We start from the raw sequence: 144,179 nt of genomic DNA, 5'->3' as shown, positions 1-144,179 counted from the left end.
CTGGCCACTCTTGGCCTGAGAACTCTTGAAAACCAGGGCGTGTCTCTATCCGACCCACAATTGCCAGCTCCTGCTGTACAAATTGAGCAGCACCCCGTGCCAGTACCTGCTGCTGCAAGGCCTGTTCCCAAGCCAAGGACGGTGGCTGTGGATCAAATCTCTACGTCCGCTAAACCCCAGGCTTCCCAGCCGCAGGCTCCCGCACGGATTTCAAAGCCACAAAATACAACTTCAAATCTGGCCCCACCTACTAGACTTCATCTTATTGAAACCCAGGGCCCCCGTCCAAAAGATAATTTTAGAGGTGGCTATATAGATCTCCCTCCTGAGGCCAATGAGTATGTAGTTGTGTTGACAGGCGTCCCTGTCCTTGGCACTGATCAACACGAAAACCATTGGTCTTTGAAAAATAAAACAATGCACTGGCTCAACGTCCATAGACCGGCTTCTAATGGGAGGAGAAGCCGGGTAACGATGGTCCGCAGAATACCTTGGGTGGGACCAACTAAGAAATCCAAACAAGGGGACTGTGTAGTTGTAACTTTTGACGACCCACATACGGCACGCCATATCTGATCTTGGCCAACCAGCGAAGAATCACTTGTTATCCCGAGGCCGCTATCTTATTTTTACCCCCCACGCCAAGCATACACCCAAGCGGTCAATTGGTCCTTGGTGCAGCACCCTTCACGGAACATCCACCCTACGAGGCCAACGGACACCCTTTTACATTGGAATGGCCTCTCAACCTATAACAGTTTTGGAGGCCTGGAGGAGGTCGATTGACTTTTTGTGCCCACTATCATTCCACAAGTAGGAAAAGCTTTGTCTTTCACGGTTCCGGAATTATCTGGAAATCAAACTTACAGCCCTCAAAATAATGTTGGCGCACTTTTGCCTCAATCGCCACGTGTCCTGGATCTGCCCAAAACGGCTACTTCAGACTGCACAGGGATGGAACTACGGCCAGATACCCACTCCCTAACCCTATCTCCTCCTGTCCATCTCAATCAACTGGAGATCGAGCAGCCTGGTAGTGCTGGCCCCATTGAATTATATCGGTCTAAAATCCCCCCAATACCAACCATCCGGGATGAAGAAAAATCTCTTTTATCTTTGCACGTTCCTAAAATCCTTCCACCTGGCGATTCCTCATTGAAGATCTTAAACTGGAATGTGGCTGGCCTTGAACGTAACCTTGATAACCCAGAATGGAACACCTTCCTGGCACCCTATGACATCTGTTTGCTTCAGGAAACATGGTGCCAGGAACCTAGACACAGAGTGGGTTTCTCGACCTTTTATGTCCCGGCTGTACACCAACAAGGTTCCAAAGGACGCCCGTCAGGTGGTCTTTTTATCTGGATTAATATAGCTCTTGACCTCAGCGTTCTCCAAAGAACTACTGAATCTCCCGACCTCCAATGGCTAACACTCCAACATAAAGGGGGACGGAAGCTAGAACTGTTTAACATCTATCTAAGGGACAGCAGGAACGGAGGATCTTCAACCTTATTAGGCCTAAACAACATCCTGGCTGCCTGCAACGCTGACTCTCTCGTCCTGCTGGCAGGCGATTTTAACTGCTGTTTTGAGCCTCTAGCTGTAGAAGATATTCTGGACACCATTGAGGAAGACAACAGGAGGGGAATCCCCATCTTGAATCTCGACCCGATCCCAAAATGGTCACAACGGGCGATCGATATAAACGCTCTCTGTATGGAGCATAACCTGAGAGCAACGAATGGACGTTCCAGGTCAGATTCCAAGGGTGCCCATACATATAACAGGACGGGTCACTCTTCCAGAATCGATTTTGTTATGCTCAACTATACCCTCTGGTCATACCACCAAGACATGGAGGTTATAGAATCCTGTGATAGTGACCACAACCCTCTTGCGGTAACCATTTCTGATCCTTGGCACCAGGTCTCTCAAGAAAGCACGAACCAGATATGGAAATCGTCACGTGAGATCCTTCCCTCGAATTGTGGGAGACGTCTCAAATGGGCAAGAATCGCATCAGATGAGGCACGGATGACGCAAGCTAAAACCATCCTACTCCAGGCTGAATCTAAGTTTAGTTCCACAAATGGTGATACTAAGAAGTTTTTAACACTATTCTTAGAGACAATAACAGCGCTAAGTGGGCTATTTACCATTTTTAAACCCAGCGCCAGAAGCGCTGCAAAACGTGTCCCAAGACCAAATGGAAAGTGGTTTACAGCGAGTTGCCGTAATGCTAAAAGTAATCTCGTGGCTGCAGTCAAAGGGAAAGACCAAACTGCTATCAGGTCTGCAAGGAATCTCTGCAGGAAATCTGTGTCCGAGGCCAAGCGGTCATATGATTTCAATTTCTGGTGTGACCTAACGGAGGCAAGCATAAAGAAAGATGCCAAGGGGTTTTGGGACTTGCTAAGGTCAAGAGAAAAGCCCGTAGATCACCAATTGACCTGTAACATTCCTGGCGCTGTTTGGTTTGCCCATTTCTCGAATTTGTACACAGCTCAAACAGGGCCCATCCAACTAGACCCGCCGCTAGGGTCCAGTTCCACAGCTCTCCCACCAAATGATGATGTATTTACTACCGTAGAAGTGGAGAAGGCAATTAGCTGTATTGTTCCCAACAAAGCGGCAGGCCCGGATGGGATTCCGGGCGATCTGATAAAAATTAATCCCACATTTTGGAGCAGACTTATTGCAGACCTACTCAACGAGGCTACAATGGGGGGATCCTTACCTGACTCCTGGAGGGGCGCTGAAGTCGTCCCTATTTTCAAGAAGGGTAACAGGGAGGACCCAGCAAACTACCGCCCCATTAGTTTGTTGGACTCAACGCAAAAGGTGCACACAATCAAAGTCCAAAGGAAGTATAGTGTATTTAGTATCTTCTTCTTTTATTTAACAGTTTTCAAAAACAGGCACAGCCAACGCGTTTCGTTCCATTAGCCTTGTGGAACTTCGTCAGGGCTGTAAAAAGCGACAGACATACATATACATAAATATACATTAAAATCTTATACATACAAATTGATCACAGTAGATGACAGAAAAAACATCATGACCCAGGACACACACATTTACAATATTTATATCAAGACAAAAGGACAAACTAAAGACAATCTATATATGTACATACATATAATTTAAAAGACTACCCTTTTCTATCTATGTGTCATTTATATGTAACCAAAAATTGGCTGCATCAAATTTAAGATTGAATATTAAAAAAGAGAATTTTATATATATAAACACCTGTGTGATGAAAAAACACCTCTATCACAAATTATATTTACAATGTCATCATACAAGGAGGGCTGGAATAATTAATCACAACTAAGCATCATCACTATTGGTAAAAGGGGAGGATCTCAAGAGGGGAGAGCCACATTGCCAAGTTTACTTATATGAATTACACTATGAAGGAGTCCGCTGTGTGTCAGCACCGTAGCTACCAGTACCGAGGGCGACAATACTTGTAAGCAACTTACCGAAATAATTTAATTTTAGAGTTTTTTGTCAATCTGTTTGAACAACCACTGTGGATAAGGCAACAACTAGCACTGGGATTTCAAGGCATGTAACCTAAGAAAAAGATAAAAGAGGTTTCACCATCTAACGGAGTTGAAAAAAAGGCCCAAGCAAAGAAAGCTATACCAAGTGTGTTCAAGAGAAGTGTGAGATGGTCACTGAACTCCCATGCGCCACAATTTCAGCCACAGCATTTCTAACGTGGATGGTACCCCCAAGTGCAAATATTTGTTTGAAGCATAAAACAGGGCTTAAACTGTTAGAAGTAGTGGCAGGAACACTAAGGTATAAGTAATACATCGCGTCTCTGAAAAAAACATTGACGTGTCCATGGTACTTTAAACAGAAAAATAGGCAGTATGCTCTGGTTCCTAAAGGCCTTAATGTGGCGTTGCTAAAAATGCTAGAGCTACAGTCATGGAAAAAAGCCAGAATATTTAAAGTAAAAAAGGGGGGGATTCATATGTGATTACACTCCACGAGTCCCTTAATAACTGCCTGCATGGCGTCTGACCACAACATACACCCAGTAAAAGGGCTAACTCGATTTCCAGGATAAGACTTGTTTGTAAAATTTACCTTCTTATATGCAGCGGTGTTATTTGAACTGGAAACGAGTGGGAAGGCCCAGTGGGTTTTCAAAATGTTGAATCAAGCGGAGTTCAGAAATTTGGAAGCTCAAGTGTGGCGATGGTTCAAGGTGGTGTGGGCGTCTGTCAGGGAGTCTGTTGTAAAAACAATAATAGGCCAAGACAAGAAGGCCAGATCTAATTAAACCCAAATAATAAACCAGGTGCATTACATGCCTTCCAGTTAATGGTTACCCTTTCGCGGCCAGAGTTAATGTTTTTAAAAAAGGGATTACAGCTGCATAAGTAAACATGTAAAGTACATCGGGCCAAATTTACCTAATTTTCGAAAGGAAAGTTCCTTTATTCTATCTCTCAATGTCCAACTCCGGTACGAGCGTAAATAGTAGCCGTGGAGGTCCGTTGAACGTGGTGGTCGTAGTAATGGCCACCGAGCACCTATAGTCAAAGGAGGCAGGCATGAAACTACAATCAGTGCACCACAAGTATTATTCTCCACGTTTATTCCAAAAGGGCGGAAGATACCTCTTAGTAGCGGCAGACAAAATCAATTTGGTAAGTCAAGAAACAGACCCCGCATTGGACGATACCCTCCCGGGGTCTGTATGTTCAAACCCTACAAAATCTCAAATCGCCTCATACATGCGTGAAGGCGCAGCGGCAAGAATCATAAGTTGTGGAAAAATAAATTGCGGGGCAGACGAGCATCCCCACTCTACTGTCCATTGAACAATAGTCTAGCTGCGAGAAAAACAGACCTCAAGTTCGCTTGCAAAGCATAGCTAGGGTCCCAGTGGACCGCCGGCAAATCCTCGACCCCCCTACACGCGCACCATGCAGGGAAGTATATGCGTATCATAACGAGCATTCACCAACACCAGTCGCGCCCAAACGGGCAAGTAGACCGCTGACACCACACCAGACCCCCCGGCTCTCACCTGTGGTCGGGCGCTTGGAAACAGTGTGAAGTCTCGTGGCGGCGTCCCGGGTTGTAAGCCGGATCGCCATTTTGCTAAATATACGGAAGTGAATGGAACGAATTCCTCCCACTCCCGAGTCGGACCCGCCCCCTGCTGCAGATCACGTGGCGGAGCCCATATCGGCTTCAAAACAGAGGCGCCCATAGTATAGCCGTGTATTCTATCTTAATGCCTGCTCGCGCGAAAAAATCAAAAAGATTGGAAATAGTGCAGATTAATGTATTAAGACCCATGGCGGCATTATAGTGGTGAGGAAACACAAATGCTGTAACCGCTGCCTTTCTTAGTCCAGTTGTATATGGTATTAGCGGTAGGGGAAAACTCGATTAAATAAATTATAAATAATTTGCGAATGGGCCTCCGCAGAATTACATAAGAAATTAAGGAAAAAAAATTAAAATAAATTAGAAGAATTAAGTAAGATTGGCAATGTGCAGTAAAAGACAAATCTGAGAAGTTAGTGGGGGGATGTATGATGTCCACCTGTGCATGTACCAACGCTGTTAGTAAATACATTGCTCCCAGGATTTGCCTATTACAAACACACTTGTAGTTTCATCATACCTAGAGGTTACATTTGATTAAGGAAATAATGTAATTCCCTATCGGTGTTGTGTCCCATCTCAACCGCCCTTAAGCGACAAATCCATTTCGCTTCCCTTTGTCGGAGTATCAACTCCCGGTCACCACCACGGCTATCTTGTGGTATGTGATCAATTCCATGAAACCAAAAGGTAAGATCTTCTGGGTGTTTCTCATGATAATGTGTACTGACAGGGTAGCGGTCGTCCTTACTGGCAATAGCCCTGCGGTGTTCTTGAATCCTGACTTTAAGGGGACGCACCGTGCTTCCAACATATATGTTTCCACAACTGCAACCCAGCACATATACCACGTACGGTGTGTTGCAGTTGATGAATTCTGTGATTTTATATGTTTTGGATGTGTTGAAGGTGAATTCAACAGTTTTATTTCGGCCAAAGGGACATACATTGCATGAGCCACAGTTAAAAAAACCGGTGGGTTTTGGTGGAAACCAAGTGGGCCTGGTGCTTGTCACATAGCTCCTGCACAGAGTATCTCGTAACGATCTCCCTTTACGATAGGTCACTTGAGGATTATCACTGATAATGTCTGAGAGACTGGGGATGCCTTTGAGGATTGACCAGTTTTTCTTGAGGATTTTGTAAACACTGTTGCTGTTATTATTGTACTGGGTAACAAATCTCAATGGACGTTTTGATTCAGAAATAGATTGTGATTCGTTCCGTTTGGGACAGAGTGTGTCTTCCCGATTCAGGTTTGTAGCTCTTAGTGCCGCTTTGTGTACAACATTACTGTTGTAACCCCTCTTCAAGAATCTTTTACTGGTTTCCTGTATATTGTTAACAAAGGTGTCATCCTGGCTGCAGTTTCTGCGAATTCTTACCATTTCCCCATATGGGATATTTTTGATTACTGATTGCGGGTGCGAGCTGTCAGCCCTCAACACCGCATTGCATGCTGTTTCTTTCCTGAAGAGAGTACTTTGGACAATATTGTCCTTAATGTAAAAATGTATATCCAGGAAATCGATGTCCGTCTTGCCCTGTTTCATCGTTAACTTGATATTGCAGTTATAATTGTTCAGATAGGAGTGGTATCCTGCGAGTTGTTCACTCGTTCCAGACCAAAGGACAATGATGTCGTCTATGTACCTCCCCCAGAACACAATGTGTTCGGTCCAAGGGGAGGCACATCTGCCCCATGCGTGTTCTCGTTCGTACCATCCCATAAACAGACATGCGTACGACGGTGCAAATTTTGAACCCATGGCGGTCCCACAGGTCTGATGATACCAGGCGCCGTCGTGCAAAAAGTAGTTGTTGTTAAGAATGATCTGAATCATGTCCAGTAGCATCTCATTATAATCATGTAGCTCAGCTCTCTCTTTGTCAAGGAAGGATCGTATGGCAGTTATGCCCAAATGATGCAGAATACATGTGTATAGGCTCTGCACATCAAAGGTTACAAAGGAAAGTTCATCTGACCATTGTAAGCCCTCGAACTTAGTTAAAATGTCCTTACTATCCCTGATGTAGGAAGGGAGATTGTTGACGTATTTTTGTAAGTTGAGATCAACAAATTCAGACAGCTTTTCAGTTATTGAACCATTCCCCGAAATAATCGGGCGTCCTGGTGGAAAAGTGCCCCCCTTGTGTATCTTAGGTAAAATATATATACAGGGATATCTAGGTTTGTCAACTTTTAGATATCTGAATTCATCTTCATTTATCAAACCAGTTTCACGCCATTCAGTGAGTTTGGAAGTAATCATACTGCCAATTCGACTTATAGGGTTACTGGAAATGTGTTGGTAGCAGTTGGTGTCATCCAACTGTCTCTGAATTTCGGACATGTAATCTCGATGGTTCATCACTACTACGTTTCCACCTTTATCGGCCTCTTTAATCACAATTGTATTGTCCGTGCTCAATTTTTTTAAAGCAAGTCTTTCTCTAGCCGTGATGTTATGGTTTGAGGAGGGATAACGTTTCTCATTTATTTCCAATTTGTATAAGTCATTCATGACCTGTTCCTGAAAGGAATCAATATTGGGATGGTAGTTATAGGAAGGGACAAACTTAGATCTAGGTTTGAGTTTGCTATCAGTATCAAGATCCTGCTGAATACCCAATTCCTCCATTATGGATGTCATATCATGTACCTCCTCATCATCCAAATTGAGTAAGAGCTGTATGTTTCTAATATCTGCAACTGTGTGGGAACCTGCCTCTTTATTCTCCATATTATCATTTGTCCTAGGAATCTGGCGAGAAAAGAAGTCTCTAAGTTTCAGTATTCTCGTGAACTTATACAGATCCACATGCACATCAGTCAGATCCCCACTTTGAGAAGGACAAAAATTAAGACCCTTACTAAGAACAGAGATATCATCAGCATCAAGTATTTTATTAGAAAGATTGATAACCTTCAAGTCCAAGTCGTCATTAACAACATTATCAGAAACATCAGTACAGGTGGCATTTATTGTTTCGGTCGGGCTCCAGTATTGGGTCTGGTTGTGCTGTTGTTTACCTGGTTCTTTCCTGTACCTGCCCTTGCCCCTCCGACCGCCCCTCCTGGTTTTGCCTGTTCTTTTTGTGGGTTTGCCATGTCTCTTTTCTGTTGAAGCCTGTTGCTGATGCGTAGGTTGGCCAACTCCTTCTGAAAAGAAGTGGCTCCCTCGCCTAAAGGGATATCTCGTGGGGTAGTGGATGCTACGCTACAGGAAGATGCGGACGTTATACTGCTTCCTGACCTCGCATCCTCATTGTCATCCCTTTCCTCACGTTGCCTCTTCCTATCCTCATTGCCTTGTAGGCTATCAAATTTCTTGGCGAATGTGTATATTCGCCCATCTTGGTAGTCCTTATCATCTCTGCGTATCTTTCTTAATTTTTTCTCCTTAAGGTAAACCTGATGTTCACTAATGACCTTTTTTAGGATATCAAAGTTTTTTTCAATCAGATCTTTCTGTTCCATTCCATTAATTTCCGACATTAAGGCTTCAATTTCCTCTCTTAATTTATCCCCTTTTTCCCGTGCATGTTTTATTAGTATCTGCATCATGATTTTAGATGCATATTCCAGATTTCCCTCCCATTCTGAAAGTAATGTGTCACTCAAATCTTCAAAAGTGGGGAAAATCAAAATTCTCAATCCCCTAGGTACCTTCTTGTTATTTAAGTACTGTTCTAAAGTGACCCCATCCCACCATCGGGACAACTCTAGTTTCTTCAGTCGTTCTAATTTCAGGAACAGGGCTTTCAAACTTGGTTTTTCAGGATTCCCCTGTGGGACTGTATCTCTGGGTCCATTAGTACCAAATAAGTTGAGGGCCAATTCTTCCCTCCCATCATCAAACCTTGCCATATTATTTTACTGTTATGTAAAGACAAATAAAAGAGAGAACCGGTGCAAGACAGTCACATCCAAACAGTAGAATTGCAAAAGGGTCACGGCAGCGGACCTAGGTCAAGCACTACTGGTTCTATGTTTCTAAATTTGGGGTGGTGCAAACTTCTTCCTACACCTGCTGCCAATAGGTGTTCAGGTCAAGGAAACGAAAGCATAAAATGGAAGGTGCACACAATCAAAGTCCAAAGGAAGTATAGTGTATTTAGTATCTTCTTCTTTTATTTAACAGTTTTCAAAAACAGGCACAGCCAACGCGTTTCGTTCCATTAGCCTTGTGGAACTTCGTCAGGGCTGTAAAAAGCGACAGACATACATATACATAAATATACATTAAAATCTTATACATACAAATTGATCACAGTAGATGACAGAAAAAACATCATGACCCAGGACACACACATTTACAATATTTATATCAAGACAAAAGGACAAACTAAAGACAATCTATATATGTACATACATATAATTTAAAAGACTACCCTTTTCTATCTATGTTTTTTTCAACTCCGTTAGATGGTGAAACCTCTTTTATCTTTTTCTTAGGTTACATGCCTTGAAATCCCAGTGCTAGTTGTTGCCTTATCCACAGTGGTTGTTCAAACAGATTGACAAAAAACTCTAAAATTAAATTATTTCGGTAAGTTGCTTACAAGTATTGTCGCCCTCGGTACTGGTAGCTACGGTGCTGACACACAGCGGACTCCTTCATAGTGTAATTCATATAAGTAAACTTGGCAATGTGGCTCTCCCCTCTTGAGATCCTCCCCTTTTACCAATAGTGATGATGCTTAGTTGTGATTAATTATTCCAGCCCTCCTTGTATGATGACATTGTAAATATAATTTGTGATAGAGGTGTTTTTTCATCACACAGGTGTTTATATATATAAAATTCTCTTTTTTAATATTCAATCTTAAATTTGATGCAGCCAATTTTTGGTTACATATAAATGACACATAGATAGAAAAGGGTAGTCTTTTAAATTATATGTATGTACATATATAGATTGTCTTTAGTTTGTCCTTTTGTCTTGATATAAATATTGTAAATGTGTGTGTCCTGGGTCATGATGTTTTTTCTGTCATCTACTGTGATCAATTTGTATGTATAAGATTTTAATGTATATTTATGTATATGTATGTCTGTCGCTTTTTACAGCCCTGACGAAGTTCCACAAGGCTAATGGAACGAAACGCGTTGGCTGTGCCTGTTTTTGAAAACTGTTAAATAAAAGAAGAAGATACTAAATACACTATACTTCCTTTGGACTTTGATTGTGTGCACCTTCCATTTTATGCTTTCGTTTCCTTGACCTGAACACCTATTGGCAGCAGGTGTAGGAAGAAGTTTGCACCACCCCAAATTTAGAAACATAGAACCAGTAGTGCTTGACCTAGGTCCGCTGCCGTGACCCTTTTGCAATTCAACGCAAAAGGTGGCCGGGAAAGTAGTATTGGGCAGGATCCTGGAGTGGGTGGACGACAACCAGATACTATCCGATTTCCAAGCGGGGTTCAGAGCAGGGACAGGTACCGTCGAGCAGACTTTCCGCCTTCTAATGCTCTACTGGAAGGTAGTGGTGCTAGGAGGAGGCAGTTTATATCTAGTCTTCATAGATTTGAAAACGGCCTTCGACCTAGTCCCACGAGCACTACTGTGGAAGGTCCTTGACGGTTTAGGTCTACCTCCCTACCTTTTGGCCCTATTGGTAAAATTTCATGCAAATAACTTTGCTCAAATCAGATGGGGTGCTCAGGGAGAAAAAACACCGCGTATCCCAGTAGACAGGGGTGTCCGCCAGGGATGTGTGCTTGCCCCCACTCTGTTTTCGTTATACGTGAACGGAGTGGTGGAGCATCTTTCACAACATCCTGCTGATGCACCATCCCTGGCTGGAAGGAAAATCCCGACACTCCTGTTTGCTGATGACACCCTCCTGATTTCGAAGACACCCACAGGTATACAGGCGCTACTTACCAGCTTTAAGGCCTTCTGTGATACCAAGGGCCTAGCAATAAATTTTGGTAAGACCAAATTCCTTGTTCTGAATCCCCCGAAGAAATCTGTAAAACCCCCCACTCTAGACTCCGTTCCACTAGAGCGGGTCAAAGAATTTGACTATCTGGGCATTCGCCTTTGTGACAGTATGAATTGGAAGGCCCATCACCAGAAAGTGTTTCTAACCCACAAGAGGGTTGTCGGCGCTCTCCTCAAAGAACAACGTGCCTCTTCTACAAAACCGATCGGGGCACTGCTTGACATCTATAGGGCTAGGGTCGTGAGTGCAGCGTTGTATGGAGCAGAACTTTGGGGAACCCAGAGAGTGGACACCTTGGCCCACCTAGAAAATAAATTTCATAAAGACTTGATGAGGCTACCCCAAAGCACTCCCACAATCCCACTCTTGCTTGACGCTGGAACTCGCCCTATCTGTGATCAAGCCAAACTACGTCCCTTATTGCTGTGGTCTAGAATTTGGAATGTTCCTGAACTCCATAGCTACGCGGACGCCCTAAAAGATGTCTTGTCCCTCCCTGGCTGGCAGAAGATCGCCTGGCTTAGAGAGGTGAAGAAGGCGCTTACCTTGCTTGGTTTGGGTTCTGCGTGGGAAAACAAAACTGCACCTTCCAAACAGGAGCTGAAGAAGACATACTGGACCTGGGTCGACAGCGAGAGACTGGGTAAACTAAACCATCCAAAAACTGTTGCCAACTTCCTGATGGTTAAATGTAACCCCTCCAGAGAAGCTTACTTGGACTTGATACACAGCTCCCATGATAGGGCTTTATATATTAAATTCAGGGTTGGGGTTTTACCCTTGTGCCAGTTCACTTCTACTTGGAAACCACCCTTGCAAACTGTTCCCGACTGTCCATTCTGTGAGCTGAAAACAGAATCCGTTGCACATTTCCTATTTGAGTGCCGAGCCTATTTAGCTCCCAGACGGAGGTGGTTGAAGCCTCTTTTCAGGAGCCTAGGAACTCGTTCACACCTGGAAGCCTTGAGAATACTGCTCTCAGACACAAGACCCTTCTTCTCAATCTGTTTGGCAAAGTTCCTAGGATGGGCCTGGCGTATAAGAACCGCTAAAAAACTGACGATCCAATAATGTTTCCCCTCCTTTTTTAACATATTTTTAGTCCAATGGACAGATCTCTTTTATTGCATAATGAATTGTAAGTTGTTCTTCGAATATTGTTATATTGTGATGTTTTGCTTTTATGATATGTTTTTATATATCGAAATAAAGCTTACTTACTATTAGAAACAAGAAGAAAGAAGACCTGCAGTGCAGCTGCTAACAAGAGGACGACACCAACTGACTTGGCCCCAGCCCTACAAGCCGTTGATCTTGAACCTGCTCCTGCTAAACCCCGGAGTCTCCAGCTGTCAGCAACCTTGAAAACCCCAGAGGACCTGACTGCCTTGTTCATCTAAAGACTGGGTCTCCCATGAACAGTGGTTCTGCTCAAACAGCAACAACCCCTGGTGCCAGCCAGGAACCACAAATCCAGCACACTATGCACCCCCGAGCCCGGCCTTGCCTGAGTGAACAAAGACCACGAGGACGTCCACCCGGTGATTGTGACCACAAATCCAGTGCCCAAGGACCCTCCTCGACGATCCTGACGACGCCTGCAGCCTCACAACAAGGGACCCCTCTAACCGCGACCAGCTGAGGGTAAGATTTCCCAACACCCAAAGACACCCCTGCACCCGGCTCCCCACCGTGCCCAACTCCTGGGTGGCTACCTAACCTACAGCTTCCCAACTTACCTCTCAAAGTGGTGGTCAAACCTGAAGAATTTCCGTCCTCGAGTCTGCAGCCTTTGTTCAACATCCAGCTTTCCCATTGAAATACATTGGGCGCACGATGGCCCAAAAGCACCCTGCACCCAGCTGCCCGAGTGCCACTGGGAGTGCAGCATCTATCCTATCTTACTTCCCCACTTGCCCTGAGTAAGTGACCAGGAGCTCAGCTCCTACAGCAGCGTGGCCTGCCTGCTAGCAGCCACCAACCAAAGGCCCCTTATCCTCCATAGGATAACTTTGGGCCTACTCACTCTGCACCCGGCTGTCCCTGTGCCACTGAGGGTGTAACAACTGTACCTACCTGACTCTGGAAGATCCCGGAGTCTACCCCCAGAACCTTAACTCTGCCAGCTCAGTACTTACCCAAAAACCGATAACTTGATTTTCTTCATAGGGTAACATTGGCTGGGTTTCACTCTGAATTTCTTCTAAGTATTGAGTTTTGCAACTTTAAAATATTCACAAAAAATCAGCAGATCAACGAAAACGAAATCACTCACTTGCTATCAGGAGAGATCCCAGTGTTGTATCTTTGAGCCCAGCACTGAACCTGAAAAGTAATTATAACCTTGATTTACTGTTAACGCAATTTTCATTCATAGGAATACATTGCCTGTGTAACAAAAACAATTTAACAAACAAAGACCTAGGCACACATAAATAGTAGGTTTACACAGTATGCAAAAATATACAAGCACTACAGTACAATAAACATCAAATGGAAGGAAATATCTTCGGAGATACTGCAAAATGTTCCGTCTTTTAATTTCTCTTAAAATTCAATGATCAGTGGAAAAACCAACACAAAAGAAAGGGAGTTAGAGGAACAATAGCTAGGCTCGCCCTCCATAAACTATAGTTAAACAAATGGTCTCTGTTACCAGATTCCTAAGAGCCTTGCTAGTTTTCATAAATCACAGCCAACACACAATGGGGTCGATTGTGGAAACATGATATTGTGTACAAAAAAGGAGAAATTGCTCCTTTTTTAGGTGTCCCCTCACTCACCAGGGTTGCCCCACGGTGACATGCTTCATCATTGGGGCCATCCCAGTCCTCTACGGGCTGGGGCGTGCTACGACTTGCGACAGTTACGTAGGAGCACTTTTTTAGACTATGTGTGGTGCATGTGTATTTGAGGAGTGGACTATGTGATGTGTGTTAAAAATACCTGCCCAGTAGGTTTACAATAAACTTTATTCTTGCCTCTAGGTGGTAAAATCAAAAACGGGGTGGATAGATAGGGCGCCCTAAACGTAATGTGTCAAGGTGTACCTATCAACTCCTATCGTCGACATGTTTCGTGCATACCCCAAGCACTTCTTCGGGACTTTTAATTTTACCACCTAGAGGCAAGAATAAAGTTTAAACACATAGTCTAAAAAAGTGCTCCTACGTAACTGTCGCAAGTCGTAGCACGCCCCAGCCCGTAGAGGACTGGGATGGCCCCAATGATGAAGCATGTCACCGTGAGGCAACCCTGGTGAGTGAGGGGACACCTAAAAAAGGAGCAATTTCTCCTTTTTTGTACACAATATCATGTTTCCACAATCGACCCCATTGTGTGTTGGCTGTGATTTATGAAAACTAGCAAGGCTCTTAGGAATCTGGTAACAGAGACCATTTGTTTAACAGTGGAAAAACCAGCCATTCAATGATCAGTGGAAAAACCAGCCAACACGTGTTTTGTCGCATGTGGAAAATAGTTCTGCGACTTCCTCAGGGCTGTATATAGACCCCGGCTGGGCTTGGACCAATCAGGGTAACTCGGGTTGTTCTACCGTATCGAGCGTGCGGTGAAAAAGAGCATCCGTACGTGTTGAAACAGTTCTTGATCCGTTGACTAAAAGATTCGATCACGTCATAAACGGTCAATGTGGACCAACGAAGAAATTGAAGTCAGTATAGCGGGGCACCGTGAGGGGGTTTGAAAGTTGGAACAGATAATTCCAGCGATGCGGTTGATCTTGAGGCGAGTATGCCTAGGAACCCTCACGACAGATCACTGTGTTCCGGGTTGTGGACAAAACGATTTCTTTCAACTGTTTACGGGAAATGCACCAGGGCTGAATCCAGGATACAGCCCCGAGGAAGAAAATCATTCGGTAATTGATTTTATTGCATTTACTTAAAACCTCCCATTGAGCTCAATGTTATATTGTGTTTAAACTTGTGATGCATATTGCAACAACTGTATCTATTGCATCTAAAAGTCTATTGCTATTTGAAAGTATTCAATTGAAACATCTCATTCTGAGAAAGTGTTTATGATACCTACGTGTGGTCCTAAAATAAACAACTATATATTTTTATATACAAAACAATTGGCCTAGATTTCAGTTCTTGAGTGTGTGAGACCATTTGCTGACTGAGTGTGTACAACAAATGCTTTACACTGTCCTCTGATAATGCCTTACTGCTCAACCAAGCTACCACTTTAGAGAGTAAGGTTATATCTAACTTTAGCCTCTGCCATACCACTGGGGACTGTGGACTCTGTGCACACTGTACCTTACTTTGGTCTAGTATATACAGAGCCACTTTCTTACATTGGTGGATCAGCGGTGGGATACAAAATTGCATTTGTGGACTACTTGGTTACCATCTGATCACACAACAGAACTCTTAAATTGCCTTTAGAATTCTGATTTTCCTAAATTGGTTTTTCTAAAATACTAAAAGTCTTGTTAGGGCCTTGCTTAAGTCCCAATAGAATTTTAAAGAAATAAAAGTCACTGTAGTCAGGGTAGAGAGTTAGAACTTTCTGGTTAGAATGTCTCAACAGAACCCACCTACTAGTGAAGGTAACAACATGCAGGACCTGGTGGAGGAGCTCCACCTCACACCTTACTTACAGTGGTCTTTCAAGGAATTGAGGTCCTTATGGAAAGTAAAAAAAATATCCAAATGGGTCTGCATCCAGCCAAACAAGGGCTCCAGGTGAGTATGCTCAAGGCCACTCCTCTGAGAATGATGATGACCAGTCAGATGGGGAAAGAGAGGAGGATGTGGGGCATAATGGCCCCCCTCCCATCTCTAGGGAGGTAAGGGCTCCCATACCCTTAACTCCAAGAATCAATCTCTGGGAACCTAGAGACCACACAGGTGGACCAGGTCCCAGTGAAAACATTGGGAATAGCCCCAATGAAGAGGACAGCTTTTTAGCTAAGCTGGCCAAGAGATTAGACCTAGAGTCCAGACTCCTGGCTCTAGAGAAAGAAAGGAAAGAGATGGGTTTAGCAACCATCAATGGTGGCAGCAATACTAATAATAAGGATAAAGAGCAGTCTTATGATCCTAAACTCCCCAAAGGAATTGTCCCTAAATTTGAGGAAGGTGATGACATCACCAAGTGGTTCACAGCCTTTGAGAGGGTTTGTGACATGAGAAAAATAAAGAAACCTCGCTGGGGGCACACCTGTAGGAACTGTTCTCTGGTAACTGCAGAGACGGGCTTCTGACCCTCTCTGAGCCAGATGCAGGGTCCTATGACCTCATGAAGAAGACTCTGATTGAGGGATTTGGGCTCACTACTGAGGAGTATAGAATTAGGTTCAGGGGGGCTCACAAAACCCAGACCCAGTCGTGGATTGATTTTGTAGACTACTCAGTAAAGACACTGGATGGTTGGTTAACTGGACACAATGTGCATGATTTCTCTTGACTTTACAATTTGTTTATGAAGGAACATATACTAAGTAATTGCACAAATGAAAAGTTACATCAGCATTTGGTAGACCTAGGTCTAATTTCTCCCCAAGAATTGGGAAAGAAGGCAGACCATTGGGCCAAGACTAAGGTGACAAGGACAGCCACTGGGAGTGACCAGAAGAAGGTGGTTACAAAACCTCCCCAGGGGAAAGGTGGTGAGAATGCCCAAGATAAAAAGTCAGTCTTCTAAAGTGCCCCAAAAGCCTGTACAGGTGGGTGGGTTCCAAACTACTCCCTATGTGCCTCAGCCCTATGGGGGGGGGGGAAGAACGTTGATCCTTTAAAGGCCTGGTGTAACAACTGTAAGAAGTTGGGACACTTAACTGTAGATAAATCTTTCCCCCACAACAAAGCCCCTAAGGCACCCAGTACAGCTATACCTGGGGTAGCAAGTCTACAGATGAGACCAACAGTGTGCCCAGAGCAAATCAGGATGCACACTGAAGCAGCTCTAGTTTCAGAAGGGGAAGTTGAGTTTGCCACTTTAGCCGTGTGGCCATCCAACTTAAAGAAGTATTTGCAATACCCCTGAGTTAATGGAACTAGGATAGAAGCTCTGAGTGATACAGGTGCCAGTGTCACTATGGTGAGAAACACACTGGTTTCCCCTGAGCAATACTTGATTGGGAAAACTTACCCAGTAACCATTGCTGACAGTGTTATCAGTAATCATCCAATGGCTATGGTGACATTAGGCTGGGGGGGGGGGGGTTACTGGCCTGATCAGGTAGTGGTCTCTCAAAAGTTACCAGCTGAATGTCTGCTTGGCAATGACCTGGAAACCTCAGCCTTGGCTGAATGTTGAATTGAACACCCATGCAGCCATGCTGGGTATCCCTGAATTGGCATGTGTGCAAATTAGAGCACAGAGCAGGAGGAGGGGTGAACATGTAGGATTGGAGCCTGAAAGAATGGACCAACCCACCAAGAGAAAAGGTAAGAAGATCTTGATGATATTGCTGTCTTTAGCTCCACCTGGCAGGATCACCTGATCCACCTTGGGATCAGGTGATCCCAAGGTGGATCAGGTGCAAGGTGCAATCTGCAGGCCTAACTATCAAGGCATCCAAATGCCAGTTAGGGCAGGGGATTGTGGTGTACTTGGACCACCTTGTTGGTGGAGGTCAGGTACAGCCCTTACTGCCCAAGATCCAGGCCATCCTGGACTAGGAAGCTCCAGCCATCCAGATCCAAGGCAGGGTATTCCTTGGCATTCCTTGGCTTGACTGGGTATTACAGGAGGTTTGTGAAGGGATATGGGTCCATTGTGACTCCCCTCACAGAACTCACCTCCAAAAAGATGCCCAAGAAAATCAACTGGACTGTTAGTTGCCAAAAGGCTTTAGACACCCTGAAAGAAACAATGTGCCCAGCACCAATTCTAAAAGCACCAGATTATGCCAAGCAGTTCATAGTGTAGACTGATGCCTCTGAGCTAGGGATAGGAGCGGTCCTATCCCAAACCAATGATGAAGGCCAAGACCAACCTGTTGCTTTTAAAAGCAGGCAGATTCTCCCCAGAGAGCAGCGTTGGAGTGCCAATGAGAGGGAGGCCTTTGATGTGGTTTGGTCCCTGAAGAAGGTGAGACTCTTCTTGTTTGGAACTCACTTCCTGGTTCAAACTGACCACAGACCTCTCATATGGCTAATGCAAATGAAAGGGGAAAATCGGAAACTACTAAGATGGTCCATCTCCCAACACGGAATGGATTTTGAAGTGGAATACAGACCTGGGACTTCCCATGCCAATGCAGATGGACTTTCCAGGTTCTTCCACTTACACAATGAAGACTCCCTAAAGCAAGGTTAGTCTCATCACCTTTCGTTGGTGGGGGGGGGGGGGGGGGGGAGTTGTGTTGGAAAGTGCCATCTTTCTTGCATGGTATACCCCTACTTTTTGCTGAATTACTGATGTACTTTGACTGAGTGTGCCCTGGGCTCCTGCCAATCAGGTACCCTGGGCCTGTGTTCCTTCCCTAAAAACTGCATTGAAGCCTAAACCCAATTGGCATCTCAGGCCACAGGTCAGCCCCTGGAAATGGTACCCAGGGTACTGTGTACATAGAAGGCCCCTAAGGGCTGCAGCACTTCTTGAGCCACCCTTACCCTGGGTACCCAGGGTACTGTGACCAGAGAAGGGCCCTAAGGGCTGCAGCTCTTCTTGTGCCACCCTTAGAGGCCCTGTACCCAGACACACACACACACTGCCTTTGCAGGATGAGTGTCTTGGTGCAGAACTAAACCGTGAGTTGACATGGCACAAAGAACCCACTGCCAAGGCATACCTCAGTCACCCCTCTTGCTTGGTGCACTATGCCAGTGGTGTGGGCACAGGTGCATGAGCCCTGTGCCCCTACAGTACCCAGGGCCATTCCTGGGCACTGTAAGTGCAGTGATGCCATTAAGAGTATATGGTGTTGGGAGGTTGTCATTATGAACTCCACAGCACCATGATGGCTACACTGAAGACTGAGAAGTTTGGTATCAAACTTCTCAGCGCATTAAACCCACACTAATGTCAGTGTGGGATTCAATGTAAAATGCACTACAGAGGGCATCTTAGAGATGCCCCCTGAAACCTAACCAACTCCCAGTGTCCTGACTGCATGACTACCGAGGCTGCCACCACCAGACATGTGTCTGGACCCTTGGGTCGAGAGCTTGCCGCTCTCGGGGGCCTGAAACAATGCACATCCTGGGACAAGGTGCCAAGCCTCCTCCCCCAGGATGGGCAGGGGAAGCTTCAAAGGCATGCCGCCTTTGTGAGCTTCTCCAGGCCACTTGCTGAACTCAGCAACTGGCCCCCACCGGTTCTGACCCCCACTCTGGTGGGAAGACAGACGGGAAACCCTAAGTGAGAAAAGAGGGTGTGCCCGCCTTTGCCAACCCTACCCCTCAGGTGAAGCACAACTCCGGGCTCCCGCCATCTTGAGGATTGGGAGCCCTACCCAATCAGAGCTAGGCTCCTTCCCCCCTCCCACTAGAAAGTGGCAAGATAGGGGGTGTACTCACCCAGGACAGGGACCCATTGGTCCCTGCCCTTGCCCTACCTGTAACGCCCCTAAATTTGGGATTTAGGGGGGCCCTGAACCTTGCTTCCTCAGATCCCGATTTTGAAACAAGAAGAACAAGAAGAAAGAAGACCTGCTGTGCAGCTGCTAACAAGAGGACAACAACAACTGACTTGGCCCCAGCCCTACAGGCCTGTTAATCCTTGAACCTGCTCCTGCTAAACCCCGGCGTCTCCAGCGGTCATCAACCTCGAAAGCTCTGGAGGATCTGGCTGCCTGGTTCATCTAAAGACTAGAATTCCCATGAGCAGTAGTTCTGCTCAAACATCAACAACCCCTGGTGCTAGCCAGGAACCACGAATCCAGCACACTCTGCACCCGCCGGGCCCGGCTTGTGCCTGAGTGAACAAAGACCATGAGGACGTCCACCCAGCGATTGTGACCACGAATCCAGTGCCCAAGGACCCTCCTCGATGCTCCTGACAACGCCTGCAGCCTTACAACAAGGGACCCCTCCACCCGCGACCAGCTGAGGGTAAGATTTCCCGACACCCAAAGACACCCCTGCACCCAGCGCCCCACGGCCCCCTGTGCCAAACTCCTGGGTGGCTACCTAACCTACAGCTTCCCAACTTACCTCTCATACTGGTGGTCGCACCTGAAGAATCTCCGTCCCCGAGGCTGCAGCCTTTGTTCAACATCCAGCTTTGCCATTGAAATAACACTATTAGCAAAAAAGTCGAATGTTGAGTTATTATCTTTTACGGCTGATACCAATGGGAGGTGGGTCACGACTAAGCTGCTCAAAGATAACACAGAGTTTTATGTCACGAATGTCTATGCCCCTAATACGAGCGACTTGACTTTCTGGTCCGATCTCACCAAACAGATTGATACTATCCCTGACTCGGCTGTACATATTCTGGCAGGTGATTTTAATCTACCCCTTGATCCAATACTCGATAGGGACTCCAGGTGCACTTTCTGTGGTAGTAGAGCTCACAAAGCCTTTACTAACCTTTGCGTTCGCTTCAATCTAATAGACTTGTGAAGGTTGCAAAATCCCACAGGGAGAGAATACACATTCTACTCACCTCCTCATGACTAGTATACCCGCATTGACTATCTCCTCATCACAAAGAATGGTATCCCGAGAATAGAAGAAACAGCGATAGAACCCGGGGTTTTATCTGACCACTCATGTATCTCCTTGTCCCTCTCTAATGTGAAACCATCTACCCGTCAGTCTGTTTGGCGTCTAAATGAGGAAGTACTATAGAAGGAGCAACATTGGTCGGCCATAGAGTCTGCCATTAAAATATACCTGGACCACAATAAAAAGGGAGACACGTCCGATCTAACTCTTTGGGAAGCTCTGAAAAGCACAATCAGGGGTGTTATTATCAAAATTAGATCCGCCTTAAATAAGGAGTACAATAAGGCCTTAGAAGATTTAGAAAAATAAATTTCAGAACTGGAAAATAAACACCTATTGGATCGGAACGCTTCTACACTAAATAAGTTAGCCAATAGGAAATATGAATACAACAAGATAGTAAGCAAAAGGGCAGGGGTCTGGTTAAATAGGCGAAAAAGGTTCAAACTTTGCTAATCAAATAAGGTTGGCAAGAGCCTGGCCGCATACTTGAAATTCAAAGTCCAGAAGACCACGATTAACAGTATTAAAGACCAAGCAGGAGTGATCCACTCTGATCCTGATAAAATTGCTGATATATTTAAGGACATTAACCCCTTCCACGCTGATGACGAGCTGGGCTCGTCATGGCGTAGCCTCCTCGCACACTGATGACGAGCCCAGCTCGTCACGTAACATGCGTTTTAAAAAATCTCAGCGCAGGAGCAGAATTCCGCTAGCGCGCATGAGGTTAATGAAAACCTTTATGCCAAAGATAAAGAAGTAGACAACACCAAAATCCAAGACTATCTAGAAGAGTGCGACCTGCCTTTCCTCACCCCTGAGGAACAGCTGGACCTTAACAGTCCGATCTCCGGTTTTGAGTTGGAGAAAGCCATCAAATCATTAAAATGTGGGAAGGCCCCAGGCCCAGATGGGTTCAGTGCTAGGTTTTATAAATGTTTCCCTTCTCTCTTGTTGCAGCCTCTCTTACATCTGTTTCAGGAACTTAAGGACACCGGTGAGCTAAAGGGCACATTGTCTGAAGCTGTCATCGCCGTTTTACCTATGGAAGAGAAAGACCCAACACTTCCTAAAAACTATAGGCCTATTTCCCTCATCAACCTAGCTTGTAAGCGCTTTGCCATGATCCTGGCCAATCGTCTCCAGAAAATTCTACCCAAACTTATTCACTCCTCTCAAGCAGGCTTTTTAAAAAACAGACTGTCTAGTGACAATACCAGAATACTAGCACATGTATTAGAGAAGGCGAAACTTATCAATACCACCACAGTAGCGATAACATTAGATGCCGAAAAGGCCTTCAATAAGGTAGACTGGACATACTTGGAGGCAGTGCTAAGTACATTTAATTGAGGAAAGACCTTCACTAAAATAGTGATGTCTCTCTATTTCTGTCCTTCTGCCAGAGTTAGGGCCGGGGGTGCGTTTTCCTCCTCCTTCCGTCTTTAACAGGGTACCAGGCAAGGGTGTCCCCTCTTGCCCTCATTATTTTTACTAGCAATTGAACCTTTCTTTCACCACATAAGATGTAATGATGGCATTGCTGGAATCCCTTTTAAAGATTGCACGATAAAACTAACCGCGCACGCGGATGACGTCCTGATAGTTTCCGAGAAGGCCGAGGAGGCCATATATGCACTCATGTCCACCATTGATAATTTCTCGCATGTGTCTGGGTGTAAATTAAATAAAAATAAAACTGAGGTCAAACTACTGAACAATCTGGGCGATAAAGGGGTACTGGTTGGATCGGGACTAACTTGGCAGCCGAACTGTTTCAAGTATCTTGGATTAGATTTTGACAAAGATTTGATTTCCACATTTCATATCAATGACAATCTGATACTCAAAAAGATCTCTACGCTGCTCGATGGGTGGTCACCTAAATACCTCTCATCGTGGGGCAGAGCCAAAACCCCGAAAATTATGGTGATTCCGCTGGTGAACTATCTGGCCAGTATTCTGCTGATTACTTTTTCGGAAGAATTTTTAAGCAAGGTTGACAAGCTATTTGGTACCTTCCTTTGGCAGGTGAAGAAGCTCAGGATATCAATGAAGAAGCTACAGCTCTCTAAACAAACAGGCAGCCTGGGTCTCCCTAACTTCAGAAATTACCAGACGGCTTTTCTCTGTAAACAAGGCGCGCACTGGCTGGCCGCGAGCTCGCCTTACTCCCCACTATGGCTAGGCATTAATAATGCACCCGCTCTACTTACTATGGATCTTTCCCACCTGCCACACTCCACGTACATCCTGCTTAATACGAGGCGAGCCCTTTTAAGGTTGGAACAGTCTAACAAATCTAACCTAAAAATCAAAAGGCCTACCATGGTATCCCTATGGTGGAATCCCTCCCTTAAACTTGAAGGAAAGCCTCTTCACTGGGACTCCTGGGCTGAGAAAGGCATTATTCTAGTGAGTGACCTATATGACGGGACACTTCCTATACCGTTCTCATCGTTGCAGTGTTTACACAACCTGACAGCGGTGGATTTTTATGATTTTCTAAAACTGAAAGTCCTGATATCTACGTGCTCCTTCAAGACGTATACCCCTTGGCTTCTAAGTCAAATTCCCCGCCTCCTGGAAGCTGGTCATTTGGTCTCTAAGACGTATAGTCTCCTCCTTCCTTTACCTAAGAAGTTGCAAAAACTAAATGAACTTAAATGGGAAGCGGAGCCCAACTCTACAGGTCTGACATTTGATTGGGACAGGATTCCCCGCGCGGCCTTCTCAAAAAAAATCTCCCCATCCTATCCCAGACCAAGTATATGCTACTAAACAGAGTATACTGGACACCGGGCAAGCTCTACAAACTCCACCTGAGAGACAGCCCTAATTGCTGGAACTGTGACTCAGCTGTTGGGGATCTGGCTCATATGCTTTTTAATTGTCCCTTTCTGACGCTGTATTGGGGGAAAAACTTTGATTGCATAGAACACATTTTTATTATCAAGCCTGCAAGGGAATTTATATACGTCCTTTTGGGTGTCCTGGACCCAAACCTAGTTAAAGACTATGATCGCTACCTGCTTGACCTATTACTCACCCTAGATTGTAAAGTTGTCTTATGTAAATGGAAGAACGCCTCGGAAGTGTCCTTTAAGATCTGGCAGGAGTAGTTATCCTTTTTACGAGGTGCTGAAAACCCGGCACTACATTCTTCCCCCTGACGTATTTCCCACAAGAAACTTCGGAAATCCCTAGATGCATCATCATTTTCATTTGACCCCCCGTGAGGTGCGGTATGTGCTTGTGGTGAGAATCTGTATGTACACTATTTCATGATGGGATGGAATACTATGTACCATGTACGGTTTGTAGGATGGGGTATTACTGATCCTTATGCACTGCTACCATTGCATTGTGTCACTTGATGCCAGCTCTATTTGACATTCCAGAGACCTGAATGTAGACATTTTGTATGTAAGATGCATTCATTCCATATGTAACAGCTGATTGACCGGTCTTTGTGGAATCAGACTTATTTGTTTACTTTACAGGACATCATGTATTCATTTGCTCATACTTTGAACTTTGTATCATCCTGCCATATTTACTTTTTGTTTAAGACAGCAGATGTGAGCTTATGTCATGTATGTACTGCTTTTTTATTGTCTATTCCTTTGTGTATGTTCCCCTTTTTTCAATAAAAATTATTTGAACTAAAAAAAGAAATACATTGGGCGCCTGATGGCCCAAAAGCACCTGCACCCAGCCGCCCGAGTGCCACTGGGAGTGCAGCATCTATCCTATCCTACTTCCCCATTTGCCCTGGGTAAGTGACCAGGAGCTCAGCTCCCACAGCCGCGTGGCCTGCCTGCTAGCAGCCACCAACCAAAGGCCCCCTATCCTCCATAGGATAACATTGGGCCTACTCACTCTGCATCCGGCTGCCCCTGTGCCGCTGAGGGTGTAACGACTGTACCTACCTGACCCTGAGAGACCCCTGAGTCTACCCCAGAACCTTAACTCTGCCAGCCGGGTACTTACCCAAAGACCGATAACTTGATTTTTTCCATAGAGTAACATTGGCTGGGTTTCACTGAGAATTTCTTCAAAGTGTCGAGATTTGCAAACTTTAAAATATTCACTAAAAATCAGCCAATCAACGAAAACGAAATTACTCACCTGCTATCGGGAGAGATCCCAGTGTTGTATCTTTGAGCAAAGCACTGAACCTGAAAAGTCATTATAACCGTGATATACTGTTAACCCAATTTTCCTCCATAGGAATACATTGCCTGGTTTTTGCTAGAATTTCTTGTGTCGATTTTTAAAACTTACAAATATTCCTTAAAAATTGCCTGTGTAACAAAAACGATTTTTAAAAACTGTTTACAGGAAATGCACCAGGGCTGAATCCAGGATCCAGCCCTGAGTAAGAAAAACATTTGTAAAGTGATTTTATTGCATTTACTTAAAACTTCCCATTGAGCTCAATGTTATATTGTGTTTAAACTTGTGTTGCATATTGCAACAACTGTATCTATTGCATCTAAAAGTCTATTGCTATTTGAAAGTATTCAATTGCAACATCTCATTCTGAGAAAGTATTTATGATACCTACTTGTGGTTCTAAAATACATGACTATATATTTTTATATACAAAACAATTGGCCTAGAGTTTATTTCTTGAGTGTGTTAGACCATTTGCTGACTGAGTGTGTACAACAAATGCTTTACACTGTCATCTGATACTGCCTTACTGCTCGACCAAGCTACCACTTTAGAGAGTAAGGTTATATCTAACTTTAACTTCTGCCATACCTCTGGGGACTGTGGACTCTGTGCACACTGTACCTTACTTTGGTCCAGTATATACAGAGCCACTTTCTTACAAAATCTCATAACAACTGGAGTTTTAAACAAAAACGGTTGATCCGGCAAACAAAGAAATGCCAACAAATATCCTTTAACTGTAGCCACAGCACAACCCTGATGAGCCAAAGAAAGAGAAAAACTTAGCTTATCAAACTAAAGGGCCTTCAAAGGATCAATGGACCTCTCTCCACATCATTTCACAAATTTGGACCACCTGGAGGAATAAATAGATGTGGTGGAGTGTCTCCTGGATGATAAAATAACATCCACCACATCCGGTGGGAGAGAGAAGGAACTCAGGTTGTCCCGTTCAATCTCCAGGCATGAAGCTGCAGGCTCTGGAGGTGGGAGTGTAGAATCTGCCCTGAGAGGGAGATGGAGCAGAAGGTGCGATGAGAGGTGAAGTAGGTCTGTGAACCACGCCCTTTTTGGCCAATCGGTGGTGATCAATATGACGTGGGTCCGGTCTTGGCGAATCTTCCTCAGAACTCGAGGAATCAAGGGTCTGGGAGAAATGCTTAAAGGAGTTGTGAACTCTATTCCAACTGAAACGCGTCCCCCAATGCTCCCTGCATCGGAAACCGGAGACTGCAGAACGACGGGCAGTGCGTGTTCTCTTGAGTGGCAAAGAGGTCCAACCTAGGAAATTCCCACATCTTGAAGATGAGATGGACCACCTCCGGATGAAGCCACCACTCATGATGGGCTGAGTAATGCCGACTGAGACTGTCCGCACGCACATTTAGCACACTGGCCAGGTAATTTGCCACCACACAAATCCAAAAGGTTGATGTGAAGCAACCTTTCCTCTGGAGACCAAAGACCTTTGATCTCCAGATCCCCCAGATGTGTGCCCTACCCCAGAGTGGAGGCATCCATGATCACTGTGGGCCCCAGGTGAAGGAGGCTCAAAGGGCTTTCCTTGAGACAGGCTGCCCTGCACACTCCACCAAGACAGCTCCCACTGCACTGTCTCTGGAGATTCTGATCTTCTCCCTGAGAATGATCCCCATTGTGCTGATTGGTATCAGCACAATGGAGATCTCAGGGAGAAGATCAGAATCTCCTGTGGAGATTCCACTGGACTGGCCTCATGTGACAGTATGCAGGAAGCGAACAGACCGAGCAAGCGTAGCACCTTCAGGACTGGTACAACCGCTCCATCGTGAAACAAAGGAATCATCTCCTGACTATCGCGAATCCTCTGCGGAGGAGGGAAAGCTCAACACACAGTAGTGCCAATGCTGCCCCTATAAACAGGCTGCACTGAGAAGGCACCAGGTGAGATATGGGTACATTTATTCAGAAACCCAAGTTGAACAACAATTGCGTTGTTGCATGCAGGTGCCGCAACACCGTCTCTGGAGACTTGGCTTTTAGCAGCCAGTCGTCCAAATAAAGGAAAACAGAAACCCCTGTCCTTCTGAAATGTGCTGCCACCACCGCCATCACCTTCGTGAAGACCCGTGGTGCGGAAGTGAGACCAAATGGAAGGACCGCAAACCGGTAGTGTTGCGACCTTACCATAAACCGGAGACACTTCTGATGCGACTTCAGGATGGGAAGATGAAAATACACATCCTGCAAATTGATCGACACCATCCAGTCTTCCTGTTGCAGCGCTTGAAGAATCTGAGCCAGGGTCAACATTTTTAACTCTTCCTGCCGGAGGTAAAAATTCAAAATCCTGAGGTCCAAGATCAGCCTCAATCTGCTGTCCTTCTTGGGGATCAGGAAATAACGGGAGTAACATCCCAGACCCCTTTCCAGCTCTGGAACCACCTCTATTGCCCCTTTCTGCAACAAGACAAGAACTTCCTGTTGTAAGAGAAGTAAATGGTCCTCTGAACACCAATCCTGGCAAGGAGGGTAAGGAGGTGGAAACTCCAGAAAAGGGAGGGCGTACCCATTTTCCACAAGATTCAAAACCCAACAGTCTGAAGTAATCGATTTACAATCTGGTAGAAAATGGGACACCCGACCCTCTACAGGACCAACATGTGGGATCTAGAGCTGCTTTTCCGTGGTACCAGTGGGGGGACAGGAGAAAAGGAGGATGAGGACTGTTGATGAGAGGCTCCTCGAAGACGGCCTCTACTTTTTCCCCTGCACAATCTGTATAGAGGATTTTGCTGCTGTTGTTGCTGAGGCTGCTGACTACCTCGAAAGGCAGTCGCCTTCCCAAAGCCTCGATACTTCTTGTAGCCATACTCCCTAGGCTGAGACTGCAGACCCAAAGACCTTGCATTAGCCCTACTGTCTTTAAAACACTGCAAAGCAGAGTCCGCTTTGGTACCAAACAATCTAGATCCATCGAAAGGTAGATCCAGTAGAGTAGCCTGAACGTCTGGCGAAAAACCTGAAGATCTGAGTCAGCCATGTCTTCTCATAGCAACAGAAGTGCCCATTACCCGGGCAACCGAGTCTGCAGTGTCCAGACCAGACTAAATAACCTGTCGGGCAGCAACTTGAGAATCTGAAAGAGCTCAAGAAAATTACCTCTATCTTCCTCAGGAAGTTTAGGGGCCAACTGCTTAACAGAGTACATAAGAGCATGAATGTACCTCCCAAGTAAGCAAGTTGCGCTTGTAGACTTCAGCACCATACTTGCTTAGGAAAACACCTTCTTGGCCGACTGTTCTAGCTTTTTTGAATCTCTATCCCCTGGGGTAGTAGGAAAGGACTCAGATGACTGCTTGGAGCAAAAAGACTGAACTATCAATATCAAGCTTTCTGGAGATGGGTGGGCAGAAAGAAAAGCTGGATCACCAGGAGCCGGTCTATATCTTCTTGCCACTGATCTGGAAACTGCAGGAGCAGACAAGGGCTTCTGCCACTCCTCCATAATTGGCTCCGACAACGCCTCATTGAAAGATAGTAAAGGCTCACTAGAAGAAGAAGCAGTATTAAGCACTTCAGTCAGAATGTTTAACTTTACTTCAGCTGAAGGCAACTGAAGATCCAACAACTCAGCAGCTTTCCTAATCACCACATGATATGGGGCGACATCCTCAGAGGAAATAGCCTTTGGTGAAGAGAGCTGCCACTCTGGGGAGTGTCTAAACCACTCCCCTCAGATAGACCTTCGAATTAGTCTACGGAGTCGAGAATCTCTCCTTCCTCTTGCTCTTGCCGATACTCATCTTCCTCTAGCAGCCTATGTGCCTTCCTCCTGGATCGCTGCTTCGGGATCGGCATCGGTGGCGCTGGTGACAACAGTGACGGCATGGAAGGAGGACCTTCTAAAACAGGGGTCGGCGCCGATCAAATCAGAGACGGTGCTGATTCGACACCAGACAGTGTTTGATGCTTCGAAGTCGAAAACCTCGGCATCGAAAACTGCCAAGATGGAGTCGCCGGCATAAAAGGCACGAAGGGTGCCTGGGCATACTGCTGGGGGATGCCCAAGTTATAGGCAAACGGACCCACAGGGACAGAAGGTGCACCGGAAGGGTAGGATGCCCTGGCAAACATGCCAAACATAGCATTTAGGAAATGCGAGGTATCCGCTTCTGGTCCTGGGAAAGGAGGGTAAGGATCCGAATCTCCTTGGTCCGGATCCATCCGAGGCCGAGCTGGAGGTTGAGCTTGCAGAGTCAGAAAGATCGGCTTCCGCGCACGCAAAGCTGAAGGAGAAGGCTCCCTGGGAGCCGAAAAAGCCCTGGACGCCGGAGAACCTCTGGGCGTCGAAGAGTCTCTGGAAGCCCGCGAACCCCTCGGAGTCGGTGAGTGTTCCGGAGTCACCTGTGGAGAAGGAGAAGGTGACAGAGAAACAAAGTCCTTTTCTCTGCACCACTGAACAAGTGAGATTGACCTCCAAGCTTTACCCTTCGACGAATGACATTGAGAACGGTGCCTCTTCTTCTAATTCTTATGCTTCTTAGACTTAGAAGCATGCGAGGTCGACGACTTAGAGCACTTACGACTCCTCTTTCTTCGCCTTTGCCATGAAGAGTTTTGCTTCACACTCCTTCAGCGCCTTTGGCTTCATCTTTCGACAGCACGAACACCCTTCGACGTCGTGGTCTGAAGATAGATAACAAAGGCAGTTGTCATGAGGGTCAGTAATAGACATATGACCCCCACACTCCCTGCAGGGCATGAAACCCGACTTGTTCAAAATAGCCATTCCTACATAATCACGAAGAAGAAGGAAGAAACAAAGTATTCTCAGAGAAATGGAGAGTCCCAGAAAAAAACATTACGCGTCGACGGCGCAGAAAAAAGGGAACAGACGTCAACACGCCGACAAGGTCTGCTTATGGCTAACGTGACGTCATACAGAGTCGCAAGCAGAGCCGTGCTATTATGACGTCATAGTCGATGTGGGAAAGCTAAGAAAATAATTTCTGTGGAATACTGGCACAGTGGTCATTCAAAATGTGAGGAATCTACAGGCAGATGTATCAATCAGAATTCTGCCTGTAAGCCACAGCAGTCGTTATTGTTCAAAATAAGATAACTGCCGTTAGAAAAGCAATGTGAGAGCGGGAATTATTGCTGGGACATGCATTCCTTTAAAAAAACAAGCCAGATTAGGTGCGGACACATTACAAGAGCTGTGACCTGACCTGACTCTGGTCGGTGATGGTCGCTCCAGCCGCTGCGCGCATCCCCGTGAGTGTGCCCGGTCTCCCTACCAGCCTGTCCCTGCTCGCTTCCAGTGCTTGTTTCTTTCCCTGTGCTAATTTCGCTTCTCGACGTTTTCTCGCCCTCCCCGCTACCTGGCGCCGCTCCCCTGCGGCCTGCCCCCCCTTTTGCCTGTGTACCCGATCCCCTCCCTGCGCCACCCCGCTCCCGCCTCCCAGCTGCTCCTCCCTCCCTCCGGATACTTAAGTGGTTGTAGCGCGACGGGGAGCTGTGACCAGACCTGACTCTGGTCGGTGACGGTCGCTCCACCCGCCGCGCGCCTCCCCGTGAGTGTTCCCGGTCTCCCTACCTGCCTTTCCCTGCTCGCTTTCAGTGCTTGTTTCTTTCCCTGTGCTAGTTTCACTTCTCGCCGTCTTCTCGCCATCCCTGCTCCCTGCCGCTGCTCCCCTGTGGCCCCCGCCCCCCCTTTTGCCTGTGTACCCGATCCCCTCCCTGCGCCACCTCGCTCCCGCCTCCCAGCTGCTCCTCCCTCCCACTTCACCCCTCCCACTACGCCATTTATGGCGGAGTCCGCATTAACGCGCAGCGTTCACGCGCAGATGGGCGCGCCCTTTGCACGCCGAAGGCGCCCCAAAGGCAAGCCCGTCAGCGCCCGTCCGCACCTGGACCGCGCCCAGCGCTAGAACCCCTGGCCCCCGCAGATGCCAGCCCACCCGCCGCACCTACGACGCCGCCACACTCAAAGCTCTCAACACCGGCCCGATCCCCGGCTGCTACCGATCCACCCCTAGACGCACCCATGGACCCTTCGCCTGCCAATCCTGCAAATTCTCCTGCATCCGTGGAACTCTGGAACCTGCTCGACACCACATCTCCAGACGTCGCCTTCCTCAGGGAAACATGGTTAAGCGCTTCCTCAGCGCCCGACATCGCCATCGCCATCCCGGACGGATACAAGATCACCCGGAAGGACCGCGTCAACCAGACAGGAGGGGGAATCGCCATCATCCACAAGAACACCTGCATCACGACCAACTTCGACGACACCTTATCAGCCGCCGAACATCTTCACTTCCAGATACACACCGGCCCCAAGACCACACTCAGAGGCACCCTCATCTACAGACCCCAGGACCTCACGCACAATTCAGCGAAGACATTGCAGACTTCATCAGCCTGCACGCCCTCGCCTCTCCCGACTACATCCTCCTAGGGGACCTCAACTTCCACCTGGAGAACAACAATGACAACAACACCACCACCCTGCTGGACAACCTCGCCAACCTCAGACTCAAGCAACTGGTGAACACCCCCACCCACTACGCCGGACACATGCTGGACCCTATCTTCTCCTCCAGCAAGTACATCTCCTTCAGCCACTCCACCGGACTCCACTGGACAGACCACAGCTGCGTCCATTTCAGCTTCAGAAGAACCACGACTCACCACCACCCGCAACAGGTTCCCCGCAGGAACTTGAACAAGATCACCACCGACCAGTTCACCACATCTCTGAACCAGAACCCTCCCGCCAGCTCAACGGACCCCAATGAAGCAGCGAACAACGTCGCACAGTGGATCACCAACTGCGCTGACGACCTGGCACCCCTGAAAAACAATCCCAGCCGGCCCGGCAGCAAGAAAGCCTCCTGGTTCAACGACGACCTCAAGAAATCCAAGAAGAACTGCCGTACCCTCGAGAAAGCCTGGCGCAAAGACCCGACTTCAGACAACATGACCGCCCTCAAGCACGCCTCCCGCAAACACCACCAGCTGATCCACACCACCAAGAAAACAGCATTCAAGGAACGAATAGACCACAACACACACAACAGCAAGGAACTCTTCAGCATCGTCTCCAACCCCAGCGCAGAAAACAAGGACATCACTCCCTCACAAGACCTCTGCGACTCTCTCGCCTCGTTCTTCCACAGCAAGATCGCCGACATACAGAATAGCTTCGGACCACAAACCACGCACCCAACCACCGAGCCAACGCCCCCCACCAGTACCCTCCGCGCCTGGACCCCGGTCAGCACCGAAAACACCATCCACACGATGAACACAATTCACTCCCGATCAGCAACCGACCCATGCCCCCACCACATCTTCAACAGGGCCGACTCCGTCATCGCACCCCAACTCCGGGATATCATCAACTGCTCCTTCAACACCGCCACCTTCCCGGAGAGCTGGAAGCATGCCGAACTCAGCGCCCTCCTGAAGAAACCATCAGCAGACCCCACCGACCTCAAGAACTACCGCTCCATCTCGCTCCTCCCTTTTCCTGCCAAGGTCATCGAGAAGACCGTCAACAGTCAGCTTGCCGGCTTCCTCTAGACAAACGGATCCCTCGACCACTCGCAGTCCGGCTTCCGAGCCAACCACAGCACCAATACCGCCTCATCGCAGCCACTGACGACATCCGAGCCCTACTCGAAAACGGGGAAACAGCGGCCCTCATCCTCCTGGACCTCTCCGCAGCATTCGATACCGTCTGCCACCGCACCCTAGTACAGCGCCTCAGCAACATCGGAATCCACGAGAAGGCACTGGAGTGGATCATCTCGTTCCTCGCTTAAAGAACCCAGAGTCCGCCTCCCCCCATTCAGATTAGAGGCCACCGAAGTCATCTGCGGCGTACCACAAGGATCATCACTCAGCCCCACCCTCTTCAACGTCTACATGAGCCCCCTCGCAGCCATCGCACGCCAACACAACCTCAACATCATCTCCTATGCCGACACCCAACTGATCCTCTCCCTCACCAATGACCCAGCCACCGCCAGAACCAACCTACACGAAGTGATGAAAGACGTAGCCGAGTGGATGATGAACAGCCGCCTGAAATTGAACTCAGACAAGACGGAAGTCCTCATCCTCGGATCATCACCCTCTGCCTGGGACAACTCCTTGTGGCCCCCTGCCCTGGGCAGCGCACCCAAACCAACGGACCACGCATGCAACCTGGGTTTCATCCTGGACTCCTCCCTCTCGATGACCATACAAGTCAACACCGTCTCATCTTCATGTTTCAACATCCTACGCATGCTCCGAAAGATTTTCCGATGGATCCCCACCGAAACCAGGGAGACGGTGACCCAGGCACTCGTCACCAGCCGACTGGACTACGGAAACACCCTCTACACCGGAACCACAGCTAAACTACAGAAAAGACTCCATTGCATACAGAACGCCTCCGCACGTCTCATCCTGGACATCCCCCGACACAGCCACATCTCTAGACATCTGAGAGACCTGCACTGGCTCCCCGTCAGCAAGAGAATCACGTTCCGACTCCTCACCCACGCACACAAGGCCCTCCACGACCTGGGCCCCAGGTACCTCAATACCGCCTGACCTTCTACACTCCCACCCGTCAGCCACGATCAACCAGCCACGCCCTCGCCGCCGTCCTACGCATCCGAAGAGCCACCATGGGAGGAAGATCCTTCTCCTACCTGGCAGCCAAGACTTGGAACTCCCTCCCCATCCACCTCCGCCTGACCCAAGATCACCTCTCCTTCAGGAAGCAACTCAAGACCTGGCTGTTCGAGCAGTAGCAGACCCCCCTCCCCCAAGCGCCTTGAGACCCTCCGGGTGAGTAGCGCGCTATATAAATGCCTTTATTGATTGATTGATTGAGTGCAACTTAACTTGTTTGAAAACTAGGGAATGTCCTACTGTGGAATCACAGTCCTCCCTTGTTAGGAAAACTTCTGTAACCTCCCGTTGACATCTGTAGGTGAACGGTAGAGATCATAATTCATGGAGAAAGGCACTACCCAAGGGTTCAAAGCAGCCAATTGGGAAATGTTTCAAGCAAGATTTAAATTGAAACAGCGAAAATGGCAGAGAGATAACGCCTTGAATTAACCATACAGCCAAATTGGTCTCCGCTACAGAAAATGGCAAGTGTTCTAAATGGTCAATGTTTAACAGCGTGTATGTAGCATCTTTCATGGACATAAATCTCGGTTTATCTGTTAGATTAAGTGGTAAAAATAAAGCAGAAGCGTTCAAATAATTCCATGGTACTTTCCCCATTTTGAAAGTCTAACTGATTTTGACCATGATATAAAATAGATACATAATTTTGAACAATATCTATAACAGACAAAACATAATTATCTAAAGTATAAATGCGAGAAGACAGTGTATTGGTACTATTGTCGACTACTGCAAGAACCTTCTGTAAATTTGCTTTGTCAATTTGGCGCAGACGGAATGCTACCTCCATCTGAGAAAATTTCTATATTTAATTATAAGCAGCATAGATTAATATTTTCGATTTGGGAGCGTTAGGACCCAAGAGAAAGTCTGCCAAATTGATGCCGCTTAACAATAGTGACAAGTGTTGTTTCACCGACGACAGAGTGGAGTGTTCCAACAATTGTTGACACAAATTTTTTACTTAATATGTGGTAGCTGAGTGTGAACGTGGGTATCGGGGATCAGGTCTAGTCTGTGTGAAAGCAGTTGTTGATTTATAAAAACGCTGTTGACAAGCTTAAGAATTGGGTTGCCACAACAACCATCCTGAAGGGTCAACATCAGAGATATTGAAACTTTCATTTTGAAACAGAGCTTGTAGGACATCGATTGTATAATTGGAGTGTTTACGCCAATTATCATACTCAGTCAATGAGGGAATGGATGGAATGTTAACATTTTTGGCAGCAGCCAGGCCAAAACAAGTAGTTTGGCGCACTGTGTCATTTAAAAATAACAATTGATTTAGAATTAGACAAGCCCGATGGAAAGGTTCGGTTCCCTGGACCTGCCAAATCTTAGTGCCGAAAAATCCATTTAAAATCAATAGTATATTTCCAGTGATCATAACCCTGTAAGGAAGATTCAGTCCTAAAAGTAAATTAACTTAATGTGTGTCAAAATAAATTTAGATTGAGAGGGAAATTTAAATTTAAAGAAATAGGAGTCTGGATTTGACGTGTTGTAATCAGTGAAATAGGTGAACTTATTTCTAAGTGTTTTTGAACTTCCCTGTAAGGGAGTTGGGCAATGTTCCCACTGTGTGTAATTAAAAGTAGGTCTTAAGGTATTTGTTTTGTGCAATACATGGTGGTCATAATGTTGATAACAAAATACATCAGCATAATTGGCAGTATATAAATACAAATCTCCAGCATCAAAAGCAGCATAATATTTCAAATCAGAAAACAATTAATGTACTGCTTGTACATCCCAACCATCAGAATGTATGTCCTGTGTTACCACATCTCCTAGGGAAACGCGAAACACGTGTGGTATCTTGAGGACCTCTGTCGGACCATGGATTTCGAATGCCACTTTATCCCAAACGATGCCATCTGCAACCGGGAAAGCCGAAAAGTTCACGAGGGCTTGATCACGTTTCATGATATGTGACGATGTATGGGGAGCCAGAATACCATTGACCAACTTTACAGCAGAGCGTTCTGGTAAATAATGACTACTGATGAGCAAGAAGAATACTGTCACAAATCCAATCGACATGAAGAGGAAAATCAGGATAAGCACCAACCAGATGTAGGTCCAGGGTGGGATCAGGTAAGTCTTTTTGAACCAAGAGATGAAAATGCTCGTCTTTGTCGGTGGAGGTGCCATAGAGGAGGACAAGGAGGAGTCATAAGAGAAGCTAGTACAGTCCTCAAAATAACCGCTTGCACCCACGATCATTAACGGAGGCATCGCAGCATCCACATCATGATGCAAAGGACTGTCCGGTACTTCAATATGGAACTCATCAGCAGGATAAATATACTCAACGTCCACGTTGGAAGGCAGAGTGGATGAAGGCACAGCTGATAAAAGGTTAGCCGCAGTCTCCATTGCACCCTAAATGACACGGGTATTATTTGAAGATGCAGGCATCACAGCGACCAGGCAAAGGTGGTAGTATCACTCTACGAGTACCCTTCAATCCAAAAACTGGGACTGGTGCATTATGAGAGGAACCAAATTATTTTTGTTCTCCAGCTTTTCTCGAACCAGATCTCCAATCTTAGGAAGTCAGCCGGCGACAAGAAGCAGCATTGCTGTGTCATTGGAAGAGGGTAAATGTTCAGTTGCGTAGCTGTCACAGGTCTGTTGTAGGTCCTGTAATGTAGTAGAATGGTTATCTACGTCAGACGTTGCAGCCGCCGCCACGTCTAAACCATCAAGGTCAGGCACAAACATTTTAATGCCAAAGAGCATTTCGTATGGTGTCCGCCCACCAAGAGATCTTCTTGTGAGAATATTAAGTGCATGTTGAACCCCATAGAAATGGGCCAGCCAGTTCCTGCCAGTACCGAAGCCTCTAGCTGTCAAAGATTGCTTTAAGTCACGGTTCATCCGCTCCACTACAGAATTGCCTTCAGGTCTGTATGGAGACGAAAAGAGCACCAGCACCCCCAAAGACTTCATCACGTTCTTGAACGCCTTAGAGGCGAATGCTGGACTTTGGTCCAAATGGAAGGTGCCACAGGCAAAAGTTCCAACAAAGACACGCAAATCTCTAATGACATTTCAAGGTTCAGCACTGCGTTGTGGCCAAACCCATAGGAACCTAGTGCACGAATCAACTGCAACACAAATATATTTATATGCAGTATCAGAAGTCAATGGACATCAGTGATCAAGATATATGCAGCTGAACGGCTGATTTGATATACACAGCTGTGTTGATGGTGGACGCGAAATGACTTGGGCCCGGTCGCGCTTGATCTTCTTCAGCACTCTGGGCAGAAGTGGTATAGGCGGAAAGGAGTATAGAAGACCACAACTCCAGTCGTGATGAAAAGCGTCGCCTAGCGAGTGCTGCCTTGGAAATTCTAATTTGCAGAATTGCTGACATTGCGCATTTTCTTCGGTGGCGAATAGATCTAACCAAGGCTCTTCCCACTGTTAAAAAAGACCTTGCACCACCTCCGAGTGAAGGCGCCATTCATGATCCATCATGCACCTGCGGCTGAGTTCGTCCATCCTGGCGTTCAGGGAACCTGCCATGTGTTGAACTACCAGGGATATGCCCTGATGTTCCAGCCATGTCCAGAGGCGGAGGGCCTCTTGATATAGGGTCCACAGCCCCACCGACCTTGTTTGCTGCAGAATCACATGGCGGTGGTGTTGTCCGTGAACACCTGCACTACTCTTCCCAGGACAGAGGGAAAGGATGCTTTGAGTGCAAGACGAATCACCCGAAGCTCCAGAAGGGTGATGTGGAGCCAGGACTCTGCCACAGACCAGAGGCCTCTGATCTCTGCCTCCCCCATGTGGCCGCCCCATCCCAGAAGTGATGCATCGGTCACCACTGTTAACTCTGGTTGGGGAAGGGAGAGGGATCTGCCGGCGACCCAATCCTGGTTCCTTAGCTACCACTGCAATTGGAGTGCAGTGCCTTCCTAGATCTGGACGCAATCAGACAGGTTTTCCTGATGTTGTGCGCACAAATCCCTAAGCATCGCAACAGGTTTGAAAGCAGAGGCTATCCCACGGAAGTGCTTGACCACACAATTGAAAGACTATCAACTGTAGACAGACAAATATTACTTAATCCCCCACCTAAAGTAGAGAAGTCAGGAATTACATTTGTGTCGAAATTTTCCACCGTGTCTAATAAAATTAAGAGAATTATCCTTAACAGATGGGAACTGCTACAAAACGAAAGTGACTTCAGGAACATTTTTGCTGATAAACCTATTTTTGCTTACACTCGAGGCAGGAATTTAATGGATAAGTTGAGAACTTGCAACACCAAAGTAACTACACAACCCCACACAGGCACGAAGCGCTGTCAAAATTGTGTACATTGCAATAATATCATTACAGGTAACAGCATGACACACCCTACTACAGGCAAAAAGATTGAGTTACGTCACTCTGGGGACTGTAATACCATGAACATCGTTTACTGCCTAAAATGCCCATGCGGCAAATTATATATAGGCAAAACTGCACGTAAATTCAAGACAAGGCTCACTGAGCACAAGAGCAATTTCAGATGTAAAAACAGAACTACTTCAGTAGCAACCCATTGGATAGAGTTCCAACATAATATTGCTCAACTGAGAGCACAAATCATTGAAGTTGTACCTACACTTGAAGGCCAAGACAATAACGCCAAACTATTGCAGAGGGAGGTGTATTGGATTGAATATCTTACCACCTTGATACCCACAGGTCTCAATGATAGGGTTGATTACAGTTGTTTCCTATAAGTCTTATTATCCGTTTAGCATTTCAATTATTTGTTGCAGACTCTATGTCACATTATATCCCCTCATTCATCTTACAGTTATGCTCACTCATATTTCGTATTGTTTTCATTTCTGTTGGATGATATTCTTATCATTTGCTGAGATATTTATGTGCATTCACCCATGTGTTTTGGAATTTCGATATGGCGATGTAACCACTTTATTATGCATTCACTATGGTATCTCGTGCAGTATTGATTTGTGCATGCAGCTCCAAATTGTTAGAAACCAGAATGTAACTACGTATGTAGAGGGACATCCCACAGCACTGTAGGCAGTACATAACACCCCGGTACTTCGAGACTGTGGTTTTCTTTTTTTGTAAATGCTTGTTTATTTGTTATTGAGCTTAGGTCATTACTTATTTTGTATAACATGTGTTTAGTTTTGACAACCGACATTGCATGTATGTTGATCTCATTGTGCTTGAAAGTTTTAATGTATGTCAATATAAGAGGGTCTATTTATTTTTAGTTTTACTCCTGTGCATTAGCTACTGTCATTTGAGCCCTTCCTCGATACAACGTTAGTGTTAGCACTTCATTTCCCAGTATCCCCGTTAGACCCATACACGTGCTCCACCTTGGAACTACTTTAGAACCTGTATGGTATACCTCCGCCATTTACCGATTCAGGATTCCATCGTCGCGTGTGCCGTCGGGCTCTCCAGCTCACCGGTAAGACGCAATGCAGCGCTTGTAACCTTAATTCACCCCTTAACGGGCTGGCGTTCTTCTAAGCATTGTTCCGTCATGTATTCCCTTTCCTAGGAGTCTACCATTTAATACACGAAGATATTTCTGAGTTCATTTCAGAACCGGTAAGACGTCTTATAGCGCTCTGGTCTTCTAAGGCTTAGTGCACTAGGTATAGCCTCTGAGCACTGTTTTATATTTTTCCGTAGATTTCTCCATTATTATTGTGAAGAGCAATCCCAGAACGGTCCTGTTTTAAACATAATTAACTGGATCTGCTTATAGTCTCCCCAGACTCCAGGTATTTTTTCTTTTCTTTTTTATCTTATTTTCTTCTTGGGACATTGGCAGTGTTTTTATTAATTGTACCTTAGGGGACGTGTACGCTCAGTGACCAATACGACTTTTTCGATAGCCTGGTTTGTACATTTTTAATGCTTCACTATCCGCACGTTTTTTGGCTCATGCTGGCTAGCACTAAGCATCTTCCATCTATCAGTTCATATAGTCTTTTTAGCAACCCAGTCGTATGTGGCAACGTAAGCTCACTTTGTATCCATCTTCATCATTTCTTCACAGTGTTTTTACGTGATATATACCAGTGAAGACATTAAGATCGTATTATTCACCACCTTCCATCTGGTAGGTTTATAATTTTTCCCTCACACCCAATCTTACTACAGCTACCATAAATGCACTAATGATCATTTATTCTCTGTGACCTTTGCTGTAGGTTATTCAACAGACTGACCCCACTTATATGTCGTTTGCTCGGTTTTATGTTCATTCACAGACCAATTGCATATACTTAGATGTTTCTATGTATTACTGTTCTAGAATAACGATCGGTTTGTGGCTTAAGTGTATTTACGTTGACTGACTATCAGTCTGTCCCTCCATTAGATAGGCAGCACAACAACATAGGATGAGTGTCTTTTTGATCCTCACTAGGGGATATGTACAATGATTTTCTCGCATAACACAGTTGGAATGCTATAACGACTGAATGTTCTTTTAATGATAAATTTTGAAAGCTAAAGCTGCTTTTTTCCTCCCTGTGTATATTATTTATCTTTATTTCAATGTTCATGATACATACATTTCTCTGTATTATATTTGCTTTAGGTATTCGCCCCTGAAGAAGGGAACAGGGCTTCCCGAAATGCATCGGGCGACAACAAGAAACTACATTTAATGTTATTTCTTCGAATGGATTATCTTGAAGCATAGTGGCGCATTAAGTCACTCATATATTTGTATTTGGCTCGTGTTATGAACCACATAGATTCATGTAAAGATTTCACTGTATGATCAGCAAGATCAGTTGAAAAGACACTATTATCACTGAATAATCACTATGAAAAATAAAATTTATGTTGACAATATCTAGGTAGAGAGCTTTTGATTTATTAGTATTTTATCATATGTTTACTTTGTGAGAATAAATTTCTCTTAGGAACAGTGCATCCTGCGTGTAGGCTCCGCTTGCATTTCCATTCAGTGCGCACTAGAACTTCAGGTCCCACTGCAGAGCCCATATATACCATCTGGCATGGTCCACCAGCAGGATGCAGGAGGCCATCAAGCCCAGTAGCCGGAGGGTCATCCTGACCGAAACCCGGGATAGAGGCTGAAAGATTGGAATCATAGTTCGAAATCCCATACACGATGTTCGGGAGGATAGACCCGAAACTGCATCGTGTCCAGAACAACTCCGATGAAGAGGAGCTTCTAAGAGGGAGTCAGGTGTGACTTCGGCACGTTGATGGAGAACCCCAGCGAATGCAGGAGGTCGGCCGTAGTCTGGAGGTGGGAGATGAAAACATGGGGGAGCCCGCCTTCAACAGCCAGTCGTTGAGATAGGGGAAGTCTGGAACCCCTGATCTGCGCAGATGAGCTGCGACCACCGCCATCACTTTCGTGAACACCCGAGGGACGCTGGGAAGGCCAAAGGGGAGCATGGTAAACTGAAAATGCTTGTGGCCTACCGTGAACCTCAGGAAATGCCGGTAGGCCGGCAGGAAGGGGATGTGAAAAAAAGCATCCTGCAAGTCCAACTCCAACATTCAGGGTCGAGTGCTGACAGGACCTGAGCGAGCGTCAACATCTTGAACTTCTCCTTCGGGAGGAAGCAGTTGACGTTCCTGAGATCCAAGATAGGACCGAGGCCTTTGTCCTTCTTGGGCACCAGAAAGTAGTTGGAATAGCAACCACGACCTACTTCTGGGACAGCAAAGCACTCAATGGCTCCCTTGGCCAGGAGTGCTGAAACTTCCTGTTGGAGAGGGGCCAGATGATCCTTCGACATGCAATGGTACTGAGGTGGCATGGATGGAGGGGTAGTCTCGAAGGGGAGGGAGTAGCCCCTTCGGACTACCTGTAAAACCCACCTGTCCGACGTGATAGTGCACCAGTGGGGGAGGTGATGGCAAATCCTTCCGCTCACTGGTGTTTGGTGGCCCTGAAAGGTCGGACTAGGAGGGTTTGGAGGCTGCTGCAGAGAGAGCTGTGGTGGGCGGCCCCCAGAACCACAGCAGTGGTTTCCACGTCCCAGGCTGCACAGGTGCTGAACAGCTTGCTCTGGCCTGTGGCTCTGGGCGGGACGCGGTAGGGCACCCCTTCCGTAGCCACGAAAAGGGCGAAAGTCAGACTGCACAGGGAGGGTGGTGGAAAGGCCCAAGGACCTGGCCGTAGCCAGAGAGTCCTTAAAGCTCTCCAGCACGTTGTCTGCCTTGTCACCAAATAGGCGACAGCCATTAAAGGGCATGTCCATAAGGGTGGATTGGAGATCCCCTGAAAATCCAGTCAACCTCAACCAGGCGTAGCGTCGAAGGGTTACCGATGTGGAAATCGTCCTGCCTAGTGAGTCGGCGGTATCCAGCCCATAGCGGATGGTAAACTTTGCTGCGTCTCTCCCTTCGGCAGCTGCACGAGAGAGTACAGCCCAGGCCTCCTCCGGGCACTGAGGCAGCACTTGCGCAACCATATCCCACGCGGACTGGGTGTAACGGCCCAACAGACATGCAGTGTTTACCGACTGCATTCCCAAGCTGGAGGAAGAAAACATCTTCTTCCCAAGATGATCCAGCTTTTTGGATTCCCTATCAGGTGGAGCGTTAGGGACTGTGCCCTTGGAGGTGGAGGCTTGGACCACCAAGCTCTCAGGGGTGGGGTGTTGGGAGAGGAAAGATGGGTCACCCGGAGCCAGGCGGTGGTGTCAGGCAATCATCCTATCCACAGGAGGACCCATGTTGAGCCTGGACCAGGTGCCCAAAAGGATGTCAGTGAGGGCTTCAATAAACTTAAGCAGGGGCTCCGAAGATATCGCTGTCGGTTGAAGCACCTCTGTCAGGAGGTTAGTCCTGACTGCCACCATAGGTAGTTCGAGGTGAAGAGCCTCAGCCGCCCTACCCAACACCACGGCGTAAGACGCTCCCTTCTCCGTAGCCACGGTAGGAGGAGACAACATTCCAAGGTCTGGCGAGGTATCCTAACCGTTGGCTTCCCCAAGTTTCTCTTGCTAGTCCGGTTCATAGCCTAACTGGTCTGTTGAAGGGTCTTCGAACACCTCCCAGTCTTCCTCACCCACTTCTGGCTGCCAGGGTAGAACAAGGGCACAAAAGTACCCGTTGACGCTCGTCTTGCATTGTCTTTCCCCTATTGGAAAATGTAAAAAAGTTATTTCTTCTCCTAACAACATGAAGAGTTTTCCTCTATTTTTGAATATAATACTTGATTTTTTCATGACTTTGTTGTGTTCCTTGATTTCTTTTTCATTAACTGTGAATGAGACAAAATGTTTGCATAAACCATATATAGGTTTGTACTAAATAAATAAGAAAGCAATTTGATTCCCAACAGAACCACTTTACTTCTAAAACTATTAGAAGAAGCACAAGAAAAGGTCATGACAATTGGTAGACAGACACTTTTACAACAACAAAAAAAGGAGGAATAAAAAAGACACGTGTTTGTATCTAAATATTCGATACAATCATGGAATATAAAAAGAATCATTAACCAGAAATGGGAACTAATACAAAATTAACCAGATTTCAATGGTGTATTTGCTGAAAAACTTTTATTTGCATATACCAGATCTAAAAATATTAAAGAAAGATTGAAACCACCACAAGTAAAATTTCAAAAACCAACTCGACTGGTACGAGTCGTTGTCACAATTGCATACTTTGCAATAATGTTATCGTTGGGGACAAAATTTCACATCCCAGATCCGAAGAAATCATAAAATGATGTCATTCAACTACCTGTGAGACACAAAATGTAATATACAGCATCAAATGCCCTTGAGGGTTACTATACATAGGTAAAACAGAGTGCAAGGTGAAAATTTGATTCACAGAACACGAGAGCACGATTCGAAATCAGAGCAAAAATTCAAATCTATCTGTTCACTGGATAGAATCTCAACATTTGATTTCTCAGTTCAGGTTTCAAATTGTAGAAAAGGTAGAAACAAGTCCAGGTTATAACAATGCTCAAGTCGTTTCACAACGTACGAGTTACTTACAATCGGTAACAATGTATTTGGTAGAGACGTTGTCTAGCCGCAGATGCCTTAACTTAGAATATCCCCAGGCGTGAGCCTGGATCCGGAATTGTTTTGCAGCAGCGCCTCTGTGTGGCGGGGGTTGGCGCCACACGACCCCCCCTGACGTCGTAAACGTACGTGAAGTCAGCGAGGTCATATAAGTCCCTCTCGGCGCACTGACATCCGTTTTCTTCAGAGAAACTTTTCCGCGGCACAACGCGGAGCCACCAATAAAAAACTGTGTAAGTATGAGAACAGTGTGCGAGGGATGAAAATCTATGAATAAAGACGGAGGATGGTGGAAGACACCAACGTAAAAGACAGAATTAGACACTGCCTACACATAAGTGGAAGTTGTGAGAAAGAGCCCTGCAAGCTAAGCGAAGACCCTTCCCCTAGCGCAACAGGGAAGAATATCTCAACAGACAGAAAGACTGATAGTGCCTTGAATAACTGTGCCGTTAAGTAAGAACGGACACAGAAAGAACTACTGTACACTGTAAGAAAGTATGAAAAGACTATCCTTTTCCCTCTAACAACGGAGGTTAGAAACAGAGCCCAATCTACCCTCAAAGAGGATAACCCAGAGGAGACCAGGACTCCGAGTCAGTAGAGAAGACGTAGGGAAGGTAAGGTAACTGAATCGGAAAACAAATCTCCTTGTGAAACAAAAGGCACCATATCACAGGAAAGAAGCCCCCTCAGCAGAAGTTAACTGTATATGGAAACACTCAGGGAAGTGCAACAATCTGAACCCCGTTGAGAGCTAACCCAATGGCAACTGAAGAGGCCAGTGGAGAACACCACTAGACAAGGTCCTCGCAGAACGGGGAGGCTGGGTGAGCGTTAAAGAATCTGTGGCTAGACAACGTCTCTACCAGATACATCGTTCCCGAAGGTAAGTAACTCGTACATCTGATAGAGACATCTAGCAGCAGATTCCTTAACTTAGAATAGATACCACAGTCATAACCCAAAAGGGAAGTGGGTCTGCAACAGAACAACAGAAAAGTGACAAGCCTCTGATCCAGCAACCGAGTGACGGATAAAGGGGGGAAAACTGTGGCGGAACAGCCAGACACCAACCCAAGCAGCTCAAAGAGCAGAAATAACAGGATAGAAGATATCCCAAAAATGCCAGAATCGAGATACACCATACCTGTGTAAAAAATGACAGGTAGAATGGCATGAGCCCTATACCAGAGCAAAGAAAGAGAGAGGAAGAATGACCACTCTCCGCTAAATGGCGCACGATTAGTACACTAACCCAAGCTCAAAATGAACTTGAAGAGATGCAACCAGAGCCTAACAGACTAGCCTATAGAAGAAAGCTGAAGGAGCTGGTGTCAAGTGCCCAAAGGCAAGAGCTAGAACCTGAGCAATTCGTTGGCATTAGCCGGCGGGACAAGAAACATGCGAAGTGCACTCCCAATCCTAAAAAGGGTAAGCAAGGGCAATTAGTATCAATTCCAACCCGCTGAAGCAGGTAGAAATATGCAACAGACAAATGACCATAGAGACCTTAAAGTGGCTCACACAAGAAGCATAAGAGTGCCCGACCAGGCAGTATGAAGCCAAAGTGAGAAATAACCCACAATATAGACTTGCAGGCAGTAGTCACGGACCAATGCCATCAGACGAGCTGTCCAGCTGGCGTAGCTTTAACAATAATAGGTGATAACACCAAGTTAACGAATGGTGGGAAGAGTCTCAGAATCCGAGACCAACACTCCAGAAAAGACACGTATAACGTCGAACACAACAAAGGCAGCATATGTAAAATTGGGAACTCACGCCAGTAAGGGGAAGCAAGGAGGAATCCATGGCAACTTGCAACAACTCAGAAAAGCTCCCCTGCATATTGAGATATTGGTCCAGACCTCACAGCCTCGAAAGAGGTGGTGACAAAGGAAGAGGAATACCAGGGCAACCGGCATGTATACAGAAATAATGAACTAATTCCCTTGAGAAGAATACAGAAAAAGCTAAAACATAGCCTCAAGGTAAACTATAGAGTCAGAACTAGTGCAATCACAAAAGTAAAATACAGCAAAATGTATTGAAGAATTAAAGAATAAAAACAATTCATATTATACCTATACATAACGTGGTTATCTAGACAAAATAGTTAAAAACTAGAACATACAATTAATAACACAATCTATTGTGGCCTGCACAATGAAAAAGACAGACAGAAAGGTGTAAAACATAAAATTTGTTAAATACAATTAGTACATTCAAAGCTGTCTTATAGTCATTCCAGCAATTTACGGACTCCCCAAAATTCACAAGAATTTAGAAAATCCACCGATGAGACCAATTATCAGCGGAATCAGTTCCCTCCTAGAGACCCTGAGCCGCTATGTGGAGATCTTACTTAAAAGATACCACGCATGCAATCACAACATTTGAAGGTAGAGGGTTCAATAAGGCAACCCAATTTTTGGTCGCCTTAGACATAGAAGCCCTCTACACGAACATACCTCAAAATGATACCATAGAAGTAATAGCCTCCATCTTGGAGAGGGAAGATTTGAAAGGAGGCAATGACCATTTCATTATGTCTTGCATCTATTTAATCTTGAAGAAGAATTTCTTCCTCTTTAAAAACGATCTTTATCTCCAAGTGAAGGGGACTAGCATGGGGGCCACATGTGCCCCCAGCCTGGCATGTTTGTACGTCAGTAACTTCGAGGATAGGCATATCTACAATGAGGTTGCCCCATACTTTGAGAACATCTCTTGCTGGCACCGCAACATAGATGATATTATCTTCATCTGGAGCGGTGCCAGTGAGAACCTCATTAGTTTCCTAGAATGGCTTAAACTGGGTGATCCCAATCTTAAATTTACAGGACACCACAGTAACCAGCAAGTCGAATTCCTCGATATTATTATCAAGGAAGAGGAGGGGGCCCTCAAAGTGGAACTTTTCACCAAGCCCACTGACAAGAATACCCTCCTTCTATATTCTAGCAACCACCCCAAAGCTCAAATAGATAATGTACCGTTTGGGGAGTTCTTGAGACTTCACAGGAACTGTACGAACCTGGACGACTTTTATAAACATGCGGAAAACACCAAGATTAAATTGGAAAATAGAGGCTATCCCAAAAAACTGATCAAAAATGCACTCAAACGTGCACGATTTTACGACAGGGACAGCCTGTTAGACCCTCAAAGAAAGACTAATAATAAGAATTTACCCCTAGATAGGATAGTATTCGTCACACAATACTCCCATGTGAGCAACCAAATTAAAAACATTGTTATTTGAAAATCTTGAACCACAATAGTGAAACCCAGCTCAACAAACCATTGTTTTCATTCCGCAGGAATAAAACAATAAGGAATAGCTTAGTACACACCTATCCTATTCCCAGAGAGAACCAACGGACCCTGTCTGGCAACATGGCCTCAGGAAACCACAAATGTGGAACCTGCTCAATTTGCCCTCAATGTATTATGGGCAACACCGTGGAATATAACGGCAAAAAACTTAAATCCACCACGTTCAACAACTGGCGCAGCCAAAATGTGGTATACCTATTGTTGTGTCCATGCAACTTTGGTTACGTTGGTGAAACTAGCAGAGAATTACGAACCAGAGTCCTGGAACATAAATCTGCGATACGCACACTCAAAATCAATGCGCCCCTTACTTATCACTTTAAAACCATGAACCATTCATGTGAAGATATCACGTGGTTCATATTAGAGAAGATCAGAATTAACAGAAGAGGTGGAGACATAGAGAGAATAAGAAAAGTTAGGGAACAATGGTATTTCTGTTACCTCAATACCATAGTCAAAGGCCTGAACACCCGTGAAGATTGGGCTAAGTGCCTATAGATGTTGCTATACTGTTTGTATAATTAAGTCTACACAACAGAGACATTCTGATCTTCACTCCCACCACTCATCGAGTAGAGCTGCATTTCCTTTCACTCCCATTCTTTGAAATATAGGGGAAGGGGATTTTGTTACCATTCCATACTTGGTGGGAATCCTTACCCATAATTACCAGCTATCATCATAAACATCCATCCTCGGAACTTCCCTCTGTAAACAACATATTAGATGCTTTTTAGATAACTGCTTTTCTGGCCAATCCACTCATTTCCGAATAACAACATCCGATTTGGAGCAGCCTTTCGATTACGTGTTGCAGTTAATAACTCTTATATTTTTGTCTTTTGATCAAACCCGCATTTCAGCATACCACCATATAAGCAGTAACATGGTCTGATTACGATTCGAACGAAACGATTCGAACACAACCATTTTACGGGATCGTAAACCTTTTGCCAAACAGAGTAGAAGAATTTACATTTAATTTGGCTGTCCCCTTTAACTAGCACACGTTATATTAAGGACTCGAGGTTTAGATGCCTTCGGACCAGCGTAGGACCCGAACGGCAACCACATAGTTATTTAGAGGCGGGATATACACCTATATTTAACAAGGTAGGAGAGTTAAGGGATTATATCCACTGCTGTGGATGGAAGGGTACTCCCAGTCCCCTAGGTAAGTAGCTATACAACAATATGAAGGAGTACCACCAAATTTAAGGCTGAAACAGCCAGTATTGGTGGGATGAGACGCTAGTGTAAAAGAAGAAGTCCTCCTTTGTTTTTAAGGAACCCCTCACTCACCGACCTGGTCGGTGACATGCTTCATCATCGGGGCCACCTCGACAGCCGAGTGCCGCCAAGGTGTGCTACAACACCTGAATACAGTGGAGCGGGTATGTGGGTGATGAATGTAAAAAATTGTCAGTGAGTTAAAAATTGTCCTGGTATAACTTTTAAAATATATTTTATTCTGAAGCTACTGGACAATATTAAAAACAGTGATGATACAATAAAGGCTTAAATTAGACCTAGTGTATCATTGGTATGTGCTGGGTCTACATGTTTCAAACCATGTGGGATTACCGGTTTTTCATCAGGACCAAAAATGTAAAGGAATTGGGTGGTCAGGGTACACTAACACCCTGCCATACCTGCAACCCTTTCAAACCCAAAAGTAGCGATTTGCTAAGTGGGTAAAAAATAGTAACCCAGTAGTGGTTACACAAAAAGGGGCAAACCTGTAAAAGAAAAAACATTATTACTTATAAAGGTTAATTACGTGCCTGTAACGTAGTGGAGTGACGTAGTCCGTTCTGTCTGTGACTCATTCCACATTCAGTGATGCGAATAAACCTTGGTGCAGTGCATCAGCATATTTTTCTATATTTTTAGCCAAGTTTTACTTGGCAGGACACACCTATCAATAAGGGTGTAAGTGAGCACGCATGCGTAGTTATATTTTAAACCACTTCTGTCACAATATTGATAGTGCGTGCCTCAGTCATAATTCTATCATTTTGTGTCAAGAATTACCGACGTGAAATAATGCCAACTTGATCCAAAAACCACGAATAACACATAACAAAACACCACAATACACACATATTTTTTGAAAAGAAAAACACTTACTCCTCAATGGAGGAAGGTTTGCCTCACGGGGATATGAGGGGAAGTTTACAGGGTTCAAAACGTATTCTGCATAAGAAAGATAAAGGGACATGAGTAGTGATTCAAAAGGGGTCTCCAGTATCATTATGCCACCTCCTCGTTAGTGAGAAAGGAAGGGGTTTGGAATCCGAGGTATTCCTGTCTAGGTGGATTCTACTTACAGTTTCTCTGTTCCGAAATGGGCCGATAACCTACTTCTCTCCCTCCGTGTACCCGCACTGGAGGAAGAATCGGCGTTCCTAGTTAAAGGGAGCCGCCATTGTGGGCGGGGAGGGCGTGGCCGGTGCGATCGCGCGCGATGACGTCACGTGCGTGCGTGATCGTCATACGCGCGTCTCATTACTATGGCAACCGGGATCGGAGACAAAGGGCGCCTCTGTACTCGGGCAGCGTAATGCTTGAAATTCATGCCGGTGGAGAAAAGGGAGAAGCACAGTTTAAACATCTTCGAGTGCTGCGCAATTCACTAGTACTCTGTACTCGGGGACAGTCTTTTGGCTGCGTAATGCTTGAAATTCATGCCGGGGAGAAACAAAAGGAAAAGCACAGTTTAAACATCTTCGAGTGCTGAGCAATTCACTAGGTGGGGTATTAATCTTGCGCAGACTATTAATCTGGCCAAAAAACATTATTTGAAAAAGGCAGCCAAACGGGATAATGGACATGACGCGCTGTCTAATGAAGTGTGGAAAAGAACTCTACATGGGAGTTCAATAGCCCAGGTATACAGTTTATATTTACAGCTCTATGTTTGGAGTCTGAATATACCCTTGCTCATGATTAAAAGAGAGGGGGGTCACAGGGTTTCAGTTTTTGCGGATAGCACAGGATTACAGCAAAGTGGGATATAAGAGGTCAGGTGTCTATGAGAGGACAGAGGCCCAGGGGATATTATCATTAAGGCCATTTTTGTTTGTAGATAGCCTGTAAACCCATCTTTGTTCTTTCTCGTACAAACGTTTTTGTACGTTTGGTCCTGGGGATATCTGCTCGATGACGGTCCAGAACATGTCATTAGTAGTATGACCTTTCTCAAGAAAATGGTCCGTCAATCGAGTCGCATTTTTCTTGCAGCGTATGGTGCTGCGGTGTTCGCAGATTCTCTGCTTTACCTTCCGGGTTGTCATTCCAATGTATCTTTTTTTGCAAATGCACTCAATAAGATAAACTACATTTTCACTGTTGCAGTTGGTATGTGCAACTTGCCTCCAGACTTTTCCAACCTCTAGGTCAAGGGATTTTGTATTCTTGGTTAAGTGGCATACGCTGCAATCTCCGCAGCGATAGTGTCCAGTCACATCCGGAAGGCCCCATGCTCTTGTGATTGAGGGGGTATTCTGAGCCAATTTTGCTTTGGGTCTGGTGTTGACAAGGGAGTCTTTCAGGCTCATAGACTTTTTGAAGGAAAAAAGGGGTTTTTCCCAATGTAGATTGCCAGTGTTTATAATGTTCCAATGTTTTTTTATGCTTTTGGTTACTTGATTGGATACCGAGTTAAATGTTGTCACACATGTCAGAGGTATTTCTGTGTCAACTCTTGTCTTTTCTTCAAGGAGTACTTCCCTGGGCTGGTTCCTGGCCCTCTTCTGGCACTTGTTTATTATTTTCTTAGGATACCCCCGGTTATCCAGTTTTTCAGAAAGATCACTCGCTTGTTTTTTGTAGTCAGATAGTTGACTGCAGTTCCTGCGGAGTCTTAAAAATTGTCCGTAGGGTAGGTTTTCCCTGAGTGGTCGAGGGTGGAAACTCTCGAACCTCAAAAGATTGTTTTTCGCCGTTGGCTTGTAATGGGTCTTAGTTTCCAGGTGATTGCCTACCTTGTTGATTACTACATCAAGGAAAATAATTTCTGTTTTGTCATAGTTACTCGTGAATTTAAGATTCCTGTCGCAGGTGTTGATCCAAGCGATGAACTGTTCCAAGAGTACAATTGGTCCTTGCCAAATAGCAAGGACGTCATCAATGTACCGCCTCCAGAAGGTCAGATGTTCGCGGTATGGGTTCACAGCGTTCAGAATAAACTTGCTCTCGAAATCATATACATACATACCAGCTATGCTGGGAGCAAAAACACTGCCCATTGAGGTCCCCCCGGTTTGTAAGAAAAGGGTTCCTTCAAACTCGAAGTAGTTGCGTTTGAGGGCAAGCGTTGCACATTCCAAAATGAAGGCCTTGGGAGTACGAAATGGCCAGTCTGCATTATCCAAGGTAACCCCCAGTACGTGAATAGTATCGTCTTGGGGTATGCTTGTGTATAAGCTTTCGATGTCAAAGCTCAATAACACAGTGTTCTCATCAACTTCCAAGTTACTTAGTAGGTTCAGTAGACTTTTCGTGTCCTGGAGATAGGTAGTAGACTTCTGTACAATTGTTTTAAGAAAAAAATCACAGAATCTAGAGAGAGGCTCTAGTCTTCCGAAGATGGAAACAACTACCCATTTTCAGAACCTCAGCAACGCAGAAAGAGTGGCACTAAAGGAACTACGTGCCTGTGAAACTATAATCATAAAACCTGCCGACAAAGGCGGTGGGCTAGTAATCATGGACACTACCACCTATCGTGAAGAATGTGTCCGACTTCTGAGTGATAGAAACCACTATCAAGTTCTGAGCACTGATCCATCAAGCGATCTGAAAGCTGAAATTTGCCAACTGATTGAGATAGCTGAATCTAATGGCGCAATATCCAAACAGGAAGCAGACTACCTGTGTACCACCGAAGGGAAGACTCCCTATTTCTACATCTTACCAAAGATGCATAAGGGCAGACTCCCCCCGCCAGGACGCCCAATAGTCTCCGGCATTGGCTCCTTACTAGAGCCTCTCTCTAGATTCTGTGATTTTTTTCTTAAAACAATTGTACAGAAGTCTACTACCTATCTCCAGGACACGAAAAGTCTACTGAACCTACTAAGTAACTTGGAAGTTGATGAGAACACTGTGTTATTGAGCTTTGACATCGAAAGCTTATACACAAGCATACCCCAAGACGATACTATTCACGTACTGGGGGTTACCTTGGATAATGCAGACTGGCCATTTCGTACTCCCAAGGCCTTCATTTTGGAATGTGCAACGCTTGCCCTCAAACGCAACTACTTCGAGTTTGAAGGAACCCTTTTCTTACAAACCGGGGGGACCTCAATGGGCAGTGTTTTTGCTCCCAGCATAGCTGGTATGTATGTATATGATTTCGAGAGCAAGTTTATTCTGAACGCTGTGAACCCATACCGCGAACATCTGACCTTCTGGAGGCGGTACATTGATGACGTCCTTGCTATTTGGCAAGGACCAATTGTACTCTTGGAACAGTTCATCGCTTGGATCAACACCTGCGACAGGAATCTTAAATTCACGAGTAACTATGACAAAACAGAAATTATTTTCCTTGATGTAGTAATCAACAAGGTAGGCAATCACCTGGAAACTAAGACCCATTACAAGCCAACGGCGAAAAACAATCTTTTGAGGTTCGAGAGTTTCCACCCTCGACCACTCAGGGAAAACCTACCCTACGGACAATTTTTAAGACTCCGCAGGAACTGCAGTCAACTATCTGACTACAAAAAACAAGCGAGTGATCTTTCTGAAAAACTGGATAACCGGGGGTATCCTAAGAAAATAATAAACAAGTGCCAGAAGAGGGCCAGGAACCAGCCCAGGGAAGTACTCCTTGAAGAAAAGACAAGAGTTGACACAGAAATACCTCTGACATGTGTGACAACATTTAACTCGGTATCCAATCAAGTAACCAAAAGCATAAAAAAACATTGGAACATTATAAACACTGGCAATCTACATTGGGAAAAACCCCTTTTTTCCTTCAAAAAGTCTATGAGCCTGAAAGACTCCCTTGTCAACACCAGACCCAAAGCAAAATTGGCTCAGAATACCCCCTCAATCACAAGAGCATGGGGCCTTCCGGATGTGACTGGACACTATCGCTGCGGAGATTGCAGCGTATGCCACTTAACCAAGAATACAAAATCCCTTGACCTAGAGGTTGGAAAAGTCTGGAGGCAAGTTGCACATACCAACTGCAACAGTGAAAATGTAGTTTATCTTATTGAGTGCATTTGCAAAAAAAGATACATTGGAATGACAACCCGGAAGGTAAAGCAGAGAATCTGCGAACACCGCAGCACCATACGCTGCAAGAAAAATGCGACTCGATTGACGGACCATTTTCTTGAGAAAGGTCATACTACTAATGACATGTTCTGGACCGTCATCGAGCAGATATCCCCAGGACCAAACGTACAAAAACGTTTGTACGAGAAAGAACAAAGATGGGTTTACAGGCTATCTACAAACAAAAATGGCCTTAATGATAATATCCCCTGGGCCTCTGTCCTCTCATAGACACCTGACCTCTTATATCCCACTTTGCTGTAATCCTGTGCTATCCGCAAAAACTGAAACCCTGTGACCCCCCTCTCTTTTAATCATGAGCAAGGGTATATTCAGACTCCAAACATAGAGCTGTAAATATAAACTGTATACCTGGGCTATTGAACTCCCATGTAGAGTTCTTTTCCACACTTCATTAGACAGCGCGTCATGTCCATTATCCCGTTTGGCTGCCTTTTTCAAATAATGTTTTTTGGCCAGATTAATAGTCTGCGCAAGATTAATACCCCACCTAGTGAATTGCTCAGCACTCGAAGATGTTTAAACTGTGCTTTTCCTTTTGTTTCTCCCCGGCATGAATTTCAAGCATTACGCAGCCAAAAGACTGTCCCCGAGTACAGAGTACTAGTGAATTGCGCAGCACTCGAAGATGTTTAAACTGTGCTTCTCCCTTTTCTCCACCGGCATGAATTTCAAGCATTACGCTGCCCGAGTACAGAGGCGCCCTTTGTCTCCGATCCCGGTTGCCATAGTAATGAGACGCGCGTATGACGATCACGCACGCACGTGACGTCATCGCGCGCGATCGCACCGGCCACGCCCTCCCCGCCCACAATGGCGGCTCCCTTTAACTAGGAACGCCGATTCTTCCTCCAGTGCGGGTACACGGAGGGAGAGAAGTAGGTTATCGGCCCATTTCGGAACAGAGAAACTGTAAGTAGAATCCACCTAGACAGGAATACCTCGGATTCCAAACCCCTTCCTTTCTCACTAACGAGGAGGTGGCATAATGATACTGGAGACCCCTTTTGAATCACTACTCATGTCCCTTTATCTTTCTTATGCAGAATACGTTTTGAACCCTGTAAACTTCCCCTCATATCCCCGTGAGGCAAACCTTCCTCCATTGAGGAGTAAGTGTTTTTCTTTTCAAAAAATATGTGTGTATTGTGGTGTTTTGTTATGTGTTATTCGTGGTTTTTGGATCAAGTTGGCATTATTTCACGTCGGTAATTCTTGACACAAAATGATAGAATTATGACTGAGGCACGCACTATCAATATTGTGACAGAAGTGGTTTAAAATATAACTACGCATGCGTGCTCACTTACACCCTTATTGATAGGTGTGTCCTGCCAAGTAAAACTTGGCTAAAAATATAGAAAAATATGCTGATGCACTGCACCAAGGTTTATTCGCATCACTGAATGTGGAATGAGTCACAGACAGAACGGACTACGTCACTCCACTACGTTACAGGCACGTAATTAACCTTTATAAGTAATAATGTTTTTTCTTTTACAGGTTTGCCCCTTTTTGTGTAACCACTACTGGGTTACTATTTTTTACCCACTTAGCAAATCGCTACTTTTGGGTTTGAAAGGGTTGCAGGTATGGCAGGGTGTTAGTGTACCCTGACCACCCAATTCCTTTACATTTTTGGTCCTGATGAAAAACCGGTAATCCCACATGGTTTGAAACATGTAGACCCAGCACATACCAATGATACACTAGGTCTAATTTAAGCCTTTATTGTATCATCACTGTTTTTAATATTGTCCAGTAGCTTCAGAATAAAATATATTTTAAAAGTTATACCAGGACAATTTTTAACTCACTGACAATTTTTTACATTCATCACCCACATACCCGCTCCACTGTATTCAGGTGTTGTAGCACACCTTGGCGGCACTCGGCTGTCGAGGTGGCCCCGATGATGAAGCATGTCACCGACCAGGTCGGTGAGTGAGGGGTTCCTTAAAAACAAAGGAGGACTTCTTCTTTTACACTAGCGTCTCATCCCACCAATACTGGCTGTTTCAGCCTTAAATTTGGTGGTACTCCTTCATATTGTTGTAGGGATATACACCTAGTCAGTACTGCCAATTAGAACGCACCGTCAGAAGGCGCTGTATGCAAATCCCTCAGCTTTGAACACGGAGTAGAGGATTGGCCCACTAACAATGTAGTTTGGACCAATCACTACGCAGCCCCTCACACTTAAGCACGGGCGGGAACCGGGACATTTAGCATTCATCTCAGAACCCCCAGAAGCAGCGGGAGTGATTCATACGAGGAGGTAAGATTCTACCAGCACACATATACCCCGGGGAGAAGAGAAATTACGGACTTTTCTCCTCTCACCATAAATTAGGTTCTCCAATACAATTTACCCCTATCTTCCCTTTCACCAGGCTTTCGTTCCCTTTTTATTGTGGCGGCCGAATTCACTAAAACATTAGTGCTTTGCTAGAGGGTACCACGGAACCCTGCATTCACAGGTACCCAAACCCGTCACCTTTTCTTATTTAATCATCATGGCAGGCAAGTTTAAATATATCGCTCATGAGTGGTCTGACTTTTTCATTTAGGTTCCACCAGCCCCTACAGCCCCCTGGTTTTATATAAGGAAAACCCGCTTGCAAGTTTCTCTCTACCCACATTCGGTGAGAGCGAGCTCCTGCCACAGAAGGTAGGTTCTTATAGGTTTAGTATAAACACGCGGCCATATTAGATAGATATGCTTTCTGACAATGTTATGGCTCCTCTTTTCATCTAGATTCAACAAGACTTGTACGCACAAGTACCAATAGGACATCGCCCTTGCCACCAATATCCACCAGTGTGACATTCAACATATTCTTTGCATAGCAGGTATGTCTACAGATACTCTCTGTGAGCAGGCTCTTAGACATGCTATATGTAATTTTAACCCCGACCTCCAAAAAACCTTTTTTATAGTAAACCATATAAACAATCATTGTAGAGAACGCCAATTCGAGTGAGATATTCCTATTTCCCTTAGTAGGGACAGAGCCAATATGAGTATAGGCATCCACAGTCTTCCTTTTTTAAAACTGGTATAATATAACCCGATAGAATGCAAATCTTAAAGATTTCCTTGTTTCCACAGACTCATTGAATAATATCTTTAAAAAAACGGCATATCGTCAGTACAACATTTTAAGTGCCACTACTGATGCGGCTGAGATCTTTTTACTTCGCGTATCAATTATCTCCCATGAACAACCGGCATAGGTAAGATCATGCACCACTAATCCACATCACTAGCAGGTAGAACCCAGGTCAATTGAACGGCCCCGCAATTCGTCGAGTCCCTGTTTGAGACTTATCCTTCAACAACAAGGTCACAAATCTATGTAGAGTTGTTTTTCATTAACCTAGAAGATCTCTAACTTGTAGATAACTGCCACACAGGCTAAAAGGTATCCCATTTACCCGTATAGCGAATAGAGTAGTAATAGGATCCCATGGGTTACCGAGAATAGAAGAGGGCCCTTAGCCAATCATGTTTTTACAACCAAGGCAATATTGTCCCTAACAATTGGATATAGCAACAGCCATATAGTGTACATGTAGACGCATTACTCCACACTAAGCAACATCTTTGAAATAAGGAAGTGTAAGGGAGAATGTAGAGATCTAGATATTCCTTGATAGACCCCACTAGAGTAAGCATCATGGAATTATCTTGTTATGACTCTATTGAAGTTATGCATTACTAGATTGAATAGATGATAATAGTAATATTGTAAAGCTTATACCATGAATGTGTGTATAATTGTATGCATATTTATTGTAGGGTATCTGTAAAGACCCTAAGCACGACAGACAACCAACATAAGTCTTGACAAAGGTGGACTCCATTTTCGTCTAGAACCACCGAAACGCGTCAACGCCAATCTTCTGTACAATTCAAGCCTCCCCCTCCCATGTTTACATAGAAATTGTTTGTGATGACACATGGGAGTGACTATAAGACAGCTTTGAATATACTAATTGTATTTAACAAATGTTATGTTTTACACCTTTCTGTCTGTCTTTTTCATTGTGCAGGCCACAATAGATTGTGTTATTAATTGTATGTTCTAGTTTTTAACTATTTTGTCTAGATAACCACGTTATGTATAGGTATAACATGAATTGTTTTTATTCTTTAATTCTTCAATAAATTTTGCTGTATTTTACTTTTGTGATTGCACTAGTTCTGACTCTATAGTTTACCTTGAGGCTATGTTTTAGCTTTTTCTGTATTATTCTCAAGGGAATTAGTTCATTATTGGGTTGAAAACCCCATTTCCCTTGACTGTACGAAGGGGTGCCTCTCTCTTTTTTTAAACATTATGTATACAGAAATGTCTAAGCATATAATTATGTAGAGACAGAACTAGCCAGAAGCATGAACATGTCCATCCGGATCAACCTAGCACAGTAAGGGCAGGAAGGAACCGTTTGCGAAGAGGAGACCATGAAACCTCCCACGGAGGCAGGTGACCATGGCGTAAGCAGAAGGCACCAGGGAAAAACAAATAACACTGTAAAACGGACCACCAAGCGACGCATGGAGTCCACAGGGTCTCCAGACCCAGGTAAGATAAGCAAAGCTATATGATAGCATACAAGTACCCCACATGGAGTATGCATACCGCAAACAATGGAGGACACCTCTTAGGGCAACAAGCCAAGCCAAAAGAGTGCAGTATCGAACTGAACCCGTGAACATGAGTTCGGAGCTGTATGACATTACCGAGCTGAGCCACCGGCTCAATACCACAGTCAGAGGACCAGACACAGCAACCTGTGGAACACGACCACAGCAGGCCAACAGGCAGCTGAAAGCAAAACGCATCCAAGGGATGCCAATAACAGGGTAATCACCCCTGACCACACAAAAAAGAAGACGTAAGGCTCACCGCCCATGTTAAACACCGAGCGCATCTAAGGATGCGAAATGTAAAAGTACCACCACGAAGATAGTCTAAGAAGACCTAAGGGGGAGGTCGAAAGCCTGCAAGGAGCCAGTGAACCGCCGACTCGGCCTGAGCATCAAACAGCAAAACCCTATCAAAGGGCAAGTCAACCAGTCGCTCCCGGATATTTTCAGGGAAGATGCTGTCTCGCAACCAAGCGTGACGCCTCAAGGCAACAGAGCCAGCCATAGCTCGGCCCAAAAATCCGCAGTATCTAAGGCGGAGCGGATTGTGAACTCGGCAAGGTCACGGCCGTTCCTAAATAGGTGATGAAGGTCGGCACAAGCGCCTTGCGAGGTAGCGGAAAGCAAGGACTCTGCGAAGTCCCACATGGCAGAGGTAGCCCAACCCAAAACACACACTGTATTTAAGGATTGTAAGGCTGCACTAGTGGACGCAAAGATGTTCCTACCCCACGACTCCAGCCATCGGGACTCCAGAGAGGGAGGAAGTGTTAGCGGGGGCAGAGAAGGAAAGGCAGTCTGCAACACAAACCCCTGCGCATCAGGGTGCCCAAAAAGACAAACAGGATCATGTGGAGGTGGAGGTGCAAAACTGAACGAGCCACCGGGTCACCTGAAGCAGGCTGGACCCAGGTACCCAAAAGGGCATCATAAAGTGAAGCCTCATAGGGCAGAAGCGGCTCCAAATTTCCGGACCCACGGGGAAGAACTTCAAGCAAGGGATCAATAGGTAAAGGAGCAGAAGGGGGTTGCATGTTTAAAATGTGTGACGCCAATGAGACAACTTGCAAAAAAGCAGCACCAGTCTCGGTAGCCCTCGGCGGAGGGGACAACAGCTCATCAGTGGGGAAGGGTTGCAAGCTGACCCTCCCAAGACACTGAGGGTGCGACCAAAGCCCCACGTAAGGGAGCCCCATAGATAGAATGAGGATCCTGATGGGGCTACTGGGGTGGTGAAGAGCTGGCTGGATCAGGGAGCTCCTGAGGAGGCTCCACAAATTCCAAGGGGGGTACTGGAAACAATATGTCTGGTGACGCTGGGCGAGAGGGTGGCGCAGAACTCTCTCCAGAGGCCTCTAGAGAAGAGTCCAGAACTCTGCGTCGACACAGCGCCAAAACGACGCATGTCGGCGCCGATCGCGCCTCGTCAGGCGCCGACTCCCATGCATCCGGCGTCGAACTAGAGCCGAAACTATGACAAGCTCCCCTTCCATAGAAGGAGAAGGCGCCAGAGCCAGCGAGGCAAGCTTTCGGCGCCGCCCTGCGCCGACTTAGCCTCCTCCAAGACATGCTCCGGGTCCGGGGAAAGAAGCGAAGGCGGAGCCGAGGAGGCGAGCCTCCGGCACCGACCCCGGCTCCAGACAGGCGGCCCCTTGCCCAGAAGCTCAGGCATGCTCAAGGCACGGCTATGAGCACTGGCAACCACCTGCGGTGCCACAGGGAGTCCAGCGGGGCTATGCGGTGCGGCAGAGGCACCATGAGTTGTAGAGGGGGATCCGGGTGGGCTGCGCCCTATCGACTCCCTGGAGCCCGTAGAGGGGGACCAAGCCGGGCCGTGCCCTGACACCACATCTCCGACGTCCCTGGGGGGCAAAGGCTCAGTTGTCACCGGGTACGACCCCACCGGCGAGTCCATCTGGGACTCCACAAGAAGCGGAGGCCCCGAGGACACCCCAGGAATGGGAGAGGACCCAAGGGAGGCATGAAGAGCCATGGCATATGCCTCCATCTGGGCCCGAGTCGTCCCCACACCCGGAAAGGGCAAATAGAGGGGGGGGGGGCAACTGTCGGGAGCGCACTTCCTGAATATTCCAGGAACCAGCGCCCCTAACAACAGAAGGAGAGGCCGAAGACCTCGGCGACAAGCGCCTCAACTTACCAAGAGGCGAACGACAGCCTCGGACCCCAGAGGGCGATCGACGGCGGAACCGGACAGTAGAGGGACCTGCCGTTGATGAAGAGGCCGGCGGGCGAGACAACTTTGACCGGGACAGCCATGCCGATAGAAGCTTCATTCGGTGCTCCTGACGAGATTCTGGTTTCAGGTGTTGGCAAGCGTCGCAATCCGTGGAGTCATGGTGCTCGCCCAGACACCACATACAAATAAGATGCGGGTCGGTCAGGGACATCTGCCGCAAACCAGAATTAAAAGTTTTTAAAGCCCGAATGCATCGCACACTGTTCCTGACACGAAGCGTCAAAAAGGAAGCCTGTAAACAGGCCAGAGGAACCGCTCACTCCGGATCCGCGTCGCACGTGGAAAAGAAGGAAACTGACGTCAGCACGCCGAGAGTGACTTATATGACCTCGCTGACGTCACATACGTGGATGACGTTAGGGCGGGGTCGTGTGGCGCCAACCCCCAGCACGCAGAGGTGCTGCAAAAAAAATTCCAGATCCAGTCTCACGCCTGGGGATATTCTAAGTTAAGGAATCTGCGGCTACATGTCTCTATCAGATGTGAAATTTACTCGATTAAACAATTAGATACCCTGACACCAAGGGGTTTGAATGATCAAGTCATGATTTTTGTAATTATATCGTCCAATTGTGGGTCAATGAACATTGTTTAAAACATTCGTTCAGTATAGAACAGCAAGACATATACAAGTACATCATGGATAAACATCTTTTTTCTCGATCTAGTCAAAAGGTGCATTCTGAGTAAGACACATAAGCATGTCAGCACATTACACTTTGAGCCAATCACTATTTATTTTTTATTTAATTTTTTGATATTTGTACCTTTCAAGAGACTTGGCTCCTTGTACCGTAATTTTGTGCAGATTATTTAAATTTTAATGTTCCCGCTATCAAAGGTGGCAAAGGTCGCCCAGCAGGTGGCCTTACTATATGGGTTCGTCAAGCACTGGCCCTGAGCATTAAAGAATTGCCATCAAAAAGTAGTGATATTCAGGTGCTAAGGCTGGACCTGGGCCCTCTAGGACTCTTGGACATCTGTAATGTCTATGTGAGGGGAGTCCGGGGGGAAAAGTCCCAAGTTCTAGCGGCTTTGGACAGCCTCTTCGAGCTCTACTCAATGGACAATAGTGTGATTGTCACGGGTGACCTAAATTCTACCTTTGAACCACTTTCTACTCCCGAATGGCACCTTACTGATGATGAGGATGCTCAATGGGGAGTGCCAAAATTGGAACTCGATCCCATAAAAAAATGAACAGAAGTTGTCATTCAGATTAACACCATCTGTTATGAAAGGGGACTTAAGGCCCTCAATGGAAGGACACCGCAGGATAGGTCTGGGGCCAATAAGTTTAACAATGGATACAGTAAAAGTAGGATTGATTACATTCTCTGTGGTATGAAAATCTGGCACACAATTAATGATATGGTGGGTAAGGATCGCCTGGAAAGCGACCATAACCCCTTGTTTGTCACTCATGATTGGTGGATAACAGAGCAAACACATGTAGGGGAGGTTGAATTTCGGGCCCCGGATGCTGTCCCTACTAACGAAATGAATCAGCTTAATTGGTCACATGTAATCAAAAACCCAGAGGTTCTGGCAAATATCATCGATGACGTGGACAGCACTGTGTTAGAGATTGAGCAAATCCTGGTTTCTGGAGGGGACTTGGGGCATGTAACACAGATACACAATAGTATTTTTATGCGCACAAGAACCTATTTTATTAAGCCCATTAGTATCAAGAAACTAGCTGACTGTAAACCCTTACGATGGTATAATAAAAAATGTAGGCGAGCTAGAACTGCCCTTGGTAATGCCATCAGGGGTGGGGAATTGGACACTGTCCGTTCAGCCAGATAAGAATACAAAAAAGCTATCCATAAAACCAAGCACCTATGGGATTAGCTCAGATGGCAGGATTGCAAAGAAGCCAGCTCGCAGAACAACATTAAATTGTTCTGGAGTATTATAAAATGGGGCAGAGGGGGCCAACCAGATCAGCCCCAAAATCATGTTTCGCAAGAAGAATGGGTTAATTATTTCAGACCCCAATATGCGTGTAGCCCTTTAGAGAATCGAATGGAAGATCTTAGTTATGTTTTTTACTTAGATGAGGCTTTTAATAACAATTATGTTTTATTAGCTCTTAGTGCAGTGGCTGGAGGTAGAGCGCTGGGACCAGATGGTGTCCCAGCGGATGTGTTCCTTTACGATAAAGCAAGATAGGGTAGATACATCTTGCTGATGGCAAATGCAACGGCCCAGGGTGCCCCAGTACCAGATTCCTGGAAAGGGGCGAAATTAATCCAGTATACAAAAAAGGAGACAAAACAAGGCCAGGGACCTACAGCCCTATCAGCTTGATAGACACGATACAAAAGGTGGGGATGATCCTGAACAAAATCTTAGATTGGATTGAGGAGAGCAGTATACTGTCCTCCTTTCAAGCAGGTTTCCGTAAATATACTAGTACCATTGATCAAGTCTTCCATTTTAATATTTTATACTGGAGAACAGTGAGCCTGGGTGAAGGTAGCCTCTATGTCGCTTGTGTTGACCTACGAGCAGCATTTGACCTTGTCCCCCGTTCCTGTTTATGAGTGAAGTTGAGTGAACTAGGTCTTTCTGATGAGATTTTAACTCTGATAATGAGGTTGCATGAGGTAATCTATGCTAGAATTCGATGGGGGGGGGGGGGGGGGGGCAGGGTAGGGTCACCACACAGTTTCCGGTTGAACGAGGGGTGCGGCAAGGTTGTGCCATGGCACCAACGTTATTTTCTTTGTATATTAATGGAATAGTGGACCATCTGTTGCCAGTGAACACAGATGCCCCTCCCTTAGCACGTGTAAAAATCCTGATTTTAATGTTTGCTGATGTCACATTAATTATCTCTAAGACTCTAGTGGCCTTCAGCGAGCTTTAGTAATTTTGGAAGATTTTTTGTGTTGCTCGAGGCCTGGAAGTTAATGTGGCAAAAACGTAATTTATGGCCTCCAATCCACACCGAAATTTGAAAGGAAAAATGTTAATGAATAACCAACCACTCAAACAGGTCAGGGCTTTCACTTATTTGGGTATCCACCTGGAAAAGGACCTAAAGTGGGATTGCCATATTGATAGCTGCTCTAAAACATCGACCACTCACAGGAGCCTTAAGTATAGAGCATTAAAGGTAATTAACAAAACCGATTAGACCAGTGTTCCAAGTTTATGAATCAAAAGCTGTCACCTCCGCTCTTTATGCTGCTGAACTCTGGTGGGTTTGAGAAAGCAGCTTGCCTAAATGTTTCCGAAAATAAGTTCCTCTCCAGTATTACTAATCTCCCGCAAAACACTCCCTTAAAGCCGCTAAGGTATGATCTGGGTAGAAATGCCATTACAGATGTTGCCAAACTGCGCCCTACTTTATACTGGCACATGTTGTGGACAGCACCTGAACTCTCATCATACGGCGCAGGTTTTCTCAATGTAATAAAATCCGATAGCTTTAACAAAATTGGCTGGTTAAGGGGTGTTAGAAATAGCCTAGTAGGCTTGGATATGAAAATGTTATGGGAGAATCCAACAGAAGCCTCTTTCCCCTCTAAAAAGATCTTAAAAGAGAAGTACTGGGAATGGGTTACCCATAATGTTTGGAGTAATACTGATTCATCTTCAATGGCGGGAATTTTCTTAGAAACAAAATTCATCTCCAGACTTGAATCTTACTGGGATACCATCACTAAACCAAGAGATAGGAAACTATATTACTAACTTAGGGCAGGTTCATTACCCCTAAGATCTCTTACCTCCAGGTGGACCCCTTTAAGTGATAACATCTGCCCGGCCTGTGGGAGTTACAAAGAAACAGTCGCTCAAATGTGCTTTGCCTGCTCTGCCTATGCCACCCCTAGGAGAGTTTGGCTGAACCCTATGTGCAAACTACTTGGCACAAATAGGAGTGCTGAAGCTGAAAGGCTTATATGCACCGATACTTTGCCATTCATTACAATAGCGGTAGCTAAATACTTTGGGTGGGTGTGGGTAATGATAATAATAAGGCTGAACTTAACATCTGGGTAATTCTATGTCGCGCAATATCTTTAGTTTACCTAGTTTGAACATAAAATGTGATTGATTCAATATTAAATTGCTTTTATTCTTAGTCATAATGAATTTTTTTATTGTGAGGAAACTGGTAATATGAAATTTGTACTTCTTCCATTTGTTCAGATCCTAGAATTTTAAACTAAGTCTTTTAATCATTTGGACTATGTATAATCCAGCCAAGAAATGTTTAAGTGTGTATAATTGAATGTTGTTTGTTTTGTGCTTTTATGATAATATCTCGAATAAAGCTATTTTGGATTGGATGGATTCTCATTTTCACCTACATATTTTCACCATAAGCAGCCTGTATGAGCAGGTAGTCGGAGCTGTATAGATCAACAGAAGGGAGTGGATAGTTTTAATAAGCGGAAGTAACAGTTCACATTAGCGTTATTAGCCTTGTATTTAAGCTACAGCATTCGTTGAGCGCAGAGGCTTCATTGTCGACATCCAGTAAACTTCAGTAGAGATGAATTTAGTGTAGGAACTTTTCTTTTTCAACATATCTCAATAGGAGAATAGTTCACGGGCCTCCTTTAAGATGGCAACCAAGGAACCATAATATACACGCTATGTACGAACATGGGAGGTTTAGTCCTATATTGATGACGGGCAGTCTTACCTAGTAATGTAATGTAATGTATGTGTCTTGTAAAGCGCACTGCTGCCCTGAGGCGTCGTGGCGCTGTAGACCGCTGGGGAACCCGTCCTGGCTATCCCTGTGAGATGGTCCCTACTGGGTATCTCCAAGGTGAAACCAGGCATCCCCGGCGAATGTGGGTGGCCGTTGAAGAGATGAGGCAAGCTAATACCCATAGTTGCCGAGTGTGATCCCTGATTAGAGTGGCACCGAGGCGAGAATTATCGAGTCCGCTGACCCTGGTCCACGACACTGCCGCGTCGGGAATTGAACCCTGGTCCCGGGCCGCTCTCCGCTTCCGGGTCTTCCGCCTCTAACCAGTGAGCCACACCACTCCACTAGTTACAGAACACGAGATGTGCTAAACTACAGAATAGGCAATGAACCAAGAAGATGAGTTTTGAATATTTTACTAAGCCTGTTAAACTAGGATTTTCAACATTTAATGACTGAACCAGTGTATGTGCACATTCCCCAGAGATCATTCACACATCTAAACGGAGATTTGCTCTGTGTGTCTAAAGGCACCATCGGCCATTCAAAGTGCCATCACTTCATCGTGAATCGGTACGTTTAAAATAGGTATATATTTAACTAATTCACACATCTGGAAGTTTTTCAGATTTTAACCAGGACTCCGCATATTTCACTTCGGCAGACACTCGATTAGGTGACCATTCAGGAGGAGCTAGTACGTGTCTAATCACCAGACCACAGTTATAGTAACCAAAATAGGCACTTACGTCAGGATAGAATGCACATGTTTTTGGAGCACAAATATATGATGACTTGGTTTTCCTTTTCTCTATTTTTCAGTTATTTTGAGTTTCACTTAGATTGTGGAATAATTTTGTTTCATATAATCAAGTTAGGTGAGCATAGTCACACTTTGGTGAGTTCTCGTTTGTTTCATCAGTTCTCGGAACATACATACTTCTTTGACTTTTAATTAATTCTACATTTTTTGTTATCAACACTATTGTACAACAGAATGATTTAATGTGCAATGTTTTATGAAAATGTATATACATGTGGCATTTTGTCAGATGGTATTTAAGTGGAGATGTATGTATTAGGGCATCATAGAATAGCATGATGTTTTTGAGAAATACATATGACATAATATGGTAACAATTTTTTGGGGTCATTATTTTATGAGAAGAGTTTGATATTGAGTGATGAAATCATTCAGCTGTGCTTGCGGGGTCCAAAGAAAATATTCTTTGGCTTTATTGCTAATGTTGAGACCCCACCATAAAACGGAGATACTTCCCATGCAACTTCAGGATGGGAATGTGAAATTAAGCATCCTGTAAATCGATCAACACCATCCAGTCTTTCTACTCCAGACCAAGAAGCACCTGAGCCAGGGTCAACATTTTGAACATCTCCTGTTTGAGGTACAAATTCGAAACCCTGAGCTTGAGATTTGGCCACAAGCGACCATATTTTCTGGGAATCAGGTAGTACTGGGAATAGCACTCCTGAACCCTTTTCTGCTCTGGAACTAACTCAATCACGCCCTTTTGTAGGTGTAGATTGAAAGGCCCCTGCCAGCAGTTTTGAAGAGTACGAAGCCTGGACCACCAAGCTCTCGGGTGCACGGATGGGTTGTCAAACGCTGGATCACTAGGAGCCACCTTGTTTCTCCTAGCCACCGTCCTGCAAACCGCAGGAGTGGACCTTGATTTCTGCTAGACTACTAAAATGGGCTCAGTTAATGCCTCATTAAAGGGCAGCAAAGGTTCTGACGCAGAGGTCGATGAATGAAGAACCTCCGTTAGATTGTTGGACTTCAACTCGGCTGTGGGAAGAGGTAGCTTCAAAAGGTCGGCCGGCTTTCGAATTACTGCGTGGTATGTGGTCACCTCAGAAGGCGGCAGGCCCTTCGGCGATGTCAACTCCCATGCAGGAGAGGTGTCCAGGCCACTTGTCTCTTGCAAATCCTCAAAATCAGGGTCAGGATCCACTATCTCGCCTTCTTCGGTCCCTCCAGGCTCATCCAGGTATTCTTCTTCAAACAGCCTTTGAGCTACTCCCCGAGATTTCATCCTCGGAACTGGCATCTGCGGCTCTAGTGACTTCGGAACCGGCGTTGAAGGAGGGTCCAAAGAAACAAGGGGTCATGGTCGGCAGAGGTCGAACCGGCGCCGTTTCAGATCCAGACCGCGCCTGAGAAGAACCATCCTACGGAACTCGACCCTCTAAAGACTGCAACAGTGTTGATAACTTCGGCATCGAAAGAGGCCAACTCCCTGGAGCCACAGGCATAAAGGCCATAAACAAACCCTGGGGAAAAGGAGGGGCAAATCCACTCAGGAAATATGCTAACAGACCCATGGGCCCAGCAGGTGCACCAGGAGGATTTGGAGCCCTCGCAAACAAGCCGTACATCGCATTTAAAAAATGTGATGGAGCCGATCTCGGAGTCTGGAATGTAGGGTATGCCGGATTGAGAACAGGCTCTGGAGACGCTTATGAAGGCACTCAATTCGGCTTCAGCGATCTAGGAGCAAGAGGTGGAGTAGCCGAGCTCGGTCCCTCGGAACCAGAGGAGTTACAGCTCTTGGAGCCAGAGATGGGGCAGGAGTCACCCCTGGAGACAGAGTCCAAGAGATCTCATCACTGCGATGACAGCTAGGATTTGGGGACACAGTCTTCGGATACGCATCCTTCGAAGGATGATGCCAAGAACCATGGTGCCGCTTCTTCTTGTGCTACTTAGATGACCCCGAAGTGGGAGGTGTCGGCAACTTCGATTGGGTCCGAGACCTCCTGCGACCCCTATTGTGTTTTTAGCCATGAATAACTTGGCCTCCCTTTCCTTCAGAGCCTTCAGATTCATCTGCTTACACAAGGTACATGTCCCAATGTCGTGATCCAAAGACAAGCATCACAAACAGTCTTCAAGGGGGTCAGTGATGGACATCTGGACCTCTCATTCTCTGCATTCCTTGAATTTAATTTTATGGCATTCTTTACATTCAATTACAACAATTGCTGTACAAAAATAAAATAAAGAGGAAACAGTGCAGTTCATTACAGTACACATCGCAAATAATATAATTATCTGACAGCAGAGAGCACTGCCCACTGACTCCCTTCCACTTCAATACATTATCAACACCACACAGCTTTACTGGACAGCCTTCCATAGTATACCAATTGTGCCAAATCAGGGTATTCTAGTAGATATGCTGTCACCGGTGCCCATATATCCTTGGGTCTAGATGCAACTGATAGTTTTGCCGCAAAAGTATCTAATTGGTCTGTGCAACAGACTATGTCTTTCAACCAATGACCCACCGTAGGAACTGTTTTCCCTCCCCTGTGTTCTGCCATCATTCTTTTAGCTAACAACATGATGATTGCCACCAATTTGTGTTTGCCTGGCTGTAGTGATGTGACCAGCCCCAGCAAACTTAACTGTTGAGTGCACTCTACCCTCTCCATTACCATTTTCGACATGTGCATTCTACCTATCTAAGCCTGCTGTTCTGTCTACTCAGTTTTCTCTAAGGGATGTGTTATACAATCGAGTTATGAGGCCTTTCCGTGCATCACGTTAGCAGCACCTTAAAGATAACTGGCTCTTCCGGGATATAATGACCTTATAGCCACTTGGAGTCTGGCCTACATGAACGCTAGTAGCGTAGTAGAAGACTGTGTAGCAGTGAGTGCGTCTAGCGTCAAAAACTAACATCACTGTATAGGTCTCCCAATGTGGTCACCCCTGCTGTCTTCAATATTTCCATTTCCCTGAATTTGAGTGTGACAGATGTTTGGTTGAGCAGCCAGGGGAAGATGAAGTATGACACAAGAACTTGTGGGTGAGGGGTTTCCCCCAAATCTTTTTAATTCCTGTGGGTCTACTGGGATAGCTTCTCTCATAACCTGGGAATCTTTAGTGATTTCTTTTGATAGCAGGGAGGGTATGCTTAGGTTTTTTTCTTTTCTATCTCCAGTGTGAGCTCACGGCTGAACCTACCTTCAGAACTGGTATCAGTAACAGAGCCATAGGTGTAAACTTTTCTACTAGCAGAGTTTCTTTCGAAATTATAGTCATCTTCATCACTGAAAGTAATAATAAAGCAGATGGGGCAGGCTTACCTTCTCTACATCTTCTGGGAGGCCTCACATCCTGAAAATGTTCCTACGATTACACTTCTCAAAGACTTCTTTGGGATTATTTAATTGCCATACCAAATATTTAATTTCTGTCACTCTGATGGGAAGAACTCCTGACTGTATTAATTTCTGATCACAGAGAAATATTGATCTAGTTTATCTTCAACAGAGTTGAGTAGTAGAAGTTACTACCAGAGAAAGCACTCTTCGTTCTGATTATTGTTAGGTTTGGATTACTTTTGTTTTAAATTTTAAGTATAAAGAAGGAAACGTCAGAAAAGAAAAGAGGGTGAGCAGGGAAAATATTAAATATAAACACATCACAATTGATGACATGGTTCAGGTGGAATTACACAGCAATACTTTATCAGAACAAGGAAGACAAGTGCCATATACCAAGGTTTGCAACTATAAGGTCTCCAAAAAATCTTTGAGATCTATCTCAATGCTATAAGGGTAAAGTGAGTTGTGTCTTTGGAAGCTTCAAGTTACAGCTGTTGATAAGATCAGCTGTCAAATCTTTTTGCGGAGACCATACAATTTGTTACGCCTGTTTATGGCACTGAAAAGTGGAAAAAGTCTGCTTTTGCAGTACAAGTTGACAAATCTTCTGCCATTGTATTACGTGGCAGGAGAAGAAAAAGAGGTTATTCCCTCAGAGGCTGGAACCCTCCGAAGTCTAGGTTAACACCGCAGCATATACTTATGTCTTGCTGTTTCAGCATCATTTAAGTCTATCTGTAACTATATGACCCAAACTCCCCCCATAAGTTGGAGAGACATCATACTCTTAACAGAGGATCCAATTATCAAATTTTCAAAATTCAGCAAGTGTCGATTTACAGCCTTATGAACAGGATCACTTGTAAACACATGAAATATAACAAACTGTAGTTTCACATATGTAAATATTCTCCAACATTGGATCTTGTGGGAGACTCACAGGTATTAACTGTCAGAGCATTACACTTAAATTAAGATTAAAAGGTGGAAATGAGGTTCACCCTAGGGAAACAGGCTATGCAGAACAAGTTACTTACCTTTGGTAACGCCTTATCTGGTAGAGACATGATCTAGCCCCAGATTCCATACCTTTGAATTTCCAAGGTGTCAGACTGGGTCCGTAAGATTTTTCCTTGAGCAATACCCCTGCGCGCTGGTAGTTGGCGTCGGTTGGCTATGCATGACATTGTCGTCCACACCAGAATTGATGTCTGCATCACCTATATAGTTGTAACCTCAGCGCGCTGACATCAGTTACTTTTCACGAATCTCTACGCCAGAAGCGCGAAACCATGAAATGCACTAACACTGGTGTGTTCGGAACAACTAAGGCCCTAAAAGGGAACAGCCTTAACCCTATAAACTTGCCCACAATGCGGGGGGATGGGTGGGTCGATAAGGAATCTGCAGCTAGTTCACGTCTCTACAAGATAAGGTGTTACCAAAGGTAACCTGTTCATTTGGTAGAAACATCTAGCCGCAGATTCCTTTCATTTGAATAGATACCCAAGCAATACCATCCCCAGAGGAGGGATTGTGGCGTGGTTAGACCAGAAAGCCCTGCAAGACAGAACAGCCAAAGGGGCACTCCCTGCAGACCTGACCGTCGAGGCAGTAGTGCTAGGTAAATATGTGCAGGGAAACCCACATTGCTACCTTACAAATGTAGACTATTAGAACACCACTTTGCAATGCTGTGGTAGCAGCTTTCACTCTGGTGGAATGAGCTCTTAAGCATGCAGGAGGCCGTTTCTTTGCCACAGCACAGCAACTTTTTTTTATATATCTTTTTATTGAATATAAACTAAGGAAAAATAACAGTCTGCAATAACCCATTTGTTATGAATATGACACAAAGGTGATTACAGTCAGACAGTATTCATTTTTCCGGTGGAGAGAAGTTGTTGTTTGAGTTGCATCAAGGGGACAATGGTACCTCCTCTGTGGAGTGTATAGGGGCAACACAAATCCCTCCCCGATAGTCGTTCCACCCAGACCACACTGCGGACCACTTTCTGGGGCATCCACGTGCTACGTAGACAGTCTTCTCCCTAAACATGCACCAGTCTAAACTCCTCTTCCAGGAAGCCAGTGTTGGAGGAGCAGCCGCCCCCCACTGCTGTGCAATATCTTGTTTGGCCACCATAGCCCTCAACGTAGCCCAAAGCCTCTCCATACTTGGTAAGTCTATGGGTCCCCACATATTTAGCAGACACCTTTTAGCCTCCGGACGGATGGTTTTGTTAAGCACTTCCTCCATCACTTTGTGTATAACTTTTGTATCTGATCACATTCCCATATTATGTGGATGAAGGTGCCTACATGTCCACAGTTGCGTCAGCAATCTCCCTCTTCCCTCCTCCCCAAGTGAACTAATTGGGGCCCAGTGATGTATGCTCTGTGTAGTACCTTGAGCTGGACCAAGCGCAGACGTGCCGAGATTGCCACCTCCTTAGGGGAGGTGACCGCCTCCAGACACTCCTAGTCATCAAACTCCAGGCCGTCAAGAGGTTTGCAAGAATTTTGGGTTCTGCATTCAAGAGGGAAATGGGTCTGTAGGAGGTGCATTTGTTTCTGGGCTTCCCTTCCTTAGGAATCACAATAAGGGATGCCAGTCTCTGATCCGGAGGAAGGACACCTACGCTTCTACTCCCCTCAAACATGGATCGGAGAAAGAGGGCCAGGCCAACAGGATGCAGCTTATAAAGCTCAATGGGCAAACCGTTGGGCCCAGGCGCTTTCCCTGGACGTAGGCTTCTGATTGCCTGGGCTATTTCATTGCTAGTTATGTCGCTGCCTAGGAACTGCTTGTCCTCCTCCGAGAGAGTGGGCAAGCAAATATTGCGAAGAAGGTCCATGGAGTCCTCTTCAAGGAATGGCAAACTCAACTGGTAAATTATGTCATAGTATGTGGCGAATTCGTGGACTATCTCAAGGGGGTCGGTGTGCACTCCACCCTCCACGTCAGACAGCTCTGGGACAATTCTGCTGGCCCGCTCCTTCTTGTCTAACCAGGCCAGGAGCTTCCCAGCCTTATCACCCCACTCATCCACCCTACCATCTCTCTTGCTCCCAGAACTCTTAGCCCTGTTGGTAGCAATACTTTTATATTCGTCTCTCTTGAGCTGTTGGAGATGGATTGTTTCTGGGCCCATCTCCCCAACAGGTCTATCCTTGAGTCGGATAATATCAATCTCTATAGCTTCAAGGTTTTTTTTGTCTTTTTTAACTTCAGAAATGAGTGAGAGAGCTTGTCAAATGATCACCGACTTGAACGCCTCCCACAGAGTTTGGGGGGAGGCAACCGAGCCCTGATTCTCCAGAAAGTAGTGGTCAATTGCAAGCAGGAGACCTTTAAAACCAGGGGGTTGCAGAGAAACCAGGGGTTGATGGGCGCAATCACACCCACCAGCGTGTCACCCAGGGCCAAACGGGTCCATACGGAGAGTGGTAAGAGATTCCCCTTGCTAGATGTCGAGTCTCACAGATATGCACAACTTGGGTTGCGGGAGTTATGAGACAGTCAATGTGAGAGTAACTTCGATGCGCCCCTGAGAAGGATGTGTATAGATGTCACAAGGATGAAAAGTCTGCCACACATCAGAGAGACCAAAGGACTCCAGGAAGTCTGACAGTCAACGAGAAGCCCACCCCACTGTCAAAGTCTCCCACCAAAATGAGCTCAGCGGGCATTATGTTCCTTTGCATCTCTCCATCCCTCCAGCCAGTCTGCCACGTCTTCAGCACGGTCGAAGAACCATGGTTTGCCGTCTGCCTCAACCCGCAACCTAGCCGGGAAGAGCATGGCGTACTTAAGGCCTTAATCCCGGAGTCTCTTTTTGACAGTGAGGAAGGATCTTCTTTGTTTCTGAACAGCTTGAGAAAAGTCTGGGAAAAAGGATATGGCTGCGTTTTCATATTTGAGGGGCGGCGCCACCCTGGCACATTGTAGGATCATTGCCGGGTCACGAAAGTTAAGCAACCTTGCCAGTAGGGGGGTCAGGGGGGGAGGGCAGGTCTCGGACGTCCCCCGGGGACCCTGTAGGCTCGTTCGACTATGAAGAACTTGGACAGCCCCTTAGGGCAAAGATGTTTGAGTATCAGGTCCTCGACAAAGAGGTCAGGTGTCTGCCCATCCGCCCTCTCCGGCACCCCAATAATTCATACGTTATTGCGCTGGGAGCGCCCCTCTTAGTCGTCAAGCTTGTCCTATGCGAATTTCCTAAAGGTTTGCAGGTCGCTGAGTTTGGTCTGGATCTGCGAGACTCCTTCAACTAGACTAGTCGTGGTTACTTGGAGCTGCTGAACTCACTAATTTTTGCAAAATCCGCTCTGATGAGAGTCACCTCCACCGCGATTGCATCCGTTCTCTGTTCCATCGAGGTGCAAACACCAGCTATCGCCTCCATGAAGTCCTTCAGGGTGAGGCCGGAGGGGCCATCTTCTGCGTCCCCGGTTGGTGCTTCTCCTGAGGAGGATTCAGGAACAGTCACCTTAGAAAAGGTGTATTTATCCAGTCTGCCTTGCTGTGACTGGTTGGTGCCCTTTCCACTCATTTTGACTATGGGTCCAACGCTCCCCACACTCCAACTTGTGCGCGGGTCACCCTGGTAACTTCACTCACAGATCTTCTGCGTACAGGTGGGGAACATGCAGGTCTTCATCCCTCACCTTTACACCCCAGCCGGCTCGATGGTATCTGCGAATGAAGAGAGGAGGGGGGCGCGAACAATGCGTAGGGTCTCGTGGCGGGGTCCCAGGCCCCAGTGATAGCAGCCGGGATTGTTGGTGGGGCAGGGCCGGCTGCGCCGCTGCTCGAAGCGGCCCAACAGGGTCACTGCTGGGCCCAGGTATTCAGCGACTGGCTAGGGGGGCACCCAGTAACTCCACAGCCCCCAGAATCTTCGCGTGGGAGGGCACAGCTTCAGCCGGACCTCCGGCACTGCTCCCCCTGGGCAGGCCTCAAGCCCTGGTGTCCCATGATGCAACAGCCGCCCGCACTCACGTGTCCGCTAGGCTCCACAAACACCACAGGTAGGTCGCAAAACACCGGGGCCTGTCACTCGCCCCCCCCCCCCCCTCCCCCCGGATCAGTGGTGGCCGCGACGATGTCCAGGACAGTTACGGAACACTGCTGAAGGCTTTCCCAGTGAACAGGGATCGGATATGTTTGGCGGATGGTGTGATTTCGGGGTATGCGAAATGGACCTATTCCCATCCCGCTTCAGCGCAAAGTCACGCCCCCAGAGCGTAGCAAATCTTGATGCAGAGGATGACCAATCATGAGATAGTCTTCTTCTGCACTGCACGATCTTCCTTTGCCTCAAAGTAGCCCACGAAGAGTTGGTTGTCCACCCAGAATTCTTTTGTGCGGTCAAGGTAGAACCACAATGCCTATTTTGGATCCAGACAGTGGGGTTGCTCCTCTTCCTTAGAGGGATGAGGCGGATCATAGAAAGTGAGCAAGGTGACACATTGCCTCACGTTGAAAATTGTTCACCACTTTGGGGAAGAAAGAGGTCCTGGTGCGAAGCACCAATTTATCAGAGAATACTGTCAGGTAAGGAGGCTTGGATGACAAAGCCTGAAATTCGGTCACCCTCCTAGTGGATTGGATTGCCACTAAAAATGCTGTTTTGATGGTAAGCAACAAAAAGGGGCAATAATGCGGAGGCTCATAGGGAGCGCACATCAGGAATGTAAGAACAAAATTAAGGTCCCACTGAGGCATAATGAAAGGGGAAGGTGGGAACATGTACAAGGCCTTTGAGGAATCTACAATGGGAGATTTAAACAACAAGGGTTAGTCTGGCAACTGCAGAAAGGCAGACAGGGCTCAAAGGTACCCTTTTGGAGTGACCAGAGTAGAACTTAGCTGGGTAAGGGTTAAAATTAAAAGCAAAACATCAGAGAGGGAAGCAGAAAAGGGCCGATAGACTTATCTGTACAATATATGACAAATTTGTTCCATCAGCAGGCGTATACCAACTTGGTGGAGGGACACCTGGCTGCCAAACAAACATTACCTACTTCGGGAGGAAAGCTGAATGCTGCCAACTGCCGCTGCTCAATCTCCACGTAAGAAGGTGAGGAGTTGACAAATTCAGATGGAGGACCCTTTGTTCTGCTGCGAAAGAAGATCCTCCGGAAGGGGCAAGCTGGGATACCAGACTCTCTGTGCCCAGTTTGGAGCCACAAGAATGACTTGGGCCTGGTCGTTCCTAATCTTCTTTTCACACTCTGGACAGGAGTGGCATGGGCAGAAAGGCGAACAGGAGGCTTAAGCTCCACTCCAGGCGAAAAGTGTCTCTGAGCGACAGCCACCTTGAAAACTCCAGTGCGCAAATCTGCTGGCATTGGGTGTTCTCTGGGGAGGCAAACAGATCTAACAAAGCCTCTCCCCACTACTGAAAGAGACCATACGCCACCCCTGGATGGAATGCCACTTGTAATCCGCTAGGTGTCGACAGCTCAGTTCATCCACCCTGGTGTTCAGGGATCGTGCCAGGTGTTGAACCACCAATTGGATGTGCCCTGCTGTTCTAGCCATGTCCAGAGAACAAGCCTTCCTTTGAAGGAGGGTAGAAAGGCTTTCAAAGCCAATCGGATCACTCCGAGCTCCAGCAGGTTGATGTGGAGTCCAGATTCCACTGGAGACCAGAGTCCTCTAATCTCCACCTCTCCCAGATGGCCACCTCAGCCTAAAAGTGACGCATCTATCACTACTATGAGATCTGGTTGGGGAAGGGAGAGGGGTCTGCCTCTGACCCCATCGCGGTTTGTTAGCCACCACTGCAGGTCCCATGTAGTTCCCTCCGAGATATGGATCATGTCGGAGAGTTTCTGCTAATGCCACGCCCACTGGAACATCAGGACCTACTGCATAGCCTGCCTATGCCATCTGGTATGTATCGCTAGCAGGATGCAGGAGGCCATGAGGCCAAGCAGCCTCAGTGATTCTCACTGAAATACAGGATAGAGGCTAAAACATCGGTATCACAGCCTGAATATCCTGGACTCACTGCTAGGGAGGATAGGGCAGAATCTGCACTGTGTCCAGGACAGCTCTGATGGAGGGGAGAGTCTGAGAGGGAGTCAGATGTGACTTCAACCCAGCGAAAGCAGGATATCCACCGTAGTCTGGAGGTGGGAGACGACAGCCTGTGGCAAACCTGCCTTCAACAGCCAGTCATTAAGATAGAGGAATACTAGCACCCCCGATCTGCACAGATGAGCTGTGACCACTGCCATCTGCTTGGTGAACATCGAGGGGTGCTGGTAGGCCCAAACGGGAGCACAGTGAGCTGAAAATGCTGTAGGCCTACCGTAAACTGCATGTAGCGCCGATAGGCAGGAAGGATGGGAATATGGAAATATGCATCCTGCAAATCCAACGCTGCCATCCATTCTACTGGATCCAGGCAGAGAGGCATGAGCTAGAGCAAGCATCTTGAATTTTTCCTTTTTGATGAAGTAACTGAGGGCCAGTAGGTCTAAGATAAGGTGATGGTCTTTGTTTTCTGAACCAGAAAGTAGCGGGAATAACAACCACAGCCTACTTCGGGCACCAGAACCCTCTTTATGTCTTCCTTGGCCAAGAGGGTCATGACTTCCTTGTGAAGCAAAGTCAGGTTATCCTCCATCATCCAGATGGAAGATGAAGGTATGGAGGGAGGGATAGCCACAAAGGGGAGAGAGTAGCCCCTTTAGACTATTTGGAGGACCCACCTCTCAGAGGAGATGTTTTGTCGTTGGTGGAGGTGATGGCTGATCCTGCCACCAACTGTCCGCCCATGATCTGGAAAGGCAGGACTAGGAAGGTTTGGAGGCCAAGGCTGCAGGGGACATGGTGGACTGACCTCACCTCTGGCCGCCCGACCCACATGGTCTGAACGAGCCGCACCCACACCACACAGAGGTTGCTTAACATGCACTGTCTTGTGGCTGAGACATGGCTGGCACAGCTGGCAGCCCCTTTCGTAGCCATGAAAGGTGCGAAAGGCAGACAGGGACGTGAGGCCACTGAGAGGCTCAAGGACTTGGCTGTATCCTAAAGCCCATGAGTCCTTAAAGCACTCCAGCGCCATGTCTGCCTCGTCTCTGAATAAACGGGTGCCATGGAAGGGCATGTCCATGAGAGAGAGCTGGACATCCCCTGAAAAGCCAGCAGTCCTCAACCAGGCATGGTGTCTAACAGCCACCGTTAATGAGATCACTCTGGCCAGCAAGTCAGCTGTGTCAAGATCATAACAAAGGGCGAACTTTGCCACATCTGATACTGCTTAGGTGAGAGTAGCCCTGGCCTTCTCCGGGGACCTGTGGCAGCACTTCCACAACTGTTTCCCAGTGGGAGCAAACACCCAAAAGGCATGCTGTGTTCACTGACCAGAATGCAAGGCTGACGGAAGATATTTTTTTACTACCCCCAACTGTCCAGCCTCTTTGATTCCCTGGGGTGTTGCGGAAGGGAATGAACCCTAGAAAGTAGATGCAAGGACTACCAAGGGCTCAGAGGTAGGGTGGTTGGTGAGGAAATTTGGGTCACTCAGAGCAAGGCAATGGTGGTGGGCAATCAAGCACATTACTTATCTTCGGTAACGATGTATCTGTGAGAGACATATGTGAGAAGTTGGCCTGATATGTTATGTCCACTATTCTAGTGGGCACTCTGTATCAGTCCAGACAACCCTTATGGTGATGGTTGTAAAGTCAACCTTATAGACCAGCTATCGTAGTGGTAGCATGGACAAAGCAGTCTTAGGCTAAACTCAAGAGGGCATGTGAAGCCAGCTGTTTTACCATATGTAACCTCTTTAATACCAAATGAAAGGAAACTACACAGGTTATATATAAAATATATATGTATTTATTACTAACACAACCCCTCTGAACTCTTTATGAGGTCAGAGGCACAAGCACATAACAAGATACTTAATTATCATACAATAAGTTGCACAATATACAGTAGAGCCCTAGGGGCACGTAAAACCATATACTAAAATAGTGGTATAAGAACCACGTCACGAACAAGGAATAGGCCTTGGGCCTAGGGTATCGCTGGGGCTACACTGTACTACCAAAGGTTAGGAAGCAGGAGGCCCAAGGGAAGCGTGTGGAGTGTCTTAACACACACGTGAGTTACCATAGGGATACAATGGGAACGAAAGAATTGGAAACTAGTTCTTTTAGGACACTTCCGGATGGACTAGGAGAAAGCCACTGAAAACTAGGACACTAGGATAGTCAATACCCACAGGAGCACCGGAGTACTCGCGTTACCTCGCCCACAGGAGCCAGGTGCATAGGTGTTAAAGTGTGTCGGGTTTCGGCGCTGAATCCTACGGAGGCCTGTGAAAAGATGCTGCAGGTAACGAGGAGAGAAGTGTCCTGCTGGATCCAAGGGCGGATTGAGGGTGAAGAGTACCTGAAAGCAGAGGGGATAGAGTCTGGGTCACTAGCCAGTGACCAGGAAGGAACCAGGCGATGTCGTGAAGTAATCAGGTGATGTCGTGAAGCTTGTCTCTGCAGCCACGTGGACCAGGAGGTGTCGACGACGACCAGGAGCTGGGTACGGACTGTCCCACAAAGGATCTCGCTGTCGGCGGCATCGGCTTCCAGCTTGGGGTCAACAAGCCTTGGCAAAGGCAACCCACGCAGGAATCGAAGATGGCTTCTGTTGCAGACCAGCAAGGTCTGGAGGGCTTCTCCTTTTCAGGGAAGCAAGGGCCAGCCTGGAGCAACCAGGCCAGCGGTGTATATTCGAAGGTTCATCGTCACAGAGGCCACTAGCCAACGGGCAAGTGACCGGACAGACGTGTCAAGCACAAAAACACTAGCAGGGCCCATGCGGCACTCGTGGAGTGTGGAGGGCTATGTGTCGGTGTAGAAGGTGCTCGGGGCTGGGGCTTCTCAATCCCCAATGCACAACTTCGAGGGTGCCTCGGATGCTGCGCAAGTAGCAAAGTTCAGGTTTTTCAGGATGGCCTATCCCACGTCTCTCATCGCCTCCACGGGTCTCAGCTTTGCTGTGGCTGTAGATCGGCCTCAAGAAAGTCTGGAAGTCTGGCTCTTGTTGGACTCTGTGGTTGGGCTCCAGCAGGAGCATCGACAAAGTAAACCGCAGATCGCTAGATGGTGCCTGTTTGCACAGGGTGGTCACTCCTTGACCACAAGGGAGATTCTTCAGTCTTCTAGTTGCAGTAGAATGTCGAAGGTCCAGAGTTTCGTTTCAATGTTTCAGTTCAGGATAAATCTAAAGTCTCTTGACTCAGCTCCTACCTATATACAAATCTGAGGGGCTGGATTACCTGTTAGGTCCCTCCTATTGGTGGGACCAGGGAAGGGGGTGGTTAAACCCCTTTCCCTTTGTCCAGTTTCGCGCCAGAGCTGGGGCTTGAGTGCCCCAGCAACTGGTTTGAACCAGGCTATGCATGGGACACCTTGTGTGCTCCAGGCAGTGTCTCATTTCATTCAGCCCTCCCTGCCCCAATACACTATGGCCTGTCTGGTGTGGTGCTAGCACCTCCCAAGACAGGAAACCTATTGTCCAAGCCTCCCTCGCTGGAAGGACTCCCAGCAGCAGGAGGTCAGACTTGTGTCTGTGGCAGCAGCATCCATTTTGTGATGCGGAGGCTCTGGTTAACTTTAACCGAGATTAGTAGGAACAACATGTCTTCTCCCTCTAAAAGGGTGGAATGCTACCCCAGTCGCCAGAACTGATGAGGGGATAGTATTCCAAAGTGAATGACACCTTACACGACATGTTTTGATAAAGCCAAACCAAAGTTAGCATTCAACTGCGAGGATGATAATGCACTTAAGAGTATATGGTATGGCTATATCATAGAACAGCTATAAGGACATGGTTCCGAAAGCTGCAGACAGGTTTAGCTCTTGCTAGAGCACCATCTCACCTAAAACCAAGCACTCTGCCTCCAGGATTGTTAAGGCCTGCCATAGGAGTGACTTATAGGTGCATATGTGTCTATATATAATGTTAGATATAGGAATACCATATCTAAGCAAGGGATGATTACACGACCTTGCCCCAGCTGAGTGAACAGCCAGTTGCGTCAATGTGGAGGGCCAGCCAGGGGTGGCATAATACATGCTGCAGCCCCTGGTAGGCCTTGGATGCACCTATGCCCTGGGTACCTAAGGTACACTGTACATGGGCTCACAAAGGTGACCCAATTCCGAATTGGAGATGTACCTAAAGTACATGGAGGCCATTTTACAGAGAGAGCAGATAGCCTGGTGCCCTGATTAGCAGGACCCCAGGCCAACTAAGTTGAAAACCAGCTAAACACTAGGCAAAAAATCTGGGGTAACCATAGTCAGGTATCCACCTTCCTACACAACTCTCCCCACCCCCATTTGGGGGGTGGGGAGAGTTGTGTAGGAAGGTGGATAAGGCTATCCTTGACCAGGTAAGCCTACATTGCCTAAGTGGCCATATAAGGAAGTACCTGCACTAGCATGGTTACCCCCTGTCTCATGGTCCACTTAGCAATCCCTTACCCTAAGGGTATCATAGGGTCTCCACCATAGGGAATTTCTACCTGTGGTGTGTTTTGGCAAAGTAAAAGGCTAGTGTTGAGATGGAGTACTGAAGTGAGGCTCCTCTAATGTAGGGCTCAGCTTCCTCCAATATCTTCCACCATGCATGCCTTTCTTTCCAGGACTGAGTTGCACTGTGCTCTCAGGGTCAACCTCTGGCTACCTACAGCATGAGGCTGGGTCCCTTTTGTTGGCTTACTGGAGGGACAGGTCAGTTTTGGGGCCCTTAGGTCCCAGGTTTGGCTGTGCCCAACAGAGTCCATCTGGGGAGGTTCCTAACTAAGTGTAAGGGAGATCCCTCAGGAGTTTTAGAAATGTTCACCTTGCTAGGGCTGCTAGCTTTGGTGCCCCTAATCTGCTGATGGGGTGGTTCTTGTGGACAGGGGGCCCTTAGGGGTCCACTGGCCTCCCTGACCTCTGCAGCCCTGGGCTGACTGAGGCAGGGTAGAGAGGGGCATGTTACCTGCTCCAGACTCGGTCCCACCTTAGAATAGAAGGGTCCACTGACATCAGAGGCTCTGTCGGGCTAGGCCTGACTACCTCTGGGGCAGTTCCTTCACAAGGGGTAGGGTCAGTTCCCTGAGGAGGCGGAATCTCACCTAATGTCTGGTGGGAGGAAGACTTTTCTTCCTCCCCAATACTAATACTCTCTGTCTGAGTGGAGTGATCCATAGTTTCAGGTTTCACAGCACTACAATCTGTTTGAGTTTGGGCTGTGACCATCACAGCCCTACCAACCTCTTCAGGAAGGAACTCTGTTTGTGTGTGGGCTGTGACCATCACAGCCCTGCCAACCTTTTCAGGGAAGTCTGTCTGAGCTTGGGCTGTGACCATCACAGCCCTTCCAACCTCTTTAGGAAATAATTCTGCTTGAGCTGAGGCTGGGGCTGTGGCCATAACAGCCCCACTAACCTTTTCTGGAAGGCCTACCATTTTGGAATGGGTTTCTTGTTCTACCCCAGCCCAGGCTGAGAAATCTAGATCATTTCCCAGTAGACAATCTACAGGCAAGTCTGTAGACACTGCCACTCTCTTGGGGCCAGTGACACCTCCCCAGCTGAGATTTACTACTGCCATGGGATGATCTTTCTGCACTCCATTAATGTTGGTCACCTGATAGGTGAACCCAGGTAAAAGTTGTCCTGAGGAGACTAGACTGTCAGTCACCATAGTGATGCTAGCCCCTGTGTCTCTATAGGCTTCAACTTTCTGGCCATTGATGTGGGGCTCCTGCCTGTACTTGCCCAAAGTGTTGGGACAAGCAGTGAAGTTGGCAAACCCCATGCCATTTTCACAGACAAGAGTAGCTATGTTAGGGGCCCTGATTAGGCCAGAGTCCACATGAGTTCCCAAAGTAAACCCAGCCAAATTCTTGGTGGCACTCCCACCACCTGGGGGATTACTACTAATAGTAACAGGAGGTCTGGGAGTATTACTTGGGGGAATGTTTTCTTTATTGTTGGCCCTTGGGCAACTGCTGTCAGTCTGCCAGTTGCCAGGCTGTTTACAGACATGGTAATAAGGTTTCTTAGGGTTAGAGGAAGTGTTTTGGGACCCATTCCCAACATTGGAGTTTTGGGGCCCTGTGGAGGACTTGTCTTTTGATTTATCCCCACCTTTCTCTTGAGGTTTGGTAGAATCTTTCTTCTGGTAACCACCCTGATTTTTAGGTCTAATCCTGGGTCTGACCCATTTGTCTGCCATCTTACCCAATTCTTGTGGAGAGGTCAGATCTGAGTCCGCCAGGTGCTGGTGTAGAAGCTGGTTTTGACAATTACTAAGGATCTGCTTCCTCATAATCAAATTATGCAATCCTATATAGCCATGTACTTTGCTGCCCAATACCCAGCCCTCCAGAGCCTTAGTAGCACAATCTACAAAAACAGTCCAGTCCTGAGTCTGTGTCTTCTGGGTATCCCTGAACAACAACATATATTGCTCAGTGGTTAAGCCAAACCCATCAATCAGAGCACTCTTCAGGGCTGAGTAGTTTTTAGCATCCTCATCACTAACTGTGAGGAGCTTATCTCTACCTTTTTCTGAAAAGGGGAGCCACAAGATTGCTGCCCACTGAGTTTGGGGTACCTGCTGTACTTTGCAAACCCTATCCAAAGCAGTTATCCATTTGTGGATGTGATCCCCATCTTTGTAAGGGGGCACAATCTTACTTAGGTTTCTATTATCATAGGACCTATCTTTATCCTTAGGGATAGTGCTACCACCAGTGGAATCTAATCCACTTAACTTTTGCTCTCTTGCAAGAGCACGTTTCTCTTTGGCTAGGACAAGTTCCTCTCTCTCAATCCTGAAATTGACTTCCCTCATCTTAGCCTGGAGCTCTCTTCTCTGGGGAGAAGTAATTCCCCTCTGAGAACCCCATGAAGCATTGGAGTGGAGAGATTCCCTAGAGTGGGATCTTTCCCTCCTATACCTCTGGTTAAGTCCACTTAGGGATCTGTATGGGGCTATCCCATGTTCAGCCCCATGTAGGCTTAGGTTAGCCTGGCTAAGTCCTCTAACTAGGACCTGGCTGTCTACCTCTTCCTCGGAATCTTCCTTCTCTATCTCCTCTTCATCTTCTATGACAGTAGGGTCAGGGGCATCATCTGTGGAGGGTAGGCCCTCATCTGTATTACATGAAGGGCCTGGGTTAGAGGCCATTTAGTTTCAAAAGTGTTTTTATTGAAGATTTCAACAGGCATATATTGAGACATCTCAGCAAGAAAAGCAAGCATAAGGCATATATAGCGGGCGGGACAGACAAGCATGTCTTCCCTAGTACGCCAGAACAAGCAAGGTACATATGACCAAGAAGCGGTTCGACATCGTGCGTATAAAGGCAAGAGAGTAACGTAAGGAAAACAACGAGAACTAGAAACTCCCTCACCCTCCCCCTTAGAACCCCCCACCCTCCTCCCCGACCAGTGTGCTCTTGAGTGTCAGTGTGACCAGCAATGTGCCGCAGAGGTGCGGCGTGGCCAAATGTAAAGTCACCGAGAGTCATCGGTGGCGCTGGTGAGACGTAGGACTCTAAGGTATTTTGGGCAGGTAATTTCATTGAACTCCTTGGACAGGAGAGTCAACAAAGGAAGCCACGCCTTTCGAAAGGCGTCGGTTGAGTTAGTGAGAGTGGCGTGGATGCGCTCCATCCCAAGGGTGAACCAAAGTTTGTGGAGCCATTCCGTGTGTGTAGGCTTAGTCGTGGACCCCCAAAGTGATAATATATGCTGCGTGGCTGCTTGCATGGCAATGCCCATCTGCCGACCACGCAGTGATTTTAAGGGGAACGTTAATGCGTTGGGCAGGCCTAGCACAGCGTATGCAGGGAACCTCGGGATCTCAGTCTCGAAGGTGGAGTCAATCTCATCCAGGACCAGTTTCCAAAAATCTCCCAGTTCCGGACAGTCCCAGAGGATATGAGTCAGGGTACCCTTTTTCCCGCACCCTCTCCAGCATAGTTCGCTGCGCGTCTGGTTTCCTTTGTGTAGTCGGACTGGGGTAAGGTGCCAGTAGATGGCAAGTTTTACTGCCGTCTCCCTTGCCTTAGTGTTGCGCGCGGTATGTGAAGCTCTATAGTATATGTACCCCCATTCTTTGGGTGACAAGGCCCTCCCCAGTTCAGCCTCCCAACGCCTTTGGCTTGGTGATTTAGCCGGGGCGGGTGGAGGTGTGAGCATTTTATAGAGTTCGGAAATTATGTGTTTGTCTGTAGTTTTAGTAAGCAGCCATTTCTCAAAGGTCGTCATGGGGCGGCTCACTAGGGCAGTGATTTCAGGGTTAGTGAGCCAGTGTCGGAGTTGAAGGTATTGGAAAAGATGAGGATGTTCTATACCATACCCTTGTTTAATGTCTGCGAAGGGAAGAAATCCCTGCAAATCAAAAAGGTCACCTGCAGCTCGACATGCCGTGCCTCGCCACTGAGGGAACGCGCCTGCGCCATCACCTGGGGGGAAGTCAGGGTTGTCTATTATGGGAGTAAAAGGGGAGGGGAAAGTGGTCAACCCGTGTCTAAGTGCCACCCAATCCCATACCTGTAGCGTCGTGCGGGTGATAGGGGACCGTGACATGTATCTCGGTCTATGGTGTTTAGCTAGAAATGGAATTCTCCACAGCGGGGTTCGCGCCATGGCCCTATCCTAGAAGAGCCATCTCTTCTCCGATTCGGGCCGGTACCATTCCACTAGGTATCGAAGCTGGGATGCCTGAAAGTATCGCAAAAGGTTCGGGACGCCGAGACCGCCTTCATCCATGCTCTTATATGTCAGTAGTTTGTGAAGTCGTGCTCTCTTCCCTTCCCAGATAAAGCTAGACAGCAAGTCCTGTAGGATTTTCAAAGTACCTGCTGGAGGCATAATTGGGATAGTTTGGAACAGGTATAAAATCCGCGGCAAAATGAACATTTTCACTGTCGCCACTCTCCCCAGCAGAGAAAGAGGTTATTTGGACCATCTCGCCAGGTCCGATCGGATCTGGGTGGTGAGAGTGGTGTAATTGGTGGAAACCGTGAGATCCGTTGAGGGAGTTAAGGAAATTCCCAAGTACGGTATTTGGGTGGTCAACTGAAGGCCGCTACCGTGCCCTAGTGCCGGGGCCCGTGGACGTGCAGTTTGCCTAGAGGTAGGATTAGGGATTTGTCGATATTGATGCGGAAGCCAGAGACCGCTCCAAATGAGGCAAGTTCTTCCATAAAGGGGGGTATGGAGGAATCAGGGCGGTTCAGGGTGGCTATGACATCATCTGCGTATAGACTGATGGGATGGGGTTCGCGTCCGAAATCGATGCCCTCGATCCTTGGGTTGTCCCGGATTTTCTGTGCTAGCGGCTCGATATACATCGCAAATAGGAGGGGGGAGAGGGGGCACCCTGCCTGGTGCCACGCTGGATTTCGAACGGGAGTGAGTGCAGGCTACCTAAGCGGATCTTGGCCTGCGGGCGATGGTAACAGCTCGCTATGCGTGAGCAGAATCGGTCGCTAAGGCCAAACCGGCGGAATACATGTTGTAAGTAATTCCAGTTCACGCGATAGAACGCCTTTTCTGCGTCGATAGCGAGCAGCGCAGAGTCCGAGGTCTGAAAATGGGATTAATCAATAAGGTGGAGCACCCGTTTAGTGTTATCGCTACATTGGCGGCTAGGGACAAAGCCAGACTGATCTGGTTCCAAAATACCGGGGAGGCACGGGCCAAGGCATGCGGAAAGGATACCTGTAAAAAGCTTCAGGTCCAGGTTTAACAATGAGATAGGGCGGAATGCGGAGCAATGTATTGGTTTCTTCCCGGGTTTCGGCAGCACCACCACTTCAGCGGCCAACATGTCCGGAGGTATATCTCCCACCCCCTCAAAGGAATTGAAAAGGCGGGCAAGCACCGGGGCCAGCTGACTGTTAAAAAGCTTGTAAAAGCCTGCTGAAAAGCCATCCGGCCCCGGGGATTTGAGTTGGCGCAATCAAGATATAGCAGCCAGGACTTCATCCTGGCGTATAGGGGCGTCTAGAGCCTCCGCAGTAGACTCGGGGATTGCAGTGATGGCTGTCGTGGCTAGATAGGCCTCAATATCCCTGGACGAGGTCTCCTCCTCCCCGTACAGGGAAGCATAGTAGGAACGAAATGCCTCGGCTACCTGGGCGTCGTCAGTGAGCACCTCACCGTCGGTACCTACCAAAGTATTGATTTTGGCCCGTTGGGTCTTGGCTTTCAGAGTGCTAGCCAAAAAACGACCTGTTTTGTTTCCTCCGACATAATAAGTATGTCGTAGGCGGAAAGCTGCGAATTCCGCCCTATCTATATGTAGACTAGCTAGTTGGGCCCAAGCCGCTCTTAGCTGTTTCCACACACGAGGGGCGCAGGTGCGGCTGTGTACTCGCTCCAGTTCCGCTACCTGCGCCGTGAGGTCCTCCCGTTTGCTCTTGCGGTCTTTGGCCTCTGCCGCAGCAATAGCTATGAGTTCGCCCCGTACGACCGATTTCAGAGCTCCCCAAAGAGCTGTCAAAGAGACGTTGGGTGTGTCGTTGGTGGACAGGTAGGCATCAATGCATTCACCAATACGTTTAGTGACATCAGGTCGCAGTAGCAAGGTTTCGCGGAGGCGCCACGGGCCTCGGGGACGGCGGGCCGCTCGGAGAGTGAGGGAGAGTTCCACTGCGTCATGGTCAGAAATGGCTGCAGGTACTATGGCAACCTCCTCGAGAATCTTAAGGAGGTCTGAGGAGCCCAGGAAATGGTCAAGCCTGGCGTAGGTACGATGCACATGTGAGTAGAATGTGAACTGTGAGGCGGTCGGGTGGTGGGCTCTCCAGAGGTCTATTAAGTCCCTATCTGACAGCCATTCACGACCGGTGGATGACAAAGCCCCAGTACCCCCGTAGCGGTGTCCGGATCGATCGGCAAGCGTATCCATAACAACATTAAGGTCCCCGCCCAGGAGTAGGGATGTATGCGGGGTCTGAAGAGCTTCGGAAATGGCGCCTTTCAGGAAAGTCTCTTGACCTGTGTTTGGGGCGTAAAGGGAGCCAATTGTAAGTGTTGTGTCTCCCAAATAAAAAGTGTGTACCAGGAGGCGGCCCTTGATCTCCCCCACCCTCCCTCGGAAAGATCTAGAGATTAAAATCGCAACCCCGGCAGTCTTCGTCGGAAGGGAGGAAAAGAATTGCTGTGGGAAGACTCGCAAGCGCATCCTATGCCAGTCCTTCTGCAGGAGATGCGTCTCTTGTAGTAGGCAAACATCCGCTCCAGAGTTTTCCAAGTAGGAGAGAACAGCTCTCCTCTTGATCGGGTTGTTTAGCCCTTTTACATTAAGCATTATAACCTTAAGAGTAGTGTCTGTCATCGCGCAGGGGGCATGTGATACAGCGCAGAGTGGACTGTAGTCGCGCTATGGGAGCATGCGGTGGTATATGGCAGGTTGTGCATGACTCGGTCTCTCAATGTATCTGGTCGTGGACATTGTGCGTGGACGCGTGACCCATGTCGGCATCAGCACACCGGTGAAGTACCTCTCGGCGCAAGGACAGAACTAGCTTGGCACACTGGTCCCCACCCTGGATCCCTCCCTAACCCAACATCCCCCCCGAAACAACCCATAGCCACCAAAGTATGCAAGACAGTACACATAGATAAGAATGGTAGCGGGCGGTGGCACTGTAACAAAACCCCCTCCCCCCCTCCCCCCACCCAGTCCCAACATCCCTGAAACCTGTAGTCCCAATCCTGTCAAGGCACACAGGATCGTGGTAAAGAACATTGAAGGGGTCATCTCCGATGGCGCCTTCTCCGGACCCCCCACCCAACCCACCCGCCGTTGGGGCGGAGCATTTGCGATGTATAGTCTCCCTAGCAAAAGTGGTCATCACTCTGGGGAAGAGGTCTCCTTGGCCACCTCCGCCACCGCAGTCTCACGCTCCCGGGAAATGACAGAGGCATCCGGTTTGAGGCGCCGGTATGGGGATCGTTTGTGGTGCACAGTCTGCCAGCCCCCCCTGGAAGAGCCCTGCGAACTCCTGAATACAGGCTCAGTGTCAACTTAGTCCAAATCAAGGAGGTCACACGTGTCTTTAAGAGACCGCAGCTGTTGCAGTCGTTCGTTCCACTTAAATATTATCCGGAAGGGATGACCCCAGGAGTGCGGAACCTCCTTCTGCCGCAAAAAGTCAGTCACTGGCTTGAATTCTTTCCTTTTCTGGAGAGTAATGGAAGAAAGATCCTGGTAGAGGGCAATGGGATGGCCCTGAAACTGAATGGGTTGGGCTCGCCGGGCCTCCCGGAGGATCCGTCCTTTCAACGGGAAGTCCGGAAGGAAAGCCAGTATGTCCGGTGGCGGGGCCGGGGCTCTACGGGGCAACCCCACTCGATGTGCCCTGTCAATGCGGATGGAAAAGTCTTCCGCCTCCCCCAGGATGCTCCTGAAGAGGGCTTGCAGGTATGCGGCGACATCAGCCCCTTCGTCTTTCTGAGGGACCCCCGGACCCGTATGTTGTTTCGACGGGAGCGGTTTTCAAGGTCCTCAGCATGGGCTTGGAGGTCTAGTTGTTGGTCAGTGAGCCGCAGGACCTCTTGTTGGAGTTGTTCGATTTCGGCACTCCTGGTTTGGTCAGCCTCCTTGACTGCGACCACTCGTTCACCGAGGTCCTCTACATCGCGCCGGAGTTCCTTAACTTCTCCTGCTACCTCTTGCTTCAGAGATTTGAAGTCTTCGTGGAGCGAGTTGAATAGCGTCTCCAAGAAGGATTTGGTGATGGGCATTTGGTCATCCAGGGCCGTAGGCAGTGTCTTCCCCGTCCCGGGGGACGGTGGGTCTTTGCTAGACCTGGGCTGTGATTTAGCCAACAGTTCAGGGAGAGTTTGCGACCCCTTCTTGTTTCTTTGTCCCGCCATGGCGCGGGAGGACGTGGGGCCCCGACAGGCAGTAGGGCAATGGAGCGTGCATCTCGGAGGGGGGACAGTGAGGTGGCGGAAGGGGGGTAGAGGGTATGAAAGTGTCCAGGCGCCACGCCTGTCGACGCGCGGGCAAGGACCGGTGCCTTAAGTCAATCACACGTCAACTGGGGGAGCAGAGAAATGGCGCCCACCCAGGCCGGCAGGCACCCCGCCCAGTGAGAAACTGAGGTGTAGGGAGTGTGGCCTCACCACCCTGTGAGGTGCTCCTGGGACGACGTCCAGTATCATGCAGTCCTGGCCCACACAGATAGCCTTTCACCGGAGGCTCGATTGTGCCCCCGAGTTCTTCCCGCTCCCTCCTCCACTCTCCTCACCTGTGGAAGTTCGGCGTGCTCGGGGTTCACTGCTCACCAGGCTGGTCCAGCGTCTGGGGAGCGGCCTGTCGGTACTCCAGGGCCATGCAGCTATGCCCCGGGCTGTTGGGGGCCACCAGGAGATGGGGGGGGGGCGGTATCCGGGGCCACGCTGGGTTTGGGTCCTTTCAGGTGCTCAGGCCGGCCCCCCGGCAGGTAACTCGAGTCGGGCGGGGAATAGGCCCGAAGCCGGGGACTCAATTTTCATAGCCGCCGGCCGGGCCCCTCAGGCATCCACCGGGCCCGCTTGGACGGCGGCCGCTGCTTCCTTCAGTAGTTGTGGCGGCAGGGGAGGGCGCACAGCGTGCCCCGCGGTGGGGAGGACAGTCCGGTTTACCGCTGGTTGCACTGGCGGGCCGCCATGAGAGGCGCAGATGTTCCGTTAGTAGGCCAGAAGCCGGGGCCTCACGTTTCACTGCTGCCGGTCAGGGGTGGCCCCAGGCCCGGGTGGAGGTGTCGGCGGGGCGGGCAGCACCTGGAGGCTCTGTTGGTGTAGCGGCGGTGGCGGAGCCTGGCAGGGCGCCGCTGAGTGCACTCGAGTGCCCGCACCCCGGGAAGGAGCTGCAGATCGCCGGTGACCGCCAAGGGAACCCTCACTCGCTCGCCGGCGCGGCCGCCGTCACAAGGCAGTCACCGGGGGCCGCGGTATTGTGGCGGAGTTCACACTAGCAGGCAGTCTTCCTTCACCCCCGTGTGCAAGTTGGGGGAGTTTGTGGCTATTTTCGGCGAAATGGCGGGATCGGGCAGGGTGCTCCGAAGACCTGCGTCCGATCACGCCGCCATCTTAGACACGCCCCCGGTTAGAGGCCTTTTGAACATCATATTCTTCTAGGAATTCTATCAGGTGCTGAAGGGTAGGGTTGGAACCCTGCTTCAACCTCCTTGTGGTACTCAAGTGTCTCAGCTCATGGAAGTTGAGTGCTTCATATCTAGAAGGTGCCCTAGGAGAGTCACTTCCCACAGGGAGAGACACAGTAGGCTCTGCTGTGGTAGACATGATCTAGTGAGGTGTGGTGTGTGCACCTACCTACACTAAGTGTTTCCTACTAAACCTCTCTAGGAGTTGTAGTTAGGGTGTGCTAGGCCCTTTGGTCTACAACAACTAAGTTTAGTAGAACTTACGTATTATAAGTCTTGTTACATGTACCTATAGGTACCTAATGTGGGGGAGGACATAATCAACACCATGAGCACCATCCACTCAGGCTCCTCGTCGGACCCTCTCCCCCACCACATCGCCAACAAAGTCAACAGCCTCATCGCACCCCACCTACGCAAGGTCGTCAACCTCTCCTTCGAAACCGCCACCTTTCCTGAGGCCTGGAAGCACGCCGAGATCAACGCCCTACTTAAGAAGCCAAAGGCGGACCCGAGCAACCTCAAGAAATTCCAGCCCATCTCCCTGCTTCCGTTCCTAGCTAAAGTCATCGGAAAAACCATTAACACCCAACTCACCTGCTACCTAGAAGACAACAACATCCTGGACCCCTCCCAATCTGGTTTCCGCAGGACCACAGCACCGAGACTGCCCTCATCGCCGCCACAGACGACATCAGAATCCTACTCAACAACGGCAAGAAAGCAGCCCTCATCCTCCTCGACCTCTCTGCCGCCTTTGACACAGTCTGCCACCACACACTTCGCACACGCCTCTACGACGCAGGGATCAGAGACAAGGCCCTGGACTGGACCACCTCCTTCCTCACCGACAGAACCCAGAGAGTCCTCCTCCCCCGTTCCAATGCGGCGTCCCTCAGGGATCCTCCCTCAGTCCGACGCTGTTCAACGTCTACATGGCTCCCCTCGCTCGCATCGCCAGGCTACACGACCTCAACATAATCTCCTACGCCGACGACACCCAACTCATCCTCTCCCTCACCAAAGACCCCTTCACCACCAAATCCAACCTGCACCTGGGAATGAATGCCGTCGCAGACTGGATGGAAGCAAGCCGGCTCAAGTTGAACACGGACAAGACGGAGATCCTCATCCTTGGGCCCAAACCCTCAGCATGGGACGACTCCTGGTGGCCCTTCATCTCTGGGACCCCCTCAGGCACCCACCAACCACGCACGCAACCTGGGGGTCATCCTCGACTCCAAGCTCAGCATGACCAGCCAAGTCAACGCAGTCTCCTCCGCCTGCTTCCACACCCTGCGCATGCTCCGCAAGATCTACAGATGGATCCTGACGAACACTCCGAAAACCGTCACCCACGCCCTAATCAGAAGCCTTCTCGACTATGGAAATGCCCTCTACGCCGGAGCCCCGGCCAAACTCATCAGCAGACTCCAAAGAATCCAGAACGCTTCCGCACGATTGGCCCTAGACGTCCCACGCAGAGACCACATCACCTCGCACCTCAGAGAACTGCACTGGCTCCCCGTCGACAAAAGAATCACTTTCAAACTCATGATCCACGCACACAAAGCACTCCACAAGACCGGCCCTGCCTACCTCAACAGCAGACTCTCCTTCTACGTACCCAACAGGAAACTCCGCTCTGCCAACCTATCCCTGGCCGCCGTCTCACGCATCCATAGTACCGCTTCCGGAGGTAGATCCTTCTCCCACCGTGCCACCAAGAGCTGGAACAATCTCCCCCTCCACCTATGACAGGCCACAAACCTCCCGGCATTCAGAAGACTGCTCAAAACCTGGCTCTTCGACCACTAGCTGCAGCCCCCCGCGCCTTGAGACCCTAGCGGGTATGTAGCGCGCTCTACAAATTACTTGATTGATTGATTGAATGTGATCTTTCAACTGATTTCTCAAAGATTACAATTGGTAACACAACAGCAAGCTCTTATCCCACCGCTACCACCAATGTGAGAAGTTGGCCGGAATGTGATGTCCACTATTCTAGTGGGCACCCTGTATCAGTCTAAATAACCATCATGGTGATGGTTGTAAAGTCAACCTTATAGACCAGCTATCCTAGTGGTAGCATGGAGAAAGCAGTCTTAGGCTAAACTCAAGAGGGGATGTGAAGCCAGCTGTTTTACCATACGTAACCCCTTTAACACCAAATGAAAGGACACCACACAGGTTATATATAAAATATATATGTATTTATTACTAACACAACCCCTCTGAACTCTTTATGAGGTCAGAGGCACAAGCACATAACAAGATACTTGATTATCATACAATAAGTTGCACAATATACAGTAGAGCCCTAGGGGCATGTAAAACCATATACTAAAATAGTGGTATAAGAACCACGTCACGAACAAGGAATAGGCCTAGGGAATCGCTGGGGCTACGCTGTACTACCAAAGGTTAGGAAGCAGGAGGCCCACGGGAAGCGTGTGCAGTGTCTTAACACACACACGCGAGTTACCATGGGGATACAATGGGAACGAAAGAATTGGAAACTAGTTCTTTTAGGACACTTCCGGATGGACTAGGAGAAAGCCACTGAAAACTAGGACACTAGGATAGTCAATACCCACAGGAGCACCAGAGTACTCGCGTTACCTCGCCCACAGGAGCCGGGTGCATAGGTGTCAAAGTATGTCGGGTTTTCGGACCTGAATCCTATGGAGACCTGTTAAAAGATCCTGCAGGCGACCAGGAAAGAAGTTTCCGGTTGGATCCAAGGGCGGATCGAGGATGAGGAGTACCTGAAAGCAGAGGGGACAGAGTCTGGGTCACTAGCCAGTGACCAGGAAGGAACCAGGCGATGTCGTGAAGCAATCAGGTGATGTCATGAAGCTTGTCTTTGCAGCCACGTGGACCAGGATGTGTCGATGACGACCAGGAGCTGGGCACGGACTGTCGCACGAAGGATCTCACTGTCTGCGGTGTAGGTTTCCGGATTGGAGTCAACAAGCCTTGGCAAAGGAACCCACGCAGGAATCGAAGTTGGCTTCTGTTGCAGACCAGCAAGGTCTGGGGGGCTTCTCCTTTTCAGGGAAGCAAGGGCCAGCCTGGAGCAACCAGGCCGGCAGTGTAGATTCGAAGGTTCGTCGTCAGAGAGGCCACTAGCTAACGGGCAAGTGACCGGACGGACGCGTCAAGCACAAAAACACTAGCAGGCCCCACGCGGCACTCGTGGACTGTGGAGGGCTGTGCGTCGGTGTAGAAAGTGCTTGGGCTGGGGCTTCTCAATCCCCAATGCACAACTTTGAGGGTGCCTCGGAAGCTGCGCAAGTAGCAAAGTGAAGGTTTTTCAAGATGGCCGGTCCCGCGTCTCTCGTCGCCTCCACGGGTCTCAGCTTTGCTGTGGCTGTGGATCGGGCTCAAGGAAGTCTGGAAGTCTGGCTCTTGTTGGACTCTGTGCTCGGGCTCCGGCAGGAGCATCGACAAAGTAAACCGCAGATCGCTGGATGGTGCCTGTTTGCACAGGGTGGTCACTCCTTGACCACAAGGGAGATTCTTCAGTCTTCTAGTCGCAGTAGAATGTCGAAGGTCCAAAGTTTCGTTTCAAGTTTCAGTTCAGGGTAAATCTAAAGTCTCTTGACTGAGCTCCAACCTATATACCAATCTGAGGGGCTGGATTACCTGTTAGGTCCCTCCTATGGGTGGGACCAGGGAAGGGGGTGGTTACACACCTCTCCCTTTGTCCAGTTTTGTGCCAGAGCTGGGGCTGGAGTGCCCCAGCAACTGGTTTGAACCGGGCTATACATGGGACACCTTGTGTGCCCCAGGCAGTGTCATTTCATTCAGCCCTCCCTGCCCCAATACACTATGGCCTGTCTGGGGTGGTGCTAGCACCTTTCAAGACAGGAAACCTATTGTCCAAGCCTCCCTCACTGGAAGGACACCCAGCAGCAGGAGGTCAGACTTGTGTCTGTGGCAGCAGCATCCATTTTGTGATGCTGAGGCTCTGGTTAACTTTAACCGGGATTAGTAGGAACAACATGTCTCCTTCCTCTAGAAGGGTGGAATGCTACCCCCGCCACCAGAACTGGCGAGGGGGTAGTATTCCAAAGCTTATGACACCTTACACTACATGTTTTGATAAAGCCAAACCAAAGTTAGCATTCAACCGCGAGGATGATAATGCACTTAAGAGTATATGGTATGGCTATATCATAGAACAGCTATAAGGACATGGTTTCAAAAGCTGCAGACAAACTCAGCTCATGCTAGAGCACCATCTCACATAAAACCAAGCACTCTGCCTCGAGGATTGTTGAGGCCTGCCATAGGAGTGACTTATAGGTGCATATGTGTCTATATATAATGTTAGATATAGGAATACTATATCTAAGCAAGGGGTGATTACACAACCTTGCCCCAGCTGAGTGATCAGCCAGTTGTGTCAATATGGATGGCCAGCCAGGAGTGGCATAATACATGCTGCAGCCCCTGGTAGGCCTTGGATGCAGCTATGCCCTGGGTACCTAAGGTACACTGTACAGGGGCTCACAAAGGTGACCCAATTACCAATTGGAGATGTACCTAAAGTACATGGAGGCCATTTTACAGAGAGAGCAGATAGCCTGGTGCCCTGATTAGCAGGACCCCAGGCCAACTAAGTCGAAAACCAGCTAAACACTAGGCAAAAAATCTGGGGTAACCATAGTCAGGCATCCACCCTCCTACAACATAAATTTGTCATAGATTCCTTACCTTAGAATTACCCTTAGGAGTTGGACTGGATCCGGAGAATTTTTCTTCAGCGATAACCCCTGCGGTCGATAGTGGGCGTCGGTCGAGTCGCGGCAGTCATCGTCGTGGTGTTGGTTGCCGGGATGATGTTGTGGTACCTACTTAGATGCCGCACCTGCGCGCGGAAGTCCCTTCTGACACGACCTTCCACGCCAGAAGCTCACAGAGCCATGAAAGACACTGACCACTGGTGCACCACACTAGGGCTATATAAGGGTGTCCCTAACCGTAGAAGTCAGTTTGCAGAGCGGGGAGGATGGGTGGGGCAGTAAGGAATCTATAACTAATCTAGATCTTTTACATACACATCCTTACTGAAGGTAAGTAACTTGTTCATCTGAAAGTGACAGTTAGTTATATATTCCTTACCTTAGACTTGATGCCTCAGCAATACCATCCCCAGCGGAGGGTCTGCAGACCAAGTTCACACCAGAAAATCTTGGAGGACAGAACAGGCAAAGTAGCCGTCCCTCCAGACTTAACCATCCAGGCAGTAATGTCTGGTGAACGAGTGCATAGAAGCCCACTTGTCCGCCTGGCAGATATCAATGAGTGGAACTCCCCACGACAAAGCAGTGGTGACTGCCGTAGCTCTAGTGGAATGAGCGTACAGCCCCCTTGGAGGTTCCTTTTTAGCAAAAGCGTAACAAATCTTGATATAAAGGACTACAATTGAGAGATGGTAAACATTGGCACAGCCCAATCTATTTTGACACCCACATAGCCAACAAAGAGTTGATTGTCCACCTAGAATGTAAATGTAAATGTAAAGTATTTGTATAGCGCACTGCTACCAGGCGGTTTCGTGGCGCTATTACTCTTACCGCTGTGGAACCCTTCGTGGCTATCCCTGTGAAGTGTCCATTCCTGGGCACCACCAGGGTGAAGCCAGGCATCCTAGCGCTGTTGGGGCCGTTGTGGAGATTAAGCAAGCTATTGCCCAGAGATGCAGCGTGGGAGCCATGATTGGAATAGGCACTGAGGCGAGAATTTCAGGTCCGAGGAATTTTTGAGCCCGAAACCCGCCGAGGTGGGAATCGAACCCTGGTCCCTGGCCAGAACTCTGCATCAAGGTCTGCCACTCTAACCATTGAGCCACACTTCTCCTTTGTGCGGTCAAGGAAAAAAGACAACACACGTTTTGGGTCAAGACTGTGGAGTCTCTCCTCCTCCTTAGAAGGGTGCATACCCGGGAAAAAGGTGGGCAGGGTAATAGTCTGCCTGATGTGAAAGGGAGTGACTACTTTCGGCAAGAACTAGGGTCTTGTTCGAAGCACCACCTTGTTCGGATGGACTGAAAGGAAAGGAGGCTTAGAAGAAAGAGCCTGAAGCTCGCTTACTCGATTAGCAGAGGTGATGGCAACAACAAAGGCAGTCTTCAAAGTGAGAAGCCTAAGAGAACAGTTGTGAAGAAGCTTGAAGGGAGCACACGAGGTAAGTCGAGACAAGATTCAAGTCCCACTGAGGCATTATGAAAGGAGATGGAGGAAATAGATTAATAATGCCTTTAAAGAACGACTTACAATAGGGGAGTATTACAAAAAGGGCTGATCCTGCAGCCGAAGAAAAGCAGAAATGGCCATCAGGTAGCCTTTAAGAGTGCCTAGAGCAGAGCCCTGCTGGGCCAAGAAAGAAGGAACCTCAGAAAGAGGGGCAGAAAGGGGATCCACAGCCTTTGCTGTGTACCGTGCCACAAACTTATTCCATCGACAGGCGTATACCGTTTTATAGAAGGGATGCCTGGCTGTCAAGATGACATTACAAACTAAAGGTGGAAGGACAAAAGCGGTCATCTGTCGCCGCTCAATCTCCATGAATGGAGGTGGAGGCTGGACAGGTTCGGGTGGAAAATCGTCCCCTGCTGCTGCGACAGAAGATTCTCCCAAAGGGGCAGTCTAATCATAGGATCGATGGCCATTCTCAGGAGCTCGGGTGCCAAACTCTTCGTGCCCAGTCCGGTGCCACAAGAATGACTAGGGCCCGGTCGCGCTTGATTCTTCAGCACCTGGGGCGGAAGTGGTAGAGGCGGAAAGGCGTACAGGAGGCCGCAGCTCCACTCGCCACAAAAAGCATCACCGAGTGAGCGCCGCCTTGGAAACTTCAACGCACAAAGCTGCTGTCATTGTCTGCTCTCTTCGGTGGCAAACAGATCTAACCAAGACTCTCCCCACTGCTGGAAGAAACCTTGCACCACCTCAGAGTGAAGACACCATTTGTGATCCACCAGGCACCAACGGCTGAGTTTGTCCGCCCTGGCATTCAGAGAAACTGCCAGGTTTCGAACCACTAGGGTAATGCCCTGATGTTCCAGCCATGTCCAAAGACGAAGAGCCTCTTGACAAAGGGTCCACGACCCCACCAAACCTTGTTTGTTGCAGTATCACACGGAGGGTGTGTTGTCCGTGAACACCTGCACGACCTTCCCCTTGAGGAAGGGAAGGAATGCCTTCGATGCCAAGCGAATCACCAGGGTCGCCAACCGGTTGATAAGAAGACCAGACTCCGCCGGAGACCAGACTCCTCCGCTCTCCGCCTCCCCCAGATGGCCGCCCCATCCCAGGAGTATTGCATCGGTCACCACTGTGAGTTCTGGTTGGGGAAGGGAGAGCGATCTGCCTCTGACCCAATCCTGGTTTGTTAACCACCACCGCATTAGCTGTGCTGTCCCCCCGAGATCTGGACGTAGACGGAAAGATTCCCCTGATCCTGCACCCACTGGAACTTCAGGTCCCACGGCAGAGCCCACATAAACAATCTGGCTTGATCTACCAGCAGGATGCAGGAGGTCATGAGGCGCAGCAGCCTCAGGGTCATTCTCACCGAAATTCAGGCGAGAGGCTGAAACATCGGTATCATAGCCCGAATATCCCGAACTCGCTACTCGGGAGGATAGGTCACAAACTGCATTGTGTCCAGAACAGCTCCAATGAAAGGGAGCGACTGAGAGGGAGTCAGGTGTGACTTTGGCACGTTGATAGTGAAATCCAGTGAATGCAGTAGGTCCGCTGTAGGCTGGAGGCGGGAGAAAATCGCCTGGGGCAATCCAGCCTTCAACAGCCAGTCGTCAAGATAGGGGAATATTGGAACCCCAGATCTGCGCAGATGAGCTGCGACCACTGCCATCAATTTTGTGAACACCCGAGTAGCACTGGTAAGGCCAAAGGGGAGCACAGTGAACTGAAAATGTTCATGGCCTACCGTGAACCGCAGGTAATGCCTGTGGGCTGGCAGAATGGGAAGGTGAAAATAAGTGTCCTGCATGTCCAACGCTACCATCCAGGATCCATGATCGAGGGCAGACAGGACTGGAGTCAAGGTTAGCATTTTGAACTTCTCCCCCTGGAGGAAGTGATTGAGGGCCCGGAGGTCTAAGATAGGTCGCAGGCTTATGTCCTTCTTGGGCACCAGAAAGTTTCAGGAATAGCAACCACGACCTACTTCTGGCAGAGGTACCCTCTCAATAGCTCCCTTGACAAAGAGAGCTGAGACTTCCTAGCAGAGAAGCGCCAAATGATCCTCTGACATGCGATCGAGAAACGGTGGCGTGGAGGGAGGGGTAGTCTTGAAAGGGAGGGAGTAGCCCCTTTGGACTATCTGCAAAACCCAACTGTCTGACATGATGGTTTGCCAGTGAGGGAGGTGATGGCGAATCCTGCCACCCACTGGTCGCTGATGGAACTGGAAGGTCAGACTAGGAGGGTTTGGAGGCTGCTGCAGGGGGGAAAGGGAAGACTGGCATGTCCGCTGGTTCCCAGACCCGCATCGCTGGGTCCCACGTCTGCGGCCACGCAGAGGCAGGGCAGCTTTCGTGGGCCGGTGGCTGGACAGGTTTGAGGGCAGACTGTGGGGGACGGGAGGATGCAGTAAGGCCCAAGGATCTGGCCGTAACCCGAGAATCCTTGAAACGCACGAGCGTCAAGTCCGCCTGCTCACATAAAATGCAACAGCCATCGAAGGGCATGTCCAGCAAAGTTGCCTGGACATCCCCCGAAAAACCAGATGTCCTCAGCTAGGTGTAGCGCCAAAGGGATACTGATGTGGTAATCGTTCTGCCGAGAGAGTCAGCGCTGTCCAGTCCACAGCGAATTGTGAACTTTGCTGTATCTCTCACATCCGCCACAGTCTGGGAGAGAATGGCCCGGGCCTCCTCTGGACACTGAGACAGCACCCGCGCAACTGTATCCCAGGCTGTATGGGTATAGCGGCCCATGAGGCATGCAGTATTCATGGACCGCAGCGCCAAGCTGGAGAAGAGAACATATGCTTCCCACGGTGATCCAGCTTCATCGATACTCTATCCAGGGGTGTGGAAGGGAATGCACCCTTGGAAAAAGAGGCTTGGACCACCAAGCTCTCGGAGGAAGGGTACTGGGAGAGGAAAATGGGATCGCCCGTAGCCGGGCAGTGGAGGCAGGCAATCGTCCGTTCCACAGGAGCCCCTGTGCTTGGCTTAGACCAAGTGCCCAGATGGTTGTCCGTGAGGGCTTCATTAAAGGGCAAGAGGGGTTCAGATGAAGTTGCCGCTGGTTGAAGCACCTCTGTCAGGAGGTTAGTCCTGACTGCCCGTGTGGGGTGCTCCAGGCCCAAAGCCTCGGCTGCCCTACGCACCACCACTGCATAAGAAGCTCCTGCCTCTGTAGTTACGGTAGGGGTAGAATGCATGCCAAGGTCTGGGGAGGTGTCCAGATCACTGGCATTGCCCAATTCCGCTCTCCAGTCCGGCTCTTCCAGCTGGTCTTTTAAAGGGTCCAGCGACCCATCCCAGTCATCACCACCCTCAGAGAGCTAGGAAACACCTGGGATGAACAAGGGCACAAAAGTACCCTCGGGCGTCAGATTTGACGTTGGCTGACGTTGATACGGGTCCATCTCAGGGATGAGGATGGGGACAGCATTGGCCGGGGCCACAGCCGGCGCTGGGGGCTTAGTCACTGGGATCGGTGCCGGGAAGGTCAAGTAAGGTCAACCCTGAATCAGGCACCGGAGACTTAGAGTGACGACGCTCCGGTTCCCGTATTGTGTTGGCTGCCCGACGGGGAGAGGGCGAAGAGCGCCCGTGCTTCTTCGCCTTCTACTTGTGCTTTGACTTACCAGAGGAGTGCACTTGGACGAGGTGTGGTGGCTCAGCGACCAGTCTCGAGACCTTCCCCTCAAGCGAGACCAGGAGTGACGTGGAGCCGACTGCCGGGCTTCTGAAAAGCTTTCAGGAGTGCTTCTGCAAAGACTTCGGATTCATTGCCCGACAGTCAGAGCATGACTTTGGGTCATGGTCGCGCTCCAGGCACCAGAGGCACATGAGGTGCGAACCCGACATGGACATCAGTTTGTGACAGAAGTCACAAGGCTTGAATCCAGTCCGACAATGGGACAACCCTTGCGCACCAGTAGTCGAAGATTTAAAAAAAGACGTCGACAAAAGTCGAAAAAAGTTTTGTAAAAAAATTACTCAGGGGCAAGCTCTCTCCAGATCTGCACTAGGCTGGCGTGGAAAAAGAAAATATTGACATCAGCGCACAGGGGTGGTGTCTAAGTAGGCACTGCAACGTCATCCCAGCGACTACGACGCAGACACTGAGTCGACCAACGCCACCTACCGACGCGCAGGCGGTATTGCTGAAGAAAAATTCTCCGGGTCCAGTCTGACATTTGGGGTTATTTCTAAGGTAAGAAATCTATAACTAATGAACAAGTTACTTACCTTCGGTAACGATGTATCTGGTAGAGACCGAGTATAGCCACAGATTCCTTAACTTAGAATATCCCTCAGGCGCCAGTCTGGATCCAGAGATTTTTCAGCAGTACCTCTGCAGGCCGGGGGACAGTGTTGCATGGCTCCACTCGGACATCGTCCACAGATATGATGGCAGTGGAGCAATATAAGTTCCTGACATTGATGTCAGTTTTCTGTTGAGAAACTTTTCTCTGCCACAACGCAGAACCAACACTAAAACTGAATGTGTGGAAACAGTGAGTCAAAAAAGGGTTAGAAGTGAAGCTAGAGGATCTCTAGTCTCATCCCTTTTAAGGCACACATGTTGTTGTCTTTCCCTTTGGAAAAAGACTTCCACTCCGTTATTTCTGGTGCATAAATGTCTTTTTTAATTCCTTTGAATTTAACACATGTTTTTCAGTTTCGTTTCATTTGTACGTGAGTTTTAACCATATACACTTCAGGCAATGTCATTTCAACGTATCCAATGCATTTCAGGCATTTTATTCATGCCCTTCATCAGGGAATCGACACTGTAAATATAATATAGTAACAATTACAATAATGTTTATCATAATCGTTATAAACAACATCATTATACGGTATTTGCGATCTGTGGAACATTAAACAATAAAAAACAAGAGTGATAAGTGCAATTCTTGATACCAAGGGATTCCCTGTGCATGTACGTGCATATGTGATGTGAGAAAATAAAAATACTTCGATGTGGGGTTATTGTCCAGTTTGCTGTAAGTGTTAGTGTCTGTGATGTGTTCCATCACTTTTGTCTCGTACATACTTCTGTTCATGATTACAATTGCACCTCCTTTGTCGGCTTTGGTGAATATTATATTGTCTTTGGATGCAAGTTTCTGTAATGTGTCGAGATCCTTTTGAGTTACGTTTCTTCTTTTGGGTTTGGTGTGTTTGATCTTGTTTAGATCTTGTTTGACTATGCTACAATAGTCATTCACAGTACCTTGAAGTAGCTCTAACATAGAACTACGTATATTCTTAGCACAAGACCCCAGGGTCCATCTTGGGCCTTCACGTATTTTCATTGTAACATTCATTTCCTCATCATTATTTTTTCCTGCATTATTCATCCTTTTATTTATTTTTTTATTCTCTCAACCCCCCGTCCACTCTCAATTATAAACATTTCTACTCTTATACACATATGCCCTTAACAGGTCACCCATTGGTGACTTTACAGCCCGTACCTAACACTATTCCTCTGCGAGTAAACATGATTCCCATAGTCTATCGACCATGTCTATGGTCACATGACTGGTCACATGACCGGCATCTTTTCAAAATAGTAAAGCGCGGCCGGAACCCGTCTGTGCCGCTGTTTCCGGAGATTGTCAACTGACCGAGCACGCCAAACCAACACCTCAGGTTAGTTTATAACAGCCGACAGGTTTAACATCCCGAGCGCTCTATGGAAACGCTCTTTAAGCACTGCTGACTGTGCTCTCACTGTCTCTTTACAGATGTAAAAAACCCCAGAGGAAAGGCTTGTAAGTGACACATCGTTTTTATTTTCTCACATCACATATGCACGTACATGCACAGGGAATCCCTTGGTATCAAGAATTGCACTTATCACGCTTGTTTTTTATTGTTTAATGTTCCACAGAGCGCAAATACCATATAATGATGTTGTTTAAACTATTATGATAAACATTATTGTAATTGTTACTATATTATATTTACAGTGTCGATTCCCTGATGAAGGGCATGAATGAAATGCCCGAAATGCATTGGATACGTTGAAATGACATTGCCTGAAGTGTATATGGTTAAAACTCACGTACAAATGAAACGAAACTGAAAAACATGTGTTAAATTCAAAGGAATTAAAAAAGACATTTATGCACCAGAAATAACGGAGTGGAAGTCTTTTTCCAAAGGGAAAGACAACAACATGTGTGCCTTAAAAGGGATGAGACTAGAGATCCTCTAGCTTCACTTCTAATCATATTTTCAGACGCCGTTGGACCCTCGACGTCACCTTTAGGAGCACCATAACACAAAGCTAAACCTTCTCATTAAACAATCTAACAAACACCAGCTGTGCATCTATCCGATATTGCATCAAAAAAGGGTTAAACATCTTTGAGACGACAATGATAATGAAATGAAGAGCAGCATTACTCTGCATTGTAGAGAAAAACACCACATAACGTAAGTGACTGAAGCGCGAGATCAGAGTACTCGCCTCATAGACCCAGTCATGTTATGGGAAACAACAAACAGTCTGCCACCACGTGAATGTCATGGAAGTCAATAACAAGACGTTAGCAACATGAAGTTACAGCAAGTGACATTTCTGCAACAAGAAAGAATGTGCCACCACACACACTAAATATGATCAATTGATTGTATCAGAGTCAAATAGGCCCCAAATTAAAGGATAAAGGGGAGGAGAGAGGGGAGAAGGACATGACCAACTTCCACACTGGAAAAGAAACAAGGGTGCCAGAGCATGCATGGATATATGAGCTCACCACCCATTTGCGCGAATGAGTGAAAAAGCAACAGGTAAATCAGAAGAAGACATCCTGACCTGGTAAAGGATATGAAGTAGAGGAACACGCATGAAGGCAGAGATCACTGGCAGAAAAGACCAGTGTGTAAGAAGCCAACCTGAAAGGGTCCTTGCAGAGGGGGGAGGATGGGTGGGCGTTAAGGAATCTGCTGCGAGACTGTGTCTTTACCAGATACATTGTTACCGAAGGTAAGTAACTTGTTCATCTGATAGAGACATCTAGCTGCAGATTCCTTAACTTATGATAGATACCAAAGCTAATACCTCATTAGAGGAGGGCCTGTGACTCAACCCCACCAGGCTCCAAAAGAGAAATAATCCATCAAGAAGATGGACCAAGACAGGTGGGGACAGCGAGTCTAAGCGTGGCTGACATCAGACCATTAAGATCTGTGAAAGGTGCATTAACAAGAAAAGGCATTGGCACCACAGTCCGGCAGAGGACAGTTCAAGACCTGCATCTCCCAGGAAGAGATGAGGAAAAACATAGAAACCAAAATTGCCCGTGCCCATTGGAAGAAATCCATAAGCTTCTGCAATAAGAAGCAGAACTGTGCACAGGATCCATGGACCTGCATAAAAGAATGTCCAGAAAAAGGACAAAACAGTACGATAGCGTCAGATCGCACAAAATGATCATACACAACAGTGGATGCCAAGATGGAAATGCAGAGAGACAGATGTCATCGATGCCGAGACATTAAAACCATAACTACAAGTGGATACTTGTAAGTGGAGAGTATGGTTACACATAGGCAGGCTGTATGAAAAGTGGAGCCCCACCACACACATGCAAAAGCCTGTGAAACTTAGCATCGACAGCACAGATGCGTCAGCAAAGAACACCGAACATATTACCAGGTAGTTATACTGACCAACCAAACGCAGAAGCACACTGGTGAAAGGACACCGGCAGAAGCCGGACACACACACAAGGCTCACTCCCATAAAAAGAGAGAGAGAAAAAGGAGAGAAAAACAGAATCTGGACCAAGAAAACCCAAGATACTGCAACAAGGAAAAAAAATAGAATGTGTGCACTCTCACAATGTGTATACACACACACACACATACATATATATATATCACCTACTGGCGATAGCCAGTAGGTATATATAGTTAGGATTTTTTCTGTATGGAACTTTTGAAAATTCTATGTCTAATAACTTTGGCGTTTGTGGACGGAATCGGCTGAAATTGTCAGGAAAATGGCACATTTTGTTTCTGAGCAGCCCCTGAAAATTTGGGGGGGTTCCGTCAAGGGGGGGGCCGAGAAAAAAGGGGGGTCCCAAAACGCGTTTTTCCCATTCATTTTTCCATAGGGCCTTTGGCCTCACTTTTAGCTCGAACGGCTGAATGGATTTGCACGAAACTTGGCAAAATTGTAGGGACTGTTAGCCCGATGTGCCTTTGCTGGGTCTCAATATATGTGCTCCAGTGGATTTTGAGAAATTAACGTTTAAAAGAACAGATATATCTGTGACAGCGTCCCAGATAGCGCACCAGATCGCGTACTTTTCGCGTTACGGAGCTTTGCGTAGCGAAGCTGATTGGCTCTCCGGCGTCTGTCAACATTCTAAACAGTCCTGTGCGGCCGCCATCTTGTCTCTCGGTAGGATCGAGAGACAAGAGGAGGAGAAAAACGAAGGGGGAATTTAATGAAAGGGGGCAAGTAGATCCTTCTTGACCCCCTAGGAATGATGTTGGGGTTATTAAAGGGTCCCGTGGGGCAAATAAAAAAAATTTGATTTTTCGCGGTAGAACCGGGTCGCAAACTGGTAGCGAAACGTGAATTCGCCATTTTGTGTTTCGGTTTAATTAAATTACTAGGTATAAGGGGGTACGGGAGACGTATCCTGACCCCTTATGTTTTCTGAGGGTGGCTGAGGAGGCTCATATATGTTGATATATGTCTTCCAGTGGCTGTGCATGAGCGTTTTTTTTTTTTGCTGCGTGACGTCTGTTAATGTTCGATTCGATGGAAATCAGGAACTGTTGACCGCCATTTTGTCACTGCGAGTAAATATTTTGTTAAAAATAATTGTTATAAATTAATCCTTATTGATAAACATTGTCTGTGCCATCTTGCCTTTTTTGCAATGCCACACTTTTGTTGAGCACGGCAGCCATTTTAGATGCCTTGACCAGACCCACTCTCTGCACGCCGCCGATCCTCAGCATGGCTCCCCACCCTCGCAAGCATCTCCCCCACGCACTGGTCACCCCCGCTCTCTCTCTCATGCATGGGCCAGAAACCTCCTCCCATCTATGCTGTCCGTGAGCGTTTTTTTTTTTGCTGCGTGACGTCTGTTAACGTTCGTTTCGATGGAAATCAGGAACTGTTGACCGCCATTTTGTCACTGCGATTAAATATTTTGTTAAAAATAATTGTTATAAATTATTCCTTATTGATAAACATTGTCTGCGCTATCTTGCCTTTTTTGCAATGCCACACTTTTGTTGAGCACGGCAGCCATTTTAGATGCCTTGACCAGACCCACTCTCTGCACGCCGCCGATCCTCAGCATGGCTCCCCACCCTCGCAAGCATCTCCCCCATGCACTGGTCACCCACGCTCTCTCTCTCATGCATGGGCCATAAACCTCCCCCCATTTGCGCTGCTCTTCCCTGAGAATCACACCCTGTGCCCGCCCGACACCTCCCTTTCACCCTATTCACTACTGCACCCTCTGACACTCCTCTTCCTCTGTGTCTGATTGTCCAGGCCGGTCCCAGGCTATCACTTAGCCCTGCAGATGCAGTTTATGGCTCCAGCTGTAGAGAATCACCCCTCTTCAAAGGAGTTATAGTAGATCAAGGCCCCCACCCGATGAGATCCGTCACACCACACGCGTTCCTACTATCTGATAACGAACTTGTATTGTGATTGGTGAGGGGATTCTCACTGTGAGGGTGTGTGGGTCTGAGGTGGCGTGAACGGGCCTTCCCAGGTGGAGGCTCGTCTGCTGTACTGGGGCGCCCCTTTAAAGTTTCAGTTGCCATTCCGCCCGCTTTTGCTACACTCTGCCTCATCCTCCATTCAGCTGTTTATCGCCCGCTCTTGCGGCTACAGCGTCTCGCTCACCATGTAGTTGAGTTGCGCCCACTCTTGCGGTGCAGCGATAGGCGGCTGCCACAGGACTCTTAAAATGGCGGACGGCTCTTCGGATTTGGGCCTGGTCCACTAAAATTGTCCTGGGACACTTTGGAACTCTGATGTCCCCTGAGCCTTGAAGATTTTACAAAAGTCTTGGGGGCCCCCGACTCCTGCAGGCTTCCGGTGGGGAGCGGCTGCCATGATTGCTCACGGAATGACCACGACGGAGCCACGAGATGGTGGTGCTCTCATGCTGACGCCAGCTTCAGTCTGAAACATCCAGAAACAAGGTGGGGCTTTCATCGTTTGGGAAAAAAATTTTTTTGAATCCAATGAAAAGTGTTATTTTTAGGTCACATGATCAAGCTTTCTATCATTAGGAAACCAAAAGTAAAATGAACCAATGAAAAGTTTTATAACAAGTCACATGACCTGTTATGCTTACGTTACGCGCTGCTATAAAAAGCGTAGAAAATCCGTTGGCACGTAGTAGCGGACCGATGTGCGAATAGGCCGAAGGCAGCACAACGCGCCAAGATCCGGATGGCACCGAGGTGGTGTTCAGCAAGTTGCCGCACTGGTGTGGCCATCCTACAATGCTGCGCCGAAAGTCGGCGTGGGGCGCCCCGTTGGCCTGTGAGGTCGCTTCAGTCAGTGGGGGCTGTTTGAGGATCTGACTGCATTGGAAAGCAAGGTGATGCTGTGCGTCGCCCCCAAGATGGAGGCTCCTCGGCTGCAGTGGGGCGCCCCTTGGTGTTTCACTCGCTATCCAGCTGAGTTGTGTCCGCACTTGCGGCTACAGTAGGCCGAAGGCAGCATAACGCGCCGAGATCTGGATGGCACCGAGGTGGTGTCTAGCAAGTTGCCGCACTGGTGTGGCCATCCTACAATGCTGCGCCGAAAGTCGGCGTGGGGTGCCCCGTTGGCTTATGAGGTGATGTCAGTAGTGGACCGATGTGTGAATAGGTCGGAACCAGCACAAGGTGCCAAGATCCGGATTGCAAGTCCTGGATGTTGAGTGCCATAGTTGAGAGTTCTGAGCAGTGCTTGTAACACTGTCTGAAGCTTATTTGCACCTGCTGCAGCTTCACTATTGCTCTGGTGTGGGCAAAGATCGCCCATGACATAGGCGGCCGGCTCCCGAGGTCCGGCGGAACTTTTTTCCTTTTCCTTTCTGCATCTTGTCCCACAATCCGTTTGACCTGAAGACACGACCAGGTCCCTGAATGTGTGCAGGGGGACGCTATTGATTGAATCAAAATGGCGGCTTCACACAAAGCTGACTCAAGCGTTGCTGGTGATGCTATACAGTCAAAAACTGGTTTTCAGTTTGTACATTCTTCAGGATTTTTCCATCCAAGGCTGGTTGAGAGTTTGTAGAACAATGGCTTTAGATCTTGCCCTCCCCTCTTTTGACTGTTGGTTCTTGTTGCCTATCTCTTCTGTTGTCATTTAACTGAACCTTTTTTGACTGCCGAAAGGGGTTCTGGTCCGACCGCTGGTTGGTGGAGACATTTTGACTATATCCTGGACCTGCCCGGCCTCGCCCAAAATGGCGCTGGTATAAATGGGACTCGTAACTCCTTGTGGTTTACTGGTTGCACAACCTTGATATCACGAGATACGTATGCAGTTTTGAAGCACATGGCGGGCGGGGACGAGAATTGATTGAATATTTCGACATCCTTATTGATATTAAGTTCTGATGTGTTACTGATTACTGTACTATTGTAAGTTCGAATTAACGTCACCCATGGTACTTGCCCGCAAATGTATATCTAGAAAATGTTATTGTAAGTGGCCCTGTCGTATTTTAATTACAAAATGTACGTCCACCGATTCCGCAACTGTTAGACACCTTAGTTCTTGCAACCTAATGGCCTGCTCGTTACGTTCCTCTACAGTGTAAATGTCTCTTCATCATATACGATTCCAGTTTGCTCCGTGGCCGGCCCACGTGGTTATAGGCCCGTATTTGTATACTGACATTTTCACATTAAAGGTTTTTAAAACAAAACATGGTAGTAGTATTTACATTGGTAAAGTTTTTAATTTTAGTCACTGTTTTCGAATCAGTAAAAGGCAAGTGAAATAAAGCAGTCCAATTACATGACGGATAAAAGGTATAATACGCAGGAACGCAGTTAAGATAAATGGTCAAGGGCTGTTGTGTTTTTTACTCCTGCAACATAAAGTGATATATAAGAATCTGATATTCAGGCGTATCGGCGACTAAGACAGCAGGCCGAGCATCTTTTGCTCAACAGCTCCGTCATGGGACGAAGAAACGCCCTTTTGCTAGAAAAAGGAAAATATTTTACTTGCAGGACAGTTGTAAATTTTCCGGGAAAGTACATTAGCCTGGAACATTATAACATACATGTTTAAGAAAAAATAATGTTCGAAAGCAATAAAAAGCGTAATTTTTAGGTCATATGACCAAGCCTTTCATCATTAGAATAACAAAAGTAAAATGAACCAATGAAAAGTTTTATAAACAAGTCACATGACCTGTTATGCTTACGTTACGCGCCGCGCCCCGGATCGCTTCCGGGTGTGCTAACGCGGCGCGTCATATGACGCATTACGCGACAACGTAGGTCCAGAATATAGTCAAAATGTCTCCACCAACCAGCGGTCGGAACACAACCCCTTTCAGCAGTCTAAAAAGTTCTGTTAAATGACTAGAGAAGGGACAGGCAACAAGAACCATCAGTCAAAGAGGGGAGGGCAAGTTCTTCCCTACCGGGTCACGTTGGGGCGCTACCGGAACTGATCGAATTGGTAGCCTACAGTGTTTCTGGATGTTTCAGACTGAAGCTGGTGTCAGAATGAGAGCACCACCATCTCGTAGCTCAGTCGTGGCCATTCCACGAGCAATCATGGCAGCCGCTCCCCACCAGAAGCCTGTGGGAGTCGGGGGCCCCCAAGACTTTTGTAGAATCTTCAAGGCTCAGGGGACGCTTTCGAGAATGGGGCCCAAGCCCTAGCAGACAAGCGTCCGAGTTCCAAGGTGTCCCAGGGCCATTTTAGTGGACCACGCCCAAATCTGAAGAGCCGGCCGCCATTTTGAGAGTCCTGTGGCAGCCGCCTATCGCTGCATCGCAAGAGCGGGAGCAACTCAACTACATGGTGAGCGAGATGCTGTAGTCGCAAGAGCGGGCGGTAAACAGCTGAATGGCGGAAGAGGCACAGTGTAGCAAAAGCGGGCGGAATGGCAACTGAAACGGCAAAGGGGCGCCCCACTACAGCGTGTCTTCAGGTCAAATGGATTGTGGGACAAGGTCCAGAATGGAAGAGTCATCAAAAGGCAAAAAGTTCCGCCGGACTTCGGGAGCCGGCCGCCTATGTCGGGGGCGATCTTAGGCCACACCAGGGCAACACGACTTGGGGAGGGGGCAGGAGCCAAGCGCCTCCTCCCAGTCCGCGCCACCACACCGTATGTTGAAAATCTGAAGCCATCGTTCTACAAACTCTCAACCAGCCTTGGATGGAAAAGATCTTGATGAATGTACAAACTGAAAACCAGTTTTTGTCTGCATAGCATCAGCAGCAACGCTTGCTATCAGAGTGCATGAGTTTCATGCTCGATCGATTGACCTAGCCGGATCAGGCAACAAAAAGTATAAAATAGTTATGTAAATAGTTATTTAATAAAATGTTTTACCCTGTTACTTTGCTGGTGTGTTGTATATATTTATAATATTTGCATAGAGTTTATCGTTATTTTGGGCGGGGTGGGTGACGGAGCCGAGCTGTCTTGCAGCCCTCATGGTGTGGAGCTCAGTTCATCTCACTATTTTCGTATTTCTCATGAAGGGTTGTTCCTAATGTTTCTATTTTAGCGAGGTCAAAAAGAGATCCCATTAGTGGCCTACTGATTTTGCTCGATTGCTTTTGTTTTTTTACACGATTTTTCACTATCTGCAAAGACTAAACAGAGTATTGCGACTTTGTGCTTTTTTGTAAATAGAGAATGAACCAAAGAGAATCAATTCTAAAACAGTAAATGCTTGGATAACAATCAATCAAATGGAGAGACAAGCAGGCACGACGGATTACAACGGGGGCAAAGGCATGCGTTAACTACCCTTCACTATCTGCAAAGAGAGAGTACTACTAAGAGAAAAGAGGGGGGGGGGCAGCCTTCAAAGCACATCAGCGTGCATAAACACGAAAAAGTTTTGACCTATCACGTACTTTACATTTGACAGCTTTTGATATTTGCTATTAAAAAACCATTGAAATTCACAGAAAAAACCATAGGTTTTAGGCTATATATAGTTAGGGATTAGCATTTACAAAACCTTAATTTACTCGCACAAAACCATAGAAATTCGCATATATAGTTAGATGCAATAACTATATATCGCGCACCCGCAACCCACTGCTGATGATGTCACATATTACATCATTCATGACATGGTCAGTGACATCACTGATGACATCACTGATGACAACACCCAGTGACTGTATGTTTCTGTAAAGTTAAAATATGTCTTACATATTAAAGAATGAGTGGAGTGGAGTCAGGTCAGCCCGAGGGCTTTCCGGAAGGGAGGGAAGTAAGCGCTCAACCGGGTCCCAGAGGGTGAAAGTAGCCCATGAAAACATGCAGGACGTGTACAAGGACCGGAAGGCCAAACTCGTGGACGCAAACATTTGCAGACTACAGGTCTCCAACCAACGAGATTCCCTAGTGGGTGGAAGCATGGGAGGGGAGGACGAAGGCTGTTATGCTAGGGCTGTCTGGACAACTAGTCCTTGAGCCGTAGGCTGTAGGGACAAACAGACTGGGTCATCTGGAGCCGGGCGGTGATGATGTGCCCCCAGGGGCCTCATCTTCTATGTGAAAAGGAGTAGTAAAAGACGTCTCCGGCGTCGAACGATGTCGAGACGGGACAACCTCGACACCGATGAGCGTCGGAAGAGGCTCCATCTATCGGCATGGGATGGCATCGACTCCACATCCACCACAATCGAGACTGCGGTGTGGGACGGCATCAACTGAGAGACAAGTCCTCTGCTGTGACCGCAGCAGATGTCATTCCAGGTATCCCCACCGGGCGGACGACTGAGGTGGACTGTGGCTTGACGTTTGAATGGGAAGCCCCACCGGGCTGACTCCAGATGTCGCTGTGACTTCAGAACTGGAGTCAGGGTACTCGATTGTCGCCAAAGGCAAACCCGCCGGCGAGCTCCCAATCTGAGTCCCAACCATCTCTGTGGGGCCCGAAGGCGCACCAGGGAGAGAGGTTGGCCCAAAGATGGCCTGCAAAGCCCGGTAATAAGCGTCCATCTGGGTCCTAGTCGCCCCAACACCAGGAAATGGTGGGTAGGCGGGGGTCGATTGCTGAGGGACTGTGTTCGGTAAAGACCGGTAACGACGGGTACCGATGTCATAACGATGTGAGGTAGGGGGCCTCGTGACTTCCTCTTGTGCTTAGCAGAGGAAGGCGAACAACGTCCTCGGGAACAACTCAGCGACCTGCCCAGAACTGGAGCCCCAGCTGGAGAGGTAGACCGACGAAACCTGGACTCCGAACGGGACATCCGGTCGGACAATTTCATCTTATGTTACTGCAGGGACTTCGACTTCAGCTTCTGACAGGCGTCACACTCCTCGGAGTCGTGGTGCTTGCCCAAGTACCACATACAAACCGCGTGCGGATCTGTTGCCGACATCTGCTGCATACATGACTCACACGATTTAAAGCCCATTGGTCCCGGATGCGAAAAGGCATCTGTGAGGCCCAGAAAAAAAAAACAGGCCAGATGAACCGCTTCTCCTGGATCTGCACTGCAGCGCGGAAAAGAACAAAATTGACGTCAGAGCACCGGGAGGGACTTGTATGGCTCCACTTATGTCATAATCATGGATGACGTCAGAGCGGAGCCACGCAACGCCGTCCCCGGGCATGCAGAAGTACTGCTGAAAAATCTTCGGATCCAGACTGGCGCCTGGGGGATATCCAAGTTAAGGAATCTGTGGCTAGCTGTCTCTATCAGATAGTCTCTTTCAGATGTACTATTCACAGGAGCCCCTGTGCTGGGCTTGGACAAGGTTCCCAGAAGGACATCTGTCAAGGCCTTGATGAAGGGCAGCAAGGGTTCAGAGGAGAGGCTTGGCTGCAGGACCTCCATCAAGATATTATTCTCAACTGTCACAGTAGGGACCTAAAGATCCAGGACCTCAGCTGCCTTTCGAACCACCATAGCGTGTGATGCTCCCTCCTCCGTAGCCATGGTAGGGGGAGAAAGCAGGCCAGAATCTGGAGAGGTATCTAGTCTGCTGGCCTCACCCAATTCCTCATACCAGTCTACTTCCTGATAAGGCTGGTCTTGAAACCGAAGCGCCCTCTCTTCTTTTACCTGTGGCTGTTGTGGGGTGGGGGGAAGGGTAGGGGTGTGGTGGTGTGGTCCTGGCAATTCCTGCAGGAATCAGCAGCACCCCTCCGCTCTGACATTTGGCAAACACAGGGGCCGCCACGGGCGGCATAAGGCCTAGCTAGGCCACTGTCTTGTAAAGGGCCCAGCGACCCCCTCTCAATCTTCCTCCAGTCCTAACCCTTCAGAGTGAGGAATCGAACTCGGACTGAAGGATTCTGTCAGCGCTAATCCGGCTCCTGGTCATTGGGAATGAGAATAGGGCTGGTGCCGCCAGTAGGCGGCATCAGGAATCTGTGTCAGCACCTGGGAAAGCCGCAATGGTACAACCGGCGACGGTCTAGATCCATGGAAGGGGGGGCTCATCGGTGAAGGAGCAGCTGGCATGGAACCCAAAGGGGCTTCCTCCGAGCCTACGGAGCCCGAAGGTGCGCCCGTAGGGTCAGGCTACCCAAATATGAGGCACATGGCGTCATACAATTATTTGAGTTAGACTGAGTCTAACCAGACGCAAGTTCCAAGGAACGAGGCCCAGAACACCGAGGCTCCTCCGCCGTGTCAGCCAATGGACGGGGAAAAGTTAAAGTAAGCTTTGACTTCTTGTGTTTTTTTTGTTTAAAATCTGTTTTTATTTTCAGCAAGGTGAAAGGGTCATACTCCACAGGGGAATCAGATACACAGCGATAAGCCTACAACCCTATTCAGGGCCGGTGCGTAAAAGAAGAGCATATCAGATGGCATTAAACTCCAGGGGGGCGGAGAGTTATACAACCCCAGAGGGGCCGGCCTCGATCTAATGGCAGTGCACAACATTAGGTAGACCTGTGGAGAGGTAGGACCCAGGGCGCCGTTCTATGCTATAGACGGGCAACAGGCCCGTATGGAACAACCGTTGCATCAGGGCCTGAAAGGCAGACAGTGATAGCAAGAAGAAGAACAGCCAGAGAAGGATAAGCATGGAAAGGAGGAGGGGTAGGAGAGCAAGAATAGAGACAGTGCGCGGAGAGAGGAGGACTCGATGTTCCAGCCTATTGACGGCAGTAGTGAGGCACAGCTTAGGGGGGCAGTCATGGTAGCAATCTGCTCGGATCAGTGGTGGCAAGAGCATCCTCGAAAAATCTCAGCACCCTGAGATTGACAGACACGTAGCGCGCCCGTTCAACTGCGCAAAGGTATTTGACTAGGGGCTGCCACACAGCTTGGAAGCGGGTGTCGCGTGCCTGCAGGCAGGCTGTGAAGAGCTTCATCGTAAGGACATGCCAGAGGCGCACGAACCAAACTGCTATTGGAGGGGCTTCGGGCTTCTTCCAGTATAAGGCTATGAGCTGTTTGGCAGCACTCAGCATTTGGAGCGCCAGGATCCAATCACTCCTGGTAAGGGCCTTTAGAGCAGCAGGTTTAACACCCAGCAGGATGGTGGTAGCAAGTTCAGGCAGAGGGAACCCCAGCACCACCTGATGTGGCTAGGGACCTCCTTCCAGTAGAGAGTTAGTGCCGTGCATGCCCACCAGATGTGAATGAGATCCCCGTTGCAGATCGACACCGCCATCCCAGTGGTGAGGAGGTAGGAAACACCTGTTGCAGGCGCTGAGGAGTATAATACCATTGAGTCATTAATTTGTAGGCATTTTCACGCTGTGGGATGCTACGGTATATTTTGGGGATGTCCCGCCAGAGCCTATGCCATTGCACAGGGGGTAATGTCCGTGTCTGACAATTATGCCATCTGTCCTGATAGGGGTGGGAAGGCGGCGTCTGCGGGTGTTGCAGGATCTGGTAAATACAAGACACCAGTACTTTGGATTTGATGGGATGGCGGACCAGCCGCTCAAAAGGGGTGAAGGCGCGCGTGGCCGCCTGGTACATTGTATCTGCCGTCACCCAATGTCGTAGCTGGGTATACTGCAGTTGTGTCGTCACCGGAACACGGAACTCCTCTCTACATTGGGTGAAGGATTTTAGTTTGCCCCCCTCAAATAGGTCCGTAACCACCCTACAGTCCCCTTGCGTCCACTTGGCAAAGGCCTGCGTTCGATTGCCGGCGGAAAAGACAGATTCCCTTCGATCGGGGTGTGCGGCGAAGGAAAGGTCGTCAGGCCCCTGCGCACTGCTACCACGTCCCAGATGTCAAGCACCGTCTTCGTGGGGACCGCCAAGTAGGCGCTCTTAGAGCGTGCCGCCCACTGATGCCAGGCTAGGTCCCAGATGGTACGTCCCGTCATAGCCCGGTCCATGTGGTGCCATCCCTTCTCACTCTCCGTCACTCCCCACTCCACCACAAAGCAGAGGTGCGAGGCCCAGTAGTAATCCAGCAAGTCAGGGCAAGCCAGTCCCCCCCTATCCCGCGGTGTCATTAACAATTCGTAGGAGAATCGAGGCCTATTACCGCCCCAGATGAAGGCTGTGAGGGCATGCTGGAGATCGCGGATGTTGCTAAGCGGGATGGGCGTGTGGAGACACTGAAATAGGTTGTGGATTTTAGGGAGGATTGACATTTTGACGGCGTTGAGCTTGCCCAGCCATGTCAGCACCAGGGGCTTCCACTGTCGTAGTTCCTCCAGGACCGATCGTCGGCACTGCCGCCAGTTTACTTGCGACCATGTGTCCAGGGAAGGGGTTATCTGCAATCCGAGGTAACGAATGCTCTGGGCGGCCCACTGATATGGCGCCAGCTGCTTGAGGCGAGGAATGTCTGCCTCAGGAACGGTTATGTTGAGGGCCCAGGACTTGCCGTGGTTAATCTTAAGGCCCGAGGCCCGCTCGAAAAGGGTCAGCGCTGAGTGGAGTGCCGGCAGAGACTCGTCAGGGAGGGTGTGAGTGAGGAGAAGATCGTCAGCAAACAGTGCCACCTTGTTCTCACAGCCCCCCCATGTGGATGCCATGGATGTCAGGTGCCCGACGGATCATTGCCGCCAGCGGCTCCACCACTAGGGTGAAGAGCAAGGGTGATAGGGGGCATCCCTGTTGGGTGCCCCTGCGGATGGGGAACGGTGCCGAGAGCTGTCCATTGATCCGAATCCAGGCCTGCGGAGCAAAGTATGGCGCCATGATCCTAGTGATCATGTCCGTTCCCAATCCAGTCTTGCCCAGGACCGCACCTAAGAAGGTCCAGCCCACCCGGTCAAAGGCCTTCTCCGCGTCCAGCGAGAGGAGGCAGGCCGGGATTTTCCAGTGACGCTTCTTCCACACCAGGTGGGCCACTTTGCGGACGTTGTCTGCCCCCTGCCGATTGCGGATAAGGCCAACCTGATCCGGGTCCACAAGACCCGGCATGTGGGGGTCCAAACGCCTCGCCAGGAGTTTGGTGTAGATCTTAAAATCAGTGTTCAGCAAGGTGATGGGGCGGTACGAGGCGCACTGCGTCGGATCCTTGCCGGGTTTTAGAATCAGTGCTATCTCCGCTATTCCCATGTCTCGAGACGGGCTCGCCGCATAGGTAAATTAGTTAAACAATCTCAAGAGGTGAGGTCCGAGCTGCGCCTGGAACATATGGTAAAAAGATAAAGGCAGATCATCCGGTCCTGGAGTTTTCCCTAGGGGAAGACCCCGTATGGAGTCTGCTATCTCCTCCTGGACGATCGGAGTTTCCAAGGCTGTCGCATGGCACGGATGGAGCGGCGTCCCCGTATAGGCTTGCAGGACCTCCGCCATAGCTCCTGGGTCCGGTAGCTCCTTCTGATAGAGCACGGTGTAATAGGCGCGGAACGCCTCGCATTAACCTTTCTCTGAGACGGCATGCGTCCCGTCAGGGAGCTGAACACTCGCGATGTGGGCCTTGGCCGCCCGCGCCCTCAATCGCCTTGCCAACAAGCTGCCTACCTTGTCACCACCCTCAAAGTATTTCTGCTTCTGGGCCAACAGGGAAGACTCCGCCTTGTTGTGGAGAAGTGTGGCTCAATGGTTAGAGCGACAGACCCTGATGCAGAGGTCTGGCCCAGGACCAGGGTTCAATTCCCCGCCTCGGCGGTTCTTGGGCTCAAAAATTCCACGGACCTGATAATTCTTGCCTCGGTGCCTATTCCAACCATGGAGTCCCACTCGTCAACTCTGGGCAATAGCTGGCTTAATCTCCACAACGGCCCCCACAACGCTAAGGATGCCTGGCCTCCACCTTGGGGGTGCCCAGGAGTGGATACCTCACAGGGAAAGCCAGGATGGGTTCCACAGCGGTATTCGTACAAGCGCCTTGAGACCCTTGCGGGTGAGTAGTGCGCTATACAAGTATCAATTTACATTTTGGTGCGCAAGAGTCTGAGCTGTCCTCTGAGATTGGCCAACCACCGTCTAGACACTGCGGAGGTGCTTTTATGATCCCACTGCTCCTCTTGTTTTATATCTTTCTCTAGCGTGTCCTCGTGGGCCCTGGCCGCGCTGGCCCGTGCAATCGAGAGAGAGGTGATGTGCCCACGAATGGTCGCCTTGAAGGCGTCCCATACGACAGGGAAGGGCATCTCCGGTAGGTTGTTGCTTGCGAAGTAAGAGTCTATGGCCACCCTGATGCTATCTACATCAGCTGCATCCCTCAGAACGCTCGGCGGTAGACGCCAGCGCGCCTCTCGAGCGGGGTGAACGGCCGGATCCTGTAGCAGCAATTCAACGTGTGCATGGTCCGATAGCGAGATGGCAGAGATGGAGGAGCCCAGGACATCCCTCAGCAGGGCATGAGAGATAAATAAATAGTCGATACGGGAGTACGAGCAGTGGGCATGGGAGTAAAACGAATAGTCAGTCAACCCTGGGGAGCAGTAGCGCTATACATCGTAGAGTCCCAGGTCCGTGATATGGGTACGCAGCGCAGAGGACATAGCCCCGGAGCCGTAGGCCGGGGTATCGCTACGGTCTGCATCCGGGTCCCAGACTAGGTTAAAATCTCCCCCCAGAATCAGGGAGGGGGCTCCCCGTGGGACGAATGTGTTAAAAAGCATGCGTAGGTACCGATCCTGCAGCTGGTTGGGTGCATACACATTGCATAAAGTGAAGGTGCGTCAGCCAATGCTCACACATCTTGAGAAAGCGCCCGTCGTCACTCCTGAAGGGCTTGGTGTCCCCCCGCCTGATGCCCTGTCTACACAGAATCGCCACGCCTGCTGTCTTAGCGCTTGCTGCAGCCCAAAATTGAAGGGGGTATCTGGGGTGCGCCATGCGCCCAACGTCTGCCTGCAGAAGATGGGTCTCCTGAAGAAATATGATGTCAGGCTTCTGCTGCAGGAGGTATCGCCAGGTCTGTCGCCTCTTATTGGGGGAGTTGAGGCCCTTGACGTTAAGCGTCAAGACCTTTAGGGTACTAGGCAAGGGGGCAGTCATATTGAAGTTCTAAGGGGAGTCGCTTGTGCCCCTCCACTCCCCCCCCCCCGTAGCCACCCATCAGCACCCACACCCCACATCAGCGCAACTCGAGCCAGGAGCCATCGCCACACTGCCCCCCACCCCGCACAAGTAAAGAAGAAAGGAGGAGGAAGGAAGTAAGTAGAGTAAGGAGGGCCAGAAGGAAGAGAAAAACAAAGAGGAAATATATGATCCAACAGTGGCCAACAGGGTCAAGTCCAGTCGATCCCGCCAACAGGCATCCTACACCCAGGGGTTCGGATATGCCCAGGGATGTCACTCCCTCAGGGATCACCAGGAGTAGAGGCGCAGCCTGTCCCGGGGTCATCGTGGGTAGGAGCCCCAGCGTCGCCCAGAGATAGGGGCCGGGGGGGCAAAATGAGGTAGGGCAGTCATCCTCCGTGGTTCCCTAAGGGAAGGGGGGGAGAGCGCTCACCCCCCCGGACAAGGACAAGTAGATCATAAGCCGCTCTGAACAGTCTCCTGCAAGATCATGGGGTTGGCGAACGAGAAGCAGCCTCCTCTCGTTCTCCCTCCAAGGACTTGATGTGGGCGATAATGTCCCGCTTGGTCTGGGAGGCAGATTGCTCATCCATTTGGGGTGATCGGCGATGGCATTGGACCGTGGTTCAGGACGGTTTAGCGGGAATACGCTCCTGCCTTTGTGGGCGCACCGGACTCGCCGGCGGTGATGTCGGGTGCTGCAGAAGCTGCGCCGCCTCCGCGAATTTACGCATAACTCTCCGTCTGGTCTCCCACTGGAAGATGAGGGCAAAGGGATGGCCCCATTGGTAAGCAATGCCCAGGTCCCGCAGTTTTTCAGTCACCGGTCTGAATGCTCTCCGCCGCTGGAGGGTGTTAGGCGCTAGGTCTTGGAAAATTTGGATTTTGTGACCCCTGAAAGTGAGGTCCGGTTTGCTTCACGCGGCCCGTAGGATGGCCTCCTTCTCCGTGAAAAAGTGGACCCTCGTCAGGATATCCGGGAGAAGTCCTGGACGCCCCGGTGGCCCGGAGACCCGGTGGGCGCGATCCAGGGTCGGTGGTGAGGCATCCTTGTCGACCCAAACCTCATGGAGGAGCTGCGCAACAAAAGTCAGAACATCTTTCCCTTCTTCTCAGAGTGGTATGCCGCGAATACAGAGGTTGTTCTGGCGGCTCCTATTCTCCAGTTCTTCTTGTTTGACCTGCAGCTCTATGTGCTGTTCCTCCAGCATTGCCAGGCGTTGCCACAGGAGCTCCTGATCCTCAGTGCGGGCATCAACTGTCTTCTCCAGGCCGTCAACGCGATCTCCCAGGTCCGTGACCTCCCGGCGCAGCTCCCGCATACAAGTATGGACCTCAGAGCGAAGGGAGCCGACCTCCATTTTCAGTTCCGACATGAAGGATGTCATAAATGCCTGCGTTACCGGGCCGTGTTTCCCGAGGCCCGCGGCGCCTCTGCCGCCGGTGCCATTGCCCCCGTTTTGCCCCACATTGCCACCACCGAATTGTCCTTGGGGGGCACTGTCGGTTCAGCCTTGCTCCCTTTGGAGCGCGTCATGGCCAGTGTTGGTGGGACCCCGCCGGTCCACTAGCTCCTCAAGAGCCGGGTTCGGAGCTGTTGTAGGCGACAACCAGATCATGGGATACAGTCCTCTCGACAGCTCCCCAGAGCACTACAAAACAAGACCCCAGGAGGCCCAAGCACTAGTCGCCAAGAGGTCCCGCAGCAAAGACTCAATGTCAGGGTCACCCCTCCGAGGCACGCAAGGCGGCGGTCCGGGCACAACTAGAGCCCATCCAGCACCACAGGGCAGGCGGCAGGGTCCCCAGACCAGGGGGGGTCCACAGTATAGTCACGGGGGGGAAGGGGGAGCCCCAGATACACCAGGCGCCGTCACCCGCCAGGGCCCCTCAGTCCAAGGCACCGCTATATGTCCTCTCGCAGGGGGCCTGCGCTGCCGACCCACAAGCAGCCCAGGGGCCCCGGATCACCAGCCACGAGCACCAGCCAATGCTCTTCGCAGCAGGGGGCCCCCAATAGTGCAGATAAGGGCCACCACAGGCCAGGGGGGCCCGCCAGCACCAAGTCCCTCTCCCAGGGCCCAACAGCAGCAGGTGTAGCTCCACCGAACGCCTCGTCAGGGGGGGGCCACACCTCTAAAGCCCGCAGCTCACCACCGGCCAACAAGTAGTAGCCGCGCTGTACGGGGGCTCACAGGGTCACAGGCGCCAGAAACTTCCCCCCACCCCCACCTCACCAATTGTGTGCAGGGTCGATCCGCCCGGCAGGCGGGCCACGCCGACAGTAGGGAGCGTCTTCCAGGCCCCGACTGCAGCCTTCCCGCCACCTCCATCCCGTCACCACAGGGGTACACCGACCAGCAGGGGTCCCGCCGTCATCCGCAGGAAGGAGGCGCCGTCACCACCACCATCGGGCCACACCTCTCGCCAGGTCCTCCGCTGCAGCTCGCGGGGGGGGGGGGGGGGGGGAGCCCACACCTCAGAGCCCCAGGGCTGACTCAAGGACTGGCAGCCAACGGGCAGTAGGCTAAGTCCCCTCGCTAGGGACACAAAATGGCGTCCTCCGGCCAGAGGGAGTACAGAAGCCTGGGGGCCAGATGCAGCGAGCTCCGCAGTCAAGCCCGCCGCCGCTATGCCTCAGCCCGCAGACACCAGCAAGGAAGCACGTTCCCGGGGCCAGCGACCCCCCCCGGAGGCAACAGAGTGCCGGTTTGGGCTCCGAACGGGCGAGGTAAAATGGCGGCTCCCGCCCGAGGGCCGTCCTCGCACCGCTGCGGCCACAGACTTTGAGGAAAGGGCACTCAAGGCTCCCCGGGCACCACAGGACTGCAGCTACCTCTGAGCGAGGAGCGATCGACCCGGGGTCCGCTGAAAATCGCTGATAAGGGTGGTGGACGCGGGGAGCTCCCGAGAGATACGTCCTACCACATCGCTAGGTAAGCCACGCCCCCTTTTTGTGTTTTTTGTGCTACTTACCTAACGGACTCAACGACTTTGAATGGGAGAATGAAGACTTGGGGCTCCCAGCAGTGTCTGGACCTTCCTATCGACTAGGACCGAGAACGATATCTCCAAGGAGAACAACACGGTGCCGAGCACTGGGTTGCAAACAGCTTCAGGGACCCACCCTCAAAGCTTTCAGAGCCATGGCCCGGGAGTCAGAGCACGACTTTGAATCTTGGTTGCACTCCAGGCACCAGAGACAAATCAAGTGACAGACTGACATGGCATGGTGAACGGCACGGCACGGCTTGAATCTAGACTTCTTGGGCATGATACAAAAACCTACACAATAAAAAAGTCGACAAAAGGTCGAAAAAAGCCTGTCAAAAAGTGACAATGGGTAGCTCACTGCATAGATCTGCGTTGGCTGTCGCAGAAGGCAACAGAACTGATATCAGTGTGCCCGGCGGGCACCTATATAGCTGAAGCAAATGCCACTTCCAGTGCAGACGCTGCTGCCAATGTCAGGCAGAGAAGACCGATGCCACCTATCGGTGCACAGGGGTATTGCTCAAGGAAAAATGTTCCAGATCCAGTCGGACGTCCGAAACTAGCAAAAGTGATAATCACAGGGGAAGACATCCTTTAAGGATAAGAACCCTCACTCACCCGAAGGTGACATGCTTCATCATATGGGTCCTCCTTACCAGTGTGGAAAAACCTAGTCAACACTGGGAGCTACTACTTTGAGATTTGAGGAAGGAGCTCAGAGATGTTTTGTTTGGTAAGGAGCAGGATAGTAATCCCATATGTGAAATGGTGAGTGTAGTGAGGTTTGCAGCGCTGTGTGAAAGAATAGAATGTGAATTAAAACTGCCTAGATAGGATCACTGGTTAACTTTATTAATGTGTTCTATCTGACAGGATTAAAATGAAACAGCACAGTGGTGTGGATATAGAATCACTGTCACTTAGTGGTCAACATGTTTCAGCCTGTTGATCAAACTCACGTATCAGCGGCTTTCTTCAGGACCAGATATAAATGTGCTATTGCTGCTGCAACTATGTGAAAAGAAATAAAGTTATATACAACACCGGTATTCCTGCTTTCCTTTCATTTGTCAGGTCATACCCAGGTATCTATGGATAAAACACAAGCAACAGGAATTGGGAGTATTTGCGAGAGAGAAAGGAACATCAAAAATGAAAATCATATAACACATGAGAACTTGAGCATTGTGCTTAGTCACTATGTCACAAGTGTACTTATGCTAGTTACTAGTCATAGGCAAAGGGGACTTACCCTGAAATGTAGGATTGCCCTGCCTCACCTCTACCTGGCAGGCTGCTTTGGAGGGAGGCCCCGCACTGCGGGAAGGAACACAAAGGGGTGCAGAAATTAGTAAGATTTCTACACCATTTGTTCTTCTAAATCCTAATTACTCTGTAAAACAGGAGGCCAATATGCACCATTAAGTGCAGCAGAGTACTTAAGCCTCAAGTGTGAAAGAGGTAGGTATAACATTCTGTGGGAAACTCAGAATGTAAACAGTATTCTATTTTTCTACAATTAAATTAAAATTAAAATTTAAAAGTCGGCTATTAGAAATCAGAGGTTAGTTAGAAGTTAATGGCTTTCCCTAGCTTGTTGCTTACCTTTCCGTCGGTACCTCAGCTCGAACGAGAGCTAGCTCCGGCAGGTACCGAACGGAAAGCGCGCTCGTGTTTAAATGCTGGTCACTTGATTATCTGCCGCTGTGCAAGGGGAGGGGTCCTTCTATTTTGAGCGGTCTAAACAAGTGCCTGTGTTTCTAGTGCGCATGCGTCTGAGATCGTAATGTTGTACTATGCGCATGCGCTGATGTTAGTAAGACACACTGCTTCGTGCTCATGCGCACTTGGACAGTGTCAGTACTTCACTGCTCCCCGTTGGAGAAAGCGCACACGCTTTACCGATGTATATAGATGGGCAAGCATTGCGTGGAGGAGTTTGGCACACCTCTTTTCAATACATATAAACCCGATGGAGAGATGGCACGTGGTTTTGGTTCATCCAATGACTTAATGATGTACGTAGGCCTAAATTCATATCCGAATATAAGGTGTACCCTCAAACACCATAGATGACTCGTAGACCGCATCGGTAATAAGATGTGTGTCATGTGGAGCGAATGGTGTTTAATTTATTTATTTAGATAGCAACGACAATGACGGCTCAACCCTCAGGAACAGCGACAACGAGCGGCACAAACAAATGATAGTCAATCTCAGTTCCTATGTCCCTACTGAACCGGAGCTCCACGTCCTGGAAAAAGGGCTTGGATATGTGCCAACTTTTAAAGGTGATGCCTTTCAGACACGCCTAGAACTGGCGTCTTTCTTCAGAAAGATTCGCCTCAATGCTTTTTTGAAAGACAAAGACCCCGGAGAGACAAGCACCACCAATACTGGATTACGCCCAAAGTCTACTTTCAATCCACCTACACATTTGGTCCCAGCACGCATCATCGCCTTTGAGGAAGCTGTGCTCTATGACTTTGAAAGTATCTCGAGTAGTAATCAAAGCCAGTTCCAGAACCTCACTAGAACGGAGAAGACCGCTTTACAAAATCTGGATTATAACTCAGAGATAGTAATAAAACCCGCTGACAAGGGGGGAGCGGTGGTACTTCTGAATAAGGAGACCTATAGAGACGAATGTCTACGACAACTAAATGATCCAAAATCTTATCAAAGGTTACAATTAGATCCTACGACACGCCTGAAAAACGAGATCATTAAGAAAGTGGAAGAGGCAAAAGACAAAAAATGGATCACGGATAACGAGGCACTGTACTTGGTAGCTACTACACCAATAGTACCCTATTTCTATGTATTACCCAAAATACATAAAGCCACTAGACCACCACCAGGCAGACCGATTGTCTCAGGGATCGGTTCTCTACTCGAACCCCTATCAAGCTTTGTAGATGTTTTTCTTCGTCCATTGGTGTCGCAGATGCCAACTTTTATCCAGGACACTAAACATCTTCTCACGGATATTCAAGAGCTACAGTTTGATGCAGAAAAGGATTGGCTTGTGTCCTTCGACGTGGAATCTCTGTATACATGTATTCCACAAGAAGAGACACTGACCACTATCAAAGGAATGCTTGAAAATTTGACCTGGGAAAGTATCACACCCATTGACTTTGTGATGTTTTGTGCAAGGATGGTGCTTAAAGAAAACTTCTTTAAATTCGAGGACCAGCTATACCTCCAAATATCAGGTACTTGTATGGGCAGTGTGTGTGCTACCAGCTTGGCCAATCTATATGTCCATACAGTTGAACAGGAGACAATATTAACATCAAGCAACCCATTTTTCAATCATCTACGTACCTGGAAAAGGTACATAGATGATATCTTTGTCATCTGGTGAGGTGATGAAGATACTCTGAAAATGTTCCACGAATGGCTAAATAATCAGGATGACTTTTTGCGATTCACCCTGGTATTTTCTAGATCTACTTTCTGGATTTGCTGATCAAACCAAGAAATGGAGTATTGATAACAGAACTGTATAGAAAACCAACTTCGTGCAATTCCTTACTGCCGTTTCAAAGGTACCATCCACAAGCTCTTCGTGAAAACTTACCGTTTGGGCAGTTTTTACGTATAAGACGTAATTGTACAGAATTGGAACAATACGAAGAACAGGCGAAGGCATTATCACAAGATCTTAAAGAAAAGAAATATCCTAACCAAATAATTCGCAACTCCAAGAAAAGAGCGGCTAACAATAGCAGAGAAGCCCTACTGGAAAAGAGAACCAAAGAAGAAAATCAAAGGATAACGTTTGTGAATACTTCTCAAGTTTCTCTAACTCCGTTAAAAAAGCATTAACAAGCACTGGCGAGTTTTGAATCTAGCGGACAATGTCCTTCCTAGTCCTCTATTCGCATACAAACTGAGTGCCAACCTGCGAGACAAATTGGTCCATACACGACCACAAGGAATCAAGAACATTGGGTCTCAGACCACATTATGGAATATGCCTCCTGTGGTAGGTCATTTCCCTTGCGGGGCTTGCACAGTCTGTCACCAAACTGAGAAAACACTACAAATTGACATAGGCACCCCTCGCCCATGGAAGATTGAGAAACATACTAACTGTAATAGCGAGCGTCTGATTTACTTGATATGGTTCCCCTGACAGTTTGTTTCGCTATGTGGGAATGACCACTAGAAAAATTAAAATCGGCATCCAAGAACATAAGAGCACGATTAGATGTGGAAAACGTTCAACCAAGTTGACCAACCATTTCCTAGACAAAGGCCATGCAGATACCGACCTTCGTTGGGTGGTTTTAGAAAAACCTTGGATCCCACCACATCTGATAGATCCCACAAGGTTTCTAGTCCGCAAAGAACAACAGTGGGTCTATAGACTTAGAACAGACACTATGGGCCTAAACGATGAAATACCCTGGGTCTCTATCTAATACATTACCTCCATAGTCTGCCCTGGAATAAGACACCTGGGCTGAGAAATGATGACATATAAATTGATATGGTAGCAGTGATGGGTTGCAGATTAGAATGAGAAGGTCTGTACCCTCTATATCTTTTCAGACTTAGAAGAGATATTGACATTACCTAGATGAGAGGTTTGTTGACTTGTCATTACTCACGTACAGTACGCTTGAAACACAAACATAAACAACTAAATCTAATATCATTTGTTCCACAGGACACGCATTGTACATTTTTAATACCGATGCGGTTCATGAGCAAACTATGTTCATTTACGCTTAGAACACGAACGTAAAGAAATAAATTAAACATCATTTGCTCCACATGACACACATCTTATTACCGATGCGGTCTACGAGTCATCTATGGTGTTTGAGGGTACACCTCATATTCTGATATGAATTTAGGCCTACGTACATCATTAAGTCATTAGATGAACCAAAACCACGTGTCATCTCTCCATAGGGTTTATTTGTATTGAAAAGAGGCGTGCCAAACTCCTCCACGCAATACTTGCCCATCTGTATACATCGGTAAAGCGTTTGCGCTTTCTCCAACGGGGAGCAGTGAAGTACTGACACTGTCCAAGTGCGCATGAGCACGAAGCAGTGTCTTACTAACATCAGCGCATGCGCATAGTACAACAGATCTCAGACGCATGCGCAATAGAAACACAGGCACTTGTTTAGACCGCTCAAAATAAAAGGACCCCTTCCCTTGCACAGCGGCACATAATCAAGTGACCAGCATTTCGAGCCGAGGTACCGACGGAAAGGTAAGCAACAAGCTAGGGAAAACCCTTGACTTCTAACTAACCTCTGATTTCTAATAGCAGACTTTTAAATTTAAATTTTAATTTAATTGTAGAAAAATAGAATACGGTTTACATTCTGAGTTTCCCACAGAATGTTATACCTACCTCTTTCACACTTGAGGCTTCAGTACTCTGCTGCACTTAATGGTGCATATTGGCCTCCTGTTTTACAGAGTAATTAGGATTTAGAAGAACAAATGGTGTAGAAATCTTACTAATTTCTGCACCCCTTTGTGTTCCTTCCCGCAGTGCGGGGCCTCCCTCCAGAGCAGCCTGTCAGGTAGAGGTGAGGCAGAGCTATCCTACAGTTGAGGGTAAGTCCCCATTTGCCTATGACTAGTAACTAGCATAAGTACACTTGTGACATAGTGACTAAGCACAATGCTCAAGTTCTCATGTGTTATATGATTTTCATTTTTGATGTTCCTTTCTCTCTCGCAAATACTCCCAATTCCTGTTGCTTGTGTTTTATCCATAGATACCTGGGTATGACCTGACAAACGAAAGGAAAGCAGGAATACCGGTGTTGTATATAACTTTATTACTTTTCACATAGTTGCAGCAGCAATTGCACGGTTATATCTGGTCCTGAAGAAAGCCGCTGATACATGAGTTTGATCAACAGGCTGAAACATGTTGACCACTAAGTGACAGTGGTTCTATATGCATACCACTGTGCTGTTTCATTTTAATCCTGTCAGATAGAACACATTAATAAAGTTAACCAGTGATCCTATCTAGGCAGTTTTAATTCACATTCTATTCTTTCACACAGCGCTGCAAACCTCACTACACTCACCATCTCACATATGGGATTACTATCCTGCTCCTTACCAAACATAACATCTCTGAGCTCCTTCCTCAAATCTCGAAGTAGTAGCTCCCAGTGTTGACTAGGTTTTCCACACTGGTAAGGAGGACCCATATGATGAAGCATGTCACCTTCGGGTGAGTGAGGGTTCTTATCCTTAAGGGATGTCTTCCCCTGTGATTATCACTTTTGCTAGTTTCGAGAGAGATAGGGTAATTCTGCATATATAGCTCACATACACATGTTTGAGACTGTAGGTGTACACTTTGGTATTTAGTCTGAATGAGGGAACGTACACCCACAGGTCAATAAACTTTCCCTTCTGACCCCCAATCTACGGTAGTGTTATATAGTTCTAGATTCCTTACCCTAAAATTAACCCCATGCATCAGACCTGAATCTGGAGACATTGTTTTTCTTAGCAGTACCCCTGGGAGTCGGTAGGTGGCGTAGGCCGACTCCACATTAGTTGTCACCGGGATGACGTTGCGGTGTCTACTTAGATGCCGCCCCTGAGCGCTGTCAGTTCTGACACGACTTTCCACGCCAGAAGCGCAGAGCCATGCAAGACACTGAACACTGGTGCACATAACTAAGGCCCTGTAAGGGAGACCCTATCCCTAGAAGTCAGTTCGCAGAATGGGGAGGATGGGTGGGGGGTAAGGAATCTATAACTGCTAATATCTTTAACAGATACATCGTTACCGAAGGCAAGGAACTTGTTCATATGAAAGAGAACATAGTTCTAGATACCTTACCTTAGAATAGATACCCCAGCAATGCCAACCCCGGAGATGGGTCTGAGAACTAAGTTCACATCAGGAAGTCCAGGAGAACAGAACGGCTGAAAAAGCTGTCTCTCCGGACTTGGCTGTCCAGGCAGTAATGTTTCATGAACGTGTGCAGGGATGCCCAAGTGGCTGCCTGGCAAATGTCAACCAACGGAACTCCCCGTCCCAAAGCAGTAGTGGCTGCCGTCGCCCTGGTAGAGTGGGTCCGCAGTTCTACTGGAGGTTCTTTTTACGCCAAAGAATAACCGATCTTAATGCATTAGACAACCCATCAAGAGATGGTACGTTTGTGCACTGCCAGACCTTTCTTGGCGCCCACATAACCCACGAAGAGTTGATCGTCCACCCGGAAGTCTTTTGTCCGGTTAAGGTAGAAAGACAGCACAGGCTTTGGGTCCAAATGGTGGAGTCTCTCCTCCTCTTTGGAAGGCTGCGGAGGCGGTTAAGAATGTGGGCAATGTGATGGTCTGATCTATGTGGAAAGAGGTAACCACTTTGGGCAAAAAAGAGGGCCTAGTACGGAGGACTATTTTGTCCGGATGTACAGCAAGAAAGGGAGATATGGAAGATAAGGAGTGAAGCTCAGTCACCCTGCGAGCAGTAAGGAGACAAAGAGGACAATTATGGAGTGGCTCAAAGGGAGCACACAAAAGATAAGTAAGGGCAAGTTTCAAGTCCCACTGGGGTATTACAATAGGAGGTGGAGGAAAGAGATTAGTAATGTCCTTTAGAAATCTGTTAACAATAGGGGACTTGAAAAGAAAAGGCTGATCAGGAAGGCAAAAAAAGGCTAAAAATGGCCGAAGGATAGCATTCGAAGAGTGCCCAGAGCAGAGCCCTGCTGGGCCAACGAAAGCATGAAGAGGAGAACCTCTGAAAGAGGGACAGAAAGGGGATCCACAGTCTTTTCTGTGCACAATGCCACTAATTTGTTCCATCTACATGCGTATAGCGATTTAGTGGAGGGACGCCTAGCTGCCAAGATGACATTACAGACTTTGGGGGGGGGGGGGGGGGGAGGTTGAGAGCTGTCAACTGTTGCAGTGCAATTGCCATGCAAGGTGGTGGAGACCGGACTGTCAGGAGTTGATCCGATGCGTCTACTATGCTGACTTCATTCGGACTAAATCTCCCAGCATGCTCCTGGAAAGGGGGAGGAGCTTAAACGATAAAGGTCAGCAAGAGGGCACAGGAAGTGCGCATAATTCTGTCCTTGCCTTAGAGTCAAGCAGGCTTGTTTGACTCCTGTTGTTCTTCTGGAGGTATATTCCTGATCCTTGGGTGCCCTCCTGTGTTGTTGTCTCTTCGTTCCCGCCCTGAGGTGCTTTTGTCTGCAGAGGGCCGCGCTGACTGTAAACGCTGCCTCCTGGATCGCCCCTCTGTGTTCGCGCTGAAGTAAGCGCTGGGACCTTCAGGAGACGCGCTGTAGTAGCTCCATCACCCGGATTTCTCTTCGATTCCTCCCGCGCTGACTTAAGTGTGGGGAGTATTCAAGCCTGGGAAGAGTAGGCGCCTAAGGAAGCGCTAAGGATATTTTGTTGCACGCGCTGACGTAAGCGCTAGGGGATTAACTGAGCACTGTCCCGAGTTCGCGCAGAGGTAAGCGCCTAGGACTTTGCAATTCACGCGCTGACGTAAGCACTGGGGAGTGTTTGAACTCTGTGTCAAGTTCGCGCTGAGGCAAGCGCTAAGGATCCTTTACTTCGTGCTGAGGTAAGCGCTGACCCTCTTAGAGTCGGTATGCACCTGTTACAACGCAATTTTTACTCCGCACTACCACTACAACGCAGGCATTACAACGCATACCATTACAACGCATTGCGCTGGGGGGCGCTCTAGGATAAGAGGTAAGTTTAATTTACTATCCAACACCTTCCCTAGGGTCCACGGGGACTGGAGTTAGAATAGTAAATTATACTTACCACTATCCAGCACCCCAAAGCGCTATGCGTTGTAACGGTATGCGTTGTAAATACCGCGTTGTAATGGTATGCGGAGTAAAAGTATGCGTTGTAACGTCATACATCCCTTAGAGTCTGTTGACCTTCGTGGTTGCTGTTAAGGATGTTCTCGTTCTAAACTGACTGGGTTTATTATTTTTGGTTACCGTTGGAAACTACCAAGAACTATATCATTCTAGCCAATTGTGTGCGGAGTTTCCTACCGGATACTATTTCGTTGCTGTCCCTAACCTGCTGTGGGGAGGTTTCCTGAGTTGGTGTGGGCCATTCCTTGTTGCTATTTAGTAACCTAATTGGGTATGTATGAGTTCAACACCGAGAGTTTTGGCTGACAGTTGTTGCGAAAGGGAGAATAATATCTTGTGCCTTTCTGTTGTAGCTACGTCAGTTCTTTGGAGAGAAGTATCTCTGTTGATGATCAAACGTTGGTATCCTGGGGAGCAAGGTCTTCTGCAGCTAGATCACAGGTATTAGTTCAGCTCTAGTGAGACCTTACGAGAGTAGAAGAATTAGTGCTTTGTATTTACACTGTGTTCTTTTGTTACAGGTATCTCTCTCCCAGCTGTTCCTTCCCTACACCCTTTTTTCCCTCACCTGATTGCCTCATTACTCTGTGTCACGTTCAGAGTTGGGGACGTCGGGAGGTGGACCCCTTTGTGCATCATACCGATTCCAGGAAGCGGACGTGGATCTGACATGGACAGGTTCGGTTGGAGGACCGTCCTCTACTGCTGCGACAGAAGATCCTCCCGAAGAGGCAGTCTGATCGGAGGATTGATGGCAATGCTCAAAAGCTCGAGGTACCAGACTCGTCTTGCCCAGTCCGGGGCCACAGGAATTAGTTGGGCCCAGTTGCGCTTGATCATCTTCAGCACTCGGGGTAGAAGTGGTACAGGCAGAAAAGTGTACAGGAGGTCGCAGCTCTACTTGCGACGAAAAGCGCCGCCGAGCGAGTGCTGCCTTGGAAACTTATGGCAAGGTGAGCAAGATAAAAACAATGGATTTAGGCCCAGATCTCTGTACTGGGGTGAATGTATGGCATTGTTCTGAATTCTCCATCAATTGTTCCTTTTGCCTTGGAAAATCCAACGTGCAGAACTGCTGACATTGCACATTCTCTTCAGTGGTAAATAGATCTAACCAAGGCTCTCTCCAGTGCTGAAAGAGACCTTGCACCACCTCAACGTCATTCGTGATCAATCATGCACCGGCGATGGAGTCGTATGCCCTGGCGTTCAGGGGCCCTGCCAGGTGTTGAACCACCAGGGATATGCCCAGATGTTCCAGCCATGCCCAAAGGCGAAGAGCCTCTTGACATAGGGTCCAAGACCCCACCCTACCCTGTTTGTTGCAGTCCCACATGGAGGTGGTGTTGTCTGTGAACATCTGCACTACTCTTCCTTTGACAGAGGGAAGGAATGCCTTCAGGTAAAGACAAATAGTCTGGAGCTCCAGAAGGATGATGTGGAGCCCAGACTCCGTCGGAGACCAGAGGCCTCTGATCTCCGCCTCCCCCATGTGGCCGCCCCATCCCAGAAGACACGCACCCGTCACTACTGTGAACCCTGGTTGGAGAAGGTAGAGGGATCTGCCGCTGACCCAATCCTGGTTTATGAGCCACCACTGCAACTGACTTGCAGTTCCCTTTGAGATCTGGACGACATCGGAAAGATTCCCCTGATGCTGCGCCCACTGAAACTTCAGGGCCCACTGCAGAGCCTGCATATGCCATCTGCCATGATCCACTAGCAGGATGCAGAAGGCCATGAGGCCTAGCAGCCTCAGGGTCATTCTCACAGAAATCCAGGATAGAGGCTGAAACATTGTATTCAACACAAACAAATCCTTGGGTCTACAATTACAAGGGGGCATGTAGAGTGACAGACCAGAATCTCACAAAATCTATCTGTGGGAGAAATTCCTTTCAGGATGAAAACCTTCACCCAACAGAGGTGGTATGCTTCATCATCTGGCTTTCTCCTCTTGGTAGGAGAACCTAGTCCCACCAAGGGCTACAACTTCTTCTCTGAGAGGAAGGATCTCAGGGATGTTTTTGGTAATCCTACTCTAAATCCAACAGATGATGCTGGGAGAGTAATGGTGAGGGTGCAGTGCAACAAAAATATCAAACTGTGAAGGCGGTGAAGTTAAAACTGCCTAGAGGGAACAAAAAATACATTTTATAACTTGCACCTACTGACAGGATTAAAAGACAGTGCAAAGGCTGTATGGATTTAAACTGCTTAGTGTTAGATGAAGAGGTCTACATGTTTCAGCTAAGTCGACCCAAGAGGTGTCAAGGCTTTCGTCCAGACCTAAAAATTGCTGCTGCCAACGATTAGTAAAGTGATAAGTGCTCTGATATCAAACCAGTAATCCTGCCATTTTCATTTTTCAGATTTACTGGTTGTACCCAAAGTGTATGGACAAGTGGCCTCACCTCAACCTGGCAACAGCTCAGGGAAGGAGGCCCGCTCTATCCGTCAGTACCCCGTCTCAGTACATGAGCTGCATCCAGATAGGTGAAGACTGGAACCCATGATCTGCACAGATGAGCTGTGACAACCGCCATCACTTTCGTGAACACCCGAGGAGCACTGGTAAGGTCAACAACGACCTACTGCTGGCAGAGGGACTCGGTCGATAGCTTGCTTGGCCAAGAGAGCTGTAACTTCCTGGTGGAGAAGGGCCAAGTGATCCTCTGACGTGCGATGGAGCATTGGTGGAATGGAGGGAAGGGTAGTCTCGAAGGGGGGGGGGGGTAGTCTTGAAAGGGTGGGGGTAGCCCCTTCAGACTATCTGCAAAACCCACCAGTCTGATGTGATATTGTGCCAGGGGGAGGTGATGGCGGATCCTGCCGCCCACTGGCAACTGATGACCCTGAAAATTCCGACTAGGAGGGTTTGGAGGCTGCTGCAGGGGGGGCATTGGTGGACTGGCCCGCCCGCTGGCCCCCCAGACCTGTGACGCTGGGTCTCACATCCCCAGCCACGCATGGGTTGGGTAGCTTGCGCAGCCCTGTGGCTCTGTTCTGAACACGGTGGGGCACCCCTTCCGTAGCCACGAAAGGCAGACTGCACAGGGCGAGAAGTTGCTGCGAGGTCCACGGATCTGGCCATGGCCCTAAAACCTTTGAAGCGGTCGAGAGCGTTGTCCGCCTTGTCACCAAACACGTAAGGGCCATCGAAGGACATGTTCAAAAGTTTGAATTAGACATCCACAGGGAAGCCAGACGTTCTCAGCCAGGCAGAGTGCCTCAGGGTTACTTACGTGGAAACCGTTCTACCCAGCGAGTCAGCAGTATCCAGTCCACACCAGATGGTGAACTTCGCTGCGTCTCGACCCTCAGCAACAGCGCAGGTGAGCACGGCCTAGGCATCCTCCAGGCACCGTGTCAACACTTGCACAACCATATCCCATGTGTGTATAGTGGCCCAAGAGACATGCAGTGTTCACCGACCGCAGTCCTAAGCTGGTGGAAGAAAACATCTTCTTCCCAAGATGGTCCAGCTTCTTGGATTACCTATCTGGAAGAGCAGTAGGGAATGTGCCTTTTGAGGATGTGGCTTGGACCACCAAGCCCTCAGGGGTAGGGTGTTGTGAGAGGAAAAGTGGGTCGCCTGGGGCCGGGAGGTGGCGTTGGGCAATCATCCTGTACACATGAGCCCCTGTGCTGGGCTTGGATCAAGTGGCCAAAAGGATGTCAGTGGTAGCCTCATTAAAAGGCAGCATAGGCTCCGAAGAGGCTGCTGCCGGCTGATGCACCTCAGTCAAGAGGTTAGTCCTGACAGCCACCATAGGAAGCTCAAGGCCCAGGGCCTCAGCTGCCCTATGCAACACTACAGCGTAGGAAGCTCCCTCCTCCGTAGCCACGGTAGGGGGAGAAAGCATACCAAGGTCTGGGGAGGTATCTAGACCACTGGCATCAACCAACTCCTCTCGCCAGTGCGGCTCCTCAAGTTGGTCTGATAGCGGGTCAACAGACCCCTCCCAGTCCTCCTCACCCTCCTCTGGCTGCCACTCAGGGCGATAGAGAATGCCTGGGAAGAACAGAGGCACAAAAGTACCCTTTGGGCAAGGTACTGGTGTCGGTCGACGTCGGTCGGGCACCAGGTCCAAGTGTGCGGTGAGGCTGGGGTCGGCGCTCGTTGGGGGCACAACCGGAATCGGGCATTACTGGAATTGGCGCTGGAGAAGGTACTGTGAGGTCGACCAGTGCGATCTGCATCCAGGCCGAAGCTGCCAGACTCGCAGGACAAGGGCCCCCATCGAGTCTGCAGGGTCCAAAGGTGCGCCGGTGGAGTTGGGCTGCCCAAAGATGCTGTGAAGCGCTTCGTACAAAGGTCGAAGCTGGGAAGGGGACGCTCCGGGAAACATCCCTAGTGCACCAGGAGTCCAAGACTCAAAACAGACAACGACAAAAGTCTCTTTTCCGATCTGCGCTGGCTGGCGCTGAAAAAGAAGGAACTGACGTTAGCGTGCAGGGGCAGCATCTCAGAAGACACTGTGACGTCATCCTGGTGATCACAACGCCGCCGACGAACGCGGAGTCGACCAGCGCGCAGGGGTACTGCTAAGAAAAATTATTTCTCTGGATCCAGTCTGAAGCCTGGGGGTAATTCTGAGGTAAGGAATTTAGAACTAAGGTCTCTTTCAGATTGTGTAGTATGAAGCCTAACTTGCTTCCTTGCTAATATCCTCAAGGGATAATCCAGCGAATAGCACAATATCAGCAACAATGCCTCTAGCAGAGTGAGCTTCTTTACCACACTGTGGAGACTGTGGGGGCAGAAAGTAATAAAACCGTGATCCACTGGGTGATTGCTTGTTTTGATATGACGCTTTAAAAATTAAAAAAATAAAAACAATGGTCAGTGTAGAATTTCAGGCTTTGCTTAATGTCTTCACTGCTGAGAAGGGCATGTGAAAGAACATTGACAGGAAGATTTTTGTACTGAAACAGTTTTTTCAAGAGAGCATCTATAGGGGAAGCCTTATTGATAGGATCAAATGCAAGCCTCGTTAATAGCGTTCAGTTTGTAAGGTTGCCTTTAACTCTGTACTGCAATCCGCTGCCTTTCTGCAAAGTTTGACCTACACAAATACTAGACACATTCTTCTTCTCTTGAGATGTCCAGAGACCGCTTGTGGAAAGATGTTGTAGAGGAGCACCCCACCTTTTGAGGGAAGGCATCAGTGTGAAATGAAAAGAGGTACTACCGCATACAGTCCTGTCCAACTAATGTGCTATGGGTCACAGGCTGTTGGACTTTGGGAGTGATCTTCGTGAGTTTGGTCTACAGGCCAGTGACTTGATGTCATTAACAGTTCAGCTGCTCCTAAAGTGGCTCCTCTGCAGACATCATTGCAAGTCCAGGTGAATACTGGGAGGCACACCCCCATCATGATCATACATCTGCAAACAGTAATGTGTAACTTTGCATGGATGGTACGTGCTAAAGCTTGCAGCCTCTCTCGCTCCAAACTCCTGAAATAAGCTTTCAACATGTCCATGCAGTGGCAAGCTCCTGGAATTAGTATTTGTTGCTGGGGACCAGAACACGTTTCTTCATGATGATAGTGAGGCCCAAATTGTTTGAAGATGCATCTGGTCGTGTGAATTGTTCAAATAGGATGACAGATTGTGGATGCTTTGATGAGCTCTCAACAAGTATGGAAATAATTACACCTCAAGATGTCAGAGAGGATTTGCTGCCTCTAGAACCAAGAACTTGATAAACATCTTGGGGATGATTGGAGACCAAACAATGCAAGGCTCTGAAATGAAAGAACTGGCTATCCACCCTGAGATTTTGTATGTTGTGTTGGGAGAATGAGGAGAATAAAAAATAAGCATATTCCAGGTGAACAGCTGATACGCAATCTCCTGCATTTATGGACTGCAGGCAGTTGAAAAGAAAGACTATCGTGAAAACTGTTTGATGAATTTGTTGGGCACTTGAAGATCCATCCGTCTGGTCCATTACCAAGACTTCTTCCGATGAGGAAGAACCTCTAACAAAAACCCAGCTATATTTGCACCTTCTGCACAGGCATTGTAGCATGCTTATATAGAAGTTTGCGAGTTTTTGTCAGAACGGTTTATAAATGGAGAGGATGCTCAATCTTGGGTGGCTTAAGTGGTGGTTTGGAGACCATTTCTATTGTAGATCCATAAGTGGATGATGTCTAGAACCCAGTGATATGCCAGGCTGTAAAGAAATCCATATCCTTCCCTCAAGCAGTATGTGATACAAGGGGACAGGTGGCTGGAGGAGTCAATTACATTACATGTGTTCCTGATTCCTTCATGAACCGTAATCTCTGCCACCATAATGATTTTGATTACCTGACAGTTTTTCTTCCCATATTGAATTGTAGGCAATGTGTAGAGCTGACAGTAGTCCAAATTTGTAGAAGTAAGCGAAGCCTACCTGCAGAATGCACTGTACCAAGAGAAATCCTTTCTCTAGCTTTTAAACCAATAAAAAGAAAGATAATCAAAACCTTTGTGATCTCGTGCATAATCCAAGTGTATTCACGTTTTATAAGATTGAAATCCAGTTTATCTAACACGATTATGATTTGGGCATCAGTGTTAACCTTGATACTTCAATGCTCTCAGTATATACAGTGTAGCACTATCTTACGACAGTATAATTCATCATAACAAACTTCACAGAATGTCCTATCTGACCATTGCATATAATACATTAAATATCACTATGCTAACAAAACTTGCGAAGAAGCGTCGCCCAATGCATTTCGGGAATCCTGTTCCCTTCTTCAGGGGTGAATACCTGCAAGAGACATAAATGCATAAAATAACTGCAGTATCCTAGATACTGTGTGACATAGTCGATACACGAGGGGGAATCAGAAAACTGTAAAAAATGATGATAACCTATAACATGTAAAGGAACCTCTAATTGCATTCAAAGATTACTCCTGAGTCATGTTTCACATATCAGAAAATCATAATAAAAAAATTCTTCTCATTGTTCGACCCATTGGGCAAACTAATTCCCCCGTTGTTCAGGAAAATCTCCTATTTCACAGACATAGGTATAGAATGGTAACAATGTAAGATTAAAAATGCATAACAACCATTTGATACATTGTAACGTGCCTCTAATCTCAGAACTACGAAAGTAAATTCATAACAACACTGTCATGTATGATAGCAAGCATATAGTCACAATATTAAGTGGAGTAAACAAAATAATCAGACATGGACATTTTGCAAATCAAAAATGTACTGAGTACTGAGTTGGTAAACCGCGTCCATCTAAGCGTCTTTTACACACTGTAAAGGCATAGCCCATACGCTTTGACAAAGGTTAACAAAGTTATCGTTAAGTTTCAGAAGCCTCGACACTTACGAGAAATACTCCACTGAACTAAACAGGGTAAACCCGATGAAAAGTATGTGGAAGCTATTAATAACGATTCTCAACAAGATCGGGTAGTGCGTATTGCATACCTTGATACTACTTCCTCACGGCAATTTCTTTGCTGCACATATTATATACGGTACCGAAACTGGATCTAAAAAACATCAAGGGGATACCAAAATGTAACCAAGTACATCAATGCAGCAACATTACTATAACCATTTACTATGAGCGTGCACAACACGAGCAAGTAATTAGTTTCACATGCCAAAAGTTACTTGACTTTACGAATACTTAGTTATAAGGCACCACGTTTAAAAAACAAAAACGATAACCTTCTGGTAACTCGTGACTAGTCAAGAAGCATGGTGATATCCGAAATACCTGTGTATAAGGTTCAAATTGGTCCAGAATATAAATGTGTTGTACCGGCTTACATATTTTCAACAATGGTACTGCGAACCGCTGTGACTAAAACAACAAAATACAATGGAAACTCAAGTGAGCAATGGAAACCAACCGATTGTCAACGTATACACGACAGTATAACTAATTATACTGCAAGATTCTTACTGGCATCTCGCTCTTGCTGCTCGCCTCTGTGGCGCTTGACGCGTATGTAAAGATACCGCGGAAGGGTACCATACAGAATATAAATAGTGCCACTCGTACTCGGTTAAAACAGGAATTGTGGGATATGTAGTGTATTCTGGTTTGCTAACCCTTATTTTTGGGGAAAAACATACGCAATAAGCGTGAATAGAAATGTAACAGTCATAACACTACATGTAGACCGTCATATAATCAATAGTGTACCACAACCATATAAAAATGTCTGCACCCATATAATCCTGCGTGACTAAATTTGGTAATGTCATCATTCCAAGAAGACATTTAAACAAAAGAACAATCGTTCTGTATAGGTCACATGTACGATAGAAAAATTACCAGATAAAAAGTTCCTTCTACCGTCTGTTCATAGGATCAGAAAGGCTGTAAGCCTGAAACTCGTAGTAACTACGAATAATATATTGTAGTGCCTATGCGAGCCGTCACTAATACGTTATGCTGTTTTAAGTTTTATCTCTGATAGTGGGGAAAACGGTTACAATCCCTACACTCTACCGGAGTAGTTACAATCTGAGGAAGTATTTCTAGGCAATTTCTCCTATGTATATACTCACTGTGATGGGATTTTTGATGATTCACTAACATGATATTTACAAAGCCTAAAATCATATTAAGGGATATGCCCTTTTATAGATAATTGAAATGCATACCCTCTACCTAAGGTAGTCACAATCTAATGAATTCCAGTAAGTAATACTTATTATAAAAAAAAGTACCTAAATAGTGGCCAAAGACCTCCGATAGTAAAAATCCAAAAGCTTGTGCCTATATCCTATCTCTAAATTCAAAATATAACAAAAGAAAGTGACTAATACGAGAAATGCATGAGTTGTTCTAACATGTGAATTTACCATACTGTAAATAGTACGTGCAAACCTTCTAATAGTAGTCAGGCGTGTTGTACTGGCAGTGGATGTTAGAGGAGATAAGATTAGAGATCCAAACTTTCTGTTATGGCAGTGAAAAAAAGATAGAATACCCATGTTTATGACTCTATAAAAAACAACTGTAATCAACTCTGTCATTAAGACCGTTCGGTATCAGCGTGCTAAGATTTTCGATCCAAAAGAGTTCCCTCTGGAGAAGTTTAGCATTGTTCTCGCAGCCTTCTTGCTTGACCATGACTTCAATGATCTGTGCTCTGAGTTGAGCAATGTTGTGCTTTGCTTCAACCCAGTGGGTGTCAACGGACGTTGCTCTGCTTTGACATCTAAAATTACTCTTGTGCCCTGTGAGCCTGGTCTTAAATTTGCGTTCAGTTTTGCCTATATATAACTTGCCACACGGGCACTTCAAACAGTAAACGATATTTGTGGTGTTACAATCGCCTGAATGGCGAAACTGTATTTTTTTGCCAGATGTGGGATGTACACTACTGTTGCTTGTTATAATATTGTTACAATGAACACAGTTGCGACAACGCAAGGTTCCTTTATGTCCGTTAACAATGTTTTTCCTGTGAGGGGTTCTCAAGATATCCATCAGATTTCTTCCCCTGGTATAGGCAAAAATAGGTTTCTCTAGAAAAATCCCTTTGAAATCACTTTAAGTTTGTAATAATTCCCATCTCTTCAGGATAATTTTTTTTAATTCTGCTGGAAGCTGTCGAATATTTAGATACAAATGTAATACCTTGTTTTTGCATTCTCGGCATAGGATTCAGTAGGGTTTTTCTGTCCACAATCGTCAATCTATCAATAGTTTGATCCAGTATCTCAGGGGGATACCCTCTCTGTTCAAACCTGGTACGATGTGATTGAACCTGAGTGTTAAATGTCTGGGGTTAGCACATATCCTCTTAATTCTTAAGAAATGAGAGTATGGCAAATTTGTAATGAGGCTTTTAGGATGAAAACTTGTAAACAAAAGAGTATTGTTCCGATCTGTAGGCTTCGTGTAGATGTCTGTGGAAAGTGTACGATTCTGTTCATCTTTTTTGATCCTCATATCCAGGTAATTTACTTCACTGCTACTGATAGTGTATGTGAACTGGATCCTTGGGTTCTTCTCATTAAGTTGTGATATCAGTCTTCGCAATTCAGTTAGCTCTTTATTCAAAATCAGAAATAGATTGTCGATATAGAGACTGTATTGCACAAGACCAGTCTGCCACTCCTGATCAGTTAAGATGTAGTTTTCCTCAAATTTGGACATAAAAATGTTCGCATATGCTGGTGCCCCAGAAAATACCATACGTGTGCCGGTCATTTGACCATAGTATGTATCCTTCCATTTGAAGTAGCTGTTGTTTAGGCAGAAATGTAGCAGTTTAAGGAGGAATACACTTCTGTCTTGGGGGAGATCCAATTGCAATAGTGCCCATTCTGTAGCTTCCATGCCTTCTTCATGATTAATCGACGTATATAATGCAGTGACGTCGATTGTGCACAGTATCCAATCTTTACTGTACATATCTTGTATTGATTCTATTTTATTAAAAAAATGCGCCGTATCCTTAATGTAGGTGCACCACCCTTGACCAAATTTCTGCAAATAGTAGTCTAGATATTTCCCTACAGGATCAAAAATAGAACTACGCCCCGCCACTATGGGGCGAAAGGGTGGATCGGTAGGATGCTTATGTATTTTTGGGGTCATGTACATGTGTGGTCTCTTAGAGTTCTTAAGTCGTCAGGTAAATCATCTGATCATCATTGATTATTTCTGCTTCTTTAGCCTTCTGTAAATAATCATGCAAAATACTTTGTAGGACATTAGTGGGATCACTGTTGAGAGTAATATATGTATTAGTATCATTAACATGATCATCAACTTTTCGTGAATAATAGTCTGTGTCCATAACAACAAGTGCACCTCCCTTGTCTGCTGGTTTCAGCGTAAGTTTACCATCTTGAGTGATGTTCTGTATGATGCTTTGTTCATGTTTGTTGAAGTTAGCTCTTGTGGTAGACTTAAACTTAATCTTCATCAGGTCACGCTTCACTGTCTCTTCAAAGAAGTCTATAATTTTGTGTGACACTGGCGCTTGGTACACACTCTTAGGTTTAAATCTACTGTCCTCAGCTGCAATATTCACATCCTCACATGTTTGTAAAATGTTCGAAAAATAATGGCGTAATCTTAACTTACGTACTAGTTTATACAATGCCACTTTAGTTGATAGTAAGGTTGTATCATTAGTGGGAACGAAGCTCATCCCCTTGTTGAGGGTGGATAATTGTTGTTGAGTCAATTCTGAAGATGAGATATTGATAATCAAGCTACATTCTTCTCAAATCTTAGTACTTTTCCTCTGTCCTCTCCTGGTTGGCCGCTTGTTGGATCTTGTGACGGTTGTGATTTCTGTGTTGCAGGTGGTGGTTGCCCGTCTGGGAGACCTGTAATAAAAAAGAAGACGGATCCGTAGACGTCGAAGTGGATGCTCCAGAAGTACCTCTTGTTTGATTGTCCAACAATCCCTGTGTTACTGTGGTTGATGGTGTTTTGGCAATAGGAAGACGTGTTGGATTTATATCCTGGTCTGTGGTGATACTTTCTTCACTAGATGTGTTGGTTCTTGGTTTAGTGAATCGCTTCTTGGCATAAATTTCAGCCCACGTGTACACCTCGTTGAGTTTATAGTCGATGGTGTCACGACGATACTTCCTAATCGTGCCTTCTTGCAAGTCCTTGCTGTATTTGTCAAGTTTCAAGTTGAGGTCTTCTAGTGTTTTTGCCCAGGTCTGTTCCTCTATGCAAATTTCCAATTCTTTTTTTATATTAAATATCTCTTCATCCAGTTCTCTGATGGTGCTCGACAGTTCTTCAATAATCAGCAATATTAGATCAAGCGAGCATTTATTTAATATTGAGAACCACTTATCCATAAATTTGGGGTTTAGGTAGAATCTGAATAACATTGGTCGCAAAGCAATTCTAAGACCTCGTGGAATTCGTTTGGCTCGATGATATTGTACCAACGTAGAGGCATGTAATCGTTGATTTAGTTGCCTTCTGGTTAAATATTCAAGTTGTTTCAATCTTTGTATAGTTGACCCCCCTTGTGTGTCTACTAGTTTGATCTCATTAATTAAAGCATAAATGTCTGTGGCTTCTTCATTGGAGTAGGTCATAGTGTTAGCTCTATTCTCTGTAATGCGTCTACTACTGTCAAATGATGCCATCTTGCTATAAGGTACTCAGGAGTGTTAATAAATTTAATTGATTGCGGTGCTACCTCTTGGTGCCAAAGTGACTAGTACTAAATAAGGGGGAGGAGAGGAGCACTCGGTTATGACTTAGTTGATATTCAATACTCCAATTTAAACATAAGGGTGCAAACTGCTAACTGTGTTGGCTGCACAGTATGTGAAAGACCAAATTTGTAGAAGTAAGCGAAGCCTACCTGCAGAATGCACTGTACCAAGAGAAATCCTTTCTCTAGCTTTTAAACCAATAAAAAGAAAAATAATCAAAACCTTTGTGATCTCGTGCATAATCCAAGTGTATTCACGTTTTATAAGATTGAAATCCAGTTTATCTAACACGATTATGATTTGGGCATCAGTGTTAACCTTGATACTTCAATGCTCTCAGTATATACAGTGTAGCACTATCTTACTACAGTATAATTCATCATAATAAACTTCACAGAATGTCATATCTGACCATTGCATATAATACATTAAATATCACTATGCTAACAAAACTTGCGAAGAAGCGTCGTCCAAAGCATTTCGGGAATCCTGTTCCCTTCTTCAGGGGCGAATACCTGCAAGAGACATAAATGCATAAAATAACTGGAGTATCCTAGATACTGTGTGACATAGTCGATACACGAGGGGGAATCAGAAACCTGTAAAAAATGATAACCTATAACATGTAAAGGAACCTCTAATTGCATTCAAAGATTACTCCTGACAGTAGGCACACAGATCCCTGTGGAAGGCTGCCCAAGACGGCAAATGGAACAATCCTGCTGACACTGGAGAGTGCAGAGTTATCTATGTCAGTGTCAATTTTGATCACCTGTAATGCATCTCCTACATGATCCCTGTGGAAGGCTGCCCAAGACTGCAAATGGAACAATCCTGCTGACACTGGAGAGTGCAAAGTTATCTATATCAGTGTCAATTTTGATCACCTGTAATGCATCTCCTACATGATTTCCAAACAGATGTTGACCCTCAAATGTTACGTTGACCACTTTAGACTGAACATCTAGGTGGAATGATGAACTTTAGCCAGCCACCATATGTAGGTCTAACCGACACCCATCTGCTGGAAATCAGTTTTGAGAATGTTGAGAGGCATTAATGAATGCCTAAGAAACTTGCTGTTCTTAAAGGATAGTTTTAGCTTGGGCATGACTTGCCTTTGGCAACTTGTCCAGGAAGGGCAACATCTTGTACCATAGTTACTGGTCATATCTGGACAAAATGGTTGTGGCAATATCAACTTTGATAGAAGTAACCTCTAAAGCACACATTCTTCTGACCATAGCATCCAGAGACACTTCATAATCTTTTAGGACAACACTTGGTGATAAACGATTTTGAGACTGATTGCGGGCAGCCAAAGAGACCACATATGTGCAGGTACCAAATTTCACATGCTTATTAGGTCTTCTATCAATACAGGATCTACTATGTTAATGGTCCCGATTGACTCCCTGGATTTGTCTTTGAAATCAAAGAGGAAAGAAGTTTTATCAACTATGATAAAAAGAATGTTAAAATTCTGAGAAGCATTGTCAACATATGAAACCCCTAAATATATCGCCTAGAGACAAACTAAAGATTTGGGTCGTCTGCGGTTATATAAGAAATCTATTCTTGGTGTTACTCACCTTGGTAACCATCATCTTAAACCCCACTGACGTTTTAAATTCCTGAGCATCACTGTCATCCAGGTAGTCAATGTGTTCTCAGTGCTTCTGCTCCTGTGGTTTTGGAGCTGGGAGATTGTGATGACAATTTGGGAAGGCCTTTGTCTTAACAAACGAACATGCTGTCCAGAACGCACTGGTTGGGTTCTAGTGGTACTGATGGACTTGTTTGCTAAGAAGCAGACTGTGGTTTATGGTACTTGAAGTACTGACTGACCCAGACATGTTTAAAGTTGAAGACGAGGAGTAGGTAGGTATTCCTTGTGGAGCCTGATGTACCAGTTGGTGCAGTCCTGGTAAAAGATGATAGTGTGGCGGCAGACGGCTTTTGGAGAAATTGTACATCGTTTGCCTCATGGTCTAGAAAATAATGGGTGGCTGCAGAAATGCAGGTTGT

This window comes from Lissotriton vulgaris, chromosome 1_1, assembly GCF_964263255.1.
Source record: "Lissotriton vulgaris chromosome 1_1, aLisVul1.2, whole genome shotgun sequence".
Classification (NCBI taxonomy): Eukaryota; Metazoa; Chordata; class Amphibia; order Caudata; family Salamandridae; genus Lissotriton; species Lissotriton vulgaris.
Note: the sequence above shows the minus strand (reverse complement) of the source record.